The sequence below is a fragment of the Plectropomus leopardus genome, chromosome 7 (genome assembly GCF_008729295.1).
Source record: "Plectropomus leopardus isolate mb chromosome 7, YSFRI_Pleo_2.0, whole genome shotgun sequence".
Classification (NCBI taxonomy): Eukaryota; Metazoa; Chordata; class Actinopteri; order Perciformes; family Serranidae; genus Plectropomus; species Plectropomus leopardus.
In genome coordinates, this window is record NC_056469.1 from 33,557,077 (window position 1) to 33,688,768 (window position 131,692).

The 131,692-nt window shown below is 40.4% G+C and overlaps 4 protein-coding genes and 1 long non-coding RNA gene across 5 annotated transcripts; 3 read left to right on the forward strand and 2 right to left on the reverse strand.

Annotated features, from left to right (window-relative positions):
* Window positions 1-14,076: 14,076 nt before the first annotated feature.
* LOC121945686 (one cut domain family member 2-like) lies at window positions 14,077-18,276 on the reverse strand. The gene is made up of 2 exons (XM_042489985.1): window positions 17,235-18,276; window positions 14,077-14,144 (listed from the first exon to the last, which is right to left on the reverse strand). Exons 1-2 carry the CDS (start codon window positions 18,274-18,276, stop codon window positions 14,077-14,079), a joined length of 1,110 nt encoding a protein of 369 aa, XP_042345919.1.
* Window positions 18,277-53,815: 35,539 nt separating this feature from the next.
* On the reverse strand, window positions 53,816-61,147 carry hormad1 (HORMA domain containing 1). Its single transcript, XM_042489802.1, has 15 exons — window positions 61,089-61,147; window positions 60,166-60,310; window positions 59,984-60,047; window positions 59,828-59,864; window positions 59,627-59,647; window positions 59,379-59,405; window positions 59,193-59,260; window positions 58,517-58,671; window positions 58,045-58,202; window positions 57,785-57,853; window positions 56,797-56,857; window positions 55,553-55,605; window positions 54,990-55,073; window positions 54,324-54,374; window positions 53,816-53,936 (listed from the first exon to the last, which is right to left on the reverse strand). Exons 1-15 carry the CDS (start codon window positions 61,119-61,121, stop codon window positions 53,841-53,843), a joined length of 1,122 nt encoding a protein of 373 aa, XP_042345736.1. The 5' UTR covers window positions 61,122-61,147; the 3' UTR covers window positions 53,816-53,840.
* A 741-nt stretch (window positions 61,148-61,888) lies between these two features.
* Window positions 61,889-73,228, forward strand: ensab (endosulfine alpha b). The gene is made up of 3 exons (XM_042489803.1): window positions 61,889-62,075; window positions 66,142-66,264; window positions 69,550-73,228. The coding sequence occupies exons 1-3, from the start codon at window positions 62,019-62,021 to the stop codon at window positions 69,712-69,714; spliced, it is 345 nt and encodes a 114-aa protein (XP_042345737.1). The 5' UTR covers window positions 61,889-62,018; the 3' UTR covers window positions 69,715-73,228.
* A 3,302-nt stretch (window positions 73,229-76,530) lies between these two features.
* Window positions 76,531-79,411, forward strand: mcl1b (MCL1 apoptosis regulator, BCL2 family member b). The gene is made up of 3 exons (XM_042490083.1): window positions 76,531-77,192; window positions 78,135-78,385; window positions 78,525-79,411. The coding sequence occupies exons 1-3, from the start codon at window positions 76,694-76,696 to the stop codon at window positions 78,639-78,641; spliced, it is 867 nt and encodes a 288-aa protein (XP_042346017.1). The 5' UTR covers window positions 76,531-76,693; the 3' UTR covers window positions 78,642-79,411.
* A 10,608-nt stretch (window positions 79,412-90,019) lies between these two features.
* Window positions 90,020-115,407, forward strand: LOC121946078. Its single transcript, XR_006105989.1, has 3 exons — window positions 90,020-90,199; window positions 94,484-94,629; window positions 114,406-115,407. It is a non-coding gene; the product is annotated as an uncharacterized LOC121946078 (long non-coding RNA).
* Window positions 115,408-131,692: the final 16,285 nt, after the last annotated feature.

Here is a 131,692-nt window from a genome sequence, read left to right on the forward strand (position 1 = left end):
GTGTTCTGGCTGGGAGGGGGGGTGTAGGTTGAGACGCCGGGGGGGGTAGGGAAAGGGCTTTCGATCACGTTTCAGCAACACGAGACAGGGGCATACATCATGATTAGGGGCTGTTCCCACGATCATAAGAAGCCTATAGGGGAATATTTATGTNGTGGGGGGGGTGTTCTGGCTGGGAGGGGGGGTGTAGGTTGAGACGCCGGGGGGTAGGGAAAGGGCTTTCGATCACGTTTCAGCAACACGAGACAGGGGCATACATCATGATTAGGGGCTGTTCCCACGATCATAAGAAGCCTATAGGGGAATATTTATGTCTGCAGGAGTCGCCCCAGCGCCGCCGATTTATAGCATGGTAATTGTGAGCCTTTTACACATGATTACAGCATAAGGAAGCATTTACTTAATGGTCGGCGTTATGATCGTCAGGACGGCAGAGAGCCGAGGATGGGATGGAGGCGAGGAGGAGGCACCCCGACTTCTCCAACAAGCCATAAATCCGCGCTACAAGCCAGCCGTAGCCAGCACTATCATGTCACTCCTTTCATTAAGCTGAGAGTGCACCACTGTACACCTCCCAACCCCCCCAGCACAGAAATATTGATGGTGTAACGCCAGTGAAAAATGTAGCATTTGGAAGAAAAAAAATAATAATTTCACTTGTAGTGATATTGACATGCCGCTGACATCTTGGCCTGTTCAGATTTTAATGAGACGTGGTTCGATAACTCTCAGAAATGCAAACGAGCGCCCCGGATGCCCAAAAGCTAACAGGCACCTGTAATCTCCAGTTGACAAGGGTGCATCCCCGAGTCCAAACACTTCCTTCAGATAATGATTCAGAGGAGGACGAGCACACACACGGGGAAATCACGGCCAGATTTATTCATGTCCAGTCGAGTACTTTAGTTTCAGAAACTCAGCTGGATGTCGGGGCAATCAAAGTCTAACGGCGCCGCACACACACATGCACGGCTCCACGCCCGCCTCTGAAGCTGCTGTTGTTGATGGCACTCGTGTGGAAAAGACGGCAGTAAGGTCACACTTATCTCTCAAGCGCTCTGCTAATGAGAGGAATTTGCTGCTGTGAGTTTGAGGAGTGCAGAGGCGGTCATACAGTAAACATCAGGCCGCGCCGTGTGAGATGTTTCTCAATGGGAACATGTAAGCCAATCAATCCAACGTGTCGGCTCTGCTCTCGCTGCAAACGCCACCATCTTAGCTTCATATCATGCGTGTTTGGAGCATGTGTGAGTGGGATTGTGTCTCTGCGTGTGCTGGGCTTTGAAATATTGGATTTCAAGGTTGTTTCTTGCTGTTATCTCCATCTAATCAAGTCATTTTGGTCCATAATAGAGGACCATAAACCTTGTTTAGAAGTGGAGACATCTGACAGTGAGGCGACATTATTTAAAGAAAGTTTACACCACAAAGAGGCACCTCAAAATAAAAGTGTCATCTTCTGCCTTTTTGTTTCAAAACCAGGCGTTTGGGAGGAAAACGATAAAGAATAATATTACAACATTTTGTGTGGGAATATTGTATGGATACACAGATGCCAGGTATCATTTAAAAAAAAGTTATTAATATTGCAAATACAAATTAAACTCTTGGTAGATGTCTCGAATAAAAAAATTAATTGCTTTTTCAGTCCACTAGATACATTTTGTTGCAATAAAAATGACTGACGTGAGATGAACAGAATGGAAACGTTATCTTATTAGATAAAACAAATGTTGTACAAGACATTTCCCCCTCAGGATTTGGTAGAAATGTGCATTCCCACCGCCAATAAAAATATAATAGTAACAGAAGACTTTTATTGAAATTAAATGCATTTCCACCGTAAAGTAATGCAGAAAAGGCACAAATTTATGTATAAAAATTCCCGACCCGAAACCCCAAGTTTCATATGTGTCTGACCCAAAGTTTATATGAAATCTTCAACCTTGCTTTTTGTACCATAATTTGATAAAAGGAAATATATGTCATAATACTCAGTGTATTGCAAAACATTTAAAATCACAATAATACTGTATCTTGACCTAAGTTTCATGATAATATTGTAACTTGGGGTTTCTGGTGATTCCCAACTCTGTTCAAAATACAAATATGTCATTAAGCATGCATATTTCTTTGCATTTATTAATTCATTTATATATTTATGTTCCCATTATTCACTGGCAGGGTAGCAACTACTCTCTCTGTGGTTCACACAAGTAAACATTACTTCATAATTTTAAAAAACACAAATAAAAAATTATTAAGGCAAAAAAAGGGAACGAAACACAACAAGAAAATGGGCAAACTACAAAAATAACAATAAAAGAAAACAAAACAATTAATAACAACAAATGAATGACAATATTATATATATATATATTTAAAATTGATTGTTTATTTTCAAAGGGACAGCGCACAGTTAAAGGCACCAGACTTAGTTAGCGGCTGATTTGCATCTGTTGTCGGGCAACAGGTAAACAAAAACAAAAAAAAACAGCAAGTAGCCTTCATCGCCTAAAACACCACAATAAATAAACGACCACAAACTTTCTTAAATTCACTACATACAACCACACAAAAGACCATTAATGTGAACATATCACGCAAAAAGATGCAATACATAAAAGTCCATCAGTATAACATCAGCATGACAGACGGTAAACAAGAAAATCATTGATGTTGACACTTTTATGCAGATTTTAGCTAAAATTTAAATGCTGTGAACCTTACAGTTTATATAACTCCAACAATGAACCAATGTGCCCTCACTGTGAATAAATAATCAGCAAAACATCTGATACAAGTCAAAGATAATAGTTGCATTACTGAAAACAGCAAACAGCAGTGACTGAGAATAAAAAAAAAGAGCATCATAGATTTCTTTATTAATGACAAAAACATCTGAGATTGTAGGAAAACTTGTCCTGTGTCTGAATTTTAAATATTTTCCCTTTTTTCACTTAAATCGTTTGAACATATACAGTAGATGTGTGACACTGACATGTCAGATACGACAGAATAAGAAACCGTCTCTTTAAGTTTTGTATAGTCCGTTTTTTAAAAAACATTTTCTTTCTGGTTTTGCTTCTTGTAGTCTCAGTTTGTGTGCCAATTTTTCCATTGAAAAGATTTCTTCCACGATTGTTGGCCATTGGTGTTTTGTTGGTTTTTTACTCTAGTTCCTCCTGACAGCTTTCTTGCTCACCACTTGCAGTATTTTGATCAAATATCTATTCCTGGCAACAACATTTTCTTCAGAGAACTTACGTAGTTAAAGCACCAAACAGCTGTTAGGGACCTCATATCCTTGTTTGTTTTCTTTTAAATCCTTACCATTTCCCAAAATGCAGTTATCCAAAAAACATGAGAATGAAGGCACTCTTGCCAACATTTCTGATGACTGTTCAGCTGCTTTCTTTTCAGTTTTGGTGTAATAAACAAATCAGTTTCTTAAATGTTTATGAATTAGTGTATGAATGATGTATCTTCCACATATTCTGCCAATTTTTATCTGAAATTTCTACGTTGAGTTCTTTCTCCTATTTCATCATGATAATTTTTATTTATCCTTTATTGAGCCAGGAAGGTCTCATTAAGGTACAAGATCTCTTCATTACAACGGTGACACAATCGGTTACAACAATATGCAATATCATAAAGCAGCACAAGTGAAAATAGTGAAAGAAGAGGGCTATTCAGAGCATACCAGTGACATCTAAACACATTCCCCCAAAGGTATGAACTATAAAAAGCAGCAACATGTTCCCTTCACTTAATTTGTACAAGAAACAAGTTGAAATCATCACAGTGTTTTGGCAGAATTCTTCACTTATTGTGAGAATATAAGACATTTGGGATCCTTTTTCTACACAAATATAACGTGTTCACATGGATGTAGCTAACCACGGACACAAGGCGTTTCTCTTGTTTTACAGGATTTTATTACACAAACATGCACTCACACATGTTGTCAAGTGTGCCATGAGAACTAAAAACACACAAAAAAAAATCACAATATAAGTTGATCAACACATAAAATCTCTCTACCTCATTGGCATAAATAATATGCTCAATTTAGAGCTTGACCACGTTAACTTAAAGAGGAGAACAGAAACGGCCTTGAGCGTTTTCACAGCTCGTAATTTTAATTTTATCTCCACAATTCATCTTGTGCATCAGTTTGACCACTCAGCCTATATTACCTTGCAGGTGAAGAGTTCAGCTCTTAGGAAACACAGTAAACAAGGGAATACATTAGTTCAGAGACATATATTTTTAAAACTGATCTTATTGTTAATAAACAAAAGACACACAAAGCATCATTTAATTCAACTCAAATATTAATAATAAAATTAAAAAGGTATAACTGCCACTTATAGCAGCAACAGTGGACATTATAAGTCCTAATTTAACTCTCAATAAAGTAATGTTTCAAATAAAACACATTTTAGCACAATCGGTAAGAAAATACACTTTTGTTTACAGATTTCAGGCCTCCAGGCCAGTGTTCAATAAAGTCCAGCATTGGCACCAATGCACCGGTCCTCCCTCAGTGTGTGTGTGTGTGTGTGTGTGTGTGTGTGTGTGTGTGTGTGTGTGTGTGTGTGTGTGTGTGTGTGTGTGTGTGTGTGTGTGTGTTGTGTGTGTGTGTGTGTGTGTGTGTGTGTGTGTGTGTGTGTGCGCACAAACACGCTTGCTTACACTCAGAAACGCGTTTGATACCATCAGCAAAACGTTCGCTCAGCCGCGCAGCGCTGATTGAAACCTCTTAAAAGTGTGCATTTAGGTAATTGCACGACTCCCCCAAATATGTTTTAGTCCACTTAAGGCTTCTAAACACCCCGAGCAATGCCGACTCTGCTTGTTTCACTCACCCCTGACGTAACCCGCCTTTAATAGAAAATAAATTAGTTCCCCCTAAAGTGATTATTACTCACTCAGTGCCGCCACATGTAAATGACTTTTATGAGAAACTAATGATGTTGAAGTGTCCACTAAGGGAAAGAGAAGAGAGGTGGAGGGAGATGGACAGAGAGGAGGGGTGGTGGTGGGGGAGTTGGCTCGGTACACAAAGGCAGAGGTTGGTGTTGTGTTTCCTGTAAATACAGAATTACAGCGTGTTGGAGGTGAAAGGTTCGGCGATGGATATGCAGAGAGAAACATTCAGCCTGAATTTAAAATGCTCGTCTGATTCTCAAAATGGATCTGAGCTCAGCCCACACATACACACACACACACACACACACACACACACACACACACACACACATATCAGCGTCTCTCACACAAAACTGGCCCTGCTTTTTTTTTGCACGATATATTTAAAAAAATAAATAAATTTCAGACTTTTCGTGAGGAAATATTGATTATATAATTGGGCAGGCTGCCGCAGCTACAGTGGCGTTTAACCCAGACCCCGAGTTTGTATTTTGTGGTTGGTGTAAGCGAGTCTGGCATTAAAAAGACAAATTAACACAAGACTTCATCACCTCCATCACCACTTAAAAAGTTTGAATACGGAGAACTTTGACATCCAGCTAATTTTTCCTCTGTGGTATAAAAGAAATATGGAAATGCAGAATATGAAGGGAGGCAGAGTCTGACTAAAATATGGCAGCTTTCTCAGTCAGTTTATTCTAAATGCAAACACAAGATGAAAAAATCATCATTTTGTGTATCTTATTAGTCAGTAATGTTTCTTTTGATTTCTGGGAGCAGATTTCAGTTAAAATATAAAAACAGACACCAGTGGTGGAGTATAATTAACTACATTGACTTAAGTACTGTACGTAAATGTGAATTTGAGGTACTTGTACTTTACTTGATTATTTTCTTTTTGTACTATTTTATACTTTTACTTAAAACTACTACTTTGCAGATGAATATTTTGCATAAAAATCAGAAGAAGAGTTTATAAATAATTTATTTTATTATAAATTAAATTACCCAACAATTTACCAAAGCACAAGTGGTTGATTAATCAGTCAGTTAATAGTTGCCAATAATTTTTATAAATGCTTTGGGGTTTGGGGGTTAGCTATTTCGCTATTTTTTAATTTTGAGTTTTTGGATGTTTTTACTTCTTTTAAAAAAAAGTTGTGTGGGTTCTTTTTCCCCCCAAATTTATCTTTGATCATTTTGAGTTTGGTGGTGTTTTTTTCCCTTTAAAAATAATTTAGAGGTTGTTTTTGGGTTTGTTTTTAAAGATTTGTCAGCTTTCAGTACTTTTACTTTGAATACTTGAAGTACACTTTCTGAATGAATATAATTACTTTTGCTTATGTACCATTTCAAAGCAGGACTTTTACTTGTAACAGAGTATTTTTTTACAGAGCTGTATTAATATTTTACTTGGGTAAAGGGTGCAGATACTTCTTCCATCACTGACAGACACAGGAAAATAAAAACTAGACTCCATGTGTGTTTTTTAAAAATAGATTTAATGATAAATAAGTTGCAGGAATGACATCATAAGAAAAGAAAACCATGGAGGATTTTTGCTGAAAATAATCCCTGTTGGGTCCATCGGTACTTTTGCAAACTGAGTGCTTCACTGTGCATCTGTTTGTGTGTTTTTTTGGAAGACACGGCCTTATTCAGTGGATGACAACACCAGATTTTGTCTGGAGGCCAAATCCATGTAAAAATATACAGTGTTTTCCAAAGCAGCATAATGAGAGCCGTGCAGAGCTCCGGCCTGGATGTAGTTATCTGTTTTCTGCCGGCAGCAGCTCACGGGCAACACGACGTGAAGGGTTGAACATCTTGATTCCTTTACTGCACAATGAAACAAGTTGCTGATTCATCTCTTTTAACTAATCAAAGTTGCTTAGCTAATCTGTTTTCTTTCAACAAATCCACTTTCCCTCGGCTTAATCCATTTGTCCTAGTTAGCCAGCCGGTCTGTTAGCTAACCTGCTCCCCCCCTTTCCTTTTTTAATTTATCTTTTATCCGTCTGCCTGCAGCCTGCAAGCGGAAGGAACAGGAACAGAGCAAGCTGGAGCGCAACCAGGGCCCGAAGCGCACCAGGCTGGTGTTCACAGACCTGCAGCGGCGTACGCTCATGGCCATCTTCAGGGAGAACCACCGCCCGACCAAAGAGCTGCAGGTCACCATCTCCCAGCAGCTGGGCCTGGAGCTCTCCACTGTCAGCAACTTCTTCATGAACGCCCGCCGACGCAACGTCAACAAGTGGGCGGACGAGGGCCGTCCCTCCTCCACGGGTTCCTCGGGCTCAAGCGTTTCCTCCTCCGCAGTGTCCTGCAGCACGGCATGATGACGGACCGCCGAGGAGGCGCGGTGGGGAGGGCGCTGAGGGAGCAAGGGGGCACATAGACTGGTCTAGGCAGAGATCAGCCGTCATAAATGTCCTCCTCGTTATCAGAAGGAGCGACGGAGCCAGCTATTATAGATGATTTTATGAAGATGAAGCATTTTCCCAAACCAAAGTCGATCGCTCCCTTGAAATAGAAGGGGGCGATACCCAGAGTGATATGAGCGCAGGGCGCGAGGTCCTGCTTGTATAGTCAAGGGCGCAAAGATGATTTGACTCAAAGATGAGTCACGCCCTCACATAGACTCCATCTCATTGCATTATTTTGAGTATCTAGATTAGAGATAATGAGGGTATTACAAATCAGGAGGAAGCATATTTTGGTGTACCTTCTAAATCTTTACTCATCTCTCCAGACGTGAAGAATCAAGAAGTGCTCACATGTGGGGAGCTCCATCGTGTAACTTCTTAATCAAAAGTGTTCATCATCCAAAGACGTTAATCCTCCCCGCGATGTTCCCGTTTTTCCTCGAGAATCAAGGCGAAAGAGGAAGAAAAGGCTTTTTTTTAATCTTGTTTTTTCTGAAGAAGCTAATTCTCCTTTTTTTTTAGCATGTGTTTTCAACGGTGGCGTTGTTCCAAGTTCGGAGCCTGGAATTATCAGGACGGTTCTGTAGCGGCCTTGACTCCACGCTGTCAATCATTCACCGCCAACAGGAGCCTCTCCTGTGTTTTAGGAAAGTCGGTCCCGCCTTGAATGAATCAAGAGGTTTCGGGGGGGGGGGGCATCTCGCCATACGCCAGGACAGAATCAATAAACACAAGTAGGACGCAGACTCGTTGGTGCAACCGTCTAGCTTTAAGACTCACACCGAGCTTCCAAACGAAGCTCCTCAGCCATGTTTGACTCAAAATTAAGCCAAAAAAAAAGAAAAAATGAAACACGGAGGCTCGGCGGGAAGAGCTACACAATGTATAGTGACATTATTTTTTTCCACTCATTTCCAAACACCTCTGCTCCAAATCTTTTTTTTACAGATGTCTAGAAAAATGGAGGAATGTGATTCTTTCAGCCCTTTTTGTACAGATTTCAAGCACATCGCTCGATTTATAGAAACACGATGGAAGAGTGGGGCGGTTTGTTTCAGCCCTGCTGACGTTACAAGGTCATTTTTTTGGTCCACAAAGGAACGGCTTTAACACGCCTCCTTATAGCCAATAGTGAAATCCAACCAAGAACGTTTCAAATGCAATTGCTGATCTGATCAATGTATTTATTACTGCATTTGTGTATTTATTGTTTTGTTTTTTTTCCCTTTTTTCTTTTTCCTCTCTATTTATTTGGTTATTTATTTATGCTATCTATATACTGTAAGTATTTATTTAACAATGCTCTGTATGTCTGTGTGAACTGAGTACTTTTTCTGATGGGCACTTTTAGCTGTAGAATCCCATCGTAATACCAAAGATTAACATTGCCTCCCTGAATGTACGGCCTGAATCCCCAAAACCCCCAGTCCCCGACCCCGGTCCCGACCCCCTGTTCAGCCACCCAGTGATGTTGCGTATCTCTCTCTCTCTCTCTCTCTCTCTCTCTCTCTCTCTCTAAGGGCCTTTGGGTTTGTTTTTTTTGTTTTGTAGAATAACGGGATTTCTTTACTCTTGCAAATGTCCTCTGCGGTCAGCTCTTAACGCCAAGGCCAAAGCTTTTGAAGTTGTGATAGATTTATAATAATACTATGAATAATAATAACAATAATAATAATGATGATGATGAGGCATCCATAGTTCACAGTTGCTTGTAAAGTTTTGTGTCATACCAATGCCTTCCGCGGAGTGTGTAAAGGTCCGGGACCCACTTAAAGCGCCGTCTGAGTCCCTTCCAGGGTCACATGAAAACATGCTACTGTGCGTCTGCCTGGGGAAATGCATGATTGTGACCCCCCCTCTTGTCCCACTCTTCATCCTCACACTGCGCCCCCGCTAGAGGTCTAGTGCAGACTTCAGCTCTATGTTCCATGCTCTCGCGAAACTACATGCGATCGCAATGCTACTGCTCTATCCGGTCCGTGTACGACGCCAGAACATCCCCGCCCCGACGCCACTGTGCACAGCTTTGCCTCTGCTGATGCTCATCCATCACTGCGACTCTACGCCGAGTTACGTCTCCTTTGACTCCATCTTGAGTAGGATCTGACTTAAGGTGCATACTTACGAATCTAGTTGTGCTCATTCAATTTGTCTGAGTGTCATCTATTAACATGTTGTTGCTCGCTAACTGAGCCTGTGATTTGTATTGGCATCATGTCACACTCTTAGGAGCTGAGTACTACATGTATATTGAGGCCTTAGCTAGTAAAGGCAGATGCCGTGTGCTACGTAGGCAGGTGGTAGCATAGATGACAACATCATTAGCAAAGAGTCTTGGTCTACTAGGGTAAGCTGCCCCGTTGGGTAGCATTAGAAGACCTTAATTTGAAGCTAAAACATATTGGCCGGAGTCGTGCCAATATTCACCTAAAAATAGCACACTTGTAAAAGAGTCCTTCACATGCACGTACGCTGCCGGCCGCTGCTTACACAGATCACTGTTTATGCTTCGATGGTGACATCAATACGAGTTCAGTTTCTAGGACTATGTATGAACGCTGAAGACTGATGTTCTCTGCGATCGCGTGCACCAACTAATACATGCTACTTTAGCCTCGTTAAGTGATTCGAGCTAGACTACATCTAATGCTGCAGTTTTTAGGCAGCACTTTCAACAGTAGATTATTTTAAGTTATAAAATCAATTCTGGTGGTATGTGAATATGATAGTTATATAGTCTCTGCGCAGTGCACTGGCAGAAAAAATGTACTGACATGGTCCAAGAAAACGTACAGGGCTATACACTACTATCTACATCACTCATCCTTTATCATCACTAATACAAACACGGGGGGGGGGGGGGGGGGGGGGGGGGGGGGGGGGGGGGGGGGGGGGGGGGGGGGGGGGGCGTACACACAAACACAACACACACCACACTCACACACACTCTGATGGTGTATGGGACACGTGCATGGGCCAATGCAGAGCCTTTATTGAACTACTGGCCTAGGAGCCGAGAAGCTGGTAAATCAAAAGATGTATTTCGTTAACCGATTGTCGCTAATATGTGTTATTATTTATAAATCATTACGTATTTGGAGGAGTTAAATTAGGAAGGGCTATATGTCCACGTGGTGGCTGCATAAAGTCAGTTATACCGTTCTTAATTTTTATTATTAATATTTGAGTTAGAATTAAATGATGCTCTATGCTTGTCTTTACAGTTTATTTACAATAACGTTCAGTTTTTACAAATATATGATCTCTGAACCTCAATGTGATTCCCCTTGTTATACTGTGGTTTCCTAAGAGCTGAACTCTTCACCTGCAGGGTAATATAGGACAGAGTGGTTCAAACTTGAATGAACATAGATGAATTGTTGGCTAGAAAATTAAAATTACAGCTGTGAAAACGCTCAGGCCGTTTCTAGTTCTTCCTCTTTAAGTTAACGTGGTCAAGCTCTATGTTGAGCATATATTATTTATGCCAAATGAGGTAGAGAGATTTTATGTGTTGATCAACTTATATTGTGATTTTTTTTTGTGTGTTTTTAGTTCTCAATACCAGGCACACTGACAACATGTGTGATGCATGTTTTGTGTAATAAAATCCTGTAAACGAACAAGAGAAACGCCTTGTGTCCGTGGTTAGCTACATCTCCATCAGGAACACGTTATATTTGTGTAGAAAAAGGATCCCAAATGTCTTATATTCTTCACAATAAGTGAAGAAACATCTGCCAAAACACTGTGATGACTTTCAACTTGTTTCTTGTACAAATTAAGTGAAGGGTAACATGTTTGCTGCTTTTTATAGTTCATACCTTTTGGGAATGTGTTTAGATGTCACTGGTATGCTCTGAATAGCCCTCTTCTTTCACTATTTTCACTTGTGCTGCTTTATGATAACAGTCATCAGAAATGTTGGCAAGAGTGCCTTCATTCTCATGTTTTTTGGATAACTGCATTTTGGGAAATGGTAAGGATTTAAAAGAAAACAAACAAGGATATGAGGTCCCTAACAGCTGTTTGGTGCTTTAACTACGTAAGTTCTCTGAAGAAAATGTTGTTGCCAGGAATAGATATTTGATCAAAACACTGCAAGTGGTAAACAAGAAAGCTGTCAGGAGGAACTAGAGTAAAAAAACCAACAAAACACCAATGGCCAACAATCGTGGAAGAAATCTTTTCAATGGAAAAATTGGCACACAAACTGAGACTACAAGAAGCAAAACCAGAAAGAAAATGTTTTTTTAAAAAACGGACTATACAAAACTTAAAGAGACGACACTGGACTGGAACAATAATCAACAGATACGCTGATCATCAAAGATGTAATAATGTTCGTGCACCCAAGCAGTTTGTTTTGTTTTGTCTTTTGGTTTCTTATTCTGTCGTATCTGACATGTCAGTGTCACACATCTACTGTATATGTTCAAACGATTTAAGTGAAAAAAGGGAAAATATTTAAAATTCAGACACAGGACAAGTTTTCCTACAATCTCAGATGTTTTTGTCATTAATAAAGAAATCTATGATGCTCTTTTTTTTTATTCTCAGTCACTGCTGTTTGCTGTTTTCAGTAATGCAACTATTTATCTTTGACTTGTATCAGATGTTTTGTCTTTTGTGTGGTTGTATGTAGTGAATTTAAGAAAGTTTGTGGTCGTTTATTTATTGTGGTGTTTTAGGCGATGAAGGCTACTTTTTTTTTGTTTTTGTTTACCTGTTGCCCGACAACAGATGCAAATCAGCCGCTAACTAAGTCTGGTGCCTTTAACTGTGCGCTGTCCCTTTGAAAATAAACAATCAATTTTAAATATATATATATATATATAATATTGTCATTCATTTGTTGTTATTAATTGTTTTGTTTTCTTTTATTTTTATTTTTGTAGTTTGCCCATTTTCTTTGTTGTGTTTCGTTCCCTTTTTTTGCCTTAATAATTTTTTATTTGTGTTTTTTAAAATTATGAAGTAATGTTTACTTGTGTGAACCACAGAGAGAGTAGTTGCTACCCTGCCAGTGAATAATGGGAACATAAATATATAAATGAATTAATAAATGCAAAGAAATATGCATGCTTAATGACATATTTGTATTTTGAACAGAGTTGGGAATCACCAGAAACCCCAAGTTACAATATTATCATGAAACTTAGGTCAAGATACAGTATTATTGTGATTTTAAATGTTTTGCAATACACTGAGTATTATGACATATATTTCCTTTTATCAAATTATGGTACAAAAAGCAAGGTTGAAGATTTCATATAAACTTTGGGTCAGACACATATGAAACTTGGGGTTTCGGGTCGGGAATTTTTTATACATAAATTTGTGCCTTTTCTGCATTACTTTACGGTGGAAATGCATTTAATTTCAATAAAAGTCTTCTGTTACTATTATATTTTTATTGGCGGTGGGAATGCACATTTCTACCAAATCCTGAGGGGGAAATGTCTTGTACAACATTTGTTTTATCTAATAAGATAACGTTTCCATTCTGTTCATCTCACGTCAGTCATTTTTATTGCAACAAAATGTATCTAGTGGACTGAAAAAGCAATTAATTTTTTTATTCAAGACATCTACCAAGAGTTTAATTTGTATTTGCAATATTAATAACTTTTTTTTAAATGATACCTGGCATCTGTGTATCCATACAATATTCCCACACAAAATGTTGTAATATTATTCTTTATCGTTTTCCTCCCAAATGCCTGGTTTTGAAACAAAAAGGCAGAAGATGACACTTTTATTTTGAGGTGCCTCTTTGTGGTGTAAACTTTCTTTAAATAATGTCGCCTCACTGTCAGATGTCTCCACTTCTAAACAAGGTTTATGGTCCTCTATTATGGACCAAAATGACTTGATTAGATGGAGATAACAGCAAGAAACAACCTTGAAATCCAATATTTCAAAGCCCAGCACACGCAGAGACACAATCCCACTCACACATGCTCCAAACACGCATGATATGAAGCTAAGATGGTGGCGTTTGCAGCGAGAGCAGAGCTGACACGTTGGATTGATTGGCTTACATGTTCCCATTTGAGAAACATCTCACACGGCGCGGCCTGATGTTTACTGTATGACCGCCTCTGCACTCCTCAAACTCACAGCAGCAAATTCCTCTCATTAGCAGAGCGCTTGAGAGATAAGTGTGACCTTACTGCCGTCTTTTCCACACGAGTGCCATCAACAACAGCAGCTTCAGAGGCGGGCGTGGAGCCGTGCATGTGTGTGTGCGGCGCCGTTAGACTTTGATTGCCCCGACATCCAGCTGAGTTTCTGAAACTAAAGTACTCGACTGGACATGAATAAATCTGGCCGTGATTTCCCCGTGTGTGTGCTCGTCCTCCTCTGAATCATTATCTGAAGGAAGTGTTTGGACTCGGGGATGCACCCTTGTCAACTGGAGATTACAGGTGCCTGTTAGCTTTTGGGCATCCGGGGCGCTCGTTTGCATTTCTGAGAGTTATCGAACCACGTCTCATTAAAATCTGAACAGGCCAAGATGTCAGCGGCATGTCAATATCACTACAAGTGAAATTATTATTTTTTTTCTTCCAAATGCTACATTTTTCACTGGCGTTACACCATCAATATTTCTGTGCTGGGGGGGTTGGGAGGTGTACAGTGGTGCACTCTCAGCTTAATGAAAGGAGTGACATGATAGTGCTGGCTACGGCTGGCTTGTAGCGCGGATTTATGGCTTGTTGGAGAAGTCGGGGTGCCTCCTCCTCGCCTCCATCCCATCCTCGGCTCTCTGCCGTCCTGACGATCATAACGCCGACCATTAACTAAATGCTTCCTTATGCTGTAATCATGTGTAAAAGGCTCACAATTACCATGCTATAAATCGGCGGCGCTGGGGCGACTCCTGCAGACATAAATATTCCCCTATAGGCTTCTTATGATCGTGGGAACAGCCCCTAATCATGATGTATGCCCCTGTCTCGTGTTGCTGAAACGTGATCGAAAGCCCTTTCCCTACCCCCCGGCGTCTCAACCTACACCCCCCCTCCCAGCCAGAACACCCCCCCCACACACACACAACACCCCCGCCCCGCAGCCCCCAGCCCACCCCCTGCTGATTTCTTGGGCCAGGGGCTGATAGAAATTATTGATTAAATCTGTGCAGCTCAGACTCCTCGACCCACAGAGGCTGGTTAACCCCTTCAGCGCCAGAGTGGGGGGAGCTGCAAGAGCCAAGATAAAAAAAACAAAAAAGCATGTTTGTGGGTTCGCCTGTTTACAATTCCTGATATGTAAATGGAATCGGCGTTGACCTTTGAGCCTCGCTGGGAGGATGTGAACTGTACGCAGCGAGAGGTGGACGAGGCTTTGTGGCTTTCATTACTGTGGGGGTGGTGCAGGCACTGGAGCCGACACGTAAACCGCATTGACCTTTCTTATTCATTTAGACCTTTAGTCAAGGGCTTCGGCCATCATCTTTAAAGTTATAGTCTCTGATCCCCCCCTCCAACACTGCTTGACTTTAAGTGTCGGAGCATGGCTGTGTGGTCTTTATCCTGCCTCCTTCTCCTCCGACTAAATCCTGATTGCCTCCTCCACCGCCTGAGGTTGGGCTACAGATGCATCTCATATATACAGTGCAGTAATCCACACAAAAACAAGACACTGCGGATAAATCCCAGGGATCACCTCCTCCGTGTTTAGCAAAATGTCTCCGCAGAAAAGACAATTATTTGAAAAAGACAAAATGGCAGCGGCTACGTTCCATAATTACTGAGAGCTCTGCAGCCTCCATCTATCAGAGAGACACAGTTATGGAAATAACACGCTGCTGCCGGCTGACACTGAAGGGCCTTCTATGTGTTTAAGCGAGTGCTGCATTAAGGAGGATCATCTTAAAACTTGAGGCGTGAAGCAGAGAGCAGTTGAGCTATCTTCAGACTGAGGAGCACAGGGCACCGCGCATTCTAATTCCAGTCTCGATTTGCCGATGCGGCCGAGGTGTGTGTGGGCAAGGCGTGCTGCTCTTTCCCATGGAAATCAATAGAGGCTTGTAATTAAACAAAAGGGGGTTGGCCGGGGGGGGGGGGGGGGGGAGAAAACAACAACCCCCTTCGGAAAGTAGGTTATGTAGAAAAGTGCCGAGCTGTCCAAATTGTGGCTTTGCCAAGAACTAAATATGCAGTTTGAGAGTGTGTGGGAGCGCAGAGAGCAGCATTGTCAAACATTATAGCACACTTCTCTGTGCAGGGACTTTAATTTTTTATGAGCTGATTGATCGGCTTCTCGGACTCGTTAAAATAATGTTTGGAAAGATGAAGATGCTGCAAAATAAAGAGAGAATGATTGATGATTAGAAGAACAAAAAGGGGCTGTTTTATCCCGAGGAAGATAAGGTGTGTGTGAGACAGGAAGAGGCGTTTTCCATACAAAGCTCTCACGATTAGATTCATCAAACAAAATCTCTGTCAAATTACACAACAAACTGGCAGATAACTCGTCTTTAGATAAGGGCTGCTGTAACGTTTTGCTGATGGAGGATGTACACATGTGCTCTCAGAGCCAAACAATCAAAGATCAATAATTGTGAAGGGATTGCAAGAGTGCACAATCATTACCTATGAACTCCATTGTGTTGTTGAGCTTAATCAGTCGAGTTGCTGACAGAGAGCGAAAAGCAGTGATCAACTGGGCAGGCTCACACACACGTCCTCCTCACAGACCCCCGCAGTGAGACACACACACACACACACACACACACGTATGCTCCTCTCATATTACTGTGTTCACTTGGATCTGTTTCTGTGCTGCGTGTATCAGATGGGCCCTTGGTCCCTGTGGAGGGACAACACTGTAACACGGCACTGTACAGCGTGCTGTCGTCTCTTCAATCCACATCCCCAAAGAATATTAAATGTCAAGCAGCAGATTACAATGTGCCTTTCAAAAAAATCTTTAGCCTGTAGAATCTGTATAAATACTAACTGGTGTGCAACAAAAAAATCTGACTAAATTCAAGAAAATTGTGAAAAATGAGCCAAAAGTCCACAAATATATTGGATTTAAAATGATCTCACATTTTGAGGAGCTCCTGTTTTTCTGGCTAATTGACTTCAATAAATTGATTATCAAAACCAATTAATTATGTCAGCTGATGCAGCACTAAAGATCACCTCCACATCAGCAACAACCCTCCACTTGTTTTCACAGATATGAGGAAAGTGACGACGCTGCTGCCTCGGAGCAGGACCGCGTTTTTTTCGTATTTAGCCTCGCAGTAATTGCCTCGGTGACGACGTTGATAAAAGACGTCTGGCAGAAGCTCAAGCCTCATTTGCATCAGCTACCTTGCCAAGTCAACTTCAGCCGCGCGCTGAGCAGATATAAATCACTGCTAGAATTAATCAATCGCTCCAGAATGGGCATATCTGCACAAATTATTTTGTGGGCTCAAAAGCGATTAAATTGCCAACCGCTGATCTTCATGCTTCGTTTGAGAGGAGGGCAAATGTCTGTGGCTTTTTTTATTATTGTAACTACTGTACAGATCAATAGGAGCTGTTTGGGAGCAAAGTAAACAAAGGAACGGCACATATGGTCCTCTGCAGCTCAAACTGTCTCTGTGTGCTGCTAAATTGTGATTATGAGACAATAGATGGAGGCCGTGCTGCATTCAAGAAGGAAACATCAGTGTGATGCTTTTCCTCATGTTTCTACCTGAGCTGCATACTGATGCTGCAGAGGAGGGTTTTGTTTTTTTGGAAGACATGGAGAAGGAAGGTGTTTGGGGAAAACAAGAGGAGAGCGAGTGTCTGTTTGTTGTTGTGTGTGTGTGAGCACAGTGTGTACATGTGTGTGAGGCAGATAGAGAGCAAAGCCAGATCTTACCCTCCAGCCGGAGTGAGGCCATTCTTTGAAACTCGGGCTCCTGCAGCCAGCGGGACATCCTCTTAAAGGTCTCACGGCCGGACTTGAGCTTGCCCCAGGGCTTGGGGTTCCTCAGGAGGTCAGACAGCGTGCCCTGTGACCTACACAGAACCCTCTCGGCGAAGATGGCCTGGGGGATGCTGTACCTCTTCAGCTCAGTGATGATCCGCTGGGCCACGTCCCTGGTGTTGATCTCCTCCCCGCCGCCTCCGCTGCCCTGCGAGCCCGGCAGCATGCCCTCACCGGGCGAGGACGAGCCGGACGATGAGGAGTGCAGGTGCTCGCCCATCTTGGAGGCCTGCTGGCTCGGGTGGTGGTGGGGCTGGTAGTGTTGGCTGTAGATGTGAGCGTGGTGGCCCGGGGCGTGCTGGTGGGCCTCCATTTTATTCAGCTGATGCCCCACTGACACGTCGCCTCCTCCCAGACCCGGCGGCGACATCTCGCGGCCAAAATCGGACGTCCGGCAGAAGAGGCTCCCCCCGTGGACGTCGTAGCCGGCGTGGAGCATCTGGCCGCCGTTGCCGTTGGGGCTGTTGCCCAAGCTGCCGTAGCCGTGCATGGAGGAGGCCAGGCCCGAGCCCGTGGAGGGCGGCGACAGGCTCTGCGTCATGGCCAGGTCCTTGCCATAGGGGTTGTAGAAGTTGGTGCCAAGGCCTCGGTCCTCGCGCATCAGGGTGAAGCTGCCGATGACGTTGCTGACAGGGAGGCAGGGGTGGTGATGGTGATGGTGGTGAAACTTGTCGTCAAAGGGCTGCAGGGGGGTCAGGGTGGTGTAGGTGCTGCCGGAGCTGGACGGGGAGTCGCCGCTGTATCCCAGTGCAGACATGGAGTGGTCGAAGCCCGGCGGACGGGGCTCCGGCTCCAGGGACATGGAGGGTCCCCCAAGGGAGGGCCTGGGGAAAGCAGCTGAAAGGTCCCGCGAGTGCAGCATGGCCCTGCCGTCCTGACTGTGAGCCAGATCGGAGTGGCTGTGGAGGGACATCTCCCCGAGACTCCCATCCATCTTCACTTTCAGCAGATAAACGCGTGCTGTGGCTCTGCTCTTGTTATTGTTGTTCAAGCAGCCGGGGCCAACAGTCTGCGCGCTCTCCTTACACCAGACTATGGATTTATCGATTTGTGAATTAATTGATTTCCGGGCTTATGGGGTGTCTAATTAATTATCTGATAACGTTAAGTACTGTCTTCAAACTCCCTCAAACTCCCAGAAAGGCAGTTTGCAGAAGCATGAGGAGCTTTGCCTGAGATTTGATCCTCAGCTCTTGTGGTGTCTTTGGTGCTCAGCTGTGCTCCTCGGCAGAAGCTTTGTGCCTGCGTGAGACAAGACAGCCGCTGTTACTCCGCTCCGTTTCAACTTTCATGCTCACAGAGAGGGAATAACGTTTGTCTGCTCACTATTAAACACTAATCGACACTCGTGCATCCAAAGACAAAACAATAATAGAAGCATTTAGTCGTTTTATCTCACACATCCCGGCAGAGAAAACATCGATATCAGCATTTTAATCACTTCATTTTTGCAACATGCGATTTTTTTGCTCTTTATGCAAAGTTGGCCGGACAGAAGGAGCGCGCATGCGAAGCGCTCAGCATTAGGTGCGTATTGGGTGCGTTTGCATATTTCCAGCATGTAATGAATGTGAACGACGCGTGAACAAACTACCAAAAACACGACGGCGATTCAGACACACAAACATCGACGTGTGAAGCCTCGCGGAGCTCCATGAATCCTACCTTTTATGATCCACCTCTCAGAACGCGTCCGCGGCTGTTGTCCGTCCTGTGCATGTCTCCGATTGTGTCGCCGAGCAGCCCTGCAGATTCACACAATTGGTCCGCTGCGCCCCGGGGTGCTACATTCACCAAAACCAAGAGTGCAAAAACCATCTGCGGCTAACACACCGAAATCTCTCGCGCTCTCTCTCCGGTTCCCGTTTCTCGGTCTTTTGTTTTCCAAAAAATCTCCGGGTCTTGCCTCGTTTTTTTGCTCTCCACTAGCAGCTCTCCTCTTTTTCTTTCATTATCCTCGTGAGATTTTCCTCCTCCTCCTCCCTCTGCCTGCCACTTCATCGATCTCACCACCAACTCTTTCTCCTCTCTCCTCCTCCTCCTCCTCCTCCCCCTTGCTCACATTGACTCTCTGCTTTCAGTGCGTCACGGCCTTAAAAATCTGACAGATGTGCGATGAAATTCCTACTCCAATTAACCCTTTCTCTCCGGGGGGGAAGGAGGGAGGGGTGACTGGGCGGGGGAGGTGTGGAGGTGGAGATGCTCCCTTTCTCATAACCCCACAGGTTAAGCCTCCTTCAGCTGATTGCATGCACAACTTATGAATTATGTGCGCGCATCCTGGTCAGTGCGCTGCGCCCGGCTCTTTATTGTGTCTCATCACAAACTGCAAGCTGCAATGTCGGTTTCTTCCTCATCATGTAACAAGTGATGCTCTGGTCACAGTGAGGTAACTGGAACATGGAGACTGAAAGACACAGAGCTAGAGAATACATTTCAGGGATTTTTTGTACTTTTAGTAAACATAAGATGCCAGAGTGCATAAAACACCATCAAAATAGGGCTTGTTTATATAAAAAAAAAAAGTGTCAGTGGAGGATCTTATGCATCCCCTGACAGAGGTCCGGCCTAAGCTCCCAATGTCCTAAAATCCTGGAAATGTCCTAAAATCCTAGAAACAACCTAAAATCCTATTAATGCCCCCAAATCTGAGACATGTCCTAAAATTCTGGAAACATCCTGACATGTCCTAAAATCTGTGAAATGCCATAAAATCCTAGAAACAGACTGAAATCAAAGAAACATACTTAAATCTTGGAAATGTCCTAAAAACTAAAATCCTATAAACATGAATGGGGCTGATGTAACTGGCCCCTGTCATTTTGCAAAAGTGGCCCCCAAGCAAAGCAGGTTGAGTATCTCTGCCCCAAACCCATTTTAAAAAGGGAATTTAGGATGAATATGCAATTATGTAAATGGTCTCACTAACTTATTGACTCCAGAAAAAGATCCATCCATTCCCACCATGCTGCGCCCGCTCCACACCAGACCCCAGCCCTTCTTTGTCTCTACAGCACCAAACATTCCTGAAGAATTTTGCATTTCTCTCTTTTTTCTGTTTCCTCTCGCGCCACATTTTAGGGGCAAAAGCTGCCAAGTGACGCTCGTGTTTATTTCAGCTCTTCATCAGCACTCAGCACGCGCCTCCATTCACTCACAGCGCCAACACTTGAGTCTGGAAAGTCCCTCAACAAGATCAATGCGACCCTTTTTTTCTTCAAAAGACCCTCGACCTGCTGCTGCAACACCGAGTAGACACACTGCAGGCCCGGCCTGCTGACAGCGCGTGCCCGCGAGTGCGTGCACGTGTAAGAGCATCCACTTAATGTCACTTTGTGTAAATTTACTGTGCAACATGGACGCCCGATTTGTGTCTAATCTGTGAGCGTGCGTGAGTGTACAATCATTTGTGCAGACTTGAGTGGGTGCATGCTTGCTTGCGCGCGTTCACGTGAATCTATTTATGTGCTTTGGCGCCTGTAGGAGCATATAAAAAGCATAAATGTACATCTAGTCTGCATAGTGAGGCCTGTGCGTGCATGTTTGCGCGCGCTCCGGCCTCAGAGAGAAACACGCAGAGAGAGACAGAAGCAGGGAGGCAGAGCGCATACTAATCATATCTGTCTGTCAGTTTAATTTTCAGAGATGAGCAGTTCTGGCGTTTGGAAACAGCGGAGCGGTGCGCGGTGTGGGACCGCCGGCTTCCCGGAGCAGATGCTGCCCTATCGATCCGCTCCGCGCGCAGCCAGCACGGAGGGATGCGTGTATGGATGGCGAGTAGCTGGAGGTAAAATGGTCAACGGCTACAGAGCGAAAATAAAAGGTCCTTTTGGAGGTCGGGGTGAAAGTTCACCTTCTGTGGCTGGCAAATCCGAGAAGGAAGGCTGACACTCGAGCTGCAGAGCCCCCCAACTTTACCCACTCACACCCGGTTCAGGGTCCGAGTTTGTCAACACAGAGCTACTTGTGATCTGCAATACCGTATTTCTGCGTAATAAGGAGCTTTAGTGAAAAGATTAGTTTGCTCAGCTAGTAAAGAACGTTCCCACAACATTGGCTAACGTTACCTACACGGTATAATAATGTTTTAACGAAAATATTTTAACCTAATGTTCAAATAATGTTTATAAAGATGTTCATCATTTCATATAATGTTCATTTAAGGTTAAATGCTAAGAATAAACTAAGATGCAACGTTTTAACCGCAACACTCTGAGGATGTTTTGGTGATGTCCAGAGGTGACAGATTCTTTTTAACGTTCCCACAATGTTACATAAGAACAAAAGAAGAACGATTTCAAAGCAACATTCATAAAATGTAACTGAGTACTGAGATTAGAGACTCTTTTTTGGATGAAATGTAATTTAACAATAAACGTTTTTTTTTAATGTTTATAGAGAATGTTGCTCAAACTTTAAGAACATTCTGAACACATGAAGAAAACTTGCTGCTGAAAATGTTACTAAAACATTTATTGGTTGCATTGCATCATTTTTCCACCAAAAAATTGCAAGCTGAGTGTGCACACTGAGCCCAAAATTTCAGATCAGCAGCAGTTTTTCATAATTTAGCTTCTGCAACATTACAACCACAACATTTACATTTAAGCCATCAGGAAAAACCTTCCATTACCAATCCAGGCAATAAATACACCAAAGAGGAACACTCACATTTTAGCCATTTAGCCGCAGCTCTCATGTAAAGTGACTCCTGATATAAGCTTTTAATCTAAAGCCAATACTGAGCGCCTTCAGATTGAACCATTTAGCTGATGCCTCCATCCTCTCAGGGACATGTAGCTGCATCAAATCCTGCATCACCAATATTACATGCAGCCAATAGCGAGGGGGTCAAGGGTCAGGGGACATTGCTGTGACCTTAAGATGGACATGCATGGCCTGCAAAATAAATAGAATAATCCAAAGAGAGGCAGAGAGGTGGCGTGTTTGTTTTTGCAGGAGAAAAGGCTGCTGTCTGAGTTTCTATGCTGCTGAGGGAAGAGTCGTCAACATTTATATATTCATATTTTATTAGAAGAAAATTATAAAAATAAGGAAAAAAACTGAGTTGAATCGTTTTTTGTGCAGCAGTGGACGCGCAGTGCATGCTGGCCCAAGAGGCCTGCAGACGTCCCCGAGCTGCAGCTGCAGCAACAGGACGGAGGACAAACACACACACAGCGCGACATTATTCATACAGCATAAACGTGATCACTTATTGGTAAATGATAATAGATGGAGTGCGCGCGCAGGGTTTCAGTTTTGAATGACATATTGACTTCCTGTTTGCAGAGGCGAAAAAGGAAAAAAAAAAACAACAAAATTACGTTTTTTATGCCGCGAGAGAAGAAGAATCTCATCTGGAGGATTAAAACAAAGAAAAGCAGATTCTTCATATTTCTGAAAGTATTTGTATGTTTTCGTTTGAAGAATGAAATCTAGCTGTAATATAATTGTCATTAAGTTGATGCTGTTAAAACAAATTTAGGAAGTTTTCATCTTATACAACCGACTTAATAAGCAAACAAACATATTGGAAGCAAGATTCAGCAGGAATAAATCCTCACAAAAAGTAAAACAAAATCAATAAATATATCCATAAACATATATTACTATATATTGATAATGATAGGTATATATATATTTAACTACTAAAATATAATAATAACCCCCATGTTGTGATAACAGATTGATGTTGTTGTTGTTAAGTTTTTTTTTTATCACATGCATTATTTACACACACACACACACACACACACACACACACACACACACACACACACACACACACACACACTGCAGAGGCAGAGTGAACTTACATGATGTCATGTACACTCATCACTCTCCTGTGTGTAGTAGTTTAACACACACATGTAATCACTGTACAGTAGCCTGCTTATACATCAACAAACTTCATAAACAAAACTGACTTTCACAGCCGGAATAAATCCTCACAAACAGTAAAATACAAAATCAATGAATAGCCTGTATATATGGTGCTGGAATAAATGCGTCATGTGTTAATGTATCATGGCTTTCAAAACCGAAGTTGAAGACTAAAAGGTGTCCATCATTTGTGTGTGTGTGTGTGTGTGTTTGTGTGTGTGTGTGGTGATGTGTGTGTGGTGTGTGTGTGTGTTATTGTGTGTGTTATCTTTTATATATTCACCGATATTCAACAATGTTTCCCCATCTTCTTTTTTTTAATTTCCCTGTCATATAGCTGTGGGCCATCAGCTGTTGCAGCTGTTATATGTGGACGCTGCTGCAATCAAATTTTCAACCAGATCTGGCAGATAATCTGCTCTCCTCAGTCTCTGTCTGCAAGTCATCTCAAATAAAGTCATTCACTCTCAAACGTTAAAATTTGTGAGCTGTGTCACTTTTCTTTGATGGTAAAAGCACCAGCAAGTTTCAAACTGTCGACAGCCTTCTGTTTCATTTCCTCACCCTGTCTGTTTAAGTGTAAAACGCACGTAACTTTGGTCTCATGTTGCGCATTTTCATATATATATATATATATATATATATATATATATATATAAAATCGATTTTATTTTCTCCAATCCCTGTTTTTTTCTCGCTAAAAAGCCTAATAAAATAGTAATTTCATCATGATGTCATTATGCTCCTCTTAAAACTTTATTCACAACTAAATGTAAATATGAAATCCTATGAATCCTATGAAATACAGCTGGTGATCACTGTCATATTTTCCCTTTTTTTGAAAAAATAAAAGTTTTAAGGCAGAAAACTTTACAGTGAAAATTTTAAGATTAAATAAATCTTTTTTTGTGCAGCTGTGTACAGTTAAATTTTACAAATATGATCTTTCAATAATGTATTAAGTTTTATATTATATTAACATCTGATACCTGTTGTACAACATAACAATCGTTAGAAAAACAATTATTACTATATGACAGTTGTCATTTTATTTTATTTCCAGCTTATTGATCATGTAATGTTGAAAGTGCCTTAGCAGTATTCATTTATTTTAATATTTTAACGTTATAAAACAGTGCAGTAATTAAAGCAGGTCACCAGTCGTTCATTATTAGTGTATTAGTAAACAGTATTTCTTTGAAAATATTTAGGCTTCTGTATTTTACTGCAGTAGAGACAATAGTGATGATACAAATAAAAATATTAGAAAAAAATGAAATTGAAAAAACATATTTCTATTTTTTAAATAGTAATGCATTTCTATATTCTGCCTATTTACACATAAACCATAATCTAATTTTAAAAATGAATACTTTTACAATATTATATAATGATACTGTGTTTCTGTTTTTTCCCTTCCTTTTCTTGTTGTCATCTGCCTTTTTATTTCCCTCCATCTCTAACCAATCGATAAAATCAATTATTACCACGAGACCTGGCGTTACACAGATCGCCATGTGAATAATCAATAACTGGATTAATTTGACCGGATTACACCTGAAAGGCAAAAAAACGAACCGAAATAATAATAATGATAGTAATAATAATGGTCGGAATGATTTAAAATGAGCTCACCTGAGAGGCTCACGTGAAGCTGCAGGGCTGACTGTGTGTGAGATTAATAGGGATGATTACTATCTGATCTGTTATGCAACAAAAACATTTTAATGATTAAAATGGATTTTTTTTTCCCATGAATTCTCCATTTTTTAATGGCGACATGGAAACACACACATTATAAGCTGCAGGCCTTCAGTGCATGAACAGCGTGTGGCCTGCTGCACAAACACACACTGATTTCTCACACAGCACAATGCTGACTCAAACCGCCCCTTTATTTTTTTACTCCACATTTAATTTATTTTTTGCTTTAATATATAAATATTAAGCATCATTTTATATTATAGTCAGTGGATAATCCCCAAAATGGCTGATTATTCTTTGAAATTTATAAAATATATTATCAGACTAAAATTCAAAACAGATGATTTCCTTCATCAAAATTCAGATAAACAGATGAAATCAAATAAAACACACTCAGTCTCCAACATGTAAAAAAAACAAAAAACAAAAAACAACTGTATCTGCTGCTGGCGACTCTGAGCCAGCGACTGAATGATAATCACATTATTTTCCTCTATTATTTGCAGCTTTAGTTGCAGTAATGATCGTGTACGCCCTGATGTGGAACTTGACTTCGCAGTGTGAATAATGTTATTATCGATCATATCTGGATTAATGCAAATGCACTCGTTTAATTCACTGGATTCGCCTCCTGTGCAGATGAGCCAATAATGCACCACAGCAGCAGCAACAGCGAGAAAAAACTATTAAAAACAAGTTTCACCTGCAACAATCAAACATCACATGAGGGGAAATAATTCTGAATATTTATTTATTTATTTTCTACATTTGGAATAAATTAAATGAAATGGTGTAAAAATGATGCTGCAGGGATGTTTTAGCTTTTATAAAAATAAGAGGCTTTTATTTTATTATTTATTATTAATTCTTCATTTTAGAAATAGTGTGTGTGTGTATATGTTTTTATGTGTGTAAGCGCGCGTCCGGCTTGAGCGCGCGCCAGTAAGTATTGATCCGTGCATTTCAATCAGCCTTCCTATTTGCCCTACAACTATTTTTCATATAAAATGTAAATACGCGCCTTTATAATTGGCTCCGCATTCTTTATGCAAATGAAATTATGTGGTGGCTCGAGACGGAAAAGTGTTTAATTTATGCAAAATGGAGCTCAAGGGGGTGCAAAGGTCGATACGTTGCAACTTGTCTGAGTTTATTTCTTTTCTCCCTGCTCCCTCTCTCTCTTTGCTCTGGTTTAGAGCTCATTACAAGTTTTTAAAAAAGTTTAACAATTAGTGTTCTCCATCATTAGTCACAAAGCAGGAGGAGGAGGCCAAGTCCAAGTTTTTCAGGAGATTTAAATGTGAAAATCTAGATGTCACTTCCTCTGGCACACATTTTCTACATGTTGACAGCAGGAATTTCGCTTCTATTTTCAGCACATATCTGTTTTTGCTACATTTTTATTTTATTGTTTTATCCATGTTTAACACCAATGATTTATTATTAATCTATTTCATTTTGATAAGTTGTTTTTTGAAAGAGCAGCATCTCAGCATTCTTAATCTGGTCTCTACTATCACTCAGTCTTTGCCCATATTTAATTATATATTTTATCATTTTATTGTATAACACCAAACTCAGCATCCTACATTTCCTTAGAAAAAAGAGAGAGATAAGTGGTTTCTCTGTATGCTATAATCAAATGTAGGTCAAAAACTTGTGTCAGATGCTGATGGAAAACAGGAACCAACAGTATAAACAGGAGGGAAATCCGAAAATGTGGAAAAACATGAAAAAGAGGAGGAATTACATTTCAAAAATGTTATTATAGTGGCTAAATAGTTAAAAACTAATTGTCAAATTCCAAGCAGGGCAAATTAGCCATAGCTACAAACCATCCAGGGTTAGAAATTGGCACCAAACACGCCAAAAATGCTTGTAAAATATGAGTTGCTGCTAGATTTGCTGAACTCACCAGCAAATAAAACAAATAAAATAAAAACAATGGTCATCTTTTGAGTTGCTGATGGATTTTGGAATCCACCAGCCACTGTGGCAGCTGGACAAAAAAGTGAATTTACAATCCCAATTGCATCTTCTTTGCATCTTACATCTGAAGCTATGTTTTATGCATCTGTTAAATAAACAAGTAAATAACGCAAAAAACATGCTGTCACATGATGAGCATGGAAATAATTTGCACAACTGTTTGTGTGTGTGGTTCTTAGATTAAATGCAAACAATTTAGTCTTAGAAAAATGACTTTTCTGGCTTATTTTGAAAAGATTTTTCATTTCAAATGAAAAGAATAAATAAGTTAATGTAACTTCAACCACAACAAACTGTACAAGCTGCTCTCTCACATAAAAAATGCACATATGTGATTCTGCTGCCTCATGAAATTATCTATTTCAAATTTAAAAAATAGTAAGAAAGTTAGTATCAGAAGTTACTACAGCTTACACTGTACAAGCTCCCTGTTACAACTTTCTCACATAAAAATAATATGCTCATATATCTAACTCTGCTGCCTGATGAAATTATTACTAAAAAAAAAAAGAGTAAGCAAGTTAATATCCCAAGTTCCTATAACTTTGACCACAGCAAACTGTACAAGCTGCCTGTTATGACTTTCTCACATAAAAAAATGCAAATATCTGATTCTGCTGCCTGATGAAATTATTATTCATTTCAATAAATAAAGCAACTTAATATAAACAAGAACGTGCCTAAAAAGCAACTTTTATTCAATTAAATCTAGGTTTTAAAATTTTGATTAAAGCTGTTTTTTTCTTTTTTTTCCACCTGTTTTATAATTTAAGACTGTAAAAAAATGAGCAGAGTGAGACATCTGTTACACTAAAAACACTAGAAATCAGATAAATGTGAAAAAGACGAGGCCTAGGTGACACACACACACACACACACACACACACACACAGGCCTGCTGTGTTAACTGCAGCCTTCACACTCCTTCATAACCACAAGAAACACACCAGGAGTCATGATAACCGGATCACACAGCAAACTGTACATGCTGCCTGCACAAGACAACATGCAGATATCTGATTCTGCTGCAGATATCTATTCCTCCTCCTCCTCCTCCACCGACAAACACGCAGACACACCCACTCAAACGCTTCAACACAAACATACAAATAAACAAGTCTGCATCTCCCTGCATCCTCTGCATACCCCCCCCCCCCCCCCCAAGTCCTAACGTGCGTGTCTAACCCCACCACATAACCACCACGACCCCCCCCCCCCCCCCCCCCCACCCCTCGGTTAATCCTTATTCATCCCCCACAACCATCCTGCCCTCCACACCTTCCGGTCCCTCTCGGAATAAAAACCGCTTTTCTCGGAAAACCTTGGCGTGCATCTAAAGAAATCCCTCACTGCACGCTGTTTAACATGGTCACTCACTGATAAAAGTAGAGTTTAAAAAGCACCTACATATTGATCACACACACACACTGAGCTCTGTTAATGCACGCTTCGGCCTCTCAGCCTCACAGAGTGTGTGTGTGTGTGTGTGTGAGTTTTCAAGTGTGTGTGGGTGTAAATGTGTGTGTCTCACAGCCCAAAAAGTGTGTGTCAGTCTCTCCAGCCAGTAACTCAGTGGGGGATCAAAGGCAGCAGGGTTTCTCTCTTTTTCCTTCCTTGGTTTTCCAGTCAGGTCGGCCCCCCCTTTGCATCCGCCCCCCACCTCCTCCTTCTCCTCCTCTTCCTCCTCCTCCTCCTCCTCCTCCTCCTCGTCTCTTGCATCTGGCTTCCCTCTCTCCTCCTCTTCCCAATTATTCCCCGATTTTCCTTCCCCGCTCGGCTGTTAAATCCACTCTGCATCCTTCTCTCTTTCTTGGCGGCGGCTGCTGCTTCCTCTTCGTCCGTCCGAGGCGAGGCGAGGAGTGTGTGTGTGTGCAGCCTCGTCCGCCCCTCTTTCACTCCCTCTCTCTCTCTCTCTCTCCCTTCTCTCTTTAATCAGCATGTTAATAAGAAAGGTAACTAATCAATACATTCAATGGCCTGGCTTGGCGATTGATACCATCTCCATCCACCTCCCCCTCGCTCTACGCTGCTAAACACACACACACAGAGTGACACACACACAAACACAGGGCTGGAGGAGTGTGTTGGGTGCAGGGCCCTCAGTGGTAATTTAGTCACTTTATTTAGAGAGCACATTTAAAAGCGGCTGATGTGTCCTGTGAGAGTGAGCTGATGTGGCGTGCTGCAGGACCAAACACGGAGGAATAAAAACGGCCTTTGAGGCAACTCAGAGGTTTCAAGTGTTGGACCACTCCTCGTACTGAGAGGGAGGCACACACACCAGGAGACAGAAAAGACTCCATTTCCTTTGTGCTTCCCTTTGCAGGGAGACCGTCCTCAACAGGAAAACTGCAGCAGTCCCTCTGTGGACCGTGTTTACCAGATAAGGACATCTTGTGGCCATGCAAATTACAGCACAAGCAAAGGTGGAAGGAGCTTGTGGCGCCGTACGGGGAGGAGTTCAGGCTGGATGAAGGGGTTAAAAAAAGTGCAAGACCTTGACGTTGTTTCTTAAACCTCATTCCCACTGCACAAAAAACCTGCAAACATCTGTTTTTTTAATGTAATGAGCACGCGTATGATCGGCATTCACAAATGAGTCTGCAGCAGTTATTGCCTCTGCCTCCAAACGGCTTTGATGGGAACACGACACGGTTATTTCAGCTTATGCAATGACGCGCCGTCACTAATTACCATCCTTCTCCTCCTAAGCAGCTAAAACATCGACTCAATTACAAACGACAAAAGATTTAGTCTTGCCTACAAGTGGGACAAACTACTTATTTTGTCCTTTAGTTTTTAAGGACCTTTCAGTTTCAGTCTCAAACATCCAACAGCTTCAGGTCTGAGGACAAGATCTGAGGGCTGAAAAGGTCAGAGAGGTCACTGAAAGCCCAAAACAACAAACAATAAGATTTTAAAATCAATATGGCACTGGAAGCAAATAAAGAGGGGCCAGCTCGAGGATAATGAGGTCTTTCTTTTTGGAGACAGTGAAGTTGAGCATTTTGACAGCCGGGACAAGAAGACATATAAGGAATATAATATACTGGAACACTGTGTGTACAGCAGTCTTTGTATAAGTTTCTCCAGATCACAGGGCCAGAGGAAAGACTAGATTTTGGAAATTGTCCACAGCTGAAGGGAACTGGATCGAACCGTCAAACTGATTTGCTTCTCAAAGCTGAGGTCAGAATCAAAAATGACGCCGAGATTTTTGGCAGAGGAGTCAATGCGCTCAGCCAACTTGTCAAGGTATTCAGTTCCTGCCGCGCTCGAGTCCTTGAGGCCAAACATCACAGTGTTTTGTAACAAATGATTGTTTCCTAAATGTTTGGGACACAACTCAGTTTCTTTTTATATTTTCCTTTTTCCTCCTCGTTCACTCTTTCTCCAGCCATCCAGGCCCTAAAATCCTCCGGTCTGAACATTTCGGTTGCCAGTTGCTGTTAAAGGTATGTTGATATTTGGCCAGGGAGGTCCACGCAGCCCTTTAGGGCGAGAGATACTTTGGAGTCACAAGGGAAGGGAATATTTAAGAGCTGAATACTCGCACAGCTTAGGGCTGCATACAGAGAAACATCTCGCCTTGTACCAAAGCAAACATCCACTTCTATCTCGCTGTCTCTCTCTCTCTCTCTCCCCAATATTATTAATAGATAGGAGGGAGGAAAATACACAAGCGCACACAGAGACACATAAGTCCTCCGTCCTCGGGATATGGAACTCCAACAGACATGAAAACGCTCTGGCTCCTTCTGAGGAGGACATGAGAGGCTCGGCACAGGATGAAGGGAAATCCTTCATACAGGAAGAACACAAGCAGCAGCCAGAATGCAAGGTGGCCTTTCAGGGCCGACTGGATGGGTTTCTCCCCGTGACCCTCAACCTGACGCACACACCGACACACACACAAAACCTCCCACCCCCTCCTGTGCTGCTTTTTTGCCTTCTGGTAACTTCTCTCTCAGTGCACAGCTTACAGTGTGATGTAGATCCTTTTACATTTGTCTCCCAGTTTATATCCACCCCCCCCCCTTTTTCCTCCTCCTCCTCCTCCTGCTTCTTCTTCTTCTTCTTCTCTTTTGCCCTCCGTATCATTTTTCACTGGCACAGTGGAACAATCGATATGTAGAAAAGCGCCACGGTATCATGTATCATTGTGGAATATGTGATATAGATTATGGCCACTTCATGTTTACTGTATTTTTCTTTTGTACGCTTCGGATCACGGAGGCTTTGTGAGCATTTCACCGAGCGTCTCCTCTGCTTTCGGACTGATATGTTTCACTGGCTGACCGTTTAAAACACAAGATTATATGAGTAAAAATATATTTTTATGAGGAGAGGTCCTGTCATGAGTCATACTTTGATAAAAAGCTGTAAATGTTCTACTTGCAATCAGTTTGTAACCCAGCGTGTAGATATGTCATTCAAACAAAGCACTTCATATCAAACACTGCATTTAATTCCACAATAAGGAAGAATAAATGAACAATTTCTGCAGATCTCAGTGCTGCTTATTTATTTTGACAGAAGCGTGACAATAAATTTCTTGACCTCTTGTGCGATTTAGTAAATTGAACATTTGAGTAAATTGCTTTGGAGCTGTGGTGGTGAGTTTTTACTGTGATTGTAAAAAGATGACATCCCTCATCTTTAAATTTAGGCAATCTGTTTTGGACAATGACTATTTGAATAGCCCTTTGTTTGTCAAATCAATATTTTCATATATGGTCAACGGCCCCTCTGAAATCTCACCGCTGTCGTAAATATTTTTCAACAAATTTAATTTTTGTGGAAACCTGAACCTTGCACGATCTCCATAAAACTGATCGAACGGCTGCTTTCCGCTTTGATTGTGTACATCGTGAACGTGCACACAGCCCAATGCGTCTCGCAGACTCCGCATTGATCACAGCCGAGGAGAACAAAGATGGTGGACGCCACTGTGCTCTCCCGATATTGTCTTTCTGTGTTGCAGCTCCGCTCGTCTCTGCTGCGAGCCGAGGTCCAGTTTCATTGCATTATCTGCATGTCCGGAGCGTCCCAGAGGGGCTGCAGAATGACCAGTGGCCCCGCTGACCCTCAAAGCTGCTGTCACCCTTCATCACCCCGCTCTCCATCTTGGACGGTGTGGTCACCTAGCAACCGGGGGCAGGGTTCGCCGCTCATGGACCAGAGGCTATTGGGAAATCAATCGATACGCCTCGGCCCAACCTAGCGAGCTGCCTGCCTGGCTGGCTGGCTGACTCCCCCTCCTCCTCCCCTCCTCTCCTCCTCACACTCCTCCTCCTCCTCTCCCTTGTTATGGCCAAATGAAGACGATGCAGTTCTCACTTTTCCACACCTCGCTGTATGTGGATATCCTGTTACAGGATAAGAAATGCCTCTGCTTGCCAGGGGCTCGCAGCTCCACGGGCTGATGTATCTGTCCTGTCAACCGGCCTCCATTTCCACCAATGTTTGGATTGAGAGGCGGAGAAACAGCAATTAATCAAATTTCAGAAGAGGATTTCTTTTCCTATCGCCGTATCGGCCATGAAGAAGTGCTGACCAAAGATTACACCGGTGCACAATTGCAGCCCACCCCGCCCTCCACCACATTTATGAATTTCTTTCAGCGCTCCGGTGTTTCTGAGAGCAATAACTCCGGCACTCCAATCCGGCTCATCCTTTGGATCATTTCCACACGGGTCTATGGGAATCTAATTAGAAACCTATCAGACATGAACGCAAAGATCACTTTCATTAGCAGAACAATGATAAATGTTAAAGGGATTACAGAATCCCCCCAAAACAAAGATCCTTTAGGGGTCCGATCTGTTTAGCAGGACCTGGATTTATTCTGGAGGTTCCTTTACAATCAGGCCGAGGTCAGAGACCCTTGATCTCCTCCGACCACGCTGGGAGGATGGGCAAAATTTGATCACCTTAAACAGTTTAAGACAGAGGGAGAGGATGATGAAAGGATGGGGGAGGACAGTGGGTGGAGGAGGAAGAAAGAAGCACAGGAGGAGGAGGAGGAGGAGGAGGAGGAGGAGGAGGAGGAGGGGTGAGGTTCGCACTGACAACAAACCAGCGCTAATCTGTTCTCCGATCAGAGCCATCAAACCCAACGGCTCAGCAGAAAGAGAATCTGGAGGTCCATCTGGACGGCAGAGTGACCCGCAGTGCTCTCCTGCACCTCTAAAAACACCTTTAACCCTCCAGCGGTACAATCCAACAGATAAACTATCATCAGCAAGAACAGCAGATGTCGTAAAATTAATCGATTCATCAAAAAATCATATTCCTCTGACAGAAAAACATTTTCATAATCAATGAAACAGACCTATCTATGGCTGTAGCTTCTCAAATGTGAGATTTGCAGCTTTTCTGTGTTTTTAATTAGTTATGTTAAGCTGAATATCGCTGGGGGTTGAACTCTTGGTCGGTCAAAATGAACAATTTAAAACTTTGCAGCCTGAGAAAATTGGCAACAAGCAACTTAACAAGAAATGACTCAAAAATTAGCAAGAAATTAGTAAAAAAAAAAAAAAGTTACAAGAAAATTACCAAAAAAATTAACATAAAATATATATATATATATATATATATATATATATATATGTGTGTGTGTGTGTGTGTGTGTGTGTGTGTGTGTGTGTGTGTGTATTTTAAAGGAAATATCCTGGAAAAAAAGTAATTGCCACATCAATTAGTTTAGTAGTTTATTTTTTGGCAGTGACATGTAACAAAACAAAGTAATGATTCTTCATTACAGTACTAAAGTATTTTTTGGATGCCTGTACTTTAATTACATATTTATGTAACTTTCTCGTTTACTCCACTACATTTCCCCTAAACAGTTATAAAATTTACAAAACTCACAGACAAATGAAGGAATGGAAGAAAGGAAAAACTGGATTTTATTCTTTAAACCCTTTAAGTTGCTAAAAAGACTGTCATGCTTCTGTGTGGGGGGATTTTTATTTTATTTTTCATTTGTCAGCTTAAGTTTTTGCTTTATTTTATTCATCTCTCTTATTCTCTCTCTCTCTAATATCATTCAGATCCTCACTTTGTTGTCAGGTTCCCTGCTGTGTGATTACCTGCTCTTCCTCTAATGTGTTTCACCTGCGTCTGATCATCACACCTTGTGGTATGAAGTCTTGTTATTGTCCCCTTCCCCTCGTCTATATAAACTGTGTGTTCACTTCCTTCTGTGCCAGTTTGTCTTTGTCTGGTGTAGCAAGTGTTTCAGCAGTACTTCAGGTTTCACACACATTTTTCAGTCACAAAATAAATTTCTAAACTATGCAAGGATATAAAACGAGTTTTGCCATACTTGCCCTTCATTTTCAAACAGATTAGATCCAAACTCTATTCAAACAAAATCTGAGCTCACTCACTCACACGAAAGGACAGACAGGTTGTGAGGAGAAAATGAAGTAGCATAAAGTAATGCAAACAAAACATGGTTTCTCACAGACACGTTAGTGCTATGTTTCTATAACTTTGTTGTCATGTTGCATGACAGAAAATCACAGTAACAAAAACAAAATTCCATGACTTCTAAAACTTTGGATGATTTTTACATGGAAAGCAGATCAGCCAATCAATTTATCACTCAAACAAATTTCTGTGACAGAAAAGAAAGGTTTCTATATATTTTCACGGACAAAATTTCACAACTTTTTCAGGACTTTTCAAGGATCCATACAAATAAAATTAAAAAAAGGATGTCTTGCCCCACTTGCCCGGTGCTTATAAAACATAAGATTTAAACTTTTCTCAAACATAATGTCAGCTAGCTGGCATACATGAAAAATGAGAAGGAATGTGGGAGAAAAAAAATTAACAAATGTACGTGATGGTAAACAAAACGTCACACATGGACACATATTAAATTAAAGTTACATCAAAGGCTGCTTGCAATGATTTAAAAGCCAACTAATGTCCTAAAATCTTAGGACAGGACTGCTGTGATGACAGGGGTTGGACTGCTGGTTGGACAAAACTTCAATCTCAAGAAGTTGAGTTGAGCTCTGAACTCTTTTTGGATGTACGATTAACAAAAATATATATAAATATTATATTGAAAATAATCACCACCGAGAGCCGAAACTAGAGGAGAGAGACTGCATGAATCTGCAATCAATTAACATGATCACACACTTGTGAGGTGCAAATGCTGCATTGCATTGAACAGCAGATGCAAACCGCACTTGATGCCAAACAACAACAGGCAGCTGCAGTGCCCCCCCCCCCCCCCCCCCCCCCCCGAATCCCTCCAGATCAGGCGGACAGATTTCTTGACTTTTGTTGTTGGTTGTCTCTAAGAAGCTGATGCTGCCTCTGTTGTGGGTCGGCAGATCCCCAGATGGTCATCCAGCACGTGGCCGGAGGTGGGCCGTGAAATGACCCCCCAGCTGGACACTGTGGCCAGGTCACTGATCTCTGAGCCCCCCCTCCTCCTCCTTTTTTAGGGCCAGCTGCCATCGCAGCAGTCCTGTCCTAATGGTGTTGGATCACCCCCCCGCCCCCCTTCTCCTCTACAACTCCAGCATCCAGGCCACGGGGTGTGTCCAGCTGCCCTCTCCCCCCTCCTCGCTCTGAATCCACTGGCCTTTCACTGGACACAGGAGAGCCTGGGGGGCGTGGGGGCAGAGTGTAAAAGGATGGGCCTGTCTGATTTGCACCCCCACCCCTGTAAAAGATAGGAAGAGGGGCAGATGAGAGCAATAGCCACGAGGATGGGCCATGGCCACAGAGGCATGACATTGACACGGATGAAAGAAAAGAACCTTTTAACCATAAAAGTGGAATAGTCGCCTCTGGAAATCGGAGGCGACAGTAAATGTGTTGTGAGTGCCAGGGTGTCTCACTCATTGTCCCCATTACATGTCCCATGGAGTGCAGGGGAGAAGAGGGGGGACAGGCAGAGACTGGATGTGCAGAGGGAGGGGGGCCATGCTTAAAAGCATTCTCAGTGACATACGCAGACACGCATCCAAAACACAGGCAGGCTGTGTGCAGCTAATGCGCTGCTGCTTCCACAGAGCCTGGTACAGTTGGATGACTTGGCACGGGCCCACCCGGCGCAGGGGGAGGTACGCCTCTGCTGGGCTGGAGCCTGGCTGCCTACTGAGAGAGGGGGCTTCTGGGTTGGCTTGCCTGGAGTAATGTCGATAAATCAATAGGACACACGTCACTGCAGGCCCAGAGAAGCCACATGAAACTGTCATTGATCGGCATGAGGTGGAGTGTGTGCGGGGGGGAGGGGGGAGGGATGGATGGAGGTGTTGGGATGGGAGGGGTGAGGCTGTGGGGGAGGGAGAACTCAAACACAAGGAGCCCATGGGTCATCTACTCCCCCTCTCCTCCCTCTTCCTCCTGCTCCTCTGTCCTCCTCCTTCTCCCCTAACAATGGCGGCCGGTGCATGGACGGGTGTCAGAGGTCAGCGCAGCGGCCAGCAGCCCCCGAACAACACTGCAGAGCCACGTGCCCATCAATAGTTCACTGTCACAGCTCACAACACACTGAGGGCCTCACAGGAAAACTGCTGTGTGAAATCCAGAAATGTCCTGAAATCCTACAAAAGGCCTTAAATCCAACAAATCTCCTAAAATCCTACAAATGTCTGACAATCCAAGAAATGTCCTTAAATCCTAGAAATTTCTTAAATCCTAAGAATAACTTAAAATCCAACAAATGTCCTAAAATTCTAGAAATGCCCTGAAGTCCTATAAATTTCCTAATATCCGAAGGTCAGAGAAACATCCAAAAATCCAACAAATGGCCTGAAATTCTAGAAATGCCCTGAAATCCTATAAATGTCCTAATATCCAACAAATGTCTCAAGATCCTAGACATGTCCTAAAGCCTAGGAATGTTCCAAAATCCTAGGAGCATTCTAAAATCTAATAAATATCCTAAAATCCTAGAAATGTCCAAATCCTAATTTATTGACGTGCCCGTCAATAACTCACTGTCACAGCTCACAACACACAGAGTGCCTCAGAGGACGACCGCTGTGTCGTCCACAGTGCTGCAGCTCGCCGACACGCTGCGCTCATGCTCGAGTTTCATTCTGCTGTCATTCAAGCAAATCCACGGCGGGTTGTGATTTGTCATTCATGACTGCTGCATCAGTGAGAGCAGACCAGAATACGCCAGCTCAGAGGGGGGGGACCCTCAAAACAAACGCATGTAAGCTGGACAAGATGTTCAACACTCTCTGAAACCGCCATTTCCTGCTCTGCAGCAGAATCGGCGACCGCAGCAGCAGCCTGATAGCGGCCCACTGACCGGAGCGAGAAGCCACAGCTGATTGCCTTCCCTCCCACTCTCTTTCTCGCTCTCTCCCACTCAATCCTGCGTTTTCAGCAGTGGTTTCGATTGGCGATCAATACGCCACATGATCAACACGGGCCCCAGATCATGATATCCATCCCCTTCACTTAGGGCCGACCCAGCTCAGCACCACCGCTCTGGAGCCAATGAGCCCGGTTCAAAGGGGGCTGGAAGTTCAATGCCCACCGCAGTCAGACAGACGCAGACCCACTGATCTTCTGGGTGTCAAGTTCTCCTGACGGTCTGTTGGTCTGTCTGTCTGTCTGTCTATCTGTCTATCTGTCTCGCTCAGCCTGCTGGGTTGTGATCTGGAGAAAGCTGTGGCTAACCTCGGCCAGCAGCACGGCTCCCTCCCTGCTGCCGGCCTTCCTCACACCTCTTCTGTAACCACCCTGCTGTATTTCCGCTCCTGCGCCTACAGTTGCGCATGGCGAGCTAATGGCCGGCACATTGATCATGCTTGCTCGACCTCCAAATTGGGGTCAACCACAAAAGAGGCCCCGTCTCCACTTCCAGGAAACAACAGCCGATTTCAAACTGTCATCTGTGCATGTTTTTTTTTTTTTGAAAATAACCCAGAACCCAGGCACCCGGATTTGCACCCGACTCGCTGCAACCTAGTTTGCCTCACAGCGTCCTTCAACCCACATCAGGGAGAGGAGGAGGTCACTGAAACCAACCCCCCCAGAGCCCCCCGCTCTCCCACCCTTGCTCCCATTTTTCACGTCTCTTTTCCAGTGAGCTATTAACCTTTATGTAATTTCTTTAATTGTGGAAGTTGACGCTGGGCTGGAGCCTCGCGTCACCTTTGCATTCGTTTCCCTGACACTTTCATTATCACAATAGGTATATGAAATAGACAGGTACAAAATGCATGGCAGCCCTCTGTCCTTGCTCGGCCGGTTGCCATGGAAACGGCTGATAGAGTAGGTTATCGATCGTCGTGTCCAGTCCCCCTCCACCCCCCAACCCCCCCCCGAACCGACTTTTTTTCTGCAGTGATGGGCGTGGATCAATAGCCTGTATATTGTATGCTTTTCTCGCCATTCGTCCTCCATAATAGCAAAGAGAGAGCGAGCGGGAGAGAGGGGAGAATTGTAAAAATGTAAGCGATAGTATTTAACCAGAAAGAGGAGGAGAGGATTTGGAGAAAATGAGATTAGAAATAAAAGGAAAAACGCCTGCAGTCTGATGACATGTAAATACATTAAAGGTGCTTTTGTATTTCCGGATTTCTTTCTAATTTATGAGTAAGGATGAAGAGAAAGGAGAGGGTCGCAGGGGCCTTTAGCATTCCTCCTGTTTCGGTCACAAAAAAAATCAGCCCTATTCTTCTCTCTGTACACACACACGTCACGGCACATTTACCCACATATGTATGTTTTTATATCAATTTATCCAAATCTTCTCTTTTGAATTCAAATAAATTTTACAATCAAGCATCAGAGGAGGCCAATTAATGTCTTTAAAAACGTGACGGTGAAGAGAGGAGCCGCTGCGGACCTGGGGGAGCTCGTTTAAATCTCGCCTGAGGGATCCCTCCAGCGAGGGGTCATGGTTGAAGTCATGGAGCAGCGGATTTAAAGGTGGGCGCTCCTCAAGGTGTCTCTGTCGCCCCGAGGCACGGTCATCACAATTCCAAGAGAGGTGGAAATAAAAGTGCACTGAGGACACAAAGGCTTTTGGACACTTCTGGAGAAATTAGCCGGCCAGCTCACTGACGGTCAACAACCTTGGCTTAGCTACAAACAGCCCCCATCCCCCCCTGCTCTACCCTTCTAAACGACTTGATCCCATACATCACAATCCATCTAAGGTTTCTGCGTACAGTATTGATATTACACTGACAAATGAATGTGAAACACACACTTTAGCTGTAATGATTCCAGCAGAGCGAGCTAAGAAGCAGGGAGCAAAGGAGATGAGGATACTGCATAAATTTTTACAACAACCTGCCAAACATGCATCACCTGAGCAGCACTCACAGGGTGTAAAGCAGTGATACTCAACTGGTCCACGGGCCAAATCTGGTCCCGATAGGGTGCTGGGTGGCCCTCCAAATGATTTTCCAATTCACACTAAAAATGAAGTGATTCACACTGGGAATTGTTTTTGTATTTTCGTATACATAAGGTGTCAGAGTGCATAAAACAGCATCAAAAAAGAGCTTTTTATCAAAATAAAGTGCCAACGGAGATTCTGTGCACCCCCAGACAGAAGTCCTAGTGAGCACCCTAAAGCCCTAAAATCCTACGAATGTTTTAAAATTCCAGAAACGTCCTTAAACGTCCTAAAATTGTAGAAATTTCCTGAAATCCTAGAAATGTCCTAAAATCCGAGTAATGTCCCAAATCCAAAAAAATACCCTGAAACCCTACAAACATCATAAAACACGAGAAATGTCCTTAAATCCTAGAAATGTCCTTTAAATCTGAGAAACGTCCTAAAATCCTAGAAAAGTCCTTAAATCCTAGAAATGCTCCTTAAATCTGAGAAACGTCCTAAGCTTCTAGAAATGTCCTTTCTTCCCAGAAATGTCCTAAAATTCAAGATATGTCCTAAGAGCCTAGATACGTCCTACAATCCAAGAAACGTCCTTAAATCGAAGAAACATCTTGAAATTCTAGAAATATCCTATACTCCTGGAAACAACATTAAATTTAGAAATGTTCTAAAATACTAGAAATGTCCCAAAACACCCGTTAATCCTATAAAGATCCTTAAATCCTAGAAACATGTATGCTGCTTCTGTCACTTTTAGAAAACCAAAGCCAGTTGAGTATCCCTGCTGTAAAGCCACATCTTCAGAAAAATAAGAGACACAAATCACGAAAACTAAGAGCCACATTGTCCATTTCTCTCCATCTTCAGCAGCAGGCTGATATCATATACAGTCTCTCCCCCTACACACATATGTCAATATGTTTGGTCTTCACTGGGAGGAATGTGCCCTGAGGCTCCCATATAAAATTAGCAGACCATTCCCATGTTGGCTCCCTTTCATGCCCCCACTTGCAAAGCGGCCGACGCCACTGTATCAATAATTCAGCCACAATTTAGTTGTAGTTGGGCCACATGTTACGGGTCAGTTGTAACGGACGCTGCAGCCACAGGATGCCTGATCTGTCTGATGGGCTTGTTGGAGGTTTGTGGTCAAACGGCCGGATGTCCGACAAATGTGGTTTGACTTATGTAGGCCTCCATGTAAAGCCCCTTTTTCAATCCACAAAAAATCCACCAACACCCATTAACATCTGCCATTAGTGTGAAAAAAAATGTGCATTCACACCCTGGTCAACTGACTCTGCAGTAGTTACAGGTTATTTATTTTACAGGTCCATTTATCAGCTCCAGCTCCAGTGATGGATATATGACACCTGGCTGAAAATGCTAATTTTAGCCCCTTGACCAGTGTGATGCAATGGCTCACCAACACAAAATATCATCCGTCTCTACCCAAGCAGTGCTCAAACATCCATCCAAATTAGTCTGCATCAAGTTTGAAGAGAGAGACTGAAACAGTAACAGATTTATAAAAAAAACAAAGTAACATTTTCACTGGCCTCCATGCTGCTTTTTAATGTTTACTAACCTATTTTCTGTCTCATCCATGATGTCGAATGTGACACGGCACTAAAAAAAACAAAACAAAAAAAACTTGAAAGGCATGCTCGTCTGCTGCAGAGTCGTGTACACAGCTCTCGTCTACTGGCAATGAGAAATAAGTTTATTGCCTATTTTAAAGGGTTTCCACGTGTTTAAAAAAACCTGTGTGCATGTGCTAATTTTTGTGGAAAATGGGTAGATGCCAGCTGAACTCTGCATAGAGCTTTGGCTTTAGTTTTTAGTTTTGGTCTCTATTTTCAATTGAATATATATATCACCATTACAAATCTTTCCTTAAAATAAAAAATAAAGGGGAAAAGACTTTGCTTTATTCAAGATGTGCAGACTTTATCAATCCTGACTCGAAGCAAAGAGATGTCGCAATGCCGCCTAAATTTTGCTGATCAATTCCCAAACCGTGTGATTAAAATTCAAAATGAACATCGTATTTAATGAGGTGAAAATGGCTTCTCCGACTAAAATCTGTGAGAACAGCAGGCCACTTTAAATATGTCTTTTCCCGTGCAGAGCGAGCTGTATGTGAGGCCATCAAGTTGACAACAAACTGACACTTCACAACACGGCTCATCCTAAACAACCACATGTGTGTTTTGAGGATTCATCCATAGAATCCACAGCGGCCTCAAACAAGTCTAGGGGGATCTTCTCCCCCGCATGCATCCCACCAACACTGCTAGATGTCTGCCCTCCTGTCTTAAGCCAGCCTTGGGGTGGTAGAGCTGCTAATCTCACACTATAGCTGAAATGGAAATCCACATGTGTATGTGCACGCTGGATGGGAGGAAGGGGCTGCGAGAGGAGAGAAGTGGCTGCCCTTGCACCTTGGCGAGATGAAAAGCCCTCAAAGCCTGGAGAGGAGGAAAACACTGGCAGGGCAAAAGTCAAACTCCCAAGGCCGTCAGAGAAAAAGGAAAATCTACCAAACTTTCTTATCGCCCTGCGGCACACTGTGTATGTGGTCAAACCGAAGACCTGGTGTGGAAACTCTGAGTTACTGTATATGAAATGTACATTCAACGGCGCTGCTGCAAACTTCTGGGCAACTTGTGAAAGGCTGCCAGACGCCAGTGACCTGGTTTTGTGTTCAGTATTTCACTGTATGTCTGAAAAATGCTTGTTTTCTGGTTTTCAGCTCTGTGTTATTTATTTGCCTATAATATAACAGCATGTAGTACTTGTCTCATTTAATTTTGATCAAGCTGATTATAAAATATATATATATACTCTACTCCAGTGATACTTAACTTACGGCCTGCGGGCCAAATCTGATAGGGTGCTGAGTGGCCCCACCAAAAATTTTGTAATTCATAATAAAAAATAAGTGATTCATATTGGGAATTGTTTTTGTACTTTTAGTATACAAAAAAAAGTGGAGGATCCCCGACACCCCTCGACAGAGGTCCCTAATGTCCTAAAATACGAAAAATGTCTTCGAGGAACGTACTGAAATCCCATCATTTCCCCAAAATCCTAGAAATGTTCCAAAACCTGAGAAATTTCCTAAAATCTGAGAAATGTCCTAAAACACTATAAACTTGCCAAAATCTAAGAAATGTCTTAAAATCCTAGAGATGTCCAAAAATCCTTGAAATGTTTTAAAGAAATGTCCTTAAATCCTAGAAACGTCCTAAAATGTTCTAGGATTTTAGAACTTGACATTGTAGTGAAGCCCCTAATATCCTAGAAACTTCCTGAAATCCATGAAATGTCCTGAAATCCTAAAAACATCCCAAAACAAGTTGAGAACAAGAAAAGTCATTATTTGAAGGCGAGTACTTTTACATGTCTGGAGAGAATTTTTAAGATCTGAAGCTATTAGGTGGTTTTGTCTAAAATAACAAAAACAAAAAGTGTCTAAGGGTTTAAGGTTCATCTGTCTGCAGGAAACAAGGAAAAAAGACCTCTGACTTAATATCACAAGAGAACATTTAGTGACACCCATGCACGTATCGATACCATCATGACATATTGCATTATTGATTATTTGTCCTGGCCCTTTAGTGATTAGGGTTAAAGACACTAAAGTGAAAATTGAACAACAATGCCCGTTCCTTGTCTGGAATACCTAAATACATATTATTATTATTCATTTTTATTCCTATGAGCTCTCAGAGCTGGAATATGAAGACACAAACATGACTTGTATTTGGAGTTTTGCTTGACGTTAAGTCAGCAGAAGGGGCACACAAAAATCAACGTATTAATTAACTGGTTAAATTATTCAGGCATGAGACTGGAAAAGGACAAAAAATAGGAAAATATAAAGAATGTAAAGCACAATGAACAGCCCGCCAACCTCCCTGAAACCAGTATGTTCAAAAAATCCATTTAAGAGCTCCATCATCAACAGTCACACACAAACGGCTGCTTATTGCTGCAGAATTACAGCTCAAAACTCGCGCTGATGCTGCTGCGGTGTGAGTGTTTTGCAGGCTAGTAAAACGGCTGACTTTACTGGTTTTGACTGATTGGAGCCCTTTCGTTACTCTTTGATTCCTACACTGTAAAATCTGAGTTAAAGTTAATTTTACTTTAAAAAAAAAATCTAGCAAACCAACTGCCTTAATTACTGTTGGTTGCCAACTTTATCTAATTGTTATGTTTGCTTAAAATTTAGTTAAATTTACTTAATTTTGCGAAGTTGTTGCAATTTAAAAGTGACAAGTTTAATGAAATCAGTATAGCAACTGCACAAAACTGACTTAACTGTGCTGTATATCTGTATTTTGTTGCAAACTAGTCACTAGTCAGTGATATTTGTAATTTTTTAAAATATGTAAACAAAACAGGATTCACAGATCGCCAAACTTTATTATTGGGAAAATCCTCTTTGTGATGGTCAAGTTAAGTCAGACTAACTTGGTTTACTGAAGTTGCTAACACTTAAGAACAACAAGTTAATTTCAATTGTCATTTTTAAGTTGAAACAACTTCACAGAATTAAGTAAATCTAACTAAATTTTAAGCAAATGTAACAATTAGATAAACATAGAGGCCAACAGTAATTAAGACAGTTGGTTTGCTAGATTTTTTTAAGTAAAATGAACTTGTTAGATTTTAAAGTGTAGGAAAAAGGGTTGTTATGTTCTCATCATCACTCAGAGAGACACAAACAAATAAAGGAAAACTGATCAAATAACTTAAATAACTGGCCCTCATTGCACTAATAAAACTATAGCCGCATTTGAGCGCTCATCCTGCCCTTCTCACAAATTACTTCATGAATACTTAAACCACTAATTCACTTGCTTTAGTGTTAAAAGCCTAAAATTTTAAAATTCATGCCTGCAGCTCTGGCAGTGTCGACCATAATCATTTCTTTGTCCATTTTCTGTGTTTTTCAGAAACTACAGTAAATTCAGCCATTTACAACGATCAATACGGGAAAAAAAGCCTCCCCTGCAGATGCCTGAACAGCTGATGCTGGAGGTTAAGTGTTCCTGAGAACACATCGAGGTGTATGCGCTTAAAAAAAAAGTGTAAAGCACTGAAGTGATCTATGTCCTTAAGCACCTCGGTGTGCTTTGCTGGCACTCTTGATGAGTTGTCGCTATGATTGGGTGGAAAAACAAGTCTAAGTGATGTGGCCCTCCAGTCACCTGACCATCACGTCTGCCACTGTCGGCCCCGAGCTGGACCGAGTGTGCGTGGCACGGCGACGTATTGCGCAGGTATACGGCAGTCAGTAGTTATTCATCATCCATAATGTTAACGATTACAGCATGTCGATAACAAACCCAGGAGTTAAATGAGTTTGTGCACTCAGCTACGCCTGCGCCTTGGCGGTTCAAGGTCACTCCCTCCCGTCCCTGACAGGAGGGATGATTCCCGGGCCGCGCTGCACACACACACATCTTGACTCAAGGTCAAGTGTGCCACTATTTAGAACAAATAGATACATAAAACACTCAGTCTTGTGGGTTGGTTAAGTATGGGCCAGGACCTTGGGCTGGGATAAAGTTGGCCGGCAGCTCGTATATTTCGTCCTGTACTTGTATTTCAGTTTGACACTCTGTCACCCTCCCTCCCTTCCTCCCTCTTTCTCCCCCTTCTACCCGCTTTAACGTGTCCAAGTCCCTCTTATGTGACTGAACGCAAAAAGTTAGCATTGATTTTTGTCATGTAAGAGCTCACCGGAGTGCAATGTGGACGGATCTGGAGCGTCTCAGGATGACAAACTGTGTTGATCATTCAGCACGGTGGCAGGCTGAATTTGGACTCTGCAGCCTCCTTTAAGCTGCTCTGTCAAACAAACCAAGACCAAAGCTGCTATGCACCTATAGATGGTTGTGTCCTAGAAATGTCCTGAAATCCTAGACACGTCCTGAAATCCTAAAAAAAGTCTTGATATCCTAGATACATCCAAAAATCCTAGAAATGTACTAAAATCCTAGAAATGTCCCAAAATCCTAGAAATGTCCTAAAGCCCTATAAATGTTCTAAAAATGTCCTAGAATCCTAGAGAAGGTCTCATATCCTAGCATTGTCCTCAATTCCTAGTCATGTCCTCAAATCTTAGAAACATCATAAAGTCTTACAAATGTTGTGAAGTCCAAGAAACATCCTAAAGTCCTAAGAAACATCCTAAAGTCCTAAGAAACATCCTAAAGTTGCAGAAATGTCCTCAAGTGTTAGTCATTTCCTAAAGCCCCAAAAAACACCCTAAAGTCCTTGACACAGCCTTAAAATCTTAGAAACATTATAAAAACCACTTAATCTTAGAAATGTTAGAACGTCCTAGAATCCAACAAACGTCCAAAAAGTCCTAGAAATGTCCTCTAGTCCTTCAAACGTCCTAAAATCCTAGAAACAAGCTAAAATCCGAGAGACATCCTAAAGTCCTAAAAAAGGCTCCTAAAATCCTAGAAACACCCTTAAGTCCTAGAAGCATCCTTAAGTCCTACAAAGGTCCTAAAATCCTAGAAACCTGCTCAGGTCCTAGAGACATCCTAAAGTCCTAAAGTCCTAAAATCCTAGAAACATCCTGAAGACCTTGAAACATCCTTAAGTCCTAGAAACTACCGATCTGGAGCGTCTCAGGATGACAAACTGTGTTGATCATTCAGCCCGATGGCCAGCTGAATTTGGACTCTGCAGCCTCCTTTAAGCTGCTCCGTCAAACAAACCATGACCAAAGCTACTATTCACCTATGGATGGTCGAAAAAATAAAAACACAGAGGGCCTTTGTGTTTGAGCAAGAGCAGGACAAGGCGAGGGCGCGTGGCGAGAGGATACACTTGATTTGGAGTCAGTTAGCAGCTCATGCCGATCGTAATGGACAATGGGGCGAGGGCAAGTGTCTCCCTCCCCTTGGCTCTCCTCTCTCCCTCTCCCTGTCTCTTGGCGTGCTTCCCCCAGGAGACACGAGCCGGGGGCTGGGCGCTCTGATGGCCAAGCGTGACATTTAAACCCCTGCCCTCCGGTAGCTTTAGGGGGGCTTTGTGGAGGAGCTGGGGGGGCGCAGAGAGGTCCATCTGAGCACAGAGAAAGAAAAAAGGGGGTACGGACAGAGGCTCACCCTATAAACCCCCTAACCCTCGATGCACTCACCCCACCCACCCTCCCCTGCAGAAATCCTCAGTGTGTCCGTGTGGTGGGGGCCCCATTGTGCCTGCTGCTGAAGAAAAGGGCCCTTTGGTGGTAAACAATTCAGCTGTCCACTCTGATCACAATGGGGGCACATCCCATTGCTTTGAGCATCTGTTTCGAGTAGGTGTCGGTCCCCTCGCCGCTCGCCAGCGCTGACCATACAGACCCGGTGAGCGACTAAATCCCTGAATCTGCTGGGCCGACACCACCTGCTCTCCCCTCCTTTTATCATTCCTCACTCGGATCAATACTGTTGACTCCGCTGCAGTGTCTCTCAAAAGACAAGTTGAATAGGCTCGTGTTGGCTGTTTAGGAGGATCGCATGCTTTTTAAATTGTGTACAGTGTGGAGGCCAACTGTACGAGCTGATTAAGGCGTGCATGAGAGAGGATGCTTTTCTGTCATGACACTTAGCAGCAGGAGCGATCTGTGAAGGCCTCATTCCTGCAGCTCAATCCGTGGCTGCTTATCACCCCCTTGTGGTGCTTTGCCATACCTTACCCACTGCAGTTACAGTACTGTTTCTGGTCTCTATAAGCATGCTCTGACGGCAGTACAAACAGTATATAGTAGTAAGTTCTTTTTTTTTAAAATTGAATAATATACATACCTCTAAAATACAGATGAGCTGCTCAGACTTTAACTGTTTTGGATCTAAGTTCAAACTTTGCTTGTTGCCTTTTATTTGACTCCATGAAACCTGGATTGACATCAGTTTTCTTGTGCTGCGTTTATACGCCTTTCACGAATCGGTTTGATTTCTTCCAAAAACATGGGGAAAAAAGGCAACGACCAACTGCGGAAGACATATCCCATAAACTGCAAGAAAGTAGTAAAAGGTGACGAGAAAATGTACTAAAATCCTTGAGGGCTGCCTAAATCTTAGAAACCCTGAAGTCCTAAAAATGTCTTGGAAGTGTCCTAAAATCTTAAAAACATTAGGAAGCTGTGTAAAATACTAATGATGTCCTAAAAATCCTTGAAATTTCCTAAAATCCTTGAAACATTCAAAAATCCTAGAAATGTCCTGAAATCCAAGAAAATTACCTAGAAATTAGTTTTGAAAAGAGGGGAGGATTATTTGAAAATTATCCCAAAAAAGGGAAAATATCCCCAAAACGAAATAATAATAATTTATAATTTCAAATTTGTTACAGAAAAACAAACAAACATATTTTTAAAAAATACTTTTATTGGCATCTTTTCTGGGCCATTTTCATGTTTGCTTTTTTCACTTTTGTGTGTTTTCAGGTGATTTTCCTTTTTTTTTTTTTGCAGTAAATTTTAACTAACAGGTGATTTTCCTTTTTTTTCTTTTTTTTTTGCAGTAAATTTTAACTAAATTGCTCATTTTTGGGCCATGTCCTGTTAATTTTTCACTGCCTTTACCCCATCTTTACCATTTTTCCAAAGACATCAGTCCAATATGCTCAGGTTTTAAAGAGTTAAATTTGAAACCATTTCATTCATATTTTCAGGGTTTCTACAGCTCAAGGGGAGTTAGATTTAGGACTTTTACAGACGTTTTAATAAGACCAGTTTCACAATAACTAACTGAAGAAAAGACAACATTAACCGGTATCAGTTACTTTGGTTCAGGGATAATTTTGCCAGATTTTGTGTTTTGCCATTTTGCAATGCATCAAATGCTTTGATTGATTTAAGACATTGAAATACTAAATAAGGGCTTATTTTTAGATAAATGAATCAAAGCCTTTAAGACTTTTTAAAGATTGTACTTTGCACTGCAATGTATTTTTATTCTCATGTCAAAGGTATCTTATTTTTCTCTTCTTTTTTTTATCTAAATCTTTCTGGCATCCTAAGTATGTCTTTTTCTTCCACTTTATGCTTCTTTTATATCTTGTTTTAATGTCTGTCTTTCAGCACTCTGAATTGACTTGTTGTTGAGTGGTGGTTAAAAGTGGTTAAAGAAAAAGTGGTGGTTAAGTGTGGTTAAAGTGGTTAAGTGGTTAAAAAAAGCCTTAACTGTATATTGTATTATTGGCTATACATCATGTTTAATGTGCTGATAGTACACCCCCTGCTAAATATTTTTGCATGTTTCATATTCTGAAATAGCAACATTGTAAATATTTGTTATTTTTAATAATAAAATGCATAATATTTCACCCTGAACCGCAGTAAAGCACAAGCATTAAATTGAATAAAAAGGAAAAATCAGAAGTTAAATACAGAACTTACATATTTAGTGTTGCTGTTTTATAAAAGACAGTATAAGAATGTTTAGTTGTCCTCTGCACTTATAATAACTGAATTCACTGAAATCTTTTTTTTTTGTTCAGAAAATATTTGAATGACATATTTTCTGGATTTCCTCCAACGCCTCTGCCCTCGGTCTGATTCCAAAGGGTTAACAGTGAGCGGGGTTCTCTGCTGGGGAAGCGCTAATCAGCTCGGAAACATTTGCTGCCCTTCTGGCAAGGTCAAAGGGGTCACGGTCCCTGGGCTGGATGTCCACTCCATCCCTCGCTCCTCCCCCTCCTGCTGTAAAGCCCAGCCCCCCCTTGGGGCCTATAGGCCCTGCAGGCACAATCACCGCAGCGCGACTATAGGCTCACACAAGCTGGCTTTAATCTATATGGAGCCCTGGGATGGACTGCGGCTGTCTGTCCATCAGTCTGTCAGTGTGTCTTGCCTTGACCGTACCCAGGCGGCCCCGGACCGGAGCTATCGACTCAGACAGGCCGAACCCAGATCTGTGATTGGTCTGCAGGGGCGTCCAGTGGGCCCCTCCTGCTGTTTGGCCAGCTGATTGATCTGTTAACACTGGCCGCTGGACGTGTGTCCCTGAATTTAATTTCAGAATTCATTTCTGGGAGACGTGTGTGTACAGAAATGATGTAGAGTCCCAGGATCCGAGTGAAGGATTGAGGGTGGAGGCGAAATAAAATTGCAATTTAGATTCCTTTCCCCCCTCCGTCGTTAGATTTTTGGGAACAGTGGTTAAAACATGCTCTTGTGTTTTTTTTAATCATTATCAGCTAACATGATTGACAGCGATCCATATTTAAGTGTTTGTGGCTTTTTGTCTTTATGTGAGAGTCAGTTTAAGTGTGAAAGGGGGCGAGAGAGGGGCTGACATGCAGCCGCTGCAGTGAGGATGTACCCGTCTGGCAATTTTTTGGTTCTGAAAACGTTCTGAGAATGGTACAATGCAACCACTGAATGTTTTAGAAACATTTTCAGTGGCAAGTTTTCTTTATGTTCCCAGAATGTTCTTCTTAAAGTTAGAGTAACAATCTCTATAAACATCATGTAATCTCAGTCCTAAATAACATTTTCTGAATGTTGCTTTGAAAACGTTCTCCTTTTGTTCTCATGTAACATTGTGGGAACGTTTTATAAAAAGAACAATCTGTCACCTCTCAACATCACCAAAACATCCTCAGAAAGTTGCAGTTAAAACGTTTAGTCTTTGCCAGCATTTAACCTTATAGAAACATTATCTGAAATGATAAACAGCCTTAAAATGTTATTTGAACATTAGATTAAAATGCTGTTTTTGTTATCACTGCAACTTGTGGGTAACGTTAGCCAATGTTATGGGAACGTTCCCTGCTGGCTGGGTAGCCTCTGTACCACCTGAGCTACTGGGCGCCCAATAGTCTTCAACTTTGATTTCTGAGGGTGACTTTCCTCGGGGTGTCTGACCAGACGATCTCTCAGTATGTGTGCGTTTCTTTCTATTTTCCATGTCATTGGATACATTTTACCTTTTGGGCTCTATTTATCGCTTCATTTCTGTGATGCAGTGTTGCTGTAATGTCTATCGCAGAGATACTTGTTATCTGCAATACATGACTAAACCTGCAAAGGTGCCTTTACCCTCATTGCATTTCATCACTTAACAATACCCAGAGAACCCCCCCGCTGTCAAAATAATAAAAAGTGCTGAAAAATGCCAAAGGAGTCGAGCTGTGAGGTTAGCTAACCCTGATTCATTTCACAGCTCATAAAGCGTGTCAATGCGCCGCTGTGTGGGTATTGTCCACCATGGATTTCCCCGTCCATTCTGCTTCTCCGTTATCAGAAATAACCATAAAAAACACACAGACGGTGAAATAAATGCAGTGGCCGAGACAATGCCCGTGTTAGGAAGTGAGGTTTGATTTGATGGAGTCTCTGTTTCTCCCCCCTCCCTCCGGCCTGCTGCAGACACAGAGAGGTGGGGGCTGCTTGGATATGCATCACAAAGGCTTCCTGCAGTATTGATCCGCAGTGGGTTAAGGCAGTCTATCAGCAAATGTCCCTCTCTCTGGGAAAAACAATAGGAGATTAAAAACACACAGCTCACCGGGCGGGAGGCTGCTGATGGGCCCTTATCTGGGCCCAAAGGTCACTGTGTACAGATATAATCCACTTTCACTTAACAGCTTCATTTAAGGCGCCTCACATGCAAATGGTGGCATTTCTGGGTCGACTTAAAGGCAGAGGTTAGTTTTTTTTAAGAGGCAGGTGAATTTTCTGTCCCAGAGGTTTTCACTGACAGGAAGCTCAAACAGTTAAAACTGTAGGAGACGACTTTATTTCCTTTTTACAAATCGAGTAAATTGAGAATGCGACTGTACGGCCTCCAGAGCTTCATCTTATCAATCAGTTCACCTTATACCAGACCACAGGGCCAACTTAAATCATGCACATACTGTACACACCGCAAAATGAAACAGAGGCTATCACATTAACATGACTGTGTGTCAAAAATCATCATCACTGATCTTAAACCATTAAACTCCTGGATCAACATCAGTTTTCTTGTGCTGCATTCAGGCATCTTTTTAGCATCTAAACCTCTGAAACCTGACGAAAATGGTTTGATTTTATAAAAATAAAAAATACAGCCATTTAAAGTCATATGCCCCTCCCTTAAAGACAAAAGAGGGGGCGCCTGGTGGCTCAGTGGATAGAGCAGCGCCCCATATACAGATGCTGTATCCTCACTGTTGTGGCCGCAGGTTCGATTCTGGTCTCGACCTTTTGCTGCATGTTGCCCCCCCTCTCTCTCTCCCCCTTTCATGCTTAAACTGTCCTGTCCATTAAAGGCAATAAAAGGCCCCCAAAAAAATCTTTTTTTAAAAAAAAGAGATAAAATAAAATGGGGAAAATGGGAAGAAAATAAAGAAACTTTCATGATGAACAAACAAACAACAACAACCGAAGCGCAGTTACACGTAGACACGTTTGTTGCATCGTCAGCTACAAAAAATAAATTCACCATTATGTTACGTGAATGTAAGTTATTACATATTTCCTTTATTTTTCCTAAACTTTCAATGATTTTTAGGATGTCCATGACTTTTTCAGGCCTGGAAAAATATGAGTATGAAATTCAAGGTTCAGGTTTTTCATGACCGCGGGGACCCTAGCAAGACTTTATAATTTCCCTTTTCTTTGAATTACTTGAATGCCTCACTTGACTTGCATCTCAGGCTCCTCTCATTAAAGACAGGTGTGATAAATTAGTCAAGCAGTGAAGACACCAAAAGGACATGTCTTAAACCGCTGTGTGTTTGGTTAAACCTTAACTTTATTGTTTGATACATTTATTTATTCCTGCATTGATTTAAACTTTGTTTTTGTCAAGCCCTGTTCATTTTGGCGGTGTTTTTTTAAATTTCGTTTTGATGTGAAAATCAGACAAATCAGCTTAGCCTCTCCACACATCCTGCAAATTAATCGACACCCAAGGAACGTCGGATCAACAGTGAATACAACCGAATACAGCGAGTTTATCATATCTCCAATGGTGTCTGTGGGCAGATAATTCAAGCAGACTTAGAAGATGCACTATTTACAACAACATGGTTATATGTAAAAACTCATTATGATCATCCATCTCTAAAGGTCCAGTGTGTAGAATTTGGGATATTTTTTAACACGAAACATCTTTATTTATTGTTTTTAGTGGTTTAAACCACCTGGTCACCTGTATATTAACAATGAAGGAATTCTCACTCTAAGTTTCAGGACATTTAATGCCAAGTTTCTGATTGCCTTTTAACCCAATGTTTCTGGAAGAAATCAAACCATATTTCTCAAATTTCAAGGGTTTAAATAATTGTTAAAGGCATCTGAACGCAGCACCAGTAAAGTGACGTCGATCCAGGCTTCAGAGGGTTAAGATGTACAAGTTCTCCTGCAGCAGAGCAGTCTGTGTGCAGTTAAGCTGTTCTCTCTTCTGCACACGGTACATTTATACAAGGTTCCTGCTCACTGCCAACTTACAGCTAATAAAATGACTCACATAAAATCCTGGCACACATCATATCATCCTCATGGCGTGACTGGAGTCTCTGCACACGGCTCTCTTTATACCTACACCCCTGGTTACACGTGTACAGTCACACAGTGACTTTGGGGGAAAACCTTTATTATACCTTTATTTTTTCACATATGCTACTCTATGCAAAGCGCCTTTGAGGACTCTTAAAAGTGTCAAAGTAGCCACTCGCATGCGGTGCATTTTGTGGACGCTTATGGATGGAAGATTACTGCAGTAACTTCATTGCACACAACAAAATCCCATGCCTTTTCTTTTACTTTCAATAATTTTTACTAATCCCATGACTTTTCCAGGTTTTTCCATGGTGGTGGAAACCCATAAAACCAAATCCTGCAAACATTTATAATTGAAAAATATATTAGTTAAAACTCGGGTTGCATATTGTAAGCCCTTCCCTTAATCAACAATCAATCATTATTTGAAGGGAACATAAAAACTTTGCTAATTTCAAAATGCATTTCATCTTCAGTTAAAGCTCACAGTTACATTTTGCATATACTTTGACAGCATTGTACAACCTATCGATTAATCGATTAAATTTCACATGTTCGATTAAATTCTTAACGATTGATTAATCGACCATCAATTAATAATCATCCCTAAAATACATCAAGCATTTATCAGCTCAAATAAGTTAAAAAGAGGATAATTCTTTTGTTTTAAATAACTTGATTTCTGACAAATACTAACTTCTGTTGCCCCTAAAAGCAGTTTGATAAAACATGAGTGAAGCTGATTTGACTTTACAACCTCGAGTCATAAACTGTGACATCAGACGACTTCAGATGAATTATTTTCTATTTTATTCAAGTATGAAATCTTTCTTTGTAAACAACAAATAATAAACAAAGTCAAATGAAATACTGTGTTAATGTTTGTTCATCAGTATTCTAACTTCAAATATGTAACCTGCTCACATTTTAAATTTGCATTCAAACAAACTGTTATGACACAAACCCAAACTGGATGCTAAAAACAACTTCAGAAAACAGCTCTGTAACTTAATCAAAACTGAAATTTAAAAATCGGCCGTGCTGCTGTCAGAGGTGAGCTTTGAGGTCAGTAGTGTTCTTTGGGCTCGCTGAATTTGCGTTTCTGCTTGGGCTCGGAGGTGGACAGCGTTTCCTGACTGTTGAGGATTTCATAGCGAGAGACCTGCAGAGGAAACACACCCAGCTGGTGAGAAGTCTACTGACAGACAACATCCCACTCTGAGAGAGCGAAGCCATCAGCGCTGACTCATCTGTGAAACAAACAGCGCTCCTACGCAGTTTCCATTTCAATATCCAGCCTGCTGTACATCCTCTGCTGAAATGCTCTCAGCTGTTTTATCAGCCAAAATCTAAAATGATTATTTTGAGAACAAATACAAATGCTGCATGTTTAGGGAACCAACCTGATGCACAAACTACAGCTGTTAAATTATAACTATTATTGATAATAATAAGTAGACTGAGAAACACTTTATTATTAATCTACAATTAATAAATCAAATAAGGATCAAATCAGAGTTTATAAACGCAGTAAATATGAGTTTCTCACCATTTTGTCCTTCATAGCTGTTGGCTTGTTGTTCACGGTCACGTTTGTCTCCTGTACACACACACACACACACACACACAGTTAGAAAAAAAAAGTGCTAAAAATTAAATTGTCATATTAACATTAATATTTCTTCCTTTAATTTAAAATATTAATTTAACAATTCTGTAGCATATCACCCTCTTACAGTAATTTTCTTGTTACTTTACACTTATTTCTTACTGTCTGTACTGACATTTTTTTGCCAAGTTGCTTACTGACTGATTGTCGATTCAGGTAACAAATGGTTAAAATAACATAATATGTTGAACTGTAAAAACACTAGCTAATAAAAATGCTCAAAGGAGCATGATGGGTATTATGTAGCTAATCTGTGCTCTCTGACTTAGAGATCAATTCCACTGATCGACTGATTAAGAAAACCGCAGAGATCAAATCACAGAGAAGGACTAGAATTACCTTCGCCAACCAGTCAAGTTACGCTTTTCATCCCGGTCTGTTCAGACTTATAATTTATATAACACATGTGAAGACTTTAAAATAATTAAATTAAAAAATGTATGTTTTTTGCTTAGTGGAAGTTATTACAAAGATTCTAGTGAATAATTTCCGGTGAGCAACTTCACTTCAAACTGTTTCTTGAAGAGCTCTGATTGGCTGACTTACCGTAATGGAGCTGATGACCCGCCCGCTCCTGGTCCTCTTCAGTCCCACTTCAGTGTCGGAGGTCTTCTTAACCAGAGTGTCCATCTGAGAGGGGACAGATGGTCCGTAACACCACCGACTATTAAGTACACTCGACGTGGCCCTTTGCTTGGTGTTTACACGGAAACCCTTCACATTAAGAGCCTTCCTTTAAAATAACGGGCGAGGCCTGGTGTCGCTTTGTCTCCACATCAATCGTTTAAGTCGCTATAAAAAGATTCTCCTCACATTCGCAATCTGCTTCCGACAGCTGTCACAAACAAACCCTTGAATGCAATTTATTGTTTCACACTTCCTTCAAAATGCTCTTTTGGTAGAGAAGCAATCAATCTCCAGTAAACGCCGACAGACAAAAACTGGTGCTCCGCTTTCTCCTTTTATACTTTACACTTTTTCTCCTGCTGTTTTCTCCTCCTGATTAGAAGCTTTTTTTGGGTTTTTTAAGTATAAATGTTGCCTTCTGCAGCAGAAGCTTGAAATAATTTTTTGCTCTAAGTGTGTTGAGGTCAGTGTTTTTAACGTACCTCTGTAGCTTCCTCATAGCTCTCGATCTTCTCATGACAGCTCATCTGGATCTCTGAAGTTCAAGAAAAATATCACAAGTCGTCTGCATTATTCTTTTATGTTATTTTGTCGGTTAAGTAAATCTTCAGCTGAATTTCATTTTAACAGCATTCAACCCTCAGTGAGGCCTCCAGCTTACATGATGATTTTTAGAATTACAATATCATCAAAACATTAATATGCATTGTGTATAAACATTTGTATAAAATTAAATCCGGTTTTGACAAGTTTTTAGCGAAAAAAATGTCTACCGTGCGGTTACAATGCCTGTTAAGGGGTTAAATGACGTAAAATACTGCCTCATCTCAAACAAACAGCTGCTCTGAACATCACAAGTTATTTCTTTGTGTGAATGTCAATGTCAGACAAAGAAAAAGGATCACGCACCTACAAACAATCAAGAACAACCTGCCAACAGCTTCTGACCCAGATTCATTTTACAAGCCCTCTGAATTATTCTGTTATGTTACTGAATGAGGATTTAAAGTTCTTAGTGTGCAACAAGTGTTTGAAATGTTCCTTATTTTTATAATGACATTAGTTAAAGTTACCAGCAGACAAAAAAATGTTCTCTCAGTCTCCAGCAGGAGGACAGTGTCTGTCCTTGTTTGACCCTTTTCCACTGTTTGTTCAAAATAAATGAAAAAACGTGGATCCGGGTATTTTTTTCTCTGCTGTAGCAAACTCGCACTGAACCGTGACTCCTCAAACGGGGTATGAACCGAACCGTGACTTTTGTGTACCGTTACACCCCTAATTTGTTTGTTTAGTGATGTTTACATATTGCTGGTATAGTGAGAACCTGGACCAGAAAACGCTGCAGGGTCGACACGCTAACTGATAAAACACCTAAGAGTCAAACTCAGTTATCAGATAAAACAAAGACTTGTTTGGTTTCTGTAATAACGCTTTTCAGCATTCTTTATCACATTCTTATTATCAAGCAGACGTTTAACTGCATTGTACCTAAATTATTCAAAATGTAAGATGCCTTAAAATGGCAGATATACTTCAGTTTCAGCAGCTTGATGCTGACCACATGGAAACCACTTTTCAAACTCAGTGTTGAGCCCCGCCTGCAGTATGAAACCCCTTTTGTTCTTTATTTTCTTTTAATCTCCTATAAACACATGCACTTATTTCCTGCATTTTGGAGACATTGTAACAACATACACAGGTGCAGTGAGATGGAGGGAGGATTTACCCGTGTTGTCCAAGTCCATGTCCTCACTGTCAGGCTTCCTCACGTCTTCAATCACATGAGCCTAAAGATTAAAACATGTTTTGATCACACAGTGCTAACCACAACAAACACGCACACTGACTCACACACACTGACACACACAGCTGCTATGTGGCCTCCCTTGCATTTCCCGATGAATGCGTCAGTAAACAAGCTGTTTAAATCTTTTCACACTCTCACATTATTTCACCTCATACTTAAAGAAATAACATTCATGATAAAAATTAAATAACAGACGATTTATACAATTAGAACAGTTTTATGGTTGTTCTTGAGGGTTCTAGAGTTATAGCCAAAACTATGTTGTAGTCACTGTGACCTTGACCTTTGACCACCAGATTCTAATCAGTTCATTCTTGAGTCCAAGTGGACGTTTGTGCCAAATTTATGGAAATTCCCTCAAGGCCATCCACGAAAATTAGACAGATGCAAGGTCACACTGACCTTGACCTTTGAAACTGGCTCAGTCTATTCCAATGTTTGTGCCAAATTTTAAGGAATCCCCTAAAGATGTTCTGGAGATATTTCGCTTACACGTATGAAACTGATAAGGTCACAGTGACGTTGACCTTTGACCATCAAAATCTAACCAGCTCATCGTTGTGTCTACTCAAACATTTGTGCCAAATTTAAGGATTTCATGAGGTATCGTGTTAACAAGAATGAGACTGATGAGGTCACGCTGAACTTGACCTTTGACCACCAAAATCTAATCTCAGTTCATCGTTGAGTCCAAGTAAATGTTTGAGAGAAATTAAAGACATTAAAGACATTTCTTTGAGGCGTTGCTGATCGCATTCACAAGAATGTGCTGGACGGACCGACAAACTGAAAACACAGTGCCTCTGACCTCGGCTATAGCTGGTGCGGAGGTATAAAAATCATGCAGACTGATCTCGTCTTTAACCTCTCTGTGTCATTATTAATGGTCTGTTGTTTGTGTGCTGACCTGTGACAGGGCGCTATCCTCCTCCACGTTCACAACCCACTTCCGCGTCACATGAACGGTCTCCTCCACCTGCACACATTAAGCAACAATCATAGCTGTCAATTACAAATCAGCTCCCACACATGCTGACTGCAGTGAACTTTGTGAGGAGATAAAGGCCAAAACGCTGTCCAATAAAGACGAGATTTTGCAATGCCTGATCGCAACACTACTGCAGAGATTCAACAGTTTATTTCTGTGTCATGCTTCCTTTCAGTCACCTGCTCCAGTCTGTGGCTCTCTGTGCCCATGTCCAACTTCAGGCTGTGGAAGGGAGTGAGCACCTCACCCATGGTGAGTTTGACCGGCTCCCTCTCAAACTCTAGAGTGTTGCCGTCAGCCTCCCTGAAGCCTGGCGGCTGATAGTTATCAGGAGTGACTGGAAAACAGAGAGCAGGGGGTTTCCATAAACCTTCAAATTGCGCAAATTGAAATTGCAAATATAATATGATATAATATAATAATATAGCTAGTAATGGAAAAACATCCATTTTAGAAAACTCATATTTACTGCACACGTTTTTACGCTCGCATGTATTTCAGGTGATTCAAAAAAGCTGTATTTTGCAAAACGGCACTGGAAACACAAATGTGATTGCTGGAAACCTTAACATGTGCAAAGCTTTAAAATCTTTTGCTCAATTCATGCCACTCTCAAAGAAGCACTGATAACGGTGAGCTTGTGCGTGTTACCGTTTTCGTAGTAAGACAGCTTCATGTTGAGGCACACGGTGTCTGGCAGAGGACCCAGATTCTGCATCAGAGTGTAGAGCTTCCTCACTAACAGGACACTGGCCTTCTTAGTGTTTCCAAATGACATTTGCGACACGTTGTTGTTGCTGTCGCTGCTGAGGAAGAAAAGAGGCAGGATGAGAAAAGAACCTGCTCTTTCAGTCACTTTAACAGGTAACCATAATGGAAACTGGTAGGATATATAAAGAAGGGCTCAAGATAAGAGACTTGAACTACTCTTTAAGTGATAATGCGGCAAGAGGACTAAACAGAAAATACATGAGAAAATTTGTGGATATAAAATAAAATGCAAAGAACATGAAGACCTGATTTACAATCAGCACCATGTACTGAATTGTCAAAATACTTCACTTTAATCTTTTTAAAAGTAATTTGTCATTGATGGTAGATGTGATATCTTTGGGCAGAAAATTGCAGTGATTTGTATATGTATATGATGGTAGATTTACAAAAATATATTCTTGGTACTGGCAGCATTATGAGACACAAAGCCAGGTATGCATGCATATCAAACAATAAGCTATTATGTCATACATGTTCAGCCAATTTAGAGATGATTCATAGATTTATTCACTGTCTTATGAACTTTGCATCACTGTCAAGTAGAAAATCCCACCTTTCAAAGTCCATCTGGGCCCCTTTTGATGTGTACTGGATCTTAAACTGGTAATACTCAGTCACTTTCTGAAGGACAAGACAAAGCAGGTGTTGTATAATGACATACACAATAATCACATAAACAGCTTGTCATCTGTGCAGTGGTTTAACATTGTTAATGGCAAGAAGACAAACTGCATATTACCTGAGGGTTCTCTGGATCAGTGTAGATCTTTAAAAGGGCACAATGAAATAAAAAAAGAAAAGCATCAACAGCACAAATCTTCCAGGCCTTACAGAAAAGACTTAATGCTGCACAGCATCTGTTATAAAGGTGTGTAAAGTTACGGCTCCTAGTATAAACTCAGGCTCCTCACCCTGACGGTGTTTGTTACTTTTAAAAAAAATCAGCAAGACCACACATAAGAAGTCGAAGATAAATAAAATACTCACAGACAAAATGATGGTCCGCAACTGGCGGGGAAAAATAAAACATAAAACTTTGATTATGTCAGCTATATTGAGACACAGGGAAAATGTGAAGAATGACTTACTCTGCTGGTTAATGTGCATTTATGCTGTCTCATTTGTAATTACACAATTAGATGTACGTAAAACATTTTATAATTTGTGGAATGATTAAAAACTACTTACAAACTTCTTCTGGATTGCCTCAAAGCATCCGTGCATCCTGAAAGAATTTGAAAAACTTGCATTCAGTTATCTCTGACACATATCCTCAAATGTTTTGGACAACAGACATATAGTTTTCGTAGTGACCCTTATCGATGACTGTGTTTTGTTATTTACCATTGAACAATCTGAGTGGCCCCGGGACAGCTGCGCTCCTCTCTAAGTATCATAACTTTCTGGTCTGTGGGAAGAAAAACAGATCTTCTTTGTAAATATTTTTTTTAAATTAAAAAGATCTTGATAGCCAGAGCAATGTGCAGACAAATAAAGACAACAACATTTCCATAAGTATTTTACACCTTCAACATATTTGCTCCCGAATGCTTTCTCTGGAAAAAGGCCCCGCAGGTATGTGATGCCAGACACTGCGATGGCCAGAAGCTTCTTTATAACAACCAGGGACTGCTGCTCTGTGAGAACCTGATTAGGCAACAGCTGAGTGTCCTGCATGCGTGAAACAAATTAATCACAGACTGAGTCCTGCTTACTCATCACAGTGTACACAAACACTACAAATCAGCCAACAGCTGCATCGAAATGTGTGAGCCTACGACATATTTCACAACATAAAAACAGAGTGGAGGTTTCCAGCACTACTTGAAAAGACAAATTTCACATTTTGACGACCTGTGATGTTATATTATCTCTCTGGCATTTCAGATAAATAATATCAGAACATCTTTGTGATTAACAGAAGGACCGCATGACGAAACACCCAATCATATTAATACTATACATACATTTACATATATATTTTTTTAATTATTTTTACACATTTCACTGTTATTATCTCTGTCATTATTATTATTACAATAATTTGAATTAACACTTGCCACAGTAGCCAGAGGTTATATTATTGGTGTTTATTTCCATATGATGAAACGGTCAATCATATACATTTTTTGCACATATATATGTATGTTATTATTATTGTTGTTGTTGTTGTTGTTATTTGCAAACACTTTCTCCCAGATTATATTAGTGGTGTTTGTTTGTTTGTCGAATTGATTCATGTGTCATGTACAATTTGCACGTCTCTTAATAACAAAAAAAATAATAATGAAGTCCTTTAACTTAAAAAAAAGAAGTTAGATAACGTGACACAGCATTGGGAGACTTAAAATGTAACATTTTGTGCTGTCCTTGTAGCATACCAGCTAGCCAACTAGCATCACAAAACAGTGGATTCATGTTAGCTTCATCAGTCTACAGAAAACACTACCTGTGAAGTTTTAACTTGTTGTACACAAGCCATCGCGGTGGTGAAATAACACAGAATAAAAGCTGCAACAAAGAACAGAGAGAAAATATATATAAGGACCAAAGTCCAAGATTATTTTAGCTACCTCGTTTTGCATCTTTATTTAACTGTAAACTACAACTACCAAGTTAACCGGTTAGCTAGCTAATAATGCTGTTATTGCACGGCAGCTACCTGCTAAAACACTTTCTGCTACATCAAGACCAAGAGTATAAACTCGTACTTACATGGTAACAATATAACAGCAGTTTTACCTAAAGAATCAATTCAGCACAATCAATTATTTTTATGATCGGGATCAAGCTAGCTAACTTAAATGTTAAATTAACGTCACGGCGAAGGGTTTGGTTGACGAACAACAAATAGCCAATCAGAGCAGGGAACTTTTTCCAATTGTCATGTAAAAAAAATATTAAATAAATATGATAATAAAATTACTATTGGCGTTCGATTCAACTTTTTAGGTATTGCTACATAATTTCAACACAAAACATTTCAAATTAAAAACTGAATCGATAATATATATTTTGTGTTGTTGAAGCTGTGTGTTGATGCAGTGCGGGCCCTACACCGCCCCCAGACTCGATTCTGTAAAATTATTGGCCGAAGCGCTGTCAATAATATAGAACGGCAGTTTTAACGGCATACCATTGGCTCTACGCGATGCACTACCGCTCGTCTATTGGTTACTGTATATGTCAATCACAAGTAAGATCCGCCCTCTCCCTCATTGGTGATGTCACATCTCGTTACGCCATTTTTGTTGGGGAGCAGTCGTGTCCAGAAAAGGAGGATTAGATTCAGCACAGGTACACCAAACGGTACCTCGTTTATTCATATATCAGGGCTGTCTATCAAAGGGGACACTCGCTTGTCCATCACACGCACACAATGTCGTCAGAAAACCTGGACTCGGACACTCAGGTGGACTACGAGGACGAAAAACAGGTGGGTTTGTGAGTGCTGTCTTCATGTTGTTAGCTAACACCGAGCATGCTAGGCTAACAGCAGCTAGCTCCAGTGAAGTGTGTGCTGCAGCGGGGCAGGGGGACAGGGGAGGGGAGGGGGGGACTCCTGGAGGACCTGTGGAGCTCTGATCAGCTGCTCGGTGTGGGGACAAGGGATTTGTCCCATCACACGGAGCACCTTGGCTGTGTGTCACTTTGTTTTGTCCCCTGCCGTGTGTCATTGGCTGACGGGTCCACAGCAGCTCGGGCCTCATTGGTCTGTCCTGGAGGGTCTCAAAATGTGACTCTGTGTCCAAAATAAAGACACAACATGGTGTTTTCACTATGGACACTTTGTGCTGTGTATTAAAAATACCGATTTGGACTTTCACATGGCTCCATATTCTCGATTATCTTCTCCTGACAGTGACAACAACTGCAGTGTGACAGAGCTTCCGCATCTCCTCACAGAACCACAACAACACAGGTGTGCGAGAAGATAAACGAGCTTTTACTGATTGAAATTAACACCATACAGCAGCTCAAGAATCAGAAACATCAAAAAAGTAAATAAAAGTGATTGAGTACTAAAAGAAAAATATTACAAAAATATGTCAAGATTGAATAAAAACTATCGTTTGAAATCTAAATAACTTTGTATTACTGATATATAGCACCTTTAAAATCAGTGTTTACAAAGTGCATTGATAAACAAAGCAGAAATGGGATAGGTGGCGATACAACAACAAAAAGCCAAACAGCGCTGTTGAACACATATGAGAAGAAACTAGGGCAAACAAAGGGTAAAATTGAAAGCAGGGGACAAATAATGCAAGACGCAGGACAAATAATGTCAATTTAATTAATATAGGAAAATAACAACGTAAGAAACAATAAAAGCAATCAGACAAGAAATATCAGGATATAAAATAAATAAGTACACTGTATACAAGGTTTCCACAATCATGAAAAACCTACAAAAGTAATGGATTTTCATAAGCACATTTTCCAGGCCAGGGAATGTCATGGGATTTGTGAAAACTATTGAAATTTCTGGAAAAGTAATGAAATTATGTTGTATTTAAGGATTTTTCCGGCATTTTTTTTTTTTATTTGGATGTTGTCTGTGTAACATTACAGCAAATTTAATAACTGTTACAAAACAAAACAAGTTGTTTACCATCACATACTTTTCCTTATTTTCTTCCCACGTTCTGACTTTTCCTTCATGCGTGCCAGCTAGCTTAATTTTTGGTATCAAGGAAAAAAATATATATTTGGGGTCCTTGAAAAGACATGACAAATTTCTGAAATTTTTCCATGAAAATGTGCGGAAAGCCTGTATATACACCTTTCACTACAGATACTGTATGTCAATGTTAATAGTTGCACAGGAGTAACTGAAGTACACACATGGTGTGTAGTATATTTACTGTAAAGATATAAAATTATGGTATATCAATATTATTGCACAGTGAAATACAGTTAAACGGGAAAATATTGCACTGGAAATTGCTTTTACAAAATGATGCATTTTGAATAATTTTGAATAAACAGTGTAAAACATTTAAAGAGAGCTATATAGACATCTCCTGGTTAGAATTTAAAAAAAAAAAAAACTAAAAAAAAAGACATTTTATTTTAACAAATCAGTTTTTCAATGCTGCTTGTCAGAAAGGGTCATCTAACTACATTGGCAGACATGAAAATCTAGATGTCTACATGTCCAAATCCAGAGCCAGTGTTTGGTTTGTTCTTTCTGGGCTCCTGTAGAAACATGGCGGTGCAACATCTAAATAGCAGAGAGCCCGCACCTTATTTAGATATATATTTCTCATTCTAATGTCACAAAATTGTGATGATTCTTATTTTCAGCTGATAATACACCAAAGAAAACACAGTTATATTCCTTTTCTAACAATATAGCCCCCTAAATCCCACACACTGGATCTTAATATTCGTAAGTTTTGTTTTGTTTTCTGTTAAGTTTTAACAGTAATGTGTGATACAGCTCAAATGAGGTGCTGGAACAAGCAGTATGTGTTGTCAGGTAGGGTGTAAATGTCAAGTCAAACTTTGATGGTGCCTGAAGGGGTTTGTACAGTTTTGCATGTAGCCTAACTGTTTAAAACTCTCCTAAAGGGGATGCAAAAACTGTCTTGTTGGACTCTGCAGTTTCCCTGCATAGGGGCCGAATATAGTAGCTCATAAATTTCTCGTCATGGACCCAAGTGATTCAGCACACTCGGTACCACACGTCCCCCCTCCTCCTGAGGGAATGTGTTCATCGGCTTCTGTGTCCTGAGTCACATTTTATCCCTGCCCCAGCAAGCTTTACAGGCCGAGTGCTCTATCTTGTCTGCATCGTGTAAGTAGGTCTGTGCTGCTTGCTCAAGGTATATGTGCAGGGAGTGCAGAAATGGCCTTTGGAGTTTGTCCCCTGTAGTCCTACGTGCACTTTACACCTTCTTTTTCCTGAGATAGTTCCAGCATGCAATGAAACTCATGTGTACACAAACAAGGTGTGCCCCAGTGGCCCAATTTATTGGCCTCGATACCTGTCAGAGACTGGAATGGCGGGGATCTGACCAGTTTGGCGAGTGTTAGTCAATGGCACCAGAACAAATATTTGCATTGTCTGCTTTAATTTCCACCTCAGGCTTTTGTAACTGCACCCCGGTGTTGTAAGAGCTGGAAAGCATTGTCAAACTATTGTTTCTTGAACTCAAGTCCCATTTTCCATCCTAAAAATAACACATTACCAATTAATTCACATTAACAGAAAACAGTGAGTCACGATGTTTACTGTGAACATAACTTGTGGCAGCCAAAGCGTGATCCCTACAGGAAGCACAAGACGAGGTTTGTTATGTCCACATTAACTGAAATCAATCACATGCAAGAACTTGTGAACTAAAAACACTTTCTTATCCTGTTTAAAAGGAAGTTTTAAAATTTAATCATTACCACAGATTATGCTTTAACCCTTTGAAACCTGAGCAAATTGGTTTGATTTCTTCCAAAAACATGGGAAGAAGGCAATGAGCAAAGAAAGAGGAAATGACCCCAAAATTATCAAAACGTAAGTAAAAACTGCAGAAAAATTAGTTCAAAAATACAAATAAAAAAAAGAAAGTTAAAAAATAAAAATAAGGAAAAACCTGGAAAAAGTGCTTAAAGGTTATAAATGTGTAACATGGTTTTAAAAATATAATTGTGAATATAATTTCTCCCTAGCTTTTATCATTTTTCCCATTTCCCACATTAAAGGAATATTCTAAATCTACTAATATGTTGCAAATGTGGAGCATTTGTTACCAAGTTGTTCATTGCCTTTTTCTTTCCATGTTTTTGAAAAAAATATCACCAGTTTGCTTAGAGTTCAAAGGTTTAAATACTTGTGAAAGGCAAGTTATGTCGCCCCAGCTTTCAAAGTGTTAAGTTCTCTAATGTGAAATACTTTGTCGCTTTACAGCAAGAGTAAAGCAATTTGTGGAAAAGGACTTGTGTCGATTTGTGACGGTCAGAGTTCATTCATCATCGACGGGTTTTAGCTTTTACAGATGCATACATTACACTTCTCTGCACACACTCTTGGTAAACATGATTCCCAAAAGACAACATCAGTTGTTATCAAAGTAAGCTTCCAAAAATCATTAAGACCATATCTTTTAGCTCTCTGTTTGTACCAAACATCTTACGTTACTTCCTTTTAGGCATGATGGAAATATGAGATGCTGTAAGTGAAGAACATTCATGTTGTGACTCATACGATCATGAAGGATCTTCAGTGCCCACAAGTCATTGCCAGAGATTTTAGCCCACTTCACAGCAGAGGTTTTAGTCCTTCTGAAGAGTGAAGTGCTCTGTTTTCTTCAGGCATTTATGTGTTTTTGTAGCAGCAGTTGCAGCATTTTTGGAATTGTACAGCGGCTGTAAATGAGTGGCTGTCACATAAACAGCTGTTCGAGCTGAAGTTAAATTTTTCTGAAGATGTATCAGCTTTTCAAGGGCCGTGTTTTCTGCGGAGGAGGGGTGTTTATGTGCGTTTGTTTTTGTCTCCACAGGACTCCCAGGAAAAGAATGCGAACCCGGTGAAGGCAGAGGAGGCCAAGCTGAAGTCCAAATACCCCGGCCTGGGCCAGAAGCCCGGCGGCTCAGATTTCCTGATGAAGAGACTACACAGAGGGGTAGGGGACCATGGTGTGACAGTGAGACAGCGTTGTGCCTCACTGAAAGTTCGTTGATCCACTCAGCTGGCATATTTCTGTCAGCAGACAACTGAATCCCTGCCTGCTCGTTGACCTCATGCTTTATTTATTTGGAACTGAATATTAACCTAAATTGAAAAAGGAGCTCAGCTATCTGGTCCAGAATTTTTTTTCAGTACTGTCATCAGAATCCGGTTTTATTGCCAAGTATATTTACATATACAAGGAATTTGACTTGGTACAAAACAGTTTACATAAAAAAAATTACAGTGAACAAGGTTCCTTTGTATCCTTAAAAAGTCTTAAAAGGCACTGAATTCATTCATCTAAAATTAAGGCAGTAATTAGTATTAAAATGTCCAGAATAAATCTTTCAAAATTCTTAAAAGATGTGGGAAGTAAGATTTTATGAATCTTTATTTCTCTGACATTGCATTTTAATGCCTCTCGCACGTAATGCAGATCAGGTAGGCAACCAACAGTGCTCGTATTTGGTTTAGAGTAGGACTGGACAATAAATCACTAATGATATCAATCGCGATATAACTTTTCCTCGATTGAAATATGAGATGTAGTTGATAGAATGTCGATAGAATGTCGATAGAACGCATCCCAGCCATGTTTTGATAGACAATACGAACAGCCAATGACAATAAGAATAGTGCCACGGTGAAACAAATGCAGTGAACAACTCTGACTGTAGAACAGCTGAGTGTTTGACAGCCACAGCATTTCATTACTACGGATCAAACAGCTGATGGTCCGACAGCAGCGTAGTGAGACAGACAAACAGAGCGCAGCTTCTCCTCAAAGCACCAAAGTGTCTGAAACAGACACATTTGGAAAGTTTGGTGGAAAGTGACTTCTTTAGATGGTGTATTGTTTATTAAAAAAAAAAATTTGAACTCGACAGAATGGGAGTCAATACAGTGAATCCCACATGCAACCCAAAATTCCCAAGAAAACTCTTCTGTTGTACACTTGTCTTTGCCACGACTCCAATACCTGCACCAGAGTCAACATTCGCGGCTACACCCACACAAAGAGCAGAGGTAGTCTTGGTGTCTGAACACAGACAATACACAGATTATATGAGTCAAATGAGGGAGTAGTGAGACCTATCCTGCACACAGGTCACTTAGGTTTTACCCAACTTAGAATTATGCTAGTCAAATCTGATACAGCAGTTCAACACAAATATCTAGTGACTTTCTTTTTAAAGTGTGAGCGCGGCATTCATGTCATATAGTAAACAAGCTAACGGCTTTAACAACAGATGACAACATTTTTGCCGACACTAGATATCAAACAAAGGTCAGAGACTGTATTGTGTTAACTTACCGTGAGCTGAAAATTCACCACTTCTTCATCTTACAGTGCAGTCTCTCTCTCCCCCTCACGCCTCTGCCGGGGAGTCTGCAACTGTTTGTATCAAAGAGTAGCAGGAGAGTCAGGAGCACTCACTACGCAGCAAAATTTTGGGATTGTCTGCAGAAGCACACTGCGCAGCACACTGACAAGCAAAAAACATAAAAACGAACTGACTGACGTAAAGCAATCTAAGTCCACTGAGTGGTCTCCATCTGATGATTTGAATCTACGACTTTTAAGGGGCATCCCTTCAGTTCACAGACTTCAAGTCATTTTTTAATTCAGTTTTGGTTATTTTGAATTAGTCTGAAATGTCATTCTAATTTACAATGAAAATGTCTTTAAAATTCGTAAACCTTTCTTGACTTATGTCCCGCACTGTTGAAAAAGCAAGACGTCTTGCATCCAGTTTTTGGGAAATTATTGTATATTTTTCTTAATCTTGTATAGACCCTCATGGAGACACCATATCGAGATGTCTGCAGGACAAAATGTTTCTGTCCTCTGAAACTTGACTGATAAATTTCCTGTGTCCCTCAAAACCAACGAGACCAAAAGCTTCTATCTCCAGCTGCCAATTTGTCATCCATCCAACAATCACATAGGACTAAATCCACTGAAGCAGAGAGGAAAATAATTTCTCTATCGACTGACCCCCAGTAGACCTGAATGTAGTGCAGCCACTTTGGTGGCATGTGAAACACATCAGCCTGTTGTGGATTATTTTTATTAGTAATTTGAAGAGAGGGGCGGCACACACAGAAGCATCGCTCTCTTTCCTCTAACTTTTCCTCGCCTGGAAAAGTGTTGCTCTCTCCACCTACACGTCCTGTATATGTTATAGAGAACTTCCACCTCTGGAGATTGTTGAAAGTCATTCTGGGAAATCACTGACAAGGAGTAGGAGTAGCTGAGGCAAGCTGAGGGGAAAGCCAAAAAGTAAATTGCAGTACTTAATCATAAGATAGCTCCCAGATTGAACATCATCAGAGACTGATGACAAAATGTTAGAGAATCTTTTTTTGTGTTTTTGGCAACTGAATCTGTACAATGCAGCAGTCAACTCTACCTTCACACGGTTCCTCCTGTCTGTGCTGCTGTGAAAATGTTCATTCATTATCATTCATAATCTGATTCCAGTCTTACAGATTGGGACAAAATCCAAATTCCTACTCTACAAAAATGCGTCCTAGGGTGTGAGACACATGCAACAAGCCAAACTTACTGTTGAGTATCATTTCTCAGAAAGAAAAGTGGATTTTGTCCTCTGTCTCTCAGAAGGAAGGATGTATTTTGTCCTCCATCTCTAAAAGACGAGAGACCTAGTTCTCTGTCTCTATGAAAGAATAGTGGTTTATGTCCTCTGTCTCTCAGAAAGAAGAGGATTTTGTCCTCCATCTTTTAGAAAGAAGGGTGCATTGTGTCCTCCATTTCTTGGTGAGAAGAGTGGATTGTGTCCTCTATCTCTAAGAAACAAGATGTCCTCATCTTTAAAAAGGGGAGGATTTTATCCTCCATCTCTCAGAAAGACGGATGGATTTTGTCCTCTGTCTCTCAGAAAGAAGGATAAATTGTGTCCTCCATTTCTCAGGATGAAAAGTGAACTTTGTCCTTCATCTCTCAGAGAGGATAATGGATTTTGTCCTCCATCTCTTAGAAAGAACAGTGGATTTTGTCCTCTGTCTTTGTCCTCTAAAGCTTGGCAGATAAATGCTATGTTTGTGACCAAAATTTGTTGAAAGAAGTGCATAAAAAGTACTTGATTTTTAAAATTAAAATAGGAGCAAAAACAAGTGTTGCCCCGAAAAATATTTGTTCAGTGAATTTATTTGTTTTATGTTTTCTTTTCTGTTTTCTTCTTCACTGGAATCTCTCATTTATTTTCTCCCACAGACAAAGTACTTCGACTCGGGCGACTACAACATGGCCAAGGCCAACATGAAGAAGCCTCCTGTCGCGGGGCCCGACAAGAACCTGGTGACTGGCGACCACATTCCCACGCCGCAGGACCTGCCCCGGAGGAAGCCCTCCTTGGTGACCAGCAAGCTAGCCGGCTAGCCTCCATCACCCCAGAAGCACCCTCACCCCCCCTGGGGCTCCCGGCAAACTTCCCTCACCCGTGTCCCCGATATGTCCACCCCCTCCCCTGTCCTCCCTTTTCATCCCCAGGCACCACTGGCTTTAACATGTCGGGCAGAGCTGTATCAGTTCAAACTCCATTTGCTTGTCTGTGGGTGGGCGGGATGGAGGTTCAGGCGCCCTGTGAGGTTGCAGCCCTCTCTGCCTTCCCACTATGCGCAGCTCTGCCCCCCCCCCTCCCCCCAGCGCACTCTGCTCTGCCGCCTCCCTTATGTCTTGGTTTTTCGGTGTTCCAAGATGCATCACAGTAGGTGTGTCAGCGGGCGGGGGTTGGATGGGGTGAGTTAATGCACTTTGTAGACTGTATAGTATGCTTTGTTCTTTTTTTGCATCCTAAATGACACCAAATTGATGTGTGTGAGGGAGTTAGGAACCATGGTCGCAGCGTGATCTTTTTGTTCCCTATCCGTGCCGGTGGCTGGCGTCAGCGGGTGGGGGGAGGCTGGGTCGGAAGATGGATGTGAATAATTGCTTGCGTACCAAATCTGTGAGGGGCAGCTGCTTCTTTAGCGCTCACCGACACCTCGTCGGGAACTAAACGGAGGCTTTCTTTCATCTCAGCCACTTTTCGTCGAACAAACCCCCCCCCCCGAGGTCATCCGCTGCAGCTCAGCCCTCCTTCTCATGTTTCATGTTGCTTTAATTCCTGACTCCCTTTGCTCCTCTCCTCTCTAAATATGCTGCATGATTGTAACAAAAAACTGAAATTTAACATGTTTTTTTTTTTTTTTTTAACGGGAGAGGGGCTTCTTAGTGAAAGGTCAAATCAAAACAAACCCACAAAGCTCTGAAAACGCCGCAGTCCCTTCCTTCCTTCCTTTCCTTTTTGCTGTCCCGACAATCCATGTGCACACGCTCCTGTTAGCGGCTCAGGGCGAGAGCCAGCTCAGTATATCCTTGCATTATTTCGAATGGCTGGGAACTTGCCAATCTGAGTACAGTCTTAGTTTGGTTGCCGTTGAGTTGCATCAAGACGTGTGTTTACTACGAGCCTAAAAGATTTGTGGGGGTACTGAAGCACCCTACATAGAGTATATGCTTTTGTAAATAATACATAAACAAGCACGTAATTCGTGATAAGCTTGGCGCTTTGAAGAGCAGACAAGCTCACATGCCTGAGAGGAATGGTAGTGCTAAACCGACTCACTTGGGATTACATCCTGGGATTTCTGGCTTGGAAACTCTATGCTTTACCCACTGAGCCAAATGTCACGCTGCAGCTCTCAGCCTTTAGAGAGCGTCGGCAGCCTCGTCTCTCCAGTGTGACTGTTAGCATCTTGTCGTCTGGCTCACATTGCGATGTGACGAGGCAGACCGCAGCCCGAGCTGCTGCGGGTCACATTGTGTTTGGATACCAATGGAAAAATTATGTGACCACCATCCAGACGTTTTCCCGTCATCTTTGAATTTCACAAATACAAGCACCCCTAAAAGTTAACCTTTCACACCCAAACATACGTAGTTTGACTAGACTGCAGTATCTGATCACAAATGTCCCGCTGAAAAGACAAAAATAAACAGATTCATAGAATCACAGCTGTGTCCTGCAGCGGCACATGTGCTGTGAAAATAGATTTCAGACATTTGGGAGAGACATAAACAATTATTCGTATTCAAGCTGCTTGTTGAAGCTGAACAAGGATGCTATTTGCTCATTTTTTGTTTACTTTTCCTCATATTTCAGAATATATATTGCAGTCAGACATAGTGGTTCCATCCACATCTTGGCCTCTTTAGCAAAACACTAACTTAAGTGCAGAATACTTTGCTTCCTGTAAACATTGGCTGCAGAATAGATCTGCTTCTGTGGCCAGCGCTCTGCAGAATAAAGAGTTTTCCTCCTGAACTGACACACTATAGACTGACCTTTGACCTCAGGGGCGTCCGAGAGTAAACAGCAGGCAACCTGGTAACAACAGGTGTCAGCTCCGCTCCCAAGATCGTCATCGCGGGCTTAAAGTGGGACACTGCATGCCTTCAGGATGTACTCACTCCAACTCTTGGCAAAGCAGAGAGAGATTTTCTAACACAGGCTGAGGGGGCAAAGTGTGAGCGCGCGCTCTGCGCTCTCATCTGCTAACGTGGTTCAACCTCTGAGAGAGGTGAATCGACAAACGTGCAGACTTATAATGCGTGCCGCTCGCACATTCAAGAATCTGAACTGGATGCCGGGCGGCGCTCACCGAGAATCGGCCTCCGTGTATGACACTGCTTCAGGGAACCTTCACAAAACGCACACTCCACCACGTAGGCTAGGTGACAGGGTGCATGCACCATCACATCCTCAACCTCACTTCTTCTCATTAAGACTTTAAAAAGTGTCAAATCGGCAGTGGGCGAGAGAGAACCGACCTGTACGCGTGTGCTCGTTGTGGTGTTGTATGAATGCACTGCTTTTCTCTGTTCCAGCCATCATTGTAAATAGACTTCGACAGGAAGGGATTTTTTGTGTTGTTTCCCACCTGCTTTTCACTCTTTCATAGCCTGAGCTATTTTCTGATTCAGTGGTTCCTCTCTCCTTTCAGTCGAACACTACTTCTGCTCTGTCTTAGTGAACTGCAGAGGCTATGTGAATCTGTATCATATGAAAATAATGTGTAAATGCTGCTGATTCAGTCAATGACAAATCTAAGAGTTGATACCCTGTAAAGAACACCCGTCCTCTCGATTCTACCAGTCCGACTCTCCTCTCCAAGCGAATCTCTGTCTCAGAGTCATTTAGCTCCTGTGGCAAAATCCATTCAGTTGAGAAACCTCGTTGTAAATTCGACCACTAAATTTTAAATTGTTGAATTTGATCGTACAGAGCCGGAAACACTTTGGTTTGACACAAACAGACCGTTTAGCATCATGTTGTGTTTGAAAGGCGACAGTTTAGTGCTGCAAAAAGTAAAGATCGATAAAAGAAATGGGCGAAAGAGCGGAAAGTGGACAGGAGTTCTTGAATGCTACTTGATGTTTGGCTTTGCACAGAGCGGTTCGATGAGAGGTTAAAAAAAGCAGGGTATGTTTCAGACCCGACACACAGGGTGTCTCTCGTTCAGCTATATAAACACGTGCCAGAATGTATAAAGAAATGACAGGCTGTGTGCTCTGAAGTACTTTTGTGCTGCTTTTACCTGATCTCTTTTCTTGTTGTTTTGCAAGTAAATGTTTCTTTTTGGTTTTTTTGTTTTTTTTTTCTTGTGTTCTCTTACTGCATAGTTAGTATTTTCCATCCTGGCCCGAGATAACTGCAGGGAAATCAGAGGCACCCTTGCTTCCAAGAAAAAAAAATCTAAGGGTTTACATGATAAAGAGGATGACTGGAGATCACAGGAATGATTTTAAGACTTCAGAAAGTACAGGAGTACTTGGAATGTTTCAGTTGTATGGGAGTAGGTATGAGGATTTTTGTCAGTATTTGAAATAAACTTTTACATTAATAAGATTATCTTCTTGTTTTTTTGTTGGAGTCAGGTCCCTGCTCTGCACCAGTGATGAGAGAAGGTCCCAGTTGAAGTGTTAACCCTTTGAAACCTGGATCAATATCAGTTTTCTTTCATTCAGACGCCTTTCACAAGCAGTTTGACCCTTTAAAACCTGAACAAATTGGTTTGATTTCTTCATAAAACAAGGGTGGGGAAAAAAAGGTAACTTGGCAAGAAATGTCCCGCAAATTGCAAGAAATTAGTAAAAGGTGACAAGACAATTACCTAAAAATTAGCTTTAAAAAAGAGGGGAGAATTATAAGAAAATTATCATAAAAACCTAACTATATTTTTAAATCATTCTAATTTTATATTGAAAATTATGTTACAAGAAAAAAAATGCATACATTGTATATGTTTTGTTTTCAGAATTTTTTTTAGGTCATTTTCTTGTTCTTACTCAGTTTTTTTGCTTGTTTTCGGGTACTATTCTTGTAACTTCTATTTATTTATTTATTTTACCATGTCTTGTTAATTTGCTCCAAATGGGGTTTTTTAAAGGAATCCAACCAAATTGCTCAGGTTTCAAAGGGTTAAAGGCTGAATTTTGTGCATGAACACATTAGAGAGGCAAATCAAGGTAAGGCAGCTTTATTTGTATACCACATTTCATACAACAGGGCAATTCGAAGTGCTTAACAGAGCATTAAATATAAAGGATAGAGCTTTACAATAAAAGAGTTAAAAGATAGCAAAAGGTAACATTATTCATTAAATATCTTTTTTAAAAATAAATAAAAATCACCATTGGAGAGAGATGCAAAGATAAAAAGATAATTTAAAATTATATAGAATCCAGTTTAATAATAAACCTTAAATCACTGGTGGGTGCAGTACACAGAGTAAAATTGAGGAGTACAGCCTCCCTCTGACCACCAGGGGGCAGCACACTTACTAGAAATGTGAGCTTCTACTGAGGACAAACAGTTCTGGATATTTCCAGTATTACAGACATAACACGGAAATTTTTAGTTGTGTAGAACAAAACCGCTGGGTAAAATGTCTCACAGTCTGGGAAGACAAGAGCCCAGCTGTTGCTAAATTTTCCAACACACCCCCATGTGTCGTCATAAAGGTTCTGTGTCCAAATGTGCAGGACAGGATGAATTCATATATAATTTACTGCAATAAATAGCAAAAAGACATGAAAGAGGTGTCTGTGCAGTCTACAGGCAGGGTGGCTTTTTCTTTATGAGTCAGGATCAGAGTGAGAGCAAAGTTTGTTATTTGTCAAAATGTAAAGAGATGGCAGGACTTTATTTATGCCACCTTAACTGCTGTAAATTTAAAACTGCACTTTTATAGGAACCGACAGATGGATGGATTTCTACATACAACCCCCAATTGGAACATTAACATATGCTTTAAATAAAAGAAGCTAATTTGAACATTAAATATTTAGTCTTTTGACTCTAGTCAATTGAATATAGCTGTAATAAGTTTTACAGATCACTGCATGCTGTTTTTATTTGCATTTTGCAGAACATCTGAACTTTTTCAGAAATGGGGTTGTATAGTTATAAATAAATTAATAGATAAATGAATAAATAAATGCATGTGTGTGTATATATACTGTATATATGTATGTACATATGTATATATGTGTGTGTGTGTGTGTGTGTATATATATATTTTTATATACTGTATATAGATAATACACCTTAGCATTCTATGTGTAAGTACATATAAGATATATACACATACCATACAATACATAATTTAAGAATACACAATAATACACTTGAAATATACTAAAATATTAAACATGCCCATGGGATAGGCTGCTACTACTACTACTGCCAGTACATACATAAAATAAATGTGTTGAAGTTACAGTTTTCAAAAATGCAGTGAGGTGGTGTGTTAAAATAAAATGTGCAAATTCAATTCCATTCAGCTTTATTGTTATGTCACTATACAAACAAATATCAACATTAAACAATAAAAACACTCTCACTAGCAAGAAAAACAAACACAGTCCCTAAAAACAATATAAAATAAAATGGTTAAAAAGTGCAGAGGACAGGCACAAAGAGAAAGAAGTGCTGAATGATGTGTGCAGACTGAATTCGGTGTCCAGGTGAGTTATGAATTAGAATATGAATTATTATTATTAAAGAGCAGACCAGAGTGCAGCTGACAGAAAACTATCAGGTTGCCAGTTCTCTATTGGTGAGGTGTGGTGTCGTACAGAGTTATTGCTTCATAACACCATATATTACACACACACCCATTTCACTGGAGTTGTACCTTGTATAATTCCATGTGATGATACATGATGACTGAAACATATAAAATACATGCCATGTAATGTGATGTAAATGGAAAAAAATCCACTATAGTTTATTTATTTTTATATTTTAACCCTTTAAAACCTGGAGCAACATCACTTTTCTTGTGCTGCTTTGCCTTTTACAAGTATTTAAACCTGTGAACCATGAGCAAACTGGTGTGATTTCTTTCGACATGGGAAAAAGGACAATAAGCAACTTGATCAGAAATGTTCCTCAAATTACAAGTTAAATATTAGATTTAGAAAAGAAAAGCAAGGGGAAAGAGAAAAATGCCTGTTAAAATGATTTTGATTTTATCTATAAGTATAATTATCATAATAATATATGTTAAGTATTTTTAGAGTAGTTTTCCTTATTTTTTATTTAATTTAATTTATTTATTTTGCTAAATTTCAGGTAAATTTCTTTCTTTTTTTGTTTTACTATTTTCTTTCTTATGTTTGGAGGTAATTTATGCTTAAATGTTTCTTTGGTTTCCTCTTCTTCTTCTCTTCTTCTTCTTCTTCTTATCATTATTATTATTATTATTATTATTATTATTATTATTATTTATTATTATTATTATTATTATTCTATGAACTGTTGTGACTGATGTTATTCTTATGGCCTATGTTACTGTCACCATTGTCCTTGTTTATGTTTTTGTTGATGTTTGTAATTATGATTAATAATAGTGGTATTTCCGGTAAGCCTCGCATATTTCTATTTTTTGATGTCATGGAAAAATACAAAAATAACCCACAAATCGACCACAACCCTGGAGCCTCCTGTTTCATATTCCGGGCTTCAAATATCATCGCGAATCTGAGTGCTGCTGTTTTTTTCTTGTTTTTATTTAAAAAATGATCAAAAACAAACAGTTTGAAATGCTGTTTTGTTTTTGCGGAAGTCGATAGCGTATGCGATGACGCACGGCGCACGCACTGACGCACCCACACGCACACGGCTCTTAAACCACCGCTCCTGCTCGCGGCTTCACTTCCGCCCAGCAGCAGACGAACATGGAGAATAATTGAGCGGTTAGAGACGAAGCTAGCTTATTTTATCACCCAGGCTAGCAGCGACTCTCTATTAACCCTATTTCTTTTTATTTTTTATTTCGGAAACAAGTGATTTTCACGCGTAGGATCCAAAATGAACATAATTCAAATGAAACGGGGCGCGCTGAACGTAACGACGGGAGTCATGAGCTGTTGTATTCTTCCTCAAAATGGAGTCATGGACGGAGCCATCCACTATGGCTCCTCCGGAGATAACTCCCCGCAGATCGCTGTGGGCTCCACCAAAGACTCTCAAAACGGGAATTTGTCCTCAAACGAAACTTCGAAACGGCCCAAGATCCTCGAGGTTAACTCGGCTAACGGCTACGCGACAAAAAACCACCGTATGGACAGCGAGGACATCGACGACTCTCTGCCGTGCACCCCGGAGCTGCAGTCCGACAGCGAGGCCGATGTCTCCGGCTGCCCGGCGGGGGACGAAGTCCTCGAGACCGAGACGAGGCAACTCATTTGCCGGTTTATGAGAGACTTTACGGGACTTTCGAGACCTCGGTGGGGGGATGGCAGAGCGCTAACGACAATGAAAAGAGTTGTGGAGGACGTTTTGGAGAAACACAGATACGCGTACAATGGTAGGTGGAGACAAATTAGATGATTTTATTCAAAGAAAACTGCTTTAATTGTGGTTTAATTGTGCACAGCAGACACGGTGTTTGCTGTTTGCAGCCGTTTCACTGTGTGAAGGCGTAGTCACTGAGGGACTGCTCTGTATTTATCAGAGGAGGGGGAGTGAAGCCCCCCCCCTCAGTGACTTGAGGAAAATGTATGAGCTTAACTCCAAAATTAATTATATCTGAAAAACTGAACCTCTTAATGCTTGAAAGTTATAAGATGAAGATGAAATCCTAGAGTTGAAAAAAAGTTTGTGCAGACAGCTTAATTTCAGCCAAAGTTAAAATGATATGTAGCACAAAGTGATTTTAATTAAATGAACCATTTTAAGCTCTGATACGTTGTTTTTGTTTGTTTTTTTTTATTGAAGCATTTGTCCAAAGAGTGTATTTTCAATATATATTTCTTTTAAAATCTCTTAATTTTTGAGAAAGAAAACAAGAAATGGCCATAGTTTGTTTGTTTTTTAGAAAAAAGTAAAACATTTATAAAGAAAAAATTCTGGCAGATAAGGTAAATTATTAAAAAAAAATTATTTTATAGGGAAAAAAATCTGCAGAATTTTAAAGAAAATATGCAGGATTGCAAGGCATGCTTTCTTTAAATTCAGTTGAAAAATAAATCCAAAATACACTTAAAAGTTGAGCCCTAAAACTAAATTAAAAAACTCCCCAGGGGTCAAATATGAATTTGAATTGCCCTACCCTTTTTGCACCTCCACCCCAGCATAAATACCACACAGTTCCTGAGTTATATTAAATTAACAGTCATCTATCAATAACTCATTTCAAGGGATTTGTTACGGAGGATTCATTGAAGTTGTAAATTAATAGCCACACAGAAGTGTTACCTCTAATGTTCAAACATGAAAGATTTTCAAACCTTCATTAATTTTTTTTCAGGTATGGTCAACAAATTGTCACTTGACAACAGAGGTGATGATGCCAGTTTTGTCGGCGCAGTAGCCAAGAGCCTCTTTGCAGACGGAACAACCAACTGGGGTCGCGTGGCGAGCCTGGTGGCGTTTGGGGCGGTGGTGTGCCAGCACATGAAGGAGAAAGGCCGTGAGAACTGTGTGGAGCTGGTTGGACAGGAAATCTCCACGTACCTGCTGGCCGACCAGAGGGACTGGCTGGTTAAAAACAATGGCTGGGTGAGTTGACTCACGCCTGAATGACAGGATGTAGAGGAAAAAAAGTCCTGGTTGCATAACTCTCATTGTGCAACAGAGCCTACGTGTCTACTGAACATGTATTTTGTCCCTTTAATGACTTTTAACTCTCTGTTTCCAGGATGGTTTTGTGGAGTTCTTTCGAGTAGCAGACCCCGAGTCCACAGTGAGGAACACGCTCATGGCCTTTGCTGGATTTGCTGGTATCGGGGCGACACTGGCCCTGTTGATCAGGTGAATTTTTGGACTCTCTGAGGCCTGTTTTTCACATAGTGGAGGATTCCTCTCATGACAGCACGGTGAAGTTGGACTTTGATGGACTTAACCTGGGTTTCCCTTTTTCCTTTTCTTTGGCTCTTCTTCCATCCACTCCCAACTGCAAATGAATTCGACTTTTTTTCTGGACTTTAACTGACTGCAAGACAACCACAGCCAGGGGATATTTAAATGACTAATACATTTTATTTTTCTAAGATGGTTCAATAAATTTTCTAAAGCGATGATGGGCAGTCAGTGGACCTGATTGTACCTTAATTTTCACCTGATTATGTTTACCTGTTTGTGCATAGTTTTATCATAATTCCCAGGCATCAGAGGCGTTTTTGTTTAGTCCAAAGCAGGAAGGGAAAGCTGAGTTCGTCATGTCATGCAGTCATGAAGCCAATTTCCATAGAGCCCATTGAGATCCCCTGGATGCTTTGAATGGTCACTTGACCCATATGAGGGGAGGAGGGGGGATTTGCATGAGTGTCGCTCCATTTCCTTGTTATGAAAATGTTGATCTGCACTTAGAGAAGCAACCATACACACAGGACTGTTGGCTCAGCGGTAGCCTGGAAAGTTTGATTGTGTTCAGTGAACAAGGACTGAAAGCTGGATAGAAGGGGCTTGTGCTGGCCGATTGCACCGAGACGTTCGAGGAAGGCAGACGACGATTAGATCAGATCCAGCTGTAAGCTAACAAATCTGTATAGTTTAAATGATAATAAAAAAAGAAACAATAATGCACATGCTTTGACGTTTTCATACTGTTTTACTTTAGACAGAGGTCACATCTCCACACACACACACACACACACACACACACACACACACACACTGTTGTGATGAAATGAATCGCCCTTTCTCAAAATTAAGTTTAACGCCTCCACACTTGTTAACCTTTGATGTTTATTCACACCACAACCCGAGACACAGAGATGGCTGTCGTTTCCTAGAAATCTGATGAGGCCCCGACCGCTCGGCTGCATCTGCACTTTAGCGAGCTGCACCGAGACGTGTTGATATCTGCAAAGAGCTGGTGCACAGCAGCTGAATGCACCGGCTAGATTGTGAAACTAGGGTACGAAAAAAGTTCACAACTTCCTCAGAGCTGCACAACAGTCTCTGTGCTGCATATAAACTGATGAGTTAGTCAAATGTGTATTTGGTTAGGACCTATAGTCAAATAGATCATATTTAAACAAATGTGATCTATTTGACTGGATGTTTGAGGTGTCTATTTTCAGTGTGTTTTCTTTTTTTTGGTCCTCAGTGCCCAAAATTACAGCAGTTTTTGTTTTTACTCGCTTACATCTGAGGTGGTTTTAGTCAGGAAACTTTCTTTTAGTTTCTAGTTACACATTTGATATTCTGTGCTGTTGCTTGTAACGTTAATCTAGAAATTATCAAATAAAATAAAAATAAATAAAATAATCTATTATCAAAAACTAGGGAGAAATGTCCAAAAAATATAATTAATGTATAATCATTATTGAGCCATGTGCTCAGTTGCCTATTACTTCTCCCCATGTTTTTGAAAGAAATCATACCAATTTTCTCAGGTTAAAGGGTTAAAAAGGGGTTATGCAGATAAAATTAATTTGAAAAAAGGCAAAGTGCACACAGGGCCGTTGCTAGGATTAAAGGACATGGGGGGCTTATCCTGGATCCTGGATCCTCCCCTGGCATTTTTAAAATTATTTTTTATCAAACAACCCCTTTTATGATGCTTTCTTTAGTCTCTCTAGTACAGAAAAAGTGTACTTTTTTATTCTTTTTTGCTTATTCTAAGGTTATATTCTCGTAACTCCTGACTAAAATCTTGCTATTTTGATGCATTTTATGCACTAGTACAAAAAACTCTCAGTGAGAATCTATTTTAATTGTGGATTTGAAAACGGTGAGCCACCCTGTCCCCATCTCCAGACCACATGTGGCCTGTGGCTTGTATGTTGAGCATCATTGCCCTAAATCTTGGTGATCCTCTCAGAGCTGAAGTGGTAGAGGAGGGGTCGGGTCCTTGGTGATGTGTGGCTGCAGCGTGTTTGTTCAGATCCTCCCGTCGTCTCGGGTTACAGGACAAACACAACACTCAGCCAGGTCTTAGGAGGAAATGGAGACGAGCCTCTCCATGGTGACGATCCACAGCAGACCTCCTCAGGTCCTCCTGCAGCTAATGAGCCGCCTCTCCGGTTCCCCCTGCACGGTTCATTGTGAACATCAGGCTGCTGCTCGGTTGGGAATTGAGGCTGAGGCAATTTTGTGGAGCAGTTTGCAGCATTACTCCAGTGGATTGGGGGGTGCAGAAAACAGACAGTGCTGCGGTGTCTTGGGGCTGAATATGCAAAGCGCACAAAGTCTTTGAACAACCTTGATGCTTATTAGAGCAATACATTATTAAAGTGTGTGTGCATACATTATCTTCCACCTAGAACATTGAAGCCTTAATGTTTTACTAAATGTAATGTTAAACTCATCTGTATGAAGAAGTGTGATTATGTTCGCTTGTTTATCAATTAACAGCTCAGCACATGGGCCAAACGTTTGTACATAGGGCCTGGAAATATATAAGTGCATTGGAATATTGTGATTTGAGACGAGATAACGTGTAAGATTTTGATTAAGTGTTCTCTTTTCCTGGTTTTAAAGGCTGCATTACAGTTAAGTGATGTAATTTTCTGTACTGAAGAGATTGCTCTATATTTGCCTTTACTATGGCTGCAACAATTAATCGATACATCGTCAAGTATTAAATTAATCGCCAACTAGTTTTACAATTGATCAATTGGTTTTGAGTCATTTTTAAAGAAAAAAAGCTAAAAATTCTTTGATTCCAGCTTCTTAAAATGTAAATATTTTCTGTTCTCCTTCTCTAAAGCCACGTTCAGATGGGAATGGCCTGACTAAAAAACAAAAAAGTCCTTCTTTTGTGTTTTTAAAGGAAATCTGTGTTCATATAACATTCCTTGTGTACGCAGATCCGCAAAAACAACCGAAAATGCTGTAGTATGCCAGGCCAGTAGTTGGCGATGCAACTTCGTAGTGACACACCACAGAAGGACATCGCAGCCGTAACGTCTTCGTTCTCACAGGATCCGCGCTTTGCCTGGTAAACGCAGACAGAACGAAAACGGTGGCTCTGGAACTCGATTTGAAAAGTTTGCCGTTGTTGTATAAATGTCATGTCAAGCGCCTCTTAGACGTGAAACTGTCTGGAATGTGGACAAAACAAGACATTTGAGGACATCAATTTGGGCTTCAGGAAACAAGTTTTGTTTCACCATTTTCCATCATTTTTTAACCAAACAACTAACAGATCAATTGAGAAAATAATTGACAGATTAATGGACAGTAAATTGTTACTTGCAGTCCTACATTTAGCCCACTTATATCCACATTAATGCTGATTATTTATCACAATCTTTTTTGTGTAAGTATTTTTCTAAAGCACAGCAAACCTACAATATTATTGCGATATTGATATCAAGGTATCTGGCAAAACGATGTTGTGATATCGATTTTCAGTGTATCGCCCAGCCCTGTTTGTACTCCACTCAAAATAATTTTTCAGTCAAAACAAAACTGTCAAACTGAAAATGAAACGGTTGCGGTTGCATTTGTCAGCACCTTTTCGACTTAATAGATTGCAGTCTTAGTCATAGTCTTGCCCACAATGGTTGCACGGTCAGTTATGTTTCACGGAAGAAACAACAGAAACCACCGGGCTCAGGTGAATCTTTACCCCCCTTTGATTCTGCTTTCTCAATTTCCAGGTGTACTAATTTTGCCTAAAAATGTGAAAAAAAATGTTCTGTTTTTGGCGAACAAACTTGTGCAATGTAAAAGTGCTGCATCGGAGCAGTGCAGCTGTAAAGTGGAGAGCTTGTGGAAAGCCTCCAGCAGGTGAACACATTCCTGTCATGGGATAGTTTAGGGAGTGGCTCTGAAACTATTGTTTGCACACATACTTAACATTCGGATACTGCAGGGAGTATTGATTATACTCCGCTGCCCATCCCAGAGGAGGCAGAGTCCTGTTCAGGACTCAGCTTTGCTCTGTTAGAGTTTCTTTGCACTAAGGTTAAAGTTGAATTCCTGCAGACATTTTCTGGGGGGGATGTGGGCTTTGTTGTGGTTCCAGCAGGGAAGTCTGTCTTGACACACTTCTGAGAATCTCAAACTTTACATAACAGTTCATCGCTTCAAGAGTTTCTTCATGCAGTGCTCACTTTTATTTGCAGTTTGGTAACTTGAGCTTTGAGGAACGGCCTTTTGCAGAGCATTGGCTGTCAGCCTCTCCACTTCCCCATAGCAACAGCCCGCCCCCTGCATTTTAAAAAAAGCAGCAGTTTCTGGGAAGTCAGCTGACGCATAAGTTTATCTTTAACAGGAGTCCTCAACTGCAGAGTTACTGCGTAGAAGCTGCGAATACCCCGAATTCTGAGCCTGAGATGCAAAGATAGGTTTGGTTTGCGCAGTCTGAAGTGACGCTGTGGAAAGGGGAAACACAGTGTGCTGAGTTAAAAAGCTGCTGCTTGAAGGTCTAACCATCAGACCAAAACTTCACAAAAGTTTCCAGAGCTGCTTCACTGGCGATTAATTAGAGACGTGGAGTCCTTGAAGCTTCAGAAAGTCTTTCATTAAGTCTAAACCTGCAGTCTTTGCTCTGCTCTTTGAGTATACAGAACTTGTTTATACCCTGAGAGTGTTTGCCCCTTTCTTTAGTCTGACTTTGAGTCAAACACACGTCTAAATGTGTCTCGGGGCTTAAATAATCACGTAAATCCTGTTTTTGGGGCCATTTTGTCTCATTTGGTGCTGCAGCTTCTGCACAACACTTCCCAGAGGTCACTCAGTGCAGTCCGTACTGTGGGGTTCCTGTTTTCTTTGCTCGAATTTGAGCAGGTGGTGTATTTTCATTTTCTGCACATCCACGGCTGCTCGCACCAACTCCTCAGTTCCGATTCCAAAGTTTAAAACAGCCACTTCCTGTGAGCAAGAAGCTTTTTCCCTGGAAGCACCTGTCAGACAGCCGGGGGCCCATCCATAAGACTTGATGCAAAAAGAGTTAATTTGCATGTCGTCTCTCTGGTTAAAAAAACAAAAAAAACAAAACGTGCAAACACACTGGTCCTTGTCATTCTGGCTATTTTGAATCCTTCCACTCAGTCCTGCAAACATCCATAAATGGATGTCGACACATTGTCCTGTTTGGTCTAGTTTGGATGTGCAGCAGACACATTCTGTATTTGGTTTAACCCCTTGAAACCTGGATTGACATCAATCTTTTTTTTGTTAGCTCTGTTTAGTTTCCATTCATAAGCGATTTAATCCTTGAAACCTAGCAAATTTCTCTCAAAAACATGAGGAAGATATGAAGCAATGAGAACTTGAAGAAATTAGTCAAAAGTGACAGGAAATTTACCTGAAAATAAGTTTTAACAAAAAATTTAAAAGTTCTAGGGAAAAATGTCCAGAAACATTTGCTTTTAATAATTATACATTTGAAATTATGTTAGGGAAAAATATGCATACATATATTTTTATCTTCTTTCTTTCAACTTTTTTTTTCAAGTTTTTCTTTTTGCAATTTTCAAGCAATTTTCTTTCTTTTGTTTTTTAAACCAATTTCCAGTAAATGTTTGGGCCAGGTCTTGTAAACTTGCTTTTTGCTTTCTACCCATGTTTTTGAAAGAAGTCAAACCAATTTTCTCAGGTTTTAAAGGGTTAATGTCCATTAACAGCAGATCAGTCTGTGCTGATCTGTAATGGTGTATTGACCAATGACACACTAAGAGGCTTACTGGATGAGCCGATATGCATAGTCTGCACATTAGGCTCCTTGTGAAAGTACAGTCTGTTTTTCTGTTTGTTTGCTCTTAATTAAAAAGCTGCATGAACTAATATTTGCATGTACGCGGGTAAATATTATTATATGCAAATACGAGACTATATAGAGAGCTGTAGTGATGTAAACGTATAAAGGCTGCAAAGTAGGTCACTGTTTTACAGAGATGTCATTGAGCTTTGCGTTTTTGGCCATTTTAAAAACCAGAAACAAATAATCTATCAAAAACATGATTGATTGTATGATGATAATGTCTGTCTGAAGTCTGAAGAAAACTTGTCTTTGAGGTCGTCCCTCTTTCTGCAGTGTCGCACTCACTCTGCTCTTTGAAGCATGTTTGAGATAAAAATGTTCATTGTCAGACTTTGTGTGCTGTTCATGCTTCTGTTAGCATGAATTTTCAAAGGTTTTTTTTTTTTTTAGCTTTTTCTGCACTTCCAGCCGCCGTGTCAGAGATCTGCGCTGGCGGAGATGCGCTCTGCCAGCCGCTGTGTCCTTTTAAACTGTATGTCAAATTATATAGGGTTGTATACTTGATGTGTAAATAACTCAAAACTAATTGAAACCCCATCCATTTCCTTATATATTTCACACTATATACACTTTTTTGTGTGGTAGTCCTTAAAATTGTCCTCTGGTGATTCACTTAGATAAATTGCACAAATTTGGGGTTCAAATTTTAAAATACTTGTGAAAAGCGTCTGAAAGCGGCACAAGGAAAATGATGACGCTCCAGGTTTCAAAGGGTTAACAGCAAGTTTTCAGGTGCAGAGTAGAAAACTGGCTTTGAAAGTAAGTTTTAAGTGGAGGTCAGAGGTCATAGGGTTCTGATTCATCAGAGCTGCAGTCTGAACTCTGAACATGACGCTCTTGTTGCTGGTGCGTGGATACTTATCACCTATCAGAGTTGATCCAGTGGGTGATGTGTCATGTTCTTTAGCAAGCTGACTCATCCGTCTTTTGAAACTTTATTCTTTGACTGATGACCACAGTGCAGCACCTTCAGACAGCTGTGACCTGCAGCCTGCAGAGGCTCCACAGACTGATGTGATCCTGATCTTTGGTACGCTGTGTGTAAAAACTGTTGTGTTTTTAAATCCATGTAAATGTGTTAGTCTGACTGAAATTGGATTAACTTGAATTTCCCGAAAAAGGACTAACACACCCAGACATTTGATTGGAAGTTGAGTTATTCCGTCATGTAAACACCAACTTTCAGGATAGTTAATCGAGAAGAAAACCAAAAAAATTACAGTATAGTGTATAAAAAACACAAGCATCTTAGAATATGTTGAAAAACAGTCAGTATGGTATGTAAAAAAAAGCCAATATCAAATTGTATAATGTGTTGAAAAAATGTCTTAGTACAGTATTTCAAAAAAATAAAGAATGTCATAGTATAGCATATTGAAAAGAAAAAAACAGCTATAGTATAGTATGTTGAAACAAAAAAAACAACTAAAAAACAGTCAGTATGTTAATAAAAATTAAAAGAAAAAAGTCATAGTATGTTACGTTGGGAAAAACAAAATGTACGGGATCTCTGGTATTTGGTTGTGTTCTCTATTTGCAGTGTTTTTTTTTCTAAATGGTGCACAGGCGTCATCAAACTGGTGAAGATGTTTTCTCAGTTAGCTGTATTTGTAATCATGAATTGTCTCTCAGTCCGTGTTGTGATCCGGTCTCTGCGAGATGGCAGCAGCTCTGTGCCGTCTCTGAGCTCAGGCTGAGGTTGTTGTACCGTCTGCTCGTTCTCAGTACACAGTGTCCTCTGCAACAGGTCATTGACCCGGCATTAGGTCACTGGAGGCTTTCCATGTTTTGTTTCGCAGCAGAGAACAGTTTAGCAACAAAGCCAGCATTATGTGTGGAGGAGGGGAGGGGGCCGATGTTCCCAGCAAGATTCCCAGCGTGTTACAGACAGGAAGGAAGTGTCAGGACATTGGGTCTAAGAATAAACGCCACACCCCAGAAGCAGTTTACACTGGCACATGTTTACTTATCAAGACCAAACATGCCAGAGTTTTCTTTCTTCATTCTTCCTTCTTCCTTATTTATATTCAGACTCTTCTTTCCTCTAAATGGTTATGCGTTGACTCAAAAGTGTACAAATGATCCATCTATTCATTTACAGGAAGTCCATGTACAGACAGTTTAATCTGGATTCTGCAGCAGAAATGTACCAGAAAGTTTCAGAGTTTGATGAGTTCAGGGTCCACCTCACAGCCTGAAAAGTGATCATCAGCAGAAGTCCACCTGTCAGCCCAACGTGAGCGGACGGCCAACTGTGGCTGGGTGTGTCCCGAACTTAAGTCTTAATTCCAGTCTTTCAAACTTATGAACCAGAAGCTCTTTTACACTTAAAATACACCTGCTTTGGTTTAAAAATGTGGTTCAGGTAAAATCTGACTCCTGATCAGCTGCATGTAACCACATATTTCACAGTAAGCATGTTTCTGCAGATTTCCTGCCAATTACCAGGTTTCCGCCGCACATGTAAACACGGCGTTGAATTTATTTAATCTTCAAATGTGATCAGATTAAACAGGTCCTAAACTCGCAGACAGCGATGCTGATTTCAACCTTGTGTCCTTTTGTTGGTGACCCGGTTGTTAGGGAACTGTGAAACGATGAATTGGATGACAAACATCTGAGATGTAGGTCACATATTTCCTTTTTTGTCTCTGAACCCATCTGAACTGTGACAGAAGATGCGTTCGCCTCCCGCATCGTGTTTGCAGAAGCATGATGACTCGGGTTCAAGGAGTCTGTTGACTTGTGGTTTTGGGGTCAAACTGCGACAGGCCCAGGCATGTTTGACCTCGGTGCTCCGAGGTGTGATGTTGTTATGTCTGGATGAACCATCAGGTGGGTGGAGGGTCAAATGGTCAGTGTCAGTTACAGCCCCTTTTGTTTGGAGACCACATGTTTGCGGAGCGTTGATGGTGTTTGTTGACGTCTGTAATGTTCCACACAACAATCAGAGCTGAAGCAGGTGAAGGGGGGCATTGTGTCCGGAAAAAAAAAAAAAAGCGCTGCTGATAGTCATCCGTTCATGCAGTCATTTGGGGAAGCTCAGCATGTGGCTGTGCACAGTGCATATGACCCATTCTCGTTTTGCCATCACCAACTTGGTCATGCATCTTAGATCACGTGCTCTTTGCCATGAGTGTGTTGAAATTGTCGTTTTATCTGGAGGAGAAGTTGAGGAGATGACTTCATCTCCAGCAGGATAATTATAACCCCCTGCTCTGCCCTGTGAAGCTGGGATCAGCACTCGGTCAGCAAAAACTGAGCTCAGACTTTTTGGAAATGAGTCATGGTGGCGCATCTCCCTGAGCTCACCATCAAAGTCACTGCTCAGGCTGAAATCAACCCTTTTTAGGGTGTCAGGCAAAAGTCAAAACTGCAGGACAAACATGATGACTCAGATCCTAATGATGTCTGCGATTTGGACAACGTGACTAATCAGAACAAGTCAGGCTGAGTCTGGGCAGTTATTTTGCCCAGCTGGAAAAAATGTGTGCATGTGTGAACGTGGCCGGTCCCGTGGTGCTGAGGGAGTCAAAAAACACCAGATCATCCACCAAAAAGCTGAATGTGGCTCAACTTTTGCCACAACACAAGATCATCCATGGAGGCGCTGCAGCAGCCAGCAGTGGTCAGTGTTTGTGACTCGTCCTCAGATTCAGTGATCTGTTATTCAAAGTGGATCAAACTTAATTAACCCTTTTTACACAGAGATCATGCTATAGAGTCACAACAAAGGCCCCCCTTTAGACCGCCCCTGTATTTTTACACAGAACCAACCGACGGAGGCGTCATTCAGCTCCAGTGTGCGATTTTACACTGCATCTTGGCATCCCACAATCAAAAGAGGCGTGATGGCCGTGATGTTTAACACACGACCATCCTTCTCTAGCATGACAAATAGTATATGTGTCGACGGTAAACAATAGAAAACATGTAATTTTTTACTTAGTTTTGTTAGTTTGCCTGACTTTAGTTTTAAAAACCTGCATACAAGCGCTAACTTTGGCGAAAGATTATCAGTGGTAGCTGCTACACACCACACAGACTCCGCCCCTGCACTGGTTTAATACAGCACTGTTTTGGGGCTGCAAAGCCATTTCTCCATGTCCAACTGCAGGAGCGTCTGAGGAACATTAAATGTACTGTACATGATTGATTGATTTCTTTATTTTTTTGTGCACACAATGTGCCCAACCCTTATGGGTTTATAAGACACCAAATAATTCTTTCCAATTCATTTCATTACAGCGATTAAAAATTATTTCACCTTGTGCCGTCTTTCCCAAACAAGAGGAATCGCAACAAAAAATGTTCCCTTCCTGAAGCACAGCTCAAGTTTTCATAATCATCCAACCAACAGAAGTTGGCATAAATTGACGACATTTAAGTTAAAACTAACTCTATTACTAACTCTGTTTCTCAAGTCATCATAAACAGGGTACCAAAACAAAAAATTTAACTCGTTTTTAATATCCCACAACAAACAGCGTCTAAACATTTGAAAAAATTGACTGAATGACTTTCATATGACTTCCTGTTTCATCCACGTTCATCCACGTTCTTAAAAAATACTTGATGTTTTTTTCATTACTTTCGCATTTTGACACAGGGCTTTGGAAGGATTTTGGGTGTGTTTCCCAACAGACATTTTAAAACTGAAACCAAATCAAAAGAAAACAGAAAACATGAAAAAGTACCTCATCATAAACTCAGGGCACCTAAAGTGTATTTCACAGTACTAAAGTCAAATATTTCAACTGTTATTTTATTCAGCTTCAGAGTTTCCCCACAGATCAGAAAAGTGTGCAGATAAACAGCAGAGCGACTGTCTGACAGCGAAGTTTCTGTAACCGAGAGGGGAAAAACCCAACGAATGTGAAAACACTTCAGCGGCCGGCACAGGAACAATATTTAGGTCAAATCTCAAAGTACAGTTTTCATTTAACTCATATACCTATTTTCTCGGAGCTTCGAAACGTCGGTTCAGCTGCTTCATTCAGCACATTTGACTGTGTTAAAAGATTGACCTGATCTCATTAACCTGATCTCGTTAACCCGAGTGTAACCTAATCACAGTCACACGGCCACGCTGAGAGGATTTGCATGTTAGGCATCGCTTGTTTTGAGCCCACACTGTGATGAGTCAGCGGCAGAGACACAACATGATGATATTTATGTAATAATTCCAACACAACACCAGCCGTCAACATCAGAGACGCCAACACGGGAAAATGTTGAGGTGTGATCACACCCACCGTTTGTTTTATTTGATCGGAACCACAAAGTTATTTTTTTTTCCCAATTGTGTTATTAGGTTCGCACTTATTAACCACAAAGACAAACATCCAAAACAATAAGTTTAAAGTTTGAAGTTGTTTTTCTTTTCTTTTCATTTATTTATTTATTTATTTATTTAATTATGTGATTTCCTGACCAAAAACCTGAAACAACTTTTGGGGTTTGCATCTCTTTACGTAGTTTGTGTTGTGTGTGTGTCTTTGTATTTTGTTCAGACCACAGAAAAAGGTGTGATTTTGTCTGTTGGATGGAAGTTAACATTCATCCCTTTGTGTTTTATAGGCGAAGTAAAAACAAATAACTCCAGAATTCCTGCTGCTTTCTTTGTGAGAAGACATTCAACTGGATCGGTGAAGGTCTGGATTTTTCCTTATTTATTTATTTAAAAAAAAAAAAAATTATAAAAAAAACAATAAAACCTAAATATCTTCTGCAAATCAAGCTCTCCATTTATGACAAAAGATCAGCCAGGGTGCATGCTCAAAATAACAGATCCTGATAACTGATGAGAAATTTAAGAAATGTGTATCAGGCCCGTTACTGATCTGATCGGGACATCCCGACATCAAACGAAAGCAAACTGTAAACATGAAATGACACAGAAGAAGAAGATTTTAGGGACTTTCTAAAACGTGTTTTACATCCAGGAAAACTTAACTGAGTGCTAACAGTCATTTCAACAACATTCATTCTCATAGTTAGTTATTAAACACAGTCACACCTGTGGAGCTCCTCAGTTAACCCCTTGACACCTGGATAGAACAGCTCTCTTGCGCTGCAGACGCCTTTTGCAAGTATTTAAACCTCCAAAACATGAGAAAATTGTTTGATTTCTTTCAAAGACATGGGGGAGAAAAGACAATTTGGCAAGAAATATCCTGCAAAATAAAAGAAATTTGTAAAAATAAAAAAAAAAAAAAAAAAAAAGGTGAGCGAGAGAGAGAGAGAGAGAAAACAGGGGGAAATATATAGTTTTAATTATTTTTATTATTATTACATTTAAAATTTTCTTACAGTAAGAATATTTTTAAAAATAATAATATTTTACTGTTCTCTAAAAAAATGTATTTTTACAAATTTTTTTTGGATCATTTATTGTAAAGTTGCCCATTGCAATTTCTCGCAATTTCTCAGGTTTCAAAGGGTTAAACCACAGTTGAAACCACAATCAAATATAGTTTCATTTCACTGAAATGAGCTCAGACCCTGAGATGAAGATGACCTGCAGTCTGAATGACTGATGACAGTTTTACTGAGCAGATGAGTGTTTCAGTGTGTTTCCCCTGCTGCTGCCACAGAGTGCACCTACACGCATGTATAAAAAACACATAATTAGGGGCTTTTCTCTGAGCTTTGCTATTGTTTTGTCTCTCGCGGCCTTTCTGTGAATTTGGGTCAGGGCTGAAATCTTTCATCCTCCCCCATGGATGATGATGGGGGGATTACGGCAGAGACAAAATAAGCGCTCGGCTGATAACCAAAGACACAAAGAGGCCCGCCAGCTCCATCCCGCCGCCGCCACACGAGCAGAAAGAAAAAAAGCTGTTTGGTAAAGTGTTGATCTGCGTGTTGTTCGTCAGTCATTTCACCGACACAAAGAAAAGGTTGCTCAGAAAACATTAATCCACTCAATTCCACCCTGAATGCTCGTCAGATGGATTTTTTAGAATTATCATAAATATTTGTGATATTTTGAACTGTCGGTTTAATCAGTGTTTTACCGTCTTAATCCTGCTGTTGTAGAATTCAATCAGTTTCTTTAAACCCGTAAAGAGGTTTAACAGTTTAACAGACGTGTCCATAAACAGCTGGCTTTCCCGTTTCAAGTTCCTTTAAAGAAACGTCTTAAAGAATTAAGCTGCGGGTTGTCTCTTTTCTTCTTATTGTCGACAAAACCAACAATGATCGACTAACAACAAGTAGTTAAAATCTGATGTTCCTCTGCACCACAGAGCTCCATGTTTATCCAAAGAAGTTCCTTCATTACCATAAAACATTCTTGCTGACACAAAAACTCACTAGAACACCAAATGTGGATTAATCCGCCGCTGAAAATAGTCCCCAACAAAGTTACTGTTTCCTCCTGTTTGAGCAACATTTATAAAAACAACAGAAAGCAGCTGTTTCAGGAAACTTTTGGCTTTTAAAGACTGATTTATAGTTGTGCGTATGCTGTAGCCCACAAAAGTGGCCTATACCTTATAGAAGCATAGATACGGTTTGATGTGCGTCTGGGTGGCCGCCATATTGGGGAGATCATGAATTAGCAAACAAATACACGTGTACTGAGAGATGCAGATTTTATTTTAAAAAACGACTGTAATACGCATAATTCTGAATCCATTTGCATGAAATTTGTTTTGTTCAGCATCAGAAAGTGAACAAGATAGTTAGTTGTTTGACTTATTTTCAGTTACTGGAGGCAAGAAATTGGTTTGATTTCTTTCAAAACCAATAGGATTTTTTTTTTTTTTTTTTTTTTTTTAGATAGGGAAAATGTCCAGAAAACTCTATTTATAATTATTATAACTATAGATTTTTTTCAGGGCATTTCATTGTTTTATTAATTTGTTGATGTATTTATTTTAACTTTCTTGGGACATTTTCTCTCTGCTCTTTTAAAAATGAACATGTTTATTTTTATTAATTTTTTTTTTTTTTTTTTTTTTTACTAATATCTCGTTTATTTATGTGTCATTTCTCTCAAGTCGCTCTCATCGCCTACTTTTCATGTTTTTTTTCAAAGTAAAAATATAATCAATTTGCTTAGGTTTCAAAGGGTTAACTATGAGACATGGTAAGACAGTAAATGATGATGATGTAAACTTTAAAGAGTTGGGACAGATAAGTAGATTGGACATTAAGTGAAAGATATAAATTCCCTTTATATCCCCTTTAATCAATGATCTTTTCTACTGTTTGAATTGGATTAAACGTACAGACACACAAACTGGCCTGAGGTGTGTTTGTATTTGCTTAAGCAGATGTGAGGTGAGTGTGGCGCCCTGCCCCGCGGCCACACGAGTGGCATGGACAGGAAACAGTTGGCTCTAATCTGATGATGGAATTTTTCTTTTCTTTTTGCCGATTCTTATCAGAGCTGTAAATCAGATCGATGGGGGCAAAGTGTGGATCAGCGTCCCTGAGGAATGACTGTGTGGGCGGAGGATTATCATACTGAGTGTATGTAAAGCAATTAAGATGGATCAGTATCAGTTAACTAATTAGATCATTGACATGCTTCTAGTTTTTGGTCTCGGTTATTACATGCTTAGATTATCTGAAAAATATATGTGTATTTTTCTTCCTGTTAAGGGAAATAAAAACGTTGTTGCTTGATGAGTTACTGTCTGCAGAAGGGACATCTCCAGGATTTAAGGACATTGAAAGCTTAGCCTGGCAAAAAAAATCACCAACATTTTTAAAGAAACATGCCCTCCAAACTCAAGGGCCCACGAATTTTCTTTAAAAAATTAAAAAATAATAAAAAATCTGGCTTTTGTTTTTCCTTTGATTTTTTTTGGTGATTTTCAAATACTTTTGGTGAATGCTTTTTTCCTAAAACTTTTTGATGATTTTTTAAAATTTTTTGTATTCGTGGTGATTTTTTTCTGTAAAACGTTTGGTAATCATTTTTGCTTCATATTTTTTTTTTTTTCCCTTTAACATTTTGGTGATTTATTTAAAAAATATACATATTTATACATATTTTTGCACAATATTTGGTGAAAAAAAAATTCCAAAAATATTTAGACTTTTTTTTCTTATATAAGTTTTTAGCTAGTTGCTTTTCCTTAGAAATAAAAAAAAAAGAGTGGCAATTTTGTTTTTCTTTAGACAGTGCCTTAATGTCAGTGTTTCCTTTCCTTACATTTCTGATGTACTTGATGAACAATAATGATCGTCCCTGCAGAAACACGCTGCTGCAGGTGCTGTCCATGTGCAGCAGCATGAAATGTGCATATATGCATGCAGCGTGTTTGCCTTGGCACATACAGCGTGTCATCTGATCTGAGTGTGTTTGTGCAGGAGCTGTTTGGGTTTTTCGGAGTGGGTTTGCTTCAGCGGTGAGCTGAGCTGTGTTTACACTCATTTGGTCAGAATGAAGGAAAGCTTTCATATCCAGAGAAACATCATCAGTGTGTCTTCATCTGCTGACAGAGGACTGTTTACGAATTTAGTTCTGTTCTGTACATTGAGTTAATTAAGTTACTTACTGTTCCCAAAGTTCTCGTCTCTCGTCTGAGGAACTCGGAAGTTAATAAACTTAAATTAAACCTCAGCACAGTAGCAAGTATTTGGCAAGTACAGCTAATGACTGGACTGAGTTTCCACTTAACAGACTCGTACTGATCACGAGTTGCAGCGGTGAACCAGAGAACACAAAGGTTCAGAAGTTCACTCTAAAACAAATTGATTTTAAACTTATTTTGTGGTTTAATGAGTTCATTTCTCCCCTTCTTTAACGCTCACTTCTGTTTGTTCTGTCAGTTCTGACTTTTTTATGGAATGTCCTCAAAATGTTGATCCTCAGGGTACAAAAATATTTCCCCCCGTGATCCGTGAATTATAATTTTGATTTTTACAAGTCCACATGCTGTTTCTAAAGAGGAGCCATGACTTGTTTTCATTTTTTACAGAAATGAAAACTTTAAAGTTGCGGTGTGGAGGATTTAGTGACATCCAGTGGAGCATCCTGTTCTCACTCTGAAATCGTCAAATAACGACATTTCTCAGTGGACGTCGGCGTCAGACACGAACGCACAGACAGGCACCCGTTGTGGCGGTATGATACACCCACACACTCTCATCCCATGTTGCCACATATTCGCCGCTTTGACAGTGGACTTCCACGTCTGCATCACTCTCTATCATTCTGCCAGAAGGATTTCAGGACATTGCATGTATTTTTGGACATTTATGATTTTAGGACGTTTCTTGAATTTTACGACATTTCTAGGATTTGGGTACATTTCCCAATTTTGATGACATTTCTAGGATTTTAGGACATTTCTCAGTTTCTAAGATGTTTCTACGATTTTAGGATATTTGTTGGATTTTGGGAAATTTCTAGGATTTCAGGACATAGGGTCTTAGCTAGGACCTCTATCTGGGGTTGCATGGGATCCTCCTCTGGCACTTGTTTGACAAACAAGCTCTATTTTGATGCTGTTTTATGCACTCTTGCGTCTTATGTATACTAAAAGTGCAAAAACAATTCCCGCTGTGAATCGCTTTATTTTTATTGTTTTATTGTGAATGTTTTTGTGGTTGTGGTCCACCCAGCAGCCTGTTGGGAGCCAGATTTGGCCCATGGACCGTAACTTGCTCTCAGATAACAAAGATATAAATGGTGCTAACTGCTAGCAGCTTTAAAAATCTCCTGCGGTGTAACGATATTCCCACCATGAGCATGCAGTGTAAAAGCAGCGACTATCACTTTGAGCTTGACTTTCAGAGATATAATGTGTCAGTGAGCTGTTGGGGGGATTTGGACAGAGCCGGACTTCACCCTGTTTCTGGTCTTTATGCCAAGCTAACCAGCTGCTGGCTCTATATTTGCCGGACAGATATGAGAGTGGCGTCTCCTCCGTCTCCTGGTTAATGTCGAGTTTGATACGGTGATTACAGGAGAGGCTCAAACACACAAACACCTTCACAGAGTACATCACATTCTGTACAAATGCTACGGGCTGATTTTGTTCCTTTTCATATTTTGATTGTACAAACGAGTTGTAAACAGGCCACGAGGAGCGCCTCGGGACGAACTAACATTGTACCGAATCTGGGAATGTTTGATGTTCTTACTAGAATCACAGATTTACATAGAAAATAAACTCAGGAAGCTGACAGAATATTTACTGGTTTGAACTTGTGCCAGAAATGAGCTACCCCCCCCCCCCCCCCCCCCCCCCCGTTCAAGGACACAGAGAGAAAATATCACACTTCAGTCAGGCGATGACATCATTCAGCCGGTTATTTTAAAATTTTATAAGCGGGAACAAGTGTTGAAACCCGACGGACAGAACTGTTGGGCAACATGAACCCAAACTTCTGGGNACAGAGAGAAAATATCACACTTCAGTCAGGCGATGACATCATTCAGCCGGTTATTTTAAAATTTTATAAGCGGGAACAAGTGTTGAAACCCGACGGACAGAACTGTTGGGCAACATGATCCCAAACTTCTGGGACAGACGGCAGTCGTGTATAAATAGAGTTTGAGAGCACATTGCAGGTTGTGTTGGTGTTTAGATGTAAACGTGTGTGTTTGCAGTCAGATTGTCGTGTGACCTCAGTAACTGCTGACTGACAGCAGATTCCTCCGATAAATGTGTGATAGGTTATCTGACCTCTGTGAGAACAAACTGCTGCGCTCTGTGTGTGTGTGTGTGTGTGTGTGTGTGTGTGTGTGTGTGTGTGTGAGTGAATGTACTGCACACTGCATTTTATGTTTTACTGTTCGTCTCTTTTCCTCCAGGAAGAGTTCCTGTTAAGTTTGTATTTTGAGACTTCCTTTTATGTCACTAAGATAATTGTGTTCTCACAAAGGGAACTGCTATTATCTGGAAATTTTGTGACGTCACAGAGAAGAAGTCAGACCAGACAGGGAACAATCAGATGAATCAAAAAAGCATTTACTTAAAAAGAATCACACACACTCACATACCACTTCAAACATACATGCTCAGTATCTACACATGCACAGACATAAAACGTTATAAATACAAAAAAGAAAATACTGCGCATAAAATGAAAATATATCACCTACTCAAGTGATGAGCCGTGCCCGCTGGATCAAAATAACACAAAGGCAATCAGACCAATTGTAAACAGTTTATCCAGATCATCTGAAGCAATTTATTTCCAGATAAAAAAATCTGAGCACTTGAAATTCAGGTAATAATCCAGCTTGTTCTTATTCTGAAGTCCTCAAATATGGCCACTTTGTCAATGCTTTCAGCATAAAATCCCAAAGCAAAAAGCTACATTTCGCATCAACAAGAAAAGCCACTGGACGGCATCAGCTGCAAACGCGGCCGGAGATTATTGGTCGACTGACAGCCTGACGGTACCTGCTGCGTCTGCATGATTGGACAGCGTCAGGTTGAGAGCACGGTCAGACAGAACCTTGGCTACACATTACCATGTGTCTCTTTCGAAACCTTGAACCTATCTGTCAGTGCCAGCATGTGCGTTTGTTGACGTGCCAGCATTGGTTGCCATGTGCTTTTGATGCCTAAACATAACCACAGGCAGAGTCATCCCATCATGTGCTTGTGTTTTCATCTCAACTCGTCACATATTGCAGCTTTGTCAGTAGACTTCTGGATCCACATATTATGTCTGAGCATCGTTCTATGTTTTGGGACGCCACTACCATGATGTCCACAAATGCACATGGTGGGATGACGCTGCACATGGGTATGTTTAGGCAACAAAAGCACATGGCAAACTGTCGTGTTTAAGTTTGTTTTTCCAGTAACTTGACAATATATCCGATATCTGTCAGTGATGCTGAGTATAGTCATCACATTGTCAACCGCGGAACCAGAAATCCGCTTTGACCAACCAAACATCGAGCTTCTGATATTTAGTTTTTTTTGGGATAAATTCTTAGTTAATTAAAAAGAAAGCAGAAATGAAAAGGAGCCGTAACCTCCTTCACCTCCACTTATTTTCTAACAAGTTCCCCGACTCTCGGACGCTATGACCTGAGGAAATCAGTGTCGACTGAAACTGTCTCAGGTTCTGATGCTGAAACCTGAGAGGCGTGGGACAGAGGGAACGCAGCGCTCCTGAGAGAACAGTCCCATGTGACGACAGTGCAACAAGCTCTGAATAATAATAGACTTCAAGTGTCCGTTCTCAGGCCGCAAACGGCATGTGATCACAGACTCAAGGTCGAGGAGACATTCTCCTTTATGTCCCCAAATGTCCCAGATTTAACTCCGTTTCCTCTCTACGTGTCTTGTCTCTACACAGAACATTTTAATGACAGTCTGAGTTTGTGTAGGCAGATATTGTACTAGTTGAAGTGCAGAAATTAATTTAGGAACATGTAAAGCTCGAGGCGGAGAAACTGGTCAAACTATATCTCTGTTGTTGAGAAAAACTGGAAACGTTTTGATTTACTGAACAAAAATGTATTTGAGTATTCAAAGTGATACAAAAAGGTACACCACGTTCAGTACATTGTGGACTGACTATGTTTACTTCATGTTGGAGGTGAAGTCTGATTGGCCCAGATTTGCAGACAAATTCCCACACACTAACTTGCAAAATAATAATGATAATGCAGTTATTGCCATGCGCGCTGGAGCATATTTTTACAGAGCAGTGCTGCGCAGTATAACTGTGGGTGCGTAACTATGCATCTGCACGCATTTAGGTGAGGCAGCTGCCAACTGCAGATAACTGTTTGAGACCAACAAACAACAAAACAGGCTGTTTTTACCAAGAGATTTCTGGCTTTTCCTGCCATAATCGTGCGTCCAAAAGCAGGTATTTTATTTTTTCCTGCCCATAACCGGATGGTTTTTGTGCCTGAACCTCATTATATGTGAACCACAGCATTGTTGAAACGTTAAGCTTCACATATCTGTTACATAATAAGTAACAGAAGTAAGTAACTATTATTCGTGTTTCAGTTATTCCAAAAGATGTGCTCTCTTGCCTTGGACACAAGATTGAGCCATTTACACGGCAACTGTTCTTGCATGAGATGTTTGTTGTGGTTTGGCCTTTTGTTCATGTGACAGTGGCGTTCTGAAAACGCCAACTTTTGAAACCAGGTTCCAGAGTTTAATCTTTGGGAAACATTACCCCTTCTGTCGCCTGTAAACTGGCAATGCACGATCCTGTGAGAACGGTGATGCTTCATGCATGTGTGTTCTTTTTCTATGGTTTATCATTATTCAGTTACACCGCCAACTACTGGCCTCGCATGCACATTACAGTGTTATCAGTTGTTTTGTGTTCATGATGATCATTTCACAATGTTACCATATGAATGCTGGGGTTTTTTTAAATGCGAAGGAAAAACCTTTACATTTTTAGTAGGGTCATTCTCGTTTAAACGGGGTGTTTGCCTCTGGACTGCATGTGCCAAAATTTTTCTAATTTCCTTTTGAAGGCCATCGGACATCCGGTGGTCCGTTCACTGAACCACCTCATGTCCTCTGGACAGATCATGTCGCTACACTCCGTCATTAGCAGGCTGTGCTCCTGCAGTGGCAGTCCTCTCATCAGACATATTTTATGGATCTAAAATGTCACTTCAAAACCCTTCTCAGTAATTTTCTGGTCTCTCTCAGCTTGCTTATACTATTGATTAGCTCCTGCTAACTAAATCTTTCCTCAAGTTCAGCTGACCCATGAGCTGACCCTGACGCTCCACCTGAAATGATGTTGTCAGATTAGAAGAACCATAAAAATCTGCACATTTTAAGCGGCTTTTGTAAGATATATTTTCTGTCAGGCACCCTGTCATATACTGTTCAAAAGAAATGTTTAGATATATCAAGAGATGGTGAAATTGTTCACTATTTACAGACTGTGTTGTTCCACTCCACGTCAATAGGGGATGCTGCAGCACCCGCCTTCCTGCGCCCTTGTATTTTTGCAACATTTTCAGTAATCAGCCTGTCATTTGTTTGCCTAATCAAGCTGTAGTTACTTCTTTTTGAGTTTTTTTGTTTGTTTTTTTTGCAATTTGTGTCCTTGAATATGATTGGCAGAAATTGGTCATTTGATAAAATGCAGACGCCGACTCATCAGTTCGACTATTTTTGCAATTATTCCCCCGACCAACAATCCAAAACCTGAACCTGATACACTTTGCTCTGATATAAAACAGAGAATATAAATGGAGCCAGCACATGTTGGATGCACATATCTGAGAGACAAAAGGACAGCAGAGCCGTTAGTGGCTCTGCAGGTGTGATGACAAACCTCAGGTGTCCGTGTCACATGAACATCAACTGTGTTGCATTAGCTCAGTGATCCGCGGCATTTTCAGGCTTCACTAACGTCCAGCAGAAAAACAAGAGCCGAGCGTGAAGGAATGCAGAGAGCCCTTCACTGGACCCTGAAGGGGCTCCAGAGCAGGGCGAGGTCGTGTTTTCCACGATGAACCTTGTCTGCTTTTTTATTAAAGGATTAACAATCTATTCAAATAAGGCACAGTCCCTAAAATCTGCTGAAAATGACTGGAACGTAATCATTTCCTTGCAGATGAGCTCATGTTTTAAGAATGTGAGTCCTTTTTTTGCACATTTTCTTGATCTGGTAACTGCTGTTCTTAAAGGAATACCATGTCAGTTTTCAGCCAACTTTATAACAAAACAACTTGCCTCATTCACTAATATCTTCTTTAGATTTTTCTTAAATTTGCAAGAAAAGTCTACCTCTGATTCATGACGTGTTCCTAAACTCCGGAACTGTTTGCACCTGTGTTCTTATAATGATAAATCTGACTGTCCTCGTGAGTTTAAAGCACGTACCAGTTCTTCCAAATTAGCATAAGTGAACACATAAACTATGCACGATACATCGTGTGTGTAGATTATTACACGTGTGTGTAATGTTTCTGAAATGTAGCGGAAGTATATTTAAATAGAAGCTGCATGAAATTTAAAGTAGCAGAAAATGTAAATACTCAACTAAAGTGCAAGTACCTCGAAATTGTACTGAAGTACAGTACTTGAGTAAAAGTACTTTGTTCCACACCATCCCTGGATTCCGCTTATCATAAGTTGGAGTCTGCATATTCCAGTGTTATTCAGAGCATTACTGTTTTGTCATGGAGCTGATTAGATGACTTCCACTAACAGAAATCAGTTCAAACATTAACATGGTCACTTTCCGATGTTAATGACAAAACAAATTTCATTAAAATCGGATTAGAATAAAAAGATTTACAGTCGATTTTGTAGTGAAATCTGCACCTCATGTATTTGTTTACTAGCAGATCTTGACCTCCCCAATATGGCGCCTTTGCAGATGCTTCACAGCAAGCTTAGAGCAGCGGCCAATAAGGTGTCTGCATTTCTATATCTTTGGTATTCAAGACCTCAGTCCTCAGAGTTCATGACTTCTTATACAATTCCCGTAAACACAAGTTCAAGAGTTCCTTTTGAATGCAGCATTGTTCCAGTATGACGCAGTGCATTCTGGTAGTTTTAGGTTTTCTTTACTTCTTGAGTAAAAGTGAATGCCGCAGTCCTTTTTTCTGTTTCCTCTGGTCCTGTATCACTAGTTTCAAAAGTATTAGTGTCTTTCTGCTGCAGAGACAGACCAGATTTATGTCAGGACTCTCTTTATATCGGTGAAATACTTCTTTAACTCCTTAAAACTGTAGTAACTGTAGTTTAAAAAAAAATTCAAAAATTATTCCAAATTTGCAAGGCAGTAGTAAAAATAGCTCCAAGAAATTTACCTGAAAATTAGCACACAAAAAAGAAAAAAAAAGGGTAAACTAAGTTTAAAAAATATATTTATTTTAAAAAACAAGCTATAGGTGGCAAAAAGTGCTAAAAGTAATTCACTTTAAAATTTACAATTATACTTAGATGATTATTGTTTGTGTTTTAATTTTTCCTTTTTTCTTTCTTTTTAAATTTTATTCATTCTGTCTTTCATTTCGGTTCAGTTTCTTGTCAGTTTTCCTATTTTTTTGCAATTTTCAGGACAACTCTTACCGAGTTGCTAATTGCCTCTTAAGCTGTGCTTTTAAAACAAATCAAACCAATGTCGATCCAGGTTTCAGAGGGTTAAAACAGACACAGTCCCTGAATCTGCTGACACACTGAAGCATTTGGTACCAAAGTTATGGAAAAGTAATAATTTTCTTGCACATGACCAAATGTTTTGGGAATGCAACATGAGTCCACATTGTTTTAGCATGTTTTCTGCCCTTGCTGTTATTTTAAAAGCTCCTTCTATGTCTGAAAAACACTCATCTAAATCCAAACTGTGTCTGAGGTTATGAGATACGCTTCTCAGGCTGCAAACATCAGACTGTTTGTTGACTGAACAAGCTCTGTTTTTCTTTTAGTGTCACATTTTCTCAAGTTTTCAGTCGTCTTCTCGTGGTGGCCTCGGGTCACGTCCAAAAAAGCGTGTTTTGGTGACGGCTTTCCTGTAAGACTGTGCTTTATCAGCGCCCACAGAGAAAAATTCCCTGCTTTACCTTCAAAAAAAATCTCACACCTTCAGTGTTTTTAGTGAAACACGGGCCAACTTGTGCCTCCCACACACACACACACACACACACACACACACACAGACGCATGCATGCACACAAACACACACACACACACACACACACACACACACACACACATTTGACTTAATTAAAGGGCCTGACACTGGAGTGTGTGGACGGGGGAAACACACGTCTGAGCTGAGAGAATGTGAGGCAGAGTTTGGCTCTCTCCCCACATTCTTTCACTACGCTCGCCCACGCTCTTTAAAGACACAGCGCTCAAGTTTCAGACTGCGGTTTATACACACTCCTACGCAAGTTTCAGCCTCTGCCGATAAGAGCTGCCGTGTTAAAGTGATATTCCACCTAAAATTAGCCTGTTTTATTGTGATACACTCCAATATATCTCTAGGAGGAGCTGAGTTTTAGTTTCATCATGTGGAGAAAAGGAGGCGATCACGAATGTTTATTTCCTACAGCAGCGCAAGAGTTTATTGAAAGCCTCTTCTCCACACATTTCAACTGATAAAAATCTAATTTAGAAAAAAACACGCACTAAATATTTATAAAAACACTCAAAGCAAGTCAATTTTAACAAAGGATAATGTTGGTATGTTTCTGCAGACCACAAATATGTGACATTTGTATATTTTGTCCGTATTTTCTTAACATTACTACTGTGACACAGTTTAGATTTTATATGCATGAGCTGACTTTATCATCTGGAGGTCGAGGAGAGGCTGGAAAGATGACTGTCAAGCTGCAGACCAACGTTCAAGACAAACAAACAACAAAATCATTTGTGATTTATTGAGCCATCGGCTGCATTTCGAGCTGTGATCATGCCTACAAAATCAGTTATTTTACCCCTTTGAAACCTGAATCAAAATCAGTTTTCTTGCATTGCGTTTACAAACTGTTTGACCTTTTGAGCAAACTGGTTTGATTTCTTTTCTTTGATTTCTTTTGGGGAGAAAGTCACGACCAACATGCAAGAAATGTTCCATAAATTCTTGCATAAATGCAAGAAAATGTGACCTAAAATAGTTTTAAAAAAGAGAGCAGGATTATTATAAAGGTATCCAAAAAATGAGAGAAATGTCTCAAAAACACTATTTTTATTATAATAATTTATATTTAAAATTATGTATCAGAAAAAAAATTAAAAAATTAATTATTATTTTTTACTTTATTTTCACCTTACAGCACTTTATTTAGGTCATTTCCTTGTTCATTTTTTATTTCTTTACTTTTTTTGTGTGCAATTTTTCAAGTAATTCTCTTGGAACTGTTTTATCAATTTTGTGCTGATTTTTGGGCTATGTCTTATTAAGTTGCTTATGCCTTCACCGAGTGATTTTGAAAGAAATCAAACCACTTTGCTCAGGTTTCAAAGGCTTAAATATGATCTTTTCCTAACCATAGTGAATTTCTTGCTTTTAAACATAATGTTGACATGCTGACAACCTGCAGAGCCTTTGTGCTTAACGCAAAGTAAACAATAAAGTATTTTGGCTCGAGACACAACAATGAGCAGAAAGCTAGCTGAGTGAAGAGAAGTGTAGTTGATGCACTTTGGAAAACAACAAAGATGGCTGACATGTTGACACTCCTCCGTCGCAGCTCATCTCTGCACGCTGCAGTCTGTTTACGTTTGTCTGACACTCAGCGTTGTGTCACATGTTCTGTTTGGCCCATTGGCTGGTGTACAGATGTCAATAACGACCGTTGGAAATTGAAAATGAACTGCAGACTGAACTCACATTTGTGAATTGGTCTGTTGATTTCATGCTCTTCCACCACGTGTGCAGCAGCCAGAAACTCTGTGTGCAAACAAACTGACGTGACAGGGTCGTTCACGCCGTGTGAGTCGACAACTGAAGAAGCAGTGTTCTCAGACGTTAAAAAGAAAAAGCAAAACTTTTATTTATGTTTTAGTCTTCTTCGTCCTTTCTGAAGAAGCAAACGTTATTGCAGCCTGAAACGATTGCCACTTGGGTGTCAACACAGTGACGTCTTGTTCCTGCCTCTGTGAGTCTGAGCTTTTTTTCCTTTAGGAGAGATGTTTGCCTGAGCCGCTGTCAGACCATTTTTTGGGTGCTGAAACAATGTCTGCCCACAGTAAAACTAAAGCTAATGAATTAAGTTTTTGTCTGGTGATGATTCATTCTACTTTACAAACTCCCCGCAGATCTGCTGCTTCTCTAGAAGCTGTATTTTCAGTTCTGCAGAGTCTGAATGTGCTTTGCCGTGCTCTAAAGAGACCTCATAATTCACCTTTTTACTTCCTCTCTGGTTTCTGAAGAGTCAGCTGAGCGTCCACGTGAATAAAATCTCCTCACAGTCATTAAAATTCCTCAGTCTTGTGTTGTGGTCAGGTTGTCCACTTGGATTGGCGTGATGCCGCTGCCTCATCCACCCCCTCACTGGAGCAGATTAGGTGACTGTGGAGCCTCCGGCCGAGTCTCGCAGTCTGACAGCCTTTACACAGGAAATGACCTCATGACTAAATGACGTCAGTTTCAGTCAGCTGTGCAGTCGGACTTTACTGCTGCTTCAGATCTTCATGTTTCATTCATCAGCAAAACTGATCTGATTTATTCTCAAACATCTTAATCAGTACGTTTACGTGATTTTTTGTGTCAGTCTGACTAAAACTGGACTTTTGAGATACATGTAAACACTTCACTCCGACTGAAATCGGATGAAATGGAATTTCACAAAATCGGACTAATGCACTCAGATAACTCGATTGAAAGTCGAGTTATTCCATCATGTAAACACCTTAGTCAGACTGAGACTGGACTTGGTGTTCTGCAAGTGCTCCTAGTCGCCTTGCTGGCCTCCCTTGGTGGTTTGGGGATAGGAACTGTTTGTTATTTATGAGAAGGGAAGGGCTGCTGCAAAACAGGTCAGGTAATTTAAAAAATGTAAGCACTGAGGAGGGACTTGTGTTTTTAATTTCGGCTTAGGTGAGCAAGATACAACTCAAAAAGGTCTTATTTTATATTTATTTTAAATAAAAGTCACACCCCAGCCCCAAATAAAGTACAGTCCCATGACACTGGCACAGAAGCTGAGCGATGTCCTGCTGTGGAAGCAGCAAAATGTATTTCAGCCACCTAAAAAAAAACAGTTTAAAAATGCACTATATTTGAATGTTGTTTTTACTCTTTAGCTTCCACAGCAGCTGATGGAGGCAGCGGTAGAGCAGCAGTAGAGCAGCAGTAGAGCAGCGGTAGAGCAGCGGTAGAGCAGCTGTAGAGCAGCGGTAGAGCAGCGGTAGAGCAGTGGTGGAGCAGCAGTAGAGCAGCAGTAGAGCAGCAGCTCCGCCGTTCAGCGGAGTAAAATGTTTTTCTCAGTTTGGTGTTTTTGATATAATGGCTTCAAATCCCGTCAGTCAGGGCTGTCTGACAGCGAGGTAAAGTGCTGATAATATTCTGAATATAGCGTACACTTAACTGACATTGATTTTCTTTAGATGGCTTCAAACTAATAAATGAAGGCAGAGTTTGCTCAGCGCCGTTTGATTATATATACGTGATGTAGCGGTTAGTGTAAGAAAAAACAGTTATGATTGTGATTGGGTTGATATCACAGACTGTATAAATAATATAGGTTTATAAAAGTAGCTCAAAGGGTAAATGTCTCCAGCTACTGTGCATGAAAACATTCTCAGTTTCATTTCTCTTCCTCTGCTGACGCTGTGCTCACATAAGACAAAAAAAAATGAATGAGTTTAACTTTTCATTATTGTTTCTACTCCCTATTGTCACGATCATCTGCCCACGACAGCGAGACCTTTGTCACACACTCATGCAGCTGACCACGTTTCCACCTTCATGCTGTTAACCGCTGATGTCATCAGCAGAGTGTCTTCACTGTGTCTCTGTCCTCTGAGGCGGCTGTTTGCTCTTTCTCTATCAGCTGACACTGTTTGCTTCCTCCTAAAGTAAATTTACTCTGAGCTGCGTTTGAAAGCCGACTCACAAGAGCAGGCTTGTCTTCGGCAGAGTCGTATACCTGTAAACGTGCGCCCGCCCACGGCTCGCTCTTTCATTGCCCCCGTTGCATCTTTGCACTCTAAAAACAGAAGTTGTGTTTGACTGCTGCTTAAGTTTGAGCTCAGAGAGGGGAGCAGCTTGTGTTTGGGAGGAATGGGAGGAATGAGGATGGAGGCAGGTGTCAGTCAGGGAAGTCCTGGGAACATTGAGTGCTGATATAACTCAATCAGGGTGTGACTGCGGCTAGATTTCCAGGTTACAATGTTCAGAGAGATTATGTGTTTGTTTGGAGGCTGTTTGAGGCGTGTTGGTTCAACAGGAATATCAGGAGCTTTTTTACTTGAGCTGAGATTCATTAAAGCTTTTCAGCCGTGGCCTTTTGTCCTGCTCTGAATGGCACAGGTAGACTTTGAAGCTCTAAAAGAAAAAAACAATTGAAAGGCGACCTGCCAGCTGCCGCCAACGTAACCGCCGTCAACGTCTCCCGAGTCATGATCCAACCTGCAGCTCTTCATCAGAGTTCAACAGAGTTTGGTTTTTCCAGTTTTCATTTTGTTTTGGGTAAACAGGAAGGGGTGTGTGCCTGCGTTTGTGTGCGTGTTTGTGTGTGTGTGTGTGTGTGTGTGTGTGTGTGTGTGTGTGTTTTTGTGTGGTAACTCATATGAGGCAACATGAGCAGCTAACGCTCTGCTGCGGCTCCAGTCAGTGAGATTCCCACACATTTCTCTGGAAACAGCCTCCTGAGGCAGCATAACGACCGGTCTTCCGATCTAGTGGTATGCGAGTAGAGACGCGCGAGCCCACACACACCCACACACACACACACACACACACACACACACACACACACACACACACACTGATTACCTCTGGGATTAAACATACTCATACATACAAATTCGTTGCTTGAGAAAGTTGCTTGGGAAAAACCCCTACAACTGTCATTTTATTCCATTTCTTTTTGCCAGACTCTGACTGATGAAGGCAAAAATCAGAGTGCGAAAAGCAAGAACAGAAGCACAAACACCTTTTTTTGTGGTTTTTGTGACAGCTGTTGTACGCGTGCCGTGCTCTCTGCAGGGCAGCTGACTTGATTGAGTGCAGTCAGTGGTATGAGACACACCTGGGACACACCTGGGCCTCAACACTGACCTCCTCAACACACCTCTCTGCTTTGTGTCTTTTGTTTCCTTTTTCTTTTTCTTTGTTTGTTAATTTCAACTCATCCACTCCCGACTCCACTGACTCTACAGCAATGAGACTCAATATGAGGCACGTGGGCCAAATCTGGCCTCTGATAAAGTGCTGGGTGGCCCCCTAGCCATTTTCCAATTAAAAATAAAAATAAAGTGATTCACACTGTGAATTGTTTTTGTACTTTAGTATACATAAGGTGCCAAAGTGCATAAACAGCATCAAAATAGAGCTTGTTTCTCAAGAAAAGTGCCAGTGGAGGATCCCCTGCACCATCCATCAGAGGCCCTAGCTAAGACCCTAATGTCCCAAAATCTTCAAAATGTCTTTAAATCTTCAAAATATCTGTGAAACTTCCTTAAATTCAAGAAATTTCCTAAAATCTGAGAAACGTCCTAAAATCTGAGAAACGCCCTAAAATCCTAGAAACATCCTAGAATCCGAGAATTGTCACAAAATCTGAGAAATGTCATAAAAACCGAGAAAAGTCCTAGGATCATATAAATGTCCCAAAATCTGACAAACATCCTAAAATCTGAGAAAAATCCTAAAGTCCAAGAAACGTCCTAAAATCTGAGAAATGTCCTAAAATCCTTGAAATGTCCTAAAATCCGAGAAGTATCCTAAGATCCTAGAAACATGTATCGGCCCGCTGCGATTGGCCCCTGGCCTCCTGTCATTTTGCAAAAGTGGCTCCCCAGGAAAGAATTTGAGTTTGACTTTTTTTGGTTAATAAATCACTTTATTTGTGTGTCTCCTGCACTTAGAGCCAGTCTGTGACATTTATAAGAAGCTTTAAGTATTTCTGTTTGTGCTCAACTTTTTACAGCCGCGGTTTAACTATTCCCACTGACAAAGACAAGTTCAGCCTTTACATCTCTCCCCTTCTTAACCACAACAGTTCAGTTCAACACTTCCATCATAGCCGAGGTGTCTTCATGCTGCTGTCTGCCACTTGTTGGGAAACAGTGTATCTTCAGCTGTGACTTCAGGCTGCACGTGTGGTTGCAACTTCACAGTCTGACTAATAAATGCCGTGACAAACATTTCAACAACCCTGTTTCTCTCCGATCTTCCATCTATTGCCCGGGGAGGCACCTTTCACAAGCTGTTTGACTCTTTGAAACCTGAGCAAATTGATTTAATTACTTTCAGAAACATGTAACGTGCAAAAAAGTCCCAGAAATTGCAATAAATTAGCAAAAGGTGAAAAGAAAATTATCTAAAAATGTGTTTTTTTAAAAAATGAGGATTATTAGAAAATCATCCACAAAAATAGAGAAAATTTTCTGGAAAGCTATATTTTTGTTCTACTAATTATATGTATAAATTATGTTACAGAAAGGAATATAATAAAACCTAACAAATGAATGCCTTAATTTCTTGATTTCCTAAACTTCTTTCTTGTCACTATCTGTTTTTTTTTTTGTTTTTTTTATATTCTTTTGTGCAGATTTTCAGGTAATTTCTAACAGCAAAAGTGACAAGAAAATCACCTAAAGTTTGTTTTATAAAAGAGCGAAGGATTATTAGAAAACTATCCATTAAAGTTGGGAAAAAAATGTCTAAAACTGTGTTCATAATTGTGATTTTTTTTTTTTAAATACAGAAAAACACAAAAATAATAAAATACATCATATAAATACTTTTTTCTAATTTTTATCAATTTTTGAGTTTGTTTCAGGCTATTTTTTCAGTTATTTTAGGTTATTTTTTTCACACTATTTTTTACTATTTATATAATTTTTTGGCCATGTTTCCTTAAGTTGCTTGTCTCAGAGGTTAATAAGAAATAAAATATGTAAAATCTAAAACATTGTGCAATACTTTATTAAACAAAAAAGGAAACTTTGAGTGAAAAGCATGCTAGACCCTATTTATCTGTAAAAATGCATAACTAGAAAGAAAAAAATGTCAGTTTAGAGTCGAACCAGGTCTTCTCTTCCTGCGCTCTGAGTGTTTTGGACTGTTTGAGTTGTTTCGAGAGTGTTGGGGCGGAGCGCCTGGATGGTTACTGGCCCATATCAGCTGGTGTTTCTCGGTGCAGTGGAAAGTACCTAAAAGTTGCCATCGGTTAGAAAAAGCTGTGAACAGAAAACTGCTACAGAGATGTTGACCTCCTCTGACCTCGGTTTACTGAAACATTTGACTGAGCGCCGCTGAGAAACGCTGCAGCTGCGGCCTAAGAGAATCAAAGAGTTATTATCAGAGGAGTGTCTCTTCCTGTAACTCACTATCAGCTGAATAAAGACAAGAGAAGGATGAAAGGGTTTAATCATGAAAGGATATAAAAAGCATCTTTGTATTCAGCTTGTTTTTACTGTGTCTCTGTCTTTGTTGCTTAGTGACCATGATGCGGTGTCAAACTTCCCTCAAACTGTGTGTGCTGTAATGTGACGTCAGCTTCCTTTAATATTCTGGTGTTGCAGCTGGAAAAATATCAAACTTACCACAACTTATTATTTCCTGTGTATTAGAGGACTTCCCCATGATAGAGCCACCATCAGTGTTTGCATCACTAGGCGGGGTTTCCGAGACAGATCTGAATAAAACCTATAGCGATATTTTCGAAATGACGATTAAACACAATTGCAAGATGACTGTGTTTCCACTGATGTGTGTGTGTTAGAAGTGATGACTGAGTGATGTTAGAAGCCCAAAACAAACACTGGCTGGAGACCGGGCCATTCGTGTTTTTGAGTTGGCCACCATAGATCTCATACATGCACAGTCCACAAGGGTCCAATTTGGTTTGTTTGACATGTTATCATCCTCCCATGTCTGCAAGGGTCTGAGTGGACGTCTGCACACAGACCGCTTTTTTCATGATCTCACCAACTGCGTATGCTCTGATCTCTTGTTCCAAACATTAGTCCAGTCCAAAACACTGCAGTCAAGCAAGCTGCAGCCGCAGTCGCAGCCGCAGCCGCAGCCACATCGCCATGGGGAAGTGAGTTTTAACTTGGAAATTCGTTATCCAGACCAGGCAACATCATTAAGTTTCACTTTCACTGAATGTTTTCTGTAGGAAGCAGGACGTTTTCATTCCAAACTTGTAAAATAGCGCAGCCCTGTCACTGCTTTTGGCATAAGAACGCAACACCAACAGGCACCTTTCACGTGTGCATTTAACGCTGCTGAACGGCGTCAGCTGAGGACACAGCCAGAGAGAAGCGGTCACAGTGTTATTGTGCTCTGGCGGACAGCCAGATGGCACCTGCCACATCTGCACGATACGTGTACAGGCAGCATCACCTGAGAATGTGGCTGAATGGAACCTGCTGTGTGCGCGTGAAATGTGGCCAAATGGCGTCAGGTTGAAATGCTGCCGGTAACCAAATGATATAAGGATCACGAGGGCACCTATAGAGCATGCAAGGAGGTGGATGGGTCAAACAAACCCTGGACTTTGATGTGGAGTCCAACTATCTGTGCCAGCATGTGCGTTTGTTGACCACCCGGCGTTGGTTGCTATGTGCTGTTGTTGCCTAAACATAACGGCGTGCAGCATAATCCCACCATGTGCATTCATTGAAATCATGGCAGCGGCATCCTGGAACGTAAGCAGCAGACACAGAAGGATACCTAGAGAGTAATACTTAGACTTGTCGACTGCAAAGGTGCAATATGTGACAACTTGGGATGAGAGCGTGTTGGCCAGCCGCAGCCATGCCATGGTGACATGACTTTTAGGTTGGATATTCGACAATCACTCCAGCCCCAGCAGCATTGTTCAGTTTTAGTTTCAGTGAACACTGGCTTTAAGTAGACAGTAAGCTCACTTTAGCCCTCCCATAGTCCGTAGACTGGACTATGAAAAGAATCGTGTCTGCGTGACTGTGGACGTTTAATGCAGCCTTGACACACTTTAGCCTTCATGAGTTTGTTTTCTTATCAGTGAAGTTAAAAAGTTAAATTTATTGCCCTGTACATGTTCAGATATTTCAAACTGACCACTTTGAGATCATCATGATAAAACTCGACATCCCTCTGAAACAGTTTGTGTGTGTCACCATTTTCAGTCCTTACAAGGAGCTGGAGACACGGCGAGCCTCTGCAGACAGAACGGTCATGATGAGACGAGTCGTTGTGATTAATATGAAGGTCTGTAAGACGCCGTTGGTGTTGTGTCACTGCAGCAGAGCCCAACAGCTGAGAGGATCAGGGCTCTGATGACAGCATGCTCCCTAAATAAAGGCCTCACTTCATGACTAACTGGGATTGCACAACAATTTAAAGACCACTTGTGTGAATTATTGGCAGTCATCTCAGATCCCTTTAACCTATATTTAGACAGCCGAGGCTTCTGCTGAGCTCGGACGCTTTGTCTGGCGTGTTTTCGAATCACATTTAGCCCAAACCACAAATACAGTCACCTGGTCAGGCGCTGCTGGAGATTGTTACAGACAGGTGAGAATTCTCCAAAGACAGAATCAGTTTCATGCATTCAAACCACAGAGAGCAAAGCTGCAGAACAAGAGTTTATTTTGGGGAAACACCAAACAAGATGAAGCAACACTTCAGCTTTACTCTGAGCTAAATGCTAGCATCTGCCTGCTAACGTGAGCTCAGTGACAAATGTATCACTTTTGCAGGTTTTTGGCGGTGAATCTGTCCGTACTCAACAGGTTCTCATCCCAAGTTGTCACAGTGTGCCATTTTGCAGTGGACTTTAGCGTCTAAATATTGCATTTTAGGGATCCTTCAGCATTTGCTGTTGATGTTCTGTGATGTTGCTACCGTGATGCCAACAAATGCATATGGTGAGATGACGCTGCACATGGTGATGTTTAAGCAACAAAACCACATGGTAACCAACGTCGGGATGTCAACAAACACACATGCTGGCACAGATGGTTAGGAGTAAGGAAAGGAGGCACCTGGTGTAGAAATGAACTTCACATTAAGAACCCAGCACTCCTGCATGGAAGTCCGGGATTGTTGGATCCATCCATCACCCCCTTGCTATATAGGCACCCTTGCGCACTTTATGTTATGTCGTTTCAGGGCAGCGTTTCCACCTGATGCTGTCCTGCCATGTTTTATGCAGGTGTCACAGGTCCCATTAGGCTGCAAAATTGACACAGCCTCTGTGCATGTCGGTGCTCTCTGGCCATTCGCTCTAACACCACAACCTATCCACTTGACAGCGTTGTCACCTGTCGTTGTCCAACAGTGTTTCATGTGCATACAAAAGATGCCTTATGGTGTCGTGATCTCACACCAGAAGCACTGACAAAGTGGCATACAGGTGGCGTCACCTTTACAGTCAAGCCTTCCTTTGGAGCAACTCCATGCGTTATGTTTTTATTTGCTTTTTTTTGGTCTTGTCTGTCCCTCGTCGTATTGTGTTCCATATTATAATTTATTAAAACTCGATCAATTAATTAATTTATTTTAAGTGTGTGTTCATGTGTTTGTGAAGCATTTTGTAATTGCATGTTTTAAACAGTGCAATATAAATGAAGCTTCACTTATTGTACAAGTTTTGAATGAGAACGGGCTGGCCCAGCGCAAAAGCTGAAAAAGCTTTCTAGCTTTTGGGTTTACATCTGTGGTACGCAGCCTACTAAATATGTGCAGTTGTTATCCTCCTGCCGGCACCTACTGTGAGAAAATGTGAACTCATCGACTTTAATATGTGATGGCCCTTGTTCTTAGCTCCGGGAAAGTTTTAAAATTTAAAACCACCATGATTTAAATATATATAGCAGAAAGATTCAAAATCGACCTTATTTGCAGTTTGTGGTGTCAACTGTTTTTTAAATAATGGTGTTCTATGGGTAAAAATGAATTCTGGGCCACAGCAGATTTTTCTTGCTGCAAACCGCCTCTGCGAAAAATTTGCTGCAAGGCCGAGCAGCTCTCCTGGTGGTCTGGATCAGAACTGAATGTGCCTTTCAAAATGTCACGCTTGGCTCCTCTGTGGCAGAGTTTTGTAGATTTCTCCACAGCTCCCACTGCAGGGTCAGACAACAATGGCTACTCCTGCACACAGTCACAGAGGAGGTACACGTGGGTTGGCAAGAGGACCATGTGTCTCTAGAATTAACTCCACGTTATCTTATCTGGTGAGAGATTTGAGTCGTCCATAACTGAGCTTAAAAATTTACTGTGCTGGATAAATAACTGGAGTGTCGTTTCATCATGCATTTAGCTGCAAATTACATGCATAAGGAATGAGACAGACTCACCTGTGCATGTGTGCCAGCCGCACTGATTGGAGCCAAATCAAATGTGCACTTCACACTGCATGTAAACTTGTATGTGTGTGCACTCAGGGTGTCAACTCCAGGTTTGTTTTTTGGTAAATGCAGTGTGTGTTTGTTTGTTTTGATGCCATGCAGTCCAATTTTTCTAAGCATATTGTTTTTGCAGCAAGGTGTTTGTGGTATGAATAATTGACACACACATACATGCACACACAGACACTTTCCTGCACACATGCCTCTGTGCAATCTTTGAAGGAACATTTTAAACTTGACCACGCCAAATGTAATTTGGCTGTGGTTCGATCTCTCCTCAGGCTGTAAATACAAGAACAGATCATACAGTGAGGCAGTATTATCTGTGTTGATTTACAGTCACGTGCGTGCAGCACACCCACGCTGTGCAGATCAGCTGACAGAACAGAAATGTGTTTTACAGTGTGTGTGTGTGTGTGTGTGTGTGTGTGTGTGTGTGTGTGTGTGTGTGTGTGTGTGTGTGTGTGTGTGTGTGTATGCGGACAGTCAGGGCTGAAGCTGCACACCCGGATGTTTACCGGTCTGTCCGGCTCCATAACTGATTGGCAACAGAGCTGTGGGTGTTTTTATGCCTGGCTGCACCAAACAGGTGCCAATATTTCAAATGAAAACACCTCACATCTTATCTGGTTGGTGAATCATTTATTTTTTACAGTTTTACAAACAAAATGTCAACGCATTTAATGCATTTAATTTGGAACAAGACCAAGAATGCTCAATTGTTTTCTCGCTCACCACAGAGACACAATGATAAAGGCCGCCTGTCAGTATTAGCCGTTATAATCTGTTATTTTGATCTGACGCTGCACTGCACATGCATCCAAACAGACTTCTTGCTGTTGATGGTGGTTGCTTTACAGTGTTTGCTGAGAAATCATGTCATAATAACTTTTGTATTCTGATTTTTGCAGTTGCTGTGTTGTGATGCGAGGACTAGTGACTTCTGACGCTCTCCACTGGAATCAAACCTGGTGACACTTAATCATCAGCCTGAAAAACTCTGCAAATACACAAAGACTGTCACAATAATCATTTGTTATCATGAAGTATAATGAAGCACTTTATCCCATTCATTGCATGTATTTATACTTTCTTTTTCTTTTTTTTTAAAAGCATCAGCACTTTAATATCAATTGTATCCCTTTAATTCTTCTTTCAGTCTCCCTCACTCTGCACTGAGCTCCTCTGCAGATAAAAACACTTCTCTTTAGTGGTATCTAATCATGCAAAATGTTTGCACATTTCTACCTACACCCTGATACGGTGGTGATGTTTGTTGGTTTGTTTGTTTTTGGTGCTCACAGCTTTGAAAAATGACATTTAAAACGATCAACAGTATGTTTACATACACAAAATAGTCAGTTTTTTGCCCTTATTCCGCAAAAGACAATAATCTTATTACGCTGTTTACATATCTAATGAAACTGAATATTCCACTTACACTTCTGTTTACATCAAGATTAATCCGTCATCAAAAGAAAACAACAAAAAAACCTCATGCACAGAAACCTTGCACATTAAGTTCAGATGAAAGTTAACAAGTCAGTGTTCAAACGGGGTTGACACAACGTGAGGTCATATTTGATATTAAACGTGCGACAGTTTTGGCTGAAAAAAGCACAACTGTGTGCAAAGGCCTTTAATTGGAATATTAAAGCAGAATATTTATATATAAAATTCAAAATATTGTCATATTTAGAATAATAGGGGAATACTGGTGTGCATGTAAACATTAACTCATTTTTCCAAAAACAGTGTCCTGCTTACTCTGAAAAATTCACACACCTTCACTGGAACTACTTTCTTTAACTGAGGAAATGTTGACCTCAGTAATCCAGTTATTATTGTGGAAATATTTGCTGCAATTTATAATTTCTTTTTTTGGACATTCATTAATTTATTCATTTATTCATGCATTCATTCATTCATTCATTCATTCATTCTCTTTTCTTATCACACTTTCCACAGTCAGTTTAGAGATTTGAATTAGTGACTTTATTTCCAGGTACTCATACTCATAAACACATTTTGTATTTGCTCTTTTTTATTTACAAAGAGACTCATCATGCAAAACTAATCTGATAATAGTTGTTTTCTTTGTGTCTGTACGGAGGGAGATTAAGGCCATGTGGGGGGAAAATTGTTATTTTTACTTATTTTAACAGAGATTAAAGTGGCAGTTATGAGACTGAAGTCAGAATCATTGATTTGAATTATTTACTTTGATTCTGACTTCATTTGGAGAAATTTGACTTTATTTCATCAATGAAATTTATCCTTCTTTCATAAAAAGTTTATATCTTATTGTCTGAGTTCATTTTTTTAAATCAAAGTTTTTGAAAGTATGTATAATCACTCATTTTTTTCCCTTTTGGCCCAAATGATCTTCCATTATTTTTCCTTTGCATTATAGAAAACAAATGTGTAATTAGACACAAAATAAGCTTTTAGACAGTTTATCATTATATGAAATGCTTTGCTGTTTGCACTTTACAAAGTATCTGATTGATTGTATTTTTATTCTGCATCTCATGTGAAGTTTATTTTGTTTCTTTTTGAAACTTTTGTTTGTGAGATAAATCTACAGCAGACAGCTAGATACTCATATATATATGTATTTTTGATTCATAGAAATATAATTTGAAGTTCAATTATATAAAAATCATATAAATCATGGATTTAAAGGCTGAATTTGTACATTTTGTGGCTCCATTCCCTCTACATACAGTAACTTTGCAGAATTTGAGTTTCTGATTGAAAATGTGATTTTTTTTGTTTTTTTGCAGCTCGTTGCATCCGCTGTTACTTTTTCACGGCGCATCTTTCAACAGGCGTGTTCACAGTCTGTTCCTTTAATTTCCCGTGTGTGTAGGTGGATAAGGTTTTTTTTTGGACAGAAACTCTTCAGCTTTTTGTTGTTGTAGATGTTTCTATAGAAATGTAAATCAGGTTTTATCCAGACTTTAACACCGTGTTGTTCACTCCTTACAGACTCCTTTAAATCCTCCCTGCGTCCTCCAGCTATGATTTTGGAATCAGACGTGTCGCCCTGAAGCTTTTTTAATGTTTTCAATAGAAGCGATGGCTGGTGGGCGGGCGTGCTGCAGTTGTTGGATGTCTCGGGGGAGTCTGCTGGATTACGGACGGATTTCTGTTGGATTTCTTTGACATAAAGAAGACTGTTTTTTGAACCACTCTCTCCTGTTGCATCAACCAATCACAGCGCCCGCAGACGTGACGCATCCTTCAGTGGTGTTTATATGCATTTTAACATCAGACATGTCAGACTGTAAGCTGTGTATAATGCAGCGTTGCATCATGTCTGTGAGGCTATAAGCCTTTTTAAACAGCGCTGGCCTACTTTGTTATCTAAATGAAGGCTGTTACACAACCTGTGGGCCTTTACGCTCTGTGATTAGGTCGCCTATAGGAGGCAGAGGGTGACACCAGCTGATGGAAACATGACAACATGGAGTTTGACATACTTTCTGCAGCTGTATAAAGTTTTTAAAGGGCAAAGTGATGAAATGACATCTACTAAAGCCATGCTGGGGAGATTGAAGGTGAATTGAGGCAGCTGAGGAGGTAAAAACTGCTTCTGTGGAGAGGTTTAACATTATGGTGGTTAGAACCAATAAACTGAAATAAAACGAAAATGTAGCCGGAAAGGTTCAGTTTTTTTAAGTATCCAGTTGAATGAAAGATATCTAAAAGACTCTTTCAAAGCTTTGAAACCAGAGCAAATTGGCTTGATTTCTTTCAAAAACATGAGGAAAAAATCTGAGAAATGAAAGAAGAAATAACCCAAAAATAGAAAGAAATTAGTGAGAAGTGGAGTTCAGACGGTTAGGGTTAGGGTTAGGGTTAGGGTTAGGGTTAGGGTTAGGGTTAGGGTTAGGCATACCTCAGAGAGTTGATTCTGTAGATTTAAAAAAAAAAAGAAACAAAAAGTAGGAAAATTTAACTAAGGGGCCGTTCACATGGCAACGGTTCTTGAATGAATCACTTAACTTTTGTTGGCCTTTCGTTGACATGACAATGTTTTAGGGGCCTGACAACACAAAGTTTTGAAGCCGGTTACCAGAGTGTAATCTTTTGAAAACGCCTCCGCTTCTGTCGCCTGTAAACTGGCAGTGTGCGAATCCCTGCAGCATTACAAAGTTACATCACCAACTACTGGCCTGGCGTGCATACTGCAGTGTTTTCAGTGGTTCACTCAGATCCGTGTACAGGAGGATCGTTCTCACAATGTTATTACATGAACACAGATTTTTTTTTTTTTTTATGCAAAGCAAAGACTTTTCTGTTTTTAGTAGGGCCGTTCTTATCTAACCTTGGCTCAAGTCTGAAGTGATAGATCTGCACTTTAAAATCTGTATTACAACATAGACAGGCGAGGGACACTTGAGGACTGGACACATGGAGACGGAGATCTGTGAGGGTACATGAGGCGCTCAGAAAGAGGAGAAATCGTACAGCCCGTTTTCACCCAAAACTCGTCAAATATGTCCGCTCTGTCAGTGCTTTTTGTGTATGCGTGTGACACCAAAAGCCACCTTCCACGTCCAACCTTTATTTAAAAAAGTGATTGTTTTGTAATTATTTTGTGTCTCTTTGCAGTTCCTTTGCATTTATGTGTCTTTGTTGTCTCTTTGAGTTCATTTTGAGTCTCTTCCAGGTTGTTATGTGTCATTTTGACATTTGACTCCCTGACACTCAAGGCTCCTGTGCCTGTTAAGTAATCCAACCATGTCTGGAATGACCAAAAATGAGTCTATAATAACTATTTCCTGCCATATTTTTAAGATCTTTATTCAGTAAAAATATATTCAGGAGCAATTTGGGGGTAAAAATGCTGAAAACAGCCATCTAACTGAGCACAGTTTGACCTTTAAGAGTTTGTTAAAGCTGTGCAGAGCTGCAGCTTGTTTTGAAGCCGCCTGACATTCCACATAAATGCTGCATCAGTGGTCGGGAACATCTTGTTCTGAGGGAGGCGGATTGCTGCACGGGGCTGAAATCACTGCTGAGAAAAGTGCATGTCTGGACTTGCTAAGCTGAGACTTACATAAGAGCTGGATGTTATCCTGTCAGACGTGACTGGGCCTTACAATAACACGGGAGGTTCATGAGATGGAAGGAGGTCAGACGCCTGATGGCTCGACTCCAAGCTGCGCTGATGACACACCGCGGCAAGAGCAGGGCGAGAAGATGAAGTGAAGAGGAACTGCGGGGGTTTCACCACGACTCACCACATCATTACATATATATGAGACTGCTGTGTGTCTTATAGCACGTCTCAGCACTGTCAGTCAGTCAGAGGCTGCTGTGTCTTTAACCCTCTGAAACCTGGAATAACATCAGGTTTCTTATGCTTTCTTTAAAAAACATGGTTAAAAGGCTCTGAGCAAGTCAAACAAAGATTTCCCACAAATTGTGAGAAAGTAGGAAAAGAAAAGGACCTTAAATCTGTTATAAAAAAGAGAGAATTAGGAAAAAAATATTAATTAATAATAATTTTTAGAAAAGGGGAAAATATCAAGTAAATTATATTCATTATAATTGTTATTATCTATTTATTTATTTATTTATTTATTCCTTGCCTTTATTTATTTATACATTCTTTAGCTTTTATTTATTTATTTTACATTTTTCCTTGTCTTTTTCTGCTAAATTTTCAGGTAATTTTCTTGTACCTTGTAACTTCTAACATGCCACGTTTCAAAGGGTTAACCCAAGCTCACATGTGATCCTGTGGGTGCCTTACTATGTCAACTTAAGTCATTTTGTAAAAGTCCTGTAAAATTAACCTTAATTTGTCTAAAACGCCTCTCTGAGGCTTATTCAGAGTGAATTGAAAGCTGTTCTTATTCCATATTGTAGTACATGTACACACACGGTCTCATTAAAATGGTAGAACTCAGAAGTTTTTCTCCCCCAAAACTCAGAATCACTGTATGTGCTTCTGTCACTGAGTAACAGAAGTATTAAACACACTGAAATCAGAGTTGTTGTTATTGTTTTTTAATCTTTGTGTGAATATTTTCCATTAAAAAATAAGATAACTTGAACTGGAAGGTATTTATCTAGAAAACATATTGGGACCAAAGCATGAAACCTCACTTCATCCAAATTCAGAGCAGAAAACAAAATCACAGAATATAAATATTTTGCTCATACATTTTTCAAGGTTTTTTTCAGGTGTCTTTAAAAATAAAGAGGGTAAAACAATGAACTGAATGTGTGATTATGAGTAAAAAAAAAATCAACACAGACAGAAATGTCTATTTTAGAGATTACTGTAAATAAAACACTCTTAGAAAACCTAATTTGACCATAAAAATTTTTTTTTTTTTCCCTTAAGACAACAGAGGAGCCACTTGTTTATCATTTCTGTATATTTATAACAGTCTGTGATGGCAATAAGGGGTTAAAAACTGCTGCGAGTGTCATTTACTCCAAGACCCAGAGGCCATTGGGCTTTTAATGACTGTAAGGCCACAGGAAGTAGTTTAGGCACTTCCTTTAACTTGCCTTGCTTTCATATATAAAAGCTCCTATTGGCTCAGTGAGGTGTCAATCAAAAGGTCAGAGGTCAGCCTCCATTTTGACACTGAGGAGTCAGTAAACCTGCATGCAAACAGAGGAAATTATGGAGAAATAGAAACGTTTCAAAGATGCAGCGGCACTTTGTGGATTTCTGTGGATGTAATCATGTGTTTGGACAAATATTTGGCTGGATTTCGATCATCTGGACCTTTAGGAGAACCAGAGGAGGAACTTTTCTGTGGATCTCAGTCACAGCTCACAGGTGAGTCACACTGTTTGTTTGTTTGTTTGTTTGTTTGTTTGTCTGCAGAGGAGTTTATTGAACCTGCTGTGGTGGTTGTGTCTTGAAATCGTAGCTCTCCAATGATTGGTCGGATGTGTAAACCACTTAACATCTTTCAAACCTGATCAATCAATCAATCAATCAGTCAAATTTTATTCATATAGCATCTTTCAAGCAAACTGAATGAAGCTCAAAGTGCTTTACAGTTTGACTGAAGAAACAAAAAAAAAAACAACATGGGAAATGAATAGAAATGGATCTCAGAAAAAAATAGGATTAAGTAAAAAACCATAAAATTGTGATGGTGAGACATTACATAAAAGCCAGATTAAAAAGATAGGCTTTTAGTTTATGTTTAAAAGTATCAAAATGTCCAGCTCCTCTGTGATTAGCTTGATGTCTTTTAGAAAACATGGGGAGAGGACAATGGGCAATGTGAAAGAAAAAAATGACCCAAAAATTGGCAAGAAATTAGGAAGAAATTTGTAAATAAATAAATACATAAATTGTATATATATGTACCCGAGAATTGTTAAAATAAATAAATAAATATTTAAAAAAAAAATAAAATAGATAAAAAGAAAATAAAATGCAATAAGAATAAATGGATAAAATTAACACAAATAAATAAAGTTAAAAATAATAATAAACAGGGAAATGACCGAGAAAAAGTTCTTATAATTTACAGTAACTCTACAATATAATTTCAAAAATGTCATTATGATAGTTTATCGACATTTTCCCCTTGCTTTTCTAAGATCATTTTCTAAATCTGCTGTTTTCTAGCAATTTCTCACATATTCAGTTTGATTAATTTTCTTAAAGCTGGTTGCATAAGCACTAATAGGATCCAGTGGATTGTATATCTGATGTAATTCGAGACCATTTAAAGAACATCACTGTAAGCCAGTTTTTCTTAAAATAACATGTATCACTGTATCGGCCTGAGGAATCCTGTTTTGGGTTGAGAAGCGTGCAGGGATGTTGTGGTCACCGATGGGACACGTCCTCCTTGGGTGTGGACACTGTGTCTCATCACTGTGTCATTCTTGAGAACATTGTGTCCCAGACAGACTGATGTGTGTTTGATGCGGTTGTTAGGTGTCACTCTGTGACATGCTTTTAGTCACACCTGTGTGCTGTTGGTGTGTTTGGTTTTCTGTTATTGATTTCTGATGTCATGATGTGACATCATCATGTTTCCTGCTTCGGCGAGCTGTGAAAACGTCGTGTGATGACCATTACCCACATGTTCTCTGGTTCCTCTCCTGCTTTCATTTTTTTTTTTACATTTCATTAGAAAAACTTCCTCATTTGTTTACAAGAATCTGTCTGCCTCCTTCGGTGGTGCAGCCTGCAGGCTTTTTACTAAACACTTGGAGATATTTGCGTAATTTGAACTTGGATCAAGAACATTTTCCTGCCGAGCCCGTTACTGCTGCCAGAGGCCTCATGAGCCTGCTCTGGGTTTTTCCTAACGTCCCATCCTTTCACTTTCGTCCTCCGTCTCTGCTTGTTCTCAGTCTTCATTATTTATTTTGGCATGTATTCAGACTTTATCCAGGAAACCCCCCCTGTTGTTTATTGTATCCTCGCTCATTTATTCTGCAGACAGATGATTAGATCTCCAGGACTTTTAGAATTTAAACCATCACTTTGTCTCCTGTGCTTTCATTTTCTGTTTGCAGACTGTTCTGTTTTTTCAAATGTTGAAGTAATGCAAAATAGAAATAAGGCCAAGCTGATGTACTGCTCACCACATTATGTGCATCCGTTTATTAAAGTTTTATGATTTCACCTGATCTGCAGTGTGAAATGATGTTGCAGCTTGAAATGAAACAGTCAATCAATTTTTTCTGCATTATGTTTTTAAGTTTTCGACAGATTATCAGGGCCGATATTTGGCTTTGTACCGATTATCTGTATTTGCTTTTTATTTTAAATGATCGCCGATAAAATTAATTAAAAAGTGCAAAGAAAGTGACAGCATGGGAGGAGCTTTTTCACTTGACTTTATACAAATAAAGTTGCAGGTGCTTTCTGTATGTGAAGTTGAACATTTCAGTTTTGATTACGTTTTTTGTCGTAGTTTGTCGTTATTTTCCAAATTCTAAATATTACCAGAAAGATTTCCATTTTATTGTAAATGCATATCGGTTCCAAATATTGGTTATCGGTTTCATTAACTACTAATAATCAGTATCAGCCCTGGAAAAACCAATGCAGGCACCTAGTTTGTATCTGATCCTGCAGACCAGATCAAAGTGTTGTGAATTGAAGTTTAAACTGGAGTCAGAAGCTACGATCATCACAACTGGATAAAGAGAGAAAAGGCCTCTTAAAGGTCTGTTTTTTAGGGAAATGTGATTATTTTTTTCCCTTCCTGGATGACTCTGCCTCTCAGAAATCCAAATGTACAGTTAACAGTGACATTTTTAAGCCACTGCCGTCACAAACTTATCTCCAGACGTAACATTTCCTCTGTTGCATCTTTCGGACGTTATCAGCTCAGAACATCCGTTAAACTGCGTCCGCATCTCCTCGAATGCTCTCAGGTTGCCACGATTTTCTCAGAGTGGTCTCCTCCGTCCTCGGCGCCCCCCTCCCTCCCCGCCCCCTCTGTCAGGCTGTGTGTGGCATGTGGTTTGGCCTCCTGCCCGAGTCTATTCAGTGTGGGAGAACAAGGCCCCCCAGTGTGCTCTGTTTTGCACATTCCTGGGCCCTGACATCAGCCCGCTGCAGGAAGGACGCTGCCTCTGCAGCCAAACGGCTGTGTGCGGGAAGAGGCCCCCTCCTGACCCGGCAGTCTGGCTGGCGGACCCTGGCAGGGAGGGGGGCCCCCGCCATCTCTGACAGCACTAGCCCCCACAACAATGCAATCAAAGGCATGCTTTACATACCACATGTTGTTTTGAGGCATAAATTAGATGGAGATGCCGGCGATGGTTAAGATGGATTATCCCAGCAGAGACGGCCATATGGAAATTTAGGGTCACACGCTGAATGTAAATATTATGTTTCGCAAAATGGCAGCGAAGCCAACTGACGACGGAGGGCTTGTTTAGTGCTGGTTTAGTCTTGTTTGCACTTTGTGTCTTTAGCAGACTAATGCACAGAATTCGTCCTCTAAATATCAAGCTAAAGGCTAAAGTTCAAGTCTTTTCATGATGCTCGTGTGTGTTTAACGGGTATAATGCTCACCTTGTCGACCACCTGTACGCATGCTAGCTGTAAGCAATATGGAAACCATTAGTTTTGAAGGAACTTTATTAACCATTGAAATTTGACATGATGATCACATGAGAAGAAAGTTGAAGTTATTAAGGATTCTCCAATCAAGATTTTTGTTTTGCTTCCTGATCCAAGTCGAGTTAATATTGACTATCTGCTGATACCGAGTCCCGATACAATACTTGTTTTTTTTTTTTTTTTTCAACCTAACAATGTGCTTATTTTGACGCGCAGCAGATGCAGGAGGATGCCAAGTGAATAATATATAGGTTACAAAGTCTGACAAGCTCATTTTAACCTAGAATATCTAGGAAACTAATTGCCTTGAAAAATAGAAGTAAATATAACTAAGTCTTAATGGATGATTATCTTTTACAATTACAGTCTTTATTTATCTGTATTCTGCATATTCGTATTTTCTCAGGCATGCTGTCCGGGCTCAGGCTCACTTCTTTCAGGCTAATTGTTGTATATTCTGACAGCCATCACTGATATTTTTTCACTGCATCTGCTAATTGCCAACTAATTTATCTGAATGTGTGATCTTTCTACTCTTTTGTCGTGTTTAACATGTTTCAAAGGCATCTGCTTATTTTGAACATAACGGAGCAAAATCCAAATTTAAATTGGAATTTCTCATATATTGATAAATGCTAGAATACATGTTAATTTCCTCCTGTAAAAACATTATACACAAATTTGGTCTGCTTATATTTCACGAGTAGGATCCAGTGTGTGGTTAAGTTTAGGGAGCATTTACACGGCAACGTTCTTGCACAAAACATGTTTTGGCCTTTTGTTCACAGGACACCGGCGTTTACGGGGCCTAAAACAAAAAAAAACGTTAAAAAAACAGGCTTTTCATAATACTGCACAATTCAGGATGAAGTAAAAAGATCATGAACAGGGAAATAATGGCGTAAATGTAAGCTGAATTAAAACTATGATAATAACATGATATTTTCATTATGATATTACATGTCTGACAGCCCGCTCCAGTCAGGAGAGGTTGGCCTATTATCAGCACAATGTTCTTAAATTTACCTGAAGTTTGTTTAAGATGGAGCTTTTCATTTTTATATAAATAAAAAGCTCCATCATCTAACAAAAAATAAATATTTAAACCTTATGATATCTTCATATCTCACTTAGGAGTAAAAGGGAACCTTTAAGCTTGACTGAAGTAGTGATTTGATGTATATCGTGATATATATCGATATCAACTGACATGAAAAAACGTATTGTGACAAAACTTTTTTCCATATCGCCCAGCCCTACTTTGGGCTTGGATTTATCTTTTGCTCTTTGTCCCATATGAGGAAATCTGTGTGCCCGTGTTCAGACAAGGACAAACTGACCTTTCAGCATGGCCAAAACTGGAAAAAGAATTCAAGATTAAAGACTGTTTATTGACATTCCTGAGTTTAGAGAGAGAACAGACTGTTCCTAACTCGGCAGCAGCACCAGAGCATGAGCAACAGAAAATCACAAGAAGTCCAAGTGCAACTCGGGCCCCTTTTCAGCAGACCTTTGTCCTTTTGTACTTTGTGCTTTCACTTGTGTGTCTGTGAGAACTCACAGTCAGTTTTTCCGGCACTTTTACTCGATGTTTTCGCTTTGTTAAGTTCAGGATTTATAGCTTTTGTTTATCTGATCCTGAATTTTTTCCTCATGCAGTCATTCGATGAAGTATTCAGGCTCACGGCCGTCGATTCACCTCCAGATGCAGCCGTGTGTCATGTTTCCCAAGCAGAAGGCCAAGTGTGTGTGTGTGTGTGTGTGTGTGTGTGTGTGTGTGTGTGTGTGTGTGTGTGTGTGTGTGTGTGTGTGTGTGTGTGTGTGTGTGTGTGTGTGTGTGTGTGTGTGTGTGGTTGGTATGGGTTGGGGGAGAGGGGAGAGAGAGAGGAGGCGTGGAAGTGTGGGAGGAGGAGACATCAAAGCTGAGGGGAAATCGGATCCCATCTCTCAGACAAAGGCGGCCGAGGGCTTCAGAGACAAAGGAAACGCGATCCCCACGTGACCGTGAACGCCACGCATGCCTCCCCTGTCTGGCTCCATTCAGCTTTTCACTCATTCAAACTTTATCAGGCCTCAGCGCCACAACACAAACACGGCGAGCACACTGACACTGTGGAAGTAGTCAGCTGAGGGCTCAGTGTTTTGTATCTTTATTAAGGTCTGCTTTCAGTGGATTTGTTCCTTTTTTTTGAGTTTTTTTTTATTGTTTTTAATTTTTTAGATACATTGGAGTTGTTTTGGGTTTGATTTTGTTTGTGGGAAACCCTCCTAATTTTTTCACCTGTTTTTTTTTTATATATAGTTTTACAGTACAAACCAAAAACAAACAGAGAGAGAAACATCCTGCTGCAGAAAAATGACAGAAAATAATGGGAAAACAGCCAGCTGTACAAAAAAGCATCATAGTCACGTACATTCAAAACTGTTTCAGGAAGGTTCTGGACCAATTAAAGCAAAGCAAGTTCATTTAAACAGAATTTTCTTCAACAAGGCAATTTAAAGTGCTTAACATAAAAACATCAAAAAGCGTTAATACATAATGCAAAAGATACACATTATAATAGCACATTGAAATACAATTCAAACATGTATTTAAAATTCATAAAAACTCAAAAAAATTATTATTTTTTAAATTATTTATTTTTCTGGATGACTTCAGTCGCCACTGGTGACACATAGGACATGCATTGTTTATACACATGAGGACACGTTTGAGACACACGGAGCTGTTGTTGGTGCAGACTGTAGTTGTTGCGCATATCGAGCGTCTCTCAGTAACAATCACACCTTTGTTTGGTCTAAAATATCAGAATGCAGCTGAGTGTGTAAACATCACTGTGCTTCATGCTGGTAATCCATGACAGCAGGTCACATGATCTCTAAACAGCGAGTCCCTAAATCTGAAACGGATTCAGTCGAGCTGGATCCACCAATCAGAGAGCAGCGAGCTCTGCTCACGCCACCATTTCAAATCAACTCTGTCAAAGTAACCACGGTGATCAGAGGAGTTGGCGGTCAGGGGGTAAATGTTTGTATTTCAACTTTGGTGAACTTTGAGATAAATTTTGTGATGGTGATCAAACGGTCTCCAAGGCGCTGAGCAGAGAGAGACAAAGAGGTCAAACGGTAACCTCGACTCCACGCTGCTCTGCAGAAAAGGCATGGTTTGAGGATTAGTTTTTACAGAGAGATGCAAAGCCAGTTCTACCCAATTTGGTGCCCTAGGCGCCCTAACCCTAACCCCACCTCCGCACCCAATAACGACACATCACGTGCTCACACATAATTTAGGAACATGTCACTGTTTATTTATTTGTAATGTTAATATATATATTTTTTTCTAGACAGAAAACACGAAGTGAGGGCACCAGTGGGCATAGAAAATTATTATTTTATTATTATTTTCCCTCGAGGCCAAGGGGGACTGGCGGTGTGGTGGCGCCCCTCCAGCAGATGGCGCCCTAGGCGACCGCCTATATCGCCTATGCCAAGAGCCGGCCCTGATGCTACTAATATTTCATTTGAATAAACTGTGAATTTATATTACGTCGTTACCGGCCGTGTTCTCACCTGATGCCTTCCAGAGACGTTCCATGTGCACACAAAAGGTGAATTTTGGCAGCGCTATTTTACGAGTTTGGATTGAGAATGTGCTGAACATGTGGTGCACGCTGCTGCATTTCAAAAGTTGAACCGTGTTTATCTCAGGCTGCAGCCATAGAGTGAAAAATACACGGGGATTGATGCATGCCGTGACCACCTCGCTCTCACTTATGAGCGCACATGCCGTGTGTCTACATCGAAAATAACAAACTTTAGGGCGCAAAAAATGTGGCATGTGTCCGCACCCCTTTGCTCTTTTAGTTCTGTTGTTGTTGTTGTTGTTGTTGTTGTTGTTGTTGTTGTTGTTAGCACTTCACTGCTAACCACTCTTTCAGCTCAGCCACCTCGATTTTTGCATGTGCTGGTCGAGGTGAGAGCCAAGTGCAGAGGCAGTCTACGCCCAGAAAATACGTTTTGATTGCTGTCAAAAAAATGATCTGAAAATTAGTGGGGGTGCATTACTAGATATTAATAATAAATGGGGGATTTTTCCCCAGAAAACTATATTTATAATTATCTTATGTATTTAAAATTATGTCATAGAAAAAAAATGTATAGAAATAATATTTTTTATTGTATATATTTTATATATTTTTAAAAATATTTTTTTGCATATTTTCCAGTAATTTTCATCAGTAATTTTCATTATCATGTCATTTTTTTCAACTATTTCTTGCTTTTTTGGGCCATCTCTTGTTATGTTGCTCATCACCTTCTACTATTTTTAAAGAAATCAAGCCAAAATTCTCAACTTTAAAAGGGTTAATGAAAGCAAGAAATAATTTGGGTATTTGCCAGCATGATTCTGATCCGCTTCAGATTTTGATGAGTTGTTCTTCGGCCCGTGCCATGAAAATCAGGCCGGTAGTTTTCCCATATTCTTGCTTCCAAACCGAAATCATGACCTCCTTAACGACGGTAACAAACTGTCTTACCTGTGTTTAATAACGGTGACATCACGGCCCACAGCGAGTCGTTACACATCACTCAGATTCCTCGGTGATGCGGTAACGCCAAAGAGGAGGACGACAAAGTGAAACATCAAGAACATTATTTGCCTCAACTTGTCCCACCGAGTGTTCCTCCATCACCTTTACCTGTCGGGGTCACGCCCTCACCTGAGGCTCAGCTGTTTACAGCTCATTGAGTAATGCACAAATTTTTTCCCCATCCTCAAATGTCTGGAGGCTGCTGCCGTCTGTTCTCCTTCAGGCTGTTTTCAACTCTCCATCCAAAACAACAGACTGAGTCAACGATCCTGATTTGATATGTAATGTTTAACCCTTTGTCACGTGAGCACATTGGCTTTATGTCTTCAAAAACATCGGTAAGAGGCAATGAGACAGAATGACCAAGACATTAGCAAACTTTTTTTTAAACGTACAAGATAATTACCTGAAAATAAGAAAACAAAACAAAACAAAGTCAAATAAAATGAAAGAAAAACAAACAAAAAACAAGGAAATGATCTGGGAAACAAGGAAATTGCTTTTTAAATGATCTCTAAAACGCAATTTTCTAAATCTACAATATTCTTTAAATTTAGAGTACATTTCTTGCAAAGTTGCGCATTGCCTTTCTTCCACATTTTTAAGAGAAATCAAACTAATTTGCTTAGTTATTGAAGGTTGGAATATTTGTGAAGGCATCCTAATCCAGGTTTCAAAGGGTTAACACCGACCTTTCAATAATGAACATTATATGTAGAGCACTTTTCAAGTGCTGTCCAAAAGAGAAACACAAAAACCGTGATTAAGTGATTCAAAATACATCAAAAAATGTAAAACGTTATTGTTCATATGAAAATCAGAAAAATTAAAAAGAAATCAGATACAAAAGTTCTCAAACCGGCTGGCCGACATTATTAACTTCTCCGCTCTCAAAGATTCAACATTGTTTTCTGCAGTAAAAGTACTCATGCAGCACTGTGAAAGTACTCTACTACAAGCAAAAGTCCTGCATAAACCTCATAAAGTATCGAAATATTATCCGCAGATTGAAGTCAAAGTCGGCATGTTGCAGTAAAATGGTTCTGGATGGATTTTTCTGATGCATTAATGTGTCATTTTCTTGCCGTAGATATTTCAGGTTGTGCTCATTTTAAGTACTTTATATGCTGTTGGGTAGTTTGATCTACAGCAATGCATCATGGTCTATAAGATCATCATATGTTTGTAACGTGGCGGTCCTGTGAGAACCATGTTTCTCTAAAATGTCAGGAAAACAGCCCATTTTCAGTTTTGCAAGGATGATTTGCAGCTGACCCAAGACACTTTTCCTTCAGCAACAAATAAGGAAACACTTCAACATTCAGTTTATCAAAAACACCCAACATTTGGAAGGACAGTGTTTTATCCCTTATTTGGAGCCCTGCAGCTGCTCTGGGGCTTCTAATGAATCGGCACCTTTCTGCAACACTTCTGAAGGAGCTTTTCATTTAATTTGTCATCCATTAACCCCTTGATTCCAGTTTCTTTGTGCTTGTCGAGATGCTTTTCACGAGCTATTTATTATTAATGGTTTGATTTCTTTTGAAAACATGAGAAAAAACACAATGAGCAACTTGACAAGAAATGTCCTACAAATTGCAAGAAATTAGTAAAAGAAAATGACCTGAAAATTTGTTTTTTAAAAAAGAGAAAATTTTTTAAAAATCTAGGAAAAAATGTCCAATGTCAAACTATATGCATAATTATTATAAACGTATGTTTAAAAAATTGTTATAGAAAAAAAATGTACACCAATAATTAAATAAATAAAAAGTTGATAGAAAATTACCATAAATTAAAAATAGAAAAGTAAAAAAGAAAAGAACCAGCTCATATCCCCTTCAATATATTATTTTAAATACATTTTTAAAGTTGTTTAATATTTTACATGTTTTCAAATCCACATGATAGCTGTTCCATTGATCCTCACTCACTGAAAAGTAATTTTATGATTAAGAAACAAAACACATGAAATTCATAAAAGCCGTCAATATGTCATTTATAAAATTGCCATAAATTTATTGAAATGATGAATGCCCGTAATGTAAATAAATCCAGAAAACAGACAACATGATCTAATGTACGTTTTAAATCATTCAGGGAGATTATTATTTTATTGCACTACTTCCTGTTCCAGTCAGAGTGAATCAGCTCTTTTCCTTATATAGTCGATCCGGATGTCTAAACTTCACTTATCAGCCTTGTTTGAGATAATAAATGCTCAGTTCTGCTTTATGTGAGTCTGTGTGGAGCCACAGAGGTCCAGCTAACCCGCTTATACCGTCCACAGTGACAGGAGGAGACAAACTGAGGAATAAACCTCAGAGCAGCAAACATAGTTTACAGAGTCATCAGCTGCAGCAAATACATTATTAACATGTCATAATCCATCGGCATCAAAACTCACTTTGTAAAAGCCTGGAAGAGAAACACAGGAGAGCTGCATATTAAGATTCTAACATGGAAAAAAAAACAGTGGTGGACAAAGTATTTAGATCCTTTACTGAGGTAAAAGTACAAATACCACATGGTGAAAATATTCTGTTGTAAGTTAAAGTCCTGCACTGAAATCTGTTAAATTAAGTGTAATCAAGAAAATTTATTAGTATTAAAGTATTAAAAGAACCCAGTGCAAAAGAAAATTAACAAAACATGCCAAAACCTTAAATTATAAGAAAAAAAGTATTCTAAAAACAATTTAAAATATAGAAAGAATTTTTAAATTTAAAAAAAATAAAAAACCCTCGAAATTAGTAGAAATAAAAAAAATTATTAGAAAAAGAAAAAAAAACATCCAAATTATTAGAAAAAAATAGAAATGCCCCCCAAAAAACAAACATTATTTTTTTAAAAAGTGGAAAAAAACACCCCCAGAGATTTTAAAGACAGTTGACCTTTCAGACGTGCTGTATAAGTTCCTCCTAGCTGCAGCTTATCATCAGCCATAATCGGTTTAACCTTTGTCACATTTCAGCTCCATCAAACTGGTTTATAACCTGCTGAATGAGTGGATGCCACCTCAGCAACACTCCTCTGCACAAACTCCTCTTATGTTGAAATTTACATTTAGAACATTTCCTCCCAACCGTGACTCAACAACGTGACTGTATGACAGAGTTCATGCACATTTTTTCCAATTTTCCTTTGAGGTGAATTTAGATCATACATTGTCTGACATGACCATAGATATTCCTTATTGGTTCTTTGTCTTTACTATAATTAGCTTTTTAAATATATATATATATATTATATATATATATATTAAATATATATGAATATATTAAATGAGGACATGACTAGAATTGGAGGATTAAAAACAACTTAGGGAATGTTTGTTATTTATGAAGGAGAAGGGTGTACAGAAAGGGGAGACATGTCAAATACTTTTTTAAGCACTGCAGTAGGACTTATTGGTTTAGGGGAGGGGCATACAACTTTAAATGGTTTTATTTATTTATTGCTGATTTAGAGAGATATATATTTGGGACCATTTTTCCTGTAAAAAGTTTTACAGATTTTTTAAAA

Excerpts from the sequence above, each read along its gene's own strand:
- LOC121945686 (XM_042489985.1), bottom strand. The coding sequence starts at position 18,276 with ATGGATGGGAGTCTCGGGGAGATGTCCCTCCACAGCCACTCCGATCTG. Across the intron at positions 14,145-17,234 it reads GGCCTCACTCCGGCTGGAGG|GACGGCAGAGAGCCGAGGAT; the intron begins GTAAGATCTGGC and ends TATGATCGTCAG.
- mcl1b (XM_042490083.1), top strand. The coding sequence starts at position 76,694 with ATGAACATAATTCAAATGAAACGGGGCGCGCTGAACGTAACGACGGGA. Across the intron at positions 77,193-78,134 it reads ACACAGATACGCGTACAATG|GTATGGTCAACAAATTGTCA; the intron begins GTAGGTGGAGAC and ends ATTTTTTTTCAG. Across the intron at positions 78,386-78,524 it reads TGGTTAAAAACAATGGCTGG|GATGGTTTTGTGGAGTTCTT; the intron begins GTGAGTTGACTC and ends CTCTGTTTCCAG.
- hormad1 (XM_042489802.1), bottom strand. The coding sequence starts at position 61,121 with ATGGCTTGTGTACAACAAGTTAAAACTTCACAG. Across the intron at positions 59,865-59,983 it reads GCCACTCAGATTGTTCAATG|GATGCACGGATGCTTTGAGG; the intron begins GTAAATAACAAA and ends AAATTCTTTCAG. Across the intron at positions 53,937-54,323 it reads CAGCTATGAAGGACAAAATG|GTCTCTCGCTATGAAATCCT; the intron begins GTGAGAAACTCA and ends TTTCCTCTGCAG.
- ensab (XM_042489803.1), top strand. The coding sequence starts at position 62,019 with ATGTCGTCAGAAAACCTGGACTCGGACACTCAGGTGGACTACGAGGAC. Across the intron at positions 62,076-66,141 it reads ACTACGAGGACGAAAAACAG|GACTCCCAGGAAAAGAATGC; the intron begins GTGGGTTTGTGA and ends TTGTCTCCACAG. Across the intron at positions 66,265-69,549 it reads TGAAGAGACTACACAGAGGG|ACAAAGTACTTCGACTCGGG; the intron begins GTAGGGGACCAT and ends TTTCTCCCACAG.